This window comes from Carassius carassius, chromosome 42 (assembly GCF_963082965.1).
Source record: "Carassius carassius chromosome 42, fCarCar2.1, whole genome shotgun sequence".
Taxonomy (NCBI): domain Eukaryota; kingdom Metazoa; phylum Chordata; class Actinopteri; order Cypriniformes; family Cyprinidae; genus Carassius; species Carassius carassius.
The window spans coordinates 5,450,688-5,594,866 of NC_081796.1; positions in this window are offsets into that span (position 1 = coordinate 5,450,688).

Consider the following 144,179-nt stretch of genomic DNA (forward strand, 5'->3'; position numbering starts at 1 on the left):
GAGCGTCTCTGGAGAGACCTGAAAATGGCTTTCCACCAATGTTTACCATCCAGCCTGACAGAACTGGAGAGGATCTGCAAGGAGGAATGGCAGAGGATCCCCAAATCCAGGTGTGAAAATCATTTACATTTATTCATTTAGCTGACGCTTTTATCCAAAGCGACTTACAATTGCTATATATGTCAGAGGTCGCACGCCTCTGGAGCAACTAGGGGTTAAGTGTCTTGCTCAGGGACACATTGGTGTCTCACAGTGGATTCAAACCCAGGTCGAACCCGGGTCTCTCACACCAAGTGTATTTGTCTTATCCACTGCTCCATCACCACCCCATAACTTGTTGCATCATTCCCAAAAATACTCATGGCTGTATTAGATCAAAAGGGTGCTTCTACTAAATACTGAGCAAAGGGTCTGAATACTTAGGACCATTTGATATTTCAGTTTTTCTTTTTTAATAAATGTGCAAAAATGTAATTCTGTGTTTTTCTGTCAATATGGGGTGCTGTGTGTACATTGAGGAAAAAAATAACTTAAATGATTTTAGCATATGGCTGCAATATAATAATAATAATAATAATTAATTACATGTATATAGCGCTTTTCTAGGCACTCAAAGCGCTTTACATAGTCATCACCAGTGTGCAGAATCCACCTGGATGATGCGACGGCAGCCATAGTGCGCCAGAACGCCCACCACACACCAGCTTACTGGTGGAGAGGAGACAGAGTGATGAAGCCAATCAGTGGATCTGGGGATTGTTAGGAGGCCATGATGGTCAGAGGCCACTGGGCGAATTTAGCCAGGATGCCGAGGTCACACCTCTAGTCTTTTTCGAAAGACATCCTGGGATTTTTAATGACCACAGAGAGTCAGGACCTCGGTTTAACATCTCATCCAAAGGACGGTGCTTGTTGACAGTATAGTGTCCCCATCACTACACTGGGGCGCTAGGACCCACACAGACCACAGGGTGAGCACCACCTGCTGGCCTCACTAGCACCTCTTCCAGCAGTAACCTAGTTTTCACAAGCGGTCTCCCATCCAGGTACTGAGCAGGCTGGTACTGGTACTGACCTGAATACTATCCATACCCACTGTATATATATATATATATATATATATATAAATAAATTAAACTTTTTATAATTCCAAAATTTACAACATACTCCCAACCATATTACCCACATGCTTTATCCCTGCTCACGCATGCACAGAGATATTCATGTTACGTCCCTATGGTGTCTCGGACAAGGCTGAGACTTATTGGAAGCTACATCTTTATCCCTAGGAGGAAACATACATTTCTTGATATTTTTATCCCCTGAAGAAAGACCAAAAGGCTCCCCAAACGTACCAAATCAAATGGTTTTTACTTAGCCACTCTTAATTAGGAAGAGTAAACAAACCCTTATCAGTATTCTGCATTCTTCACCATTTCAGTGTAGATAATTGATTATGTTTGGAAGCCATGTGGTATTGGATGCGAATCTTGCTAACGGAAAGAGATACAGTGCTAAATTAAGTTTACCTTCCGCAGGCTCGACCAGACAGAGATGCAGTGACCCCTGTTACCAAGAAAATAATCACAATGACAGTGTAAATGAACAATGGGCCCATTTTTCACACCGTGGCAGCGCAGCAGCTGTTTTGTTGGTGTGAGTTGCCTACATGCATTCATTTACTGACATTTATCATACACACACACTCAAGCGCTCGGCCGAGCTATGTTACCATTGAGCAGACACATTACATATTGCTTGCTTTATTTCACTGAAATTATGAAATTGAACGCTCAAATTCCCACTTTTTGCCGACAGCGTCATGTAGTGAAGCACATATTTCCAATTGTAGGAGGTCTGGCTAGCTGCGATAAAGGCCCTGAGAGAATGTCGCAAATGCTGCAGCGACTGTGTGAGCAATATTCCAAATTAGCAGCTGCATTATGTTCAGCTTGGCTTAGCTCATCTATCACACCTTAAGATTTATCTTCATTATGTGTGACTCCACATCTGTTCTGCAGTATTTCATAACTCTTGCTACTTCAACGGTTGCAGTTATTAAACACATTATTCTGATTAAGGGTGTTTTTTGTTTGATTGCTTTTTTTCAACTTAGGTCAACTTAGGAATTCAATAAGTTTTAATTTCATTTGAACCCATATTTTGAGTTTGAAAAGTGAACTTAACTGCAAAAAGCTCACAAATGTGTTTTTCCCCCATGCGTTTTTCAATACTGTAGTGTCATCACTTGTGTATTTTCCCATGTACAGTGCAAACATATGGCTAATCAATTTGGATTGAAGTTTCATTTGGAGTGGCACATTCCAACTAGAACCAACAATTTATTTCCCAGAATACTGTAGTTATTTATTTATTTGTCTTGAATGGTGTGACCCTTTGACACAAAATGTTTCGTATGCTTTTATCACACTGGCCTTGTTCTTCCAACTGTGCTATTGGCAGGCTCATTTTCTAGTCGTAATGTGGCTGTGGGATCCTTTTATCTTGTTCAGCTCAGCGTTCAGAGGCTGATGTGGAGAAACTTGCTTTATCAGAGAACACACATTGTGCTTTGTATAGAGTTCACAGGATCAGAATCATTGTTTTAGACAACCTGAATAGGCCATAGCCCGATTGTGGTGATTTATTTCTATAAATCATACATACTTCAGACAGCTTACTATTAAATGAGGGAGCCTTTCACAGTGAGACTTGTGAGCATGCATTGTCGATGGTTTAATTGATTGTCATTTTTGACCCTGTTTCTGGGAATCTCATTTTTGTAAGTTCTCTCACAGATTTGCCATTTGATCAAATAATAGACCTTTAAATCTGGTCCAGGTTGGATACAGATACAAACCCATAGGTGAGAAAACACATCATTGGTCTGGCAAGAGCAAACCTTTCCCTGGTGGTTGATAGAATTACCTTCAAGTGTCTGTGCGATTAAATCAGATGTGTTAGTCATGCAGTTAGTTATAAGATTTTAATAAACTTAGCAAGGTTCTCTTCAAATTGAATGTTCTGTCAAGACAAGCAGATGTACCGAAAAGAGAAAAATTACCATAGAAAAAGACACTTACAATATGCTAATTCCTTTTATAGCATGCATTGCAACAATAATGAGAATACATGTTTGTAGTCTATTTCGGAATGCGACCACACCAAGAAAGCAACCATGTGCAGACAGACATGTCTACTTACGTTGTCTATGTTTCAGGACTAAGGGATAGTCTGTTACAGTTTGTACAGATTGTCTAAAACTCTTGACACTTCACACAGCCTCTAGATTGAAAAGCTGATGTTGTACAGATAGAGGATATCTAATTTAGGCTGCTTGAATTTGAACTGAAATTGAATCCCTCCATTTTTCAAAGATACAAAATATAAAAACATTTTGGTCTTGTCAAGTATCGAGTACTACGTTTACGTAATAATTCAGATTGATGAATCTGAACATAGTGTTAAATGAAAGGATTGTGTTAATGTGTGCATTTCTATGTCATAAGCCTCCAGTCGGATTTTATCTTTTGACATGCTGCACAAATATACAGTGTTTCCCTGCTAGTTTAAGATGTGCATGCTAGCCATCTTCTTATTCTTTTCTTCAGCAGACTTAATACTTATTTATTTGGAGTCATAATTAGGAGACAATGATCACAAGAAGCTTTGTGGCATGCTGCTTATATTTATCAAGTAGTAAAAATGCTTCTTCCCGTGCCCAAAACAAGGTATCTGTGGATGACAGCCCGAAGCAAGGACTGATGGGACAATATTGTCCTGCAACACTTTACAGACAATGAGTGGAAAGAGAATATTAGAATGATATGACAGTCATTTATGACACTTAATGTATGATTCCTTAACAACAGCTCATTCTGTGCGTCACACGTCATTATGACATTCCGACATCATTGCTAATGCACATAACTCTCCAGTTTCACATTTTAGTTCAATCATGTGTTTACTGTACATGTGCTGGTGAATGGATTAGAAAAGGTATAAACCACATTTTACAATCCAAATGAAATGGTAGGCTTTGGCCAATTTATTCTGACTGACATGGTTACATGTGACTATTTTTATTTTGACTGGTCTATTAGTTTAATTACAACTGGATTTTTTAGGATACATGTAAATGCAGCTACAGTCACAAACCTTATAAACTTCTTCCTTGAAAGAGCTCATTGTAGCTTATAAATGTGACTTTTACTCTGCCAATTGGATTGGAGCTTGCTGTTTTGGATAAGCTGTTGTAATTTCTGTGTGAAGTATGCATCAGACACTCTGCAGGCATGACGCTTGAGGATAGCCAAATATAGATCCACACAGTTGAGCAAGGCCGGCACAAAACACTTGAAAATCTAAATTACTCTGGGACAGGATCACAGTTTTGGACATAGTAGAATGACAAGAGTCTCTCTTTCTCTCTCTCTCTTTCCTTGCACCGAAGAGATAGCATTGTCACTGGGCAAGGATGGGCATAATGAGATGAAGAGACTTTTCATGGATTCAAAATCTTGCCAGAAGACACTTAGCTAAATGAAGTCCCAACAATAAACAGTCAAAACTGTTAAAATCAATTTTGTCTAACCTTACTTGTTTTCCTTTCTTTCTGTATGAAACAAATTTAACAAATGACAACCAAAATGAAAGTGAGTTTTGCAGTACTGAATGTCAGGGAGGAGCATAGAAGATCAGAAAAATCATCTAATTTCAAGGGCAGAGAGGCAGATCAAAAACAAGTAGAGCAGCAAATGTCCCTGTGTGGAGTTGGCCTTGAGCAGAGTGTGGGGCAGTGGAGCACTGCTTGAATGACAGCTTCTTCCACCCCGAGAGATGGGATGCTTTTGCCCCACACCTGAGGCTTGTTCTACAGCCAAGCTCATTCATGGGGACCAGATGGAGCACAAGGATAAATTAATAGTTAGGGAAAGGGAGGGTTTGTCAAATCTGCTACTGTATCCTTATAGTGGACCTAGTATGACTAAAAGCAATATAAGAAAAAAAATAAAATAAAAAAATGAATGAATGAATGAATAAATAAATACATAAATAAATAAAAGCAAACATTAGTGCTTCTTTTAAGAGGATTCTACTTAAAATGTATTTCCTGTATATAGGAGTTTCACAATTTTATTGATTCAGTTGATAGATATTTTTATTTTTTTTATTTTTTCAAATCGAGGAATCACAATTTCTGTCTTGGCAAGGAAAATAGCATTTCTCTTATGTGATATTTCTGAAGATATAGGATGTTTAAGAAACGTTTGTAGAATATTTGCATTAATATTTCATGCATTATTATTCTCTTTAAACACATTCTTCTTGTACATGTTCTTACAATATTTCAGCTGTATATTAATGATAAATGTTAACTAGATGTGATCATTACCTGTCTGGAATATGTGTGTTTATGTTGAAATATACAACAAAAAAATACGGTTTGTCTTTTCAAATCTTTTATCGCGTATTATTATTTTTATCAAAGTGACTTGTGTGGTTTATGTTTCGCGCATTCATAAATGTGATGTAATTTCCAGTAAGGCAGCATAGTGAGTACAGATGCTCCCTAGTTTTTGCAGTGCATTGTGGGATTTTTCAGGGTGCAAACTTTCCAGTGCACTGGAAGGATTTCACCATTAAGACAGCCCTTAAAATGGCTGCCTGTCTCTCACTCTTATATGGGTTGGAAAATCTAATTTATCATGGTGAATAATTTTATTCTGATGATTCATATAAATTAGGAAAAATTGGTTGTTTTTGACAATGTAAGCTTGATACTGACAACCTAATTGAGATTAATATTAATTAATTTAGTAATTAATTGTGCCAGCAAATATTAAATGATTATACATATAACATATAGAACATTTGCTGTCACGCTGACACAACACACGTCATGCTGCTCTCATGAATGCATGTCAGTGATTAGTGCAGAAGTGAAGAAATTGTTGAATAAAGTTGTTGGATTTATTTATTTATTTGTTTGTTTATCTATCACACAATAAACATTTCCTGTCACCCCATTCAGATTAAGGATGAACCACTGGAGTCACATGGACTACTTCAATGATGTCTTTACTTCATTTATGGGCCTTGGGCTGTTAACAGCGATACAGAAAGCTCTCAGATTTCATTACAAATATCTTCATTTGTTTTCTGAAATAGAATGAAAATCTTATGGATTTAAAACAACATAAGTATTAGTAATTAATGACATGATACAAATTTTGGGGTGAAATATCCCTAAGTACCTAACTGTAGTTACTACTTTTACCAAACAGTTTGACTGTAGTTTAACTACTTCAAATTATGATTGGCAAGCTAGAGTTTATACAGTACCTTCCTCAACACTGCAGGATACTGTTTTGAGAGAATTTTATATTAATTTAATATTTAGTTTTTTTGGGCAAGACAGGCTTTTTTGTTTTGAGCTATTTGTGAAAAGACTAAGATAACAGGATTTTCCAAAGGATATCTGAGAATCTTAAAGTAGTTCAATTGGACATGACCTCTCTCCTCAACTGTGCTTGGGCTTAAGCCCCCAAAAACCCTGATCAAATGAAGACTTTCAAATTGTCTGACATTTTCCTTCTCTTTGGTGGTCTGCTTGATTGTGTTTATATATATATATATATATATATATATATATAGACAGAGCAGAATCTCTTTGAAGTTCCAGAATCTCTGTATATAGCATTTAAAATACAACTTTCTCTATAGTGTGTGTGTTGTTTTATGCATGATTTATCCACATCAGCTTGTTCTCCACACGCTAATGAAGCACACCTACCCCCATTAACCTCCCAGGAAAATCAAAACACATTGCTCCTCATGACAGCTTAAATGACAGTGTTTATACATGCCAGAGATGAGTGTCTGGCCTGGTACTGTAAGTGTTCCATTTAAAAATACCCATAAAACAGGCGAAAATACCCGTAAATAAGGCGAGCTAATGTGTAGAAGGGGCGTAATGCACTCTGATGATATTAACCCTGGACAGCGAGAGAAAATTATGACTTTACAACACGCCTGCAGGTAATTATCATGTTATCACAAGGAACACTTTAATTATTCTCCATAATTAATAAATAAATAAAAATCTCCAAAAGATGCAGCATTATTAATTAGTGATAACTTTGCATAAAGGTGGTGGCAATGTTTTGGGTGGGCATCTGCTGATATTTTTCTAATCAGACAACCAAATGGGAAAATTGCCAGATGATAACAAATAACAAACAGACTGTAATGAAATATAATCAACACGTGGATGTTTTGTTGACATTGCCTCTGCTCCACTGTGTTGCTGTTGATTATGCATTCACGTGTAGTGTATTGTAATTTGCAAGCCAAAATATGAGCCATTTTTACTGTGGCTGAAGATGTGTTAATCACTAGGAATCAGCTTCAAAACAAATTTAGTAAGTGCAAGGTACAGGCATATCATTTGTGTCAGTAGTTCCTCCAAACAGAACTGCGAAAATTATTGTGCACGAAAATACTGTATCTTCAAACTTTCATTGCTGAATGATCAAAAGAATGCATTCTCTTCAAGGCTGAATCTAGCCATCTTTTTGGATATTGTCTGAATAAACTGATTCTATAAAGTGTCAGCTTGTCAATCAAAATTACATATATTACAAATTTTACATAATAATAAAAACTGACTATAGGGTAGGTTATACTTTGTTTTAGAGTTTTTGCATGAAAACTCTTAGCATGTGAAATGCTGTTTTTATCAGTACGCTTCACATAAAGAGAAGTAGAGCGTAGGGCTGGGCGGTATATCGAGTTTGCACGACATATCAATATTTTCTTTATAAGCGATTCGATATAAAGAAATACCGTTTAGTTTACGAGCACATTTGAAAATATAGCGAGGACACAGACTGAGCTGCTCAGGAGAAAGAGCTTAATCCAATTTGTTTTTAACATGTGACAAGCTTCACACTAGGGCCTTTAAAAACTGGTAAGACATAGTTTGTAGTTTCGTTTCGCAGTAGTTTAAGCGGCTCGGCCCGTCATATGCTCAGACAGAAAGGCTGCGTGTGCCTCTGACTGAGACACAGGCTACTCACGCTGTTTAATGTGTTTGAGATGTGCTGTCTTCCTGAATGGATAACTTAAATTTCACAGGTATATCTGCCATCTGTAAATGTTAGAAAGCCATGGAAATATTTCTTCTGTTCTGGGATTCTCCGCTAAACTTCAGTGAACTACCACTGCCAGAGCTCAATTAAATAGGAGTGCTATAATCACACAAGTAAATCTATTTTTATGATAGCACTGACTGTAAAGAGACTGCAATGGAATAATCAAAATAGCCTTACACAACTCTGTGCTTTTGTTCTAATTTATTTTCAGTTTTAGTTTAGTGTATTTAACTTCAGCTTTTAAAGCCTTATTTTTGTTTTAAGATTGTAATGTTACAATTTTAGAATTAAATGCGATTGTAACCCTTTTTTTGCACATAATATGAAAGCTTACATGGTTACATTAACTTTATTTGTTTTCATAGCCTTTAGTGTGTATTGTTTTGTTTGACAACATTGGGCGGTAAGTGAAATAAATAGATATTAAATACAGATTTTTTTAATCCAAATACAAAAAAAGAAAATACCAAGATATATCGGATGTCGCAAATCAGCCTTAATTGGCCTAAATTCAAGACTAAATTGTCTCGAAAGGAAACTAATTCTGCTTCACTACCCTTGAAAATCGCAAAGATATTGTTGATACAAGACAACACTAGTACAAAATTTATTATTATTGTATACATGCTGATACTCCAAGTAACCCATAAATACATTTGCATAATCAGGGGCAAAACTTGCCCCCATAGCTGTACCTTGAAGTTGAAAAAAAAAAAGTTCTGAAATCTGAAGTAATTCTTAGAAAGAACCAGTTGTGCCATTTCAACCAATAAATCAGAAGAAGACATTTTGTTTGCTCTATTTTCATAATTTTAAAGCCTGTAAATCCATAGATTAAGGAATATTAGTATATAGACTAGTAACATTAAGAGTTGCCAAATAAATGATATCATTAATGATCATCTAGAATATGTGACAAATGTTCAAGAAAGTTACCAGTATCTTTAATATAAGATGACAAGTGAATAACTCCAGGTTGAATAGGAGCATCAATAAAATTGGAAAGGAGTTCAGTTAATGACCCAATCCCAGACACTATAGCTCAGCCAGGGACATTGATAAGAGACTTTAGGTGAAATATACTTTAGGTAAAATATAAATCACCAGCATTACTGCAAACTCACATGTTAAATATGCTTTCTCTGTCTCAGTGATCTCTCCATATTCAAAAGATTTAGAAATAAATTTGACAATTTCTAGTTTGAAAGGATTGACAGGATCAAATAGCTTTTTATAAAACTGATCATCAGATAGCTGTCTTCTAATTTCACCCAAAAAATCAGATGTGCTCATCAAGTCCAGACCTCCCCCCTTATCTGCCAGCTTGATGACCACATCAGAGTTTTTACTCCAACTGTGAAGGGCTTATTTTTCGGCCTTAGTGATGTTATACTTTGAATCAGGAGACTGAAAAAGTGACTCCACATCTTGTTCATTGAAACTCCCCAGGGAAAGATACAGGTTTTCCAGAAGGGAAACCATACTGTGGAAAAATACATAATTGTCACTAAGGAATCTCATGTATGGGAACCTAGCCCAGCTCAAGGGCTAACCAAAACGCATACAACACAAATACCGAGCCCAGCATTATTTCCATACTCTGAACCTAAACACCAAAGGGAGCTGGAGGAACTCAACCAGTGACCAGGGTTCCCATTTGTGAATACTACTTTCCATTTCACAAAGCTCAAATCATCTCAAGCTAGCTTCTTTAACATGAGTTCACTATAATCAAATGGCCTCCCCAGTCACCAGATCTTAACTCCATCTCCACTACTAAGATGTGGTGGAACGGGTGATGGATGTGCAGCTGATAATTTAACCCTTCCGTCCAACCATCAAGCTCCTGTGAGTAAGAGAACCTTCTTCTTTTTTTTTCTCTGTAAAGTATGGTACTATACTAAAGTTGGTTCATACAGACTTTAAGGTCATACGTAAATGTGTCAAAAAAAATCACTCTAAATATCAGCTTAATCAATTTACTATAAACTTAAATTATAAGCCATTTTAATGAATTTAAAATTAGGATGCAAGAGACCATGCAGATGATTTAACTGAATAATGCAGTTAGCATGTTTCTAAGCCAACATTTGATAATGTAATTGCAACATTGAAACAGCCAACCATCTGTTGCTTTGTCCCCCATCTTGTATTTATTATTATTATTATTATTATTATTATTATTTTATTTTATTTTTTTCACTGAGCATTCTCATTGCCTGGTAGAGATACATGCAACATTTGAATTTAGCCAAGTGTGGTATGTTAGGGAGCAGCATAACTGCAGCCTAATTTTTGGAACAGCCTTTGAATCGAAGGGAAACTTATGTTGCCTTAAATGCTGTCTATGGTGGCAGATCACTGGGTATGTTTTTAACAGATGCCCCTGTGTGTATTTTCCTCGTCTTATAGTTCCTCACTGCTACAGTCAGTTAACTCTCCTGGCAGCCTCAGACTCAAGTGCTCAGACAACAGCAGCTCTGCGTTAGACCTTGAGGTTCATGACAAATTGCTAAGCTAGCATGGTGAAGGCAGGCATGGCTTTTTTTCAACTTCTCTTTCTGCTCAAATATGTAGCATTAAATGGAGATAGACACTCACTCTGACAAACACATGCTCTTGTTCTTCTTTTTAAGAATAATATTGGCAGTATCAAGGTGCATATCAGAGGAGGTGAGAGCATTAGATTGTTGAGTTTGATGCACTTTTCCCCTTGTTTCCCTTTAGGCAGTATGTTTGTAACACAAAACAGAGCATATACCGCATTTTTCCAAATGAAATCTTTACCCCAGTTGATAGCAAAACATCTGATAACAATAAATAATCCAAACATTCTTAGTGTCAGGATAATTCATCAGCTGAACTATCAGATTCTAATGATATAAAAAATATGAGATATTACTGTGAGACATTACCAAACATTTTCCCTCCAGGACTTGGGTCATTTTCTCAGTTCTAGAATTTTTGTTGTTGTTGTTGTTGTTGTTGTTGTTCAGTGCATGTCCCTAGCTAGCTAGCATCACTATGACTGATGATGCAAATAATGTCATGAGGCTCAAATAACTTAACTTTAAGACTGAAGTGATGCAATCGCTCACGGAGACAAATATACCTGCAGCATCCTTGCTGTTTATGTCACAGCAAAGCATGCACTCCGTATCTGCTTACTAATTGGTTATGTTTGACATGGATTTATTCTGCTCCCCTTATTTGATAGGATTAGCTCACTTGCCTCCAGTGCATTTACACGTTCTGAGACATTCTCTCACATTTCTCTACAATGCTTTTTTTATTTACCACCAATGAATCTGCTTGTTACGAAGTCGATATCTACCATTAAATTTACACAGTTGTGTTTTAAATAAGATTGGACATTCTGGTTGGACATTAAACAGGTGGCTAATTTCCCATTTTTTCTCAGATATCGTCTGTGAGGGGCTGACACTTCTTTTGTTTTGTGTTTGTTTATTTGATTATTAAAGTTTTATGTTTAAATGTTTGCCGGTTCCCATCACCTTCTTCCCTGATCTACGAACTTTGTTGCATTGATATATATATATATTTCAAACTTACTTTCCCCAAATCCCCCTGTTGAGCTACAGAATAGTGCTGTATTATTGAATATAGAGTACCAGGGCAAACACAAAGTGATGGGACCTTGATTTGTTGTTCTAGTCTTGTTGAGGCTTTCAGCCTTGATCTGTCTCAGAATTTTTTCAGCAACAAAAGGTCTTTGTTTACAGAAATGGTCCAGGGACACACTTCACTGCCATTAAGATTGCTTTCCAGGCTTGCATGTGGCACCTCTGACATCGCTAAAAACTAACTTCTTCCTGTTGAGGAAACAATGAGCCTCAGTTAAAAGTATTGTCTTGCTAGTCACCACAGGCCAAGAGTTTGCTATTCCTAAATGTTTGTAAAGTTTATTTTAGTGGCTGCATGCTGTGAAAAGGGTTGATTGACTTCTTGGCTTCATTTACAGTCCTACATACATTAAGCTATTCTATCTAAACACAAGGTCTATAAGATGCACAGTTGTCAAGGAAACCAACCAAAGCAGTGAAGCCAAGCCATAAGTGCCATTGTATACAGACCAGACCACAATGCCAGGGAATCTAAAGTGAGGCATAGAATAGTGTCATTGTGATGCTCAAGATGCAGCGATTGTATCTGAATAATAAGATCTTCAATGTATACTTGTTTACAGAGAGATCAGCGAAGGGCTTCAAATTTAATAAAATTAAATGACTAAGAAATTGTTATCCCCTGAATTATTTTTTTCTAAGCTCAGATTCGTATAATTTCTAGCCACAGCATGCAGGGTGCATCGCTAGAGATGTTGGTTCAGGCAAAGGTTGCTTAAGCAAATGTTTTTATCTCACATTTGCTTTTATTAACGCATAATCATGTTCTGTTTATTACAAGCACATGTAGCACAGTTATGTAGTACGTTGCTTTAAATGGTCAAACTCTTTAAAGTTGGATGAATTCTGATTGGCTCAATGGTCTTATTCATTAGCTGGAAACAAATTGTTGTGAAAGTGATTCCAATGATATTATTCCTCTGTGCCATTATCATTATAGTTGGGATGTGCACTGCTATTCTTTTAAATTTAGAAAGATATTTTAAACTATTATCTTTATCCTTATATTTGTCATCCTTGGTGTGGAAGGGCCTTGTTATTGCAAACATGACAAGGGGGCAAAACAAGGGCAAGACTGACAAGAGAAGACAAAACTAGACTAACACTTGACAAACTACACTATAACAAAAACAGGATCAAACTTCTACTTAGACAAGACTTTCAATAGATTTACTCACAGACAGATCTCACATAGATTGACACGCAATGGTAGACAATGTACCGACACAGGGCAGAGAACATGCTGGGATTAAATGGGGAGCAAACTAATCAGGAACAGGTGACACAGGTGAAAGCAACAATCTAATGATAACAAGATGATGACAAGGGGGCGGGGTAAGGACATGACAACGCAAGCACATGGCCCAAACAAATGGCCATGTGCTTGCACATAAAACATGGGCCTGTCATGATCCTGCCTCAAGACCAGGGAAAATCTGAGACAAGAAGGCAGAATCATAACAGAACCCCTCCCCTAAGGAGCGGCTTCCAGACGCTCCCTAAGGGAACACTAAACACGTGACATGACAGACTGAGACCAGGACACAAACCAACAAAACATGACAAAAACTAACAAAGGCAGACACGAAAACACGACAACCGGGTTGGGATGAAACAATAAAAATAACAAACACGGGAGGGGGGGCAGAGGAACAACAAAGTTCATGGGGGAAAGTCCAGGGTGGGTGGGTGGGTGGAACTGAAGTCTTGGGTCTTCCGGACTAGGGCTGTGGACAAGGAATCCGGGCAGGTTTCCTTGGGGTACAGACACACAGGGGTACAGAAGGCGACGACACGGGAGACAAAGCAGGGGATGAAGCGGGTGACTGTGAGACAGGACCCTGTTTGAGAGGACAGACGGACCGGACTAGTCCCTCTGGGCCGATGACTCCAGGCCGCGTTAGACTCAGAGCTGACTTCTGAACAGGACTCAGAACAGGACTTGACTCATCAGAATCTTTCAGGCTAGACGTAAATGATTCTCTTGTATCCTTCAGACCTAATCCACTTGGCTCAGGGGAAGCGCTGTCTGATGTCGTGGGTTCGGAACTTAGAAGATTGATTCTGGGTGGCATTTCGAGGATCTTGACCAGAGCGGAAAGATAATCTGAAACAGCTTGAGCAGCTAAGACGACAGGCATCATCTTAGGGGCAGAAACAGCTTGTAGAACCTCTCTAGCTGCTAAGTCGGCCGCAACTCTCTCAGCAGATCCGGGGATAGCGCCTGCAGCAGCGGGCTCTGGAACAGCGCTTGCAGTGGCGAGCTCTGGAACAGCGCTTGCAGTGGCGAGCTCTGGAACAGCGCTTGAAGTAGCGGGCTCTGGGACGGGCTGAGATGAAGGACGAGAGGCTCCCCTTCTCCTCTTCTTTCTCTTAGGTCGCGGTGTGGAAGTCATAGCTGGACTTGTGACAGGCTGGAGAAGCTCAGCGGGATCTGTGACTTGAGTTGGAAGGGCAGTCTCAGGCAGCGCTGACTCAGTCGAGGATGACTCCGACGAAGAATCCCACGAAGTCCGTCTCCCTCGTTTGCCACGAATATCAACAGGAGTGGATGGGACCTCGGAAGAAGTGGAGTGAGCCTGGTCCCCTTGAGAAACAACAGCCAGGACCCGACCCTCCAGGATCACGGGCAGCTTGGCTGGTGGCGACAACACGGTGGGACCCTGCGGCTCCTTTCGACATAGACAGTTCACCATGTCCCGGAACGGGCGGTGGACCAGCTTCTCCCGTTCAGCCAGAGGTGGGGGAACCTTGAGGCCAGCAAGGAAGTAGCGATTTAGGAGGATGTCAGGTAAGAAAAACCTCCTTTCTTCTGTGACTCGAGCGTACTCTTTCAACAGCAGCTCACCCTGAGGGGGAATTGGGAGCTCTCCCCCCCTCGAGTCAGAAATGGTCTTGAACCACCAGTCTTCAAGAGGATCCAATTGCTGATCGCCAGGGGAAGGCAAACTGTCTGCTGGGTTCTGCTTTGGTCGGTACATTCTGTTATGAAGATGCAGGAGATGAACCCAATTGCAGACAGTAGTCACAGCAACACAGTTTATTGTACAAATAACAGGAAAAACAAAGCCCACGAGGGGGCAAAACAAGGGCAAGACTGACAAGAGAAGACAAAACTAGACTAACACTTGACAAACTACACTATAACAAAAACAGGATCAAACTTCTACTTAGACAAGACTTTCAATAGATTTACTCATGGACAGATCTCACATAGATTGACACGCAATGTTAGACAATGTACCGACACAGGGCAGAGAACATGCGGGGATTAAATGGGGAGCAAACTAATCAGGAACAGGTGACACAGGTGAAAGCAACAATCTAATGATAACAAGATGATGACAAGGGGGCGGGGTAAGGTGACAAGACAACGCAAGCACATGGCCCAAACAAATGGCCATGTGCTTGCACATAAAACATGGGCCTGTCATGATCCTGCCTCAAGACCAGGGAAAATCAGAGACAAGAAGGCAGAATCATGACAGTTCTCTTGCTCCACCCACACGTACAGCGGAGACATCTATTACTATCTGTTATCTCTACTCTCTATCCCACGTCAAAATATGAGTTAAAATTGGCACTAGTATGGGAATACTTTTTGTATAGAAAAGACAAATGCTTATTTGTCCTCGAGGGTAGACACAGTTTGCAAAAAAATGAGGAAACGCATCGAACATGTTTACCTATTCAGAACATCATTATCACGTGCAGATACAGCTATGTCCCATTTATAATTTAAGGTAAATGCATTGTGATTTCTGTGATGCGGAATGAAGCACAGAATTCAGGCATGGCAATGAATTTACAGTAGCTAGCTACTCTGCAGATGTCACATAAAATGTGCGATTTGATGGATTGATGAATAAATAAAAAACAAAGCTGTAAAATATAATGTCAAAAACAAATACATTGACACTCAAAGCTCTTCAATACAACCCGTCCAAATATAAGTCTGCTTTTTAACTTGAAGAAATTGACAGAAATTACAATTGTACTATAATGTAGCTTTCAGATGGAAATTATTCAGATGCATTGAATACCCAGAGCTGTAGATCACTGACACGCTATGCATTAACAAGATGATTTGTTGAATTCATTTTGAAAGAAATGACTGATGAATGTATTTTTAGTCCAGTGCCTTAATATAAGATTAGTATATTAGTAAATAATTAAAGGGTACATAACATATATGGTTTCACCTAATCTCATGTTAATCTTGAGTACCTATAGAGTAGTACTGCATCCTTCATATATCCAAAAAGTCTTTAGTTTTATCATATTTATAAAAGAAAAATACAGCTTTCCGATTAACATATATTCACTTATGTGCTGATTTCCAACAAAATACAGAAATCTGATGCAACTGTACTTACATGAATGGGGTCTTTTATCACAGGGACAGCTCCATGTTTTAATAGCAAACGATGTGCAAATCCAGCGTCGACTTGGGCCTTGTTTATAAAACAGTCGTAACTCAAATTGACCAGAACACACAAACGCACTTGATACACTCTGTTGCTGCCCCGGAAAAACAAACTGCATCCACTGTTCATGTAACGCTAGGTTCTTGGGGAAACTGAACACGGTAAACTTTCCCTCACATCCAAAAATGCACTTATTTGGAGGCATTCTCGAACAAATCCTATTGAGCGCCGCCGACGATTTTGAAGCGTGTTGATGTGCGCGGTCTCACTCTCCTCTGGTCAATGTGTGTGCACGGGCATGCTTTTCCGGTAGAAATGCTCATATAAGGAGTTCCGTTCTCGTCTACGTCATTAGAGCCACGTTCGAAAAAAAAACAGCCGAAATTTGTACCAACCCGGAAGTAAGATTATTGGTACAGAAATTCTCAGTCATTCTTCTAATTTATTTTTTAAAACTTTGGCCATGTTTAGCATGAGAATCCATTTCTTTAACACTGTGAACAACTCTGAATACACGAAACACCATTGTACCCCCCCTTTAAGTTAAGTGGTCTAAATGCATTTATCTGCATTTATATACTCTGTGGAAGGCGTAGGACCAAGAAATGTCAGAAAGAACATTTTAAATAGCTTTCATTAAGACAGAATACGTAATCACCGCGTTCAATCTTGTTGTGTAGACAGAGCTAGAATGGAAGACAAACATCAACAACCTGGTCTTCCTTCCTGGTATTGTAGTAAAGTTTTCTCACTGGTGAATGAAACATGATGTATCCCAGCGGTTCCCAATTTCAGTGCTCACACACATATTTTGCATGTCTCACTTAGTTAACACAGCCAATTCAACTCGTTAGAAGTGAGCTATGTGAATGAACTGTGTTCCAGTCTATATGATCCCTACACCGTGTTCATTGCTCCCTACTCCCTGAACAGTGGTTTAATTTGCTTGGGAACATGAACTGGAATTGGGAACCTCTGATGTAGCCTATTGTAGTAATGTTGTCTCTGGTATTCTGGTCTGAGCATAAATGCGTTCAGGGGGCGTGGCTTTGGATGGTGATTGCAGGGAGGGTGGGACGTTTGCTTTCAGTGCTATCAGTCTAATGTTAGCATTTTACAAGATCTCCTATTGCACTTTTAAGCTCTTTATTACAAGTATAGACATGAGAATAAGCTGTAAAAATTACAAAATATATGCTGTATATTTGGACTTTATTTTTTAAAATTACCTCAACTTAGCACCAGCAAGCTTGTTAGCTAGACAGTTAGCATCAGCTAACAATATTTACTTATTTCCAATATGGTTATGAATACACATTCATATCTGTATACATAAAAATGTACAGTTGATAAACAAACAGATGTCACATAGGGCATGCATAGCATTTTAATAAAACTGTTAACATTACGGTAGTGGGGAATTTGAACATGCATGAGTTATTGTATTCAATCTGTGCTATTTTAAGTTTTTATTTGTTTTGTTTTTTAGATTGCAATGCTATAATGTAATGTGATTTTAACCTTCTTCTTTTTTTTTGCACATGATATATTACTACATGCTTACATTCTATTTGTTTAATCCAAATACAAAATACCAAGATAAATAGGCTACCGTGTACCACAAATCAGCCAAAATATACAGAGACATGAATTGTTGCTCATATTGCCCAGCCCTATACTGAAGTGTACTGAAGTTTAATTAAAGTGTACTGGAGGTTTTTTTTTTTTTTTTTTAAATAGCATACAAAAAAAAAAAAAAAACTGACCTGTTACAGTAAACAGTAAAAACTGTAAAAAGTACAACTCTAAACGGTTTACCCCCACTCCACCACCCATATTGATCGGTCTGTTACGCTCCATTCGTCTTTCCACTTGTCTCCTTGTACATGCATCGGTATCACCTGCAAAGCTGTTATATACTTTGTTGCAATGGTCACCATTCAAGCACCTTTATTTAAAAGCAGTGAGTCAGCACTTGAGGTGTAATAAAGGAATGCATTAAACAGCAAAAAGCACCTTTGTGTTAAATGAGGTTGTGTAACTGTGGTGCTATAAAGACAACTTGAAAAGAAAGAACTGCTTTCATAAGAGCCAGAAGATATTTTTAAAATAATAAAATAATTTGACTTTCTGTTTATATGGAATATAAAATAAGACTTTTTAATGAATCTCAGTGCTGCTCTTTTACACACACTGAAAAGAACTAAACTTTTATGACTTGAGAGAGCTCGTATCAGTATAATCGAATTCAATACGACTCCAAATTTACAAGTTTCAAAAAGGATGCAAATGTGGTGTGAAATGACACTCACTTTGCACAATGAAAAGATCTCAATTTAAGCAATTCACTCTTAAATCTAATAAATACACCAATCAACCCATATAAAATTTACATCAAGTATGTATACAGAATAAAGTTAGTTATTCATCGAAAATCTCTCTAAGAACATTTTTCAAATTTAGTGCATCAAGATGCAATGTGCCATAATATTTTGTGTGAGATATATTCTAAACTAGTCATACTGGACTACTTTAGAACAACATGTTGAGATGAGTAAATGCCATAAATTTTATTTTTGGGTGAACTATTCCTGGGTGAAGGTTTTACTCTTTCCACATTTCCCTGATGTCATTAGTGTGTACTTGAAATCACTGGCCTGTCAACAACTTGAAAATATTTCAGCACACTAAAATAGCACAATAAAATAAGTGTAGTCACATATCAAAATAATTCAAATCACGTCATCTAAAAGGGGGCGGAAGGGCAGTCAAAACTTCACGTGGCAGTCAGGCTCAGCATTTCCATTTGTACACAGCTATAGCACATGATTAAGGGTAATTGGGCCCATCATCGAACCCCCTATCACTGCTTACATAGGAATCTAGATCACTCTATGCAAATACCCCAGGGAAGGTAGGCTTGTACTCAAAGACCAAATAACTATTGCCAGTTAAACGCCGGCTGAATTCAAACTGACTGAATTGTCTGGTGCATTAGTAAATGGCGAGCTGGATGGATCTGCATGATGTAGAAAATGGGCCACCATTCAGTAAAACTGGGAAAAGAGTGAGCACTGGGGCATTTACTGCAATATCAGGATTTTACCAAAGGATTCCCCCTTGATTTAAGCCAACAAGAGCTCAGATACATGAACACAACTCTGAAATTATTCAGTTCAAACACAATGTGTTTTAGGCAGTTATTTGGTAGTAGCACAAAACATGATCGTGAGATAGCAGTGTTGACGTTGATCAGGACGTTGATTTCATAAACACAGGAAGAAGAGAAAGTCCATGAATCGTGGGAACTGAGGATTCATGAATGCATGGGTGGAAACTAGCCCACATGCATCTTGAATGCTAATGGCATTATCAGACCCTTATAGTGACAGATCTGCCAAACCGAGCAGATAATGTAATTAAAATTGTGAAAGATGATTTTTTTTTTTTTAATTTCGCTCTAAAGAAGAGTCCCTAGACTTGCTCTGTTGATCCTATGGTTCACTGAGTGCTGTGACCCCTCTGCCCTCCAAGCGAGTTCCACATGGTACAGTAATAGTGGTAGGTTGACTCTTATGAGATATGAAGCCTTCTGAGAAGTACTTGTAGGAAATTATTTTTAAATCTACCTTGCTTTGAAATAGAGGAAGTGGTATAACTATAGCCCAGGGGCTTGAGGATGATTTCTTAACCATATTTTGTTAGTACGTTCACTAGGACAGAGTGCTGCATTAGCGGACACCTTGGCCAGCCAGCCGATTATTACAAATGAATTGTAAATGTTACAGCAAAGGTGTTGAAATTTGGGGACAATCATTTTAATAACACTATAAGATTTTAGTTTGTCAAGATTACAATAAACTTGAAAATTTACTTAAAAATTAAGACTAAACAGTACTTGACAGCATTTATTGATATTGGTTAAAGTTCATTTTACATATACTAATACATTTGTAGTGTTTTTCAAGGTTTTCTTTTTCTTTTTTTTCTTTTTTTGATACTTTTTGATGAATAGTGCATTGATTAATTATAGCAAATGTATCCTTTTAGCAAAGTGTCACAAGATATTTTATGGCATGAACAGCAGAATTTGGTCAAAAATAATTGTGATTATTTTGACGAAAATTGTAATGGCCTATTGCTACACCTCGGCCCTTCTTCATAGATCATCACTTCATCGGCACCTCTGTTGTCAATCATCCTTCTGGCTCCACCTTGGTCCCTTGTCCTGTCGATTCGGCCTTCCAGTTCTTTGGCTGCGTCTCGGCTCTACAATCCTTTGGTTCTACATTCGGCTTCACCTTGGCCTCCAGCCCACATGACTTTGCCTCTGTCCTCAGATCTTTTCCAAAATGAGCCAAATTGGAAAACTTTAGTTACCATTCCACCATAGAGCCGTTAGAGATGCTAATGTGATTCACTTCACGTGCCATTAGCCTATTTTAAGCAATGCATGCATTGCCACTACAGTTTATGTTATGCACTTAAGCATTTTAGTTTAGTTTTGCTTCAGTTTACCCTCAACTAAAAGAAAACTTAAAAAAAAAAAAAACAAAAAAAAAAAAAAAAAAAACATTTCTTACACCTTGAAGACTCTTATATCTACACATCATAGTTTTATAGCTTCATTGACTTTGATTTAGTGTCTTTCAAATATTGGTTTTTAAAAACTAAATTGTTTTTTTATTTTTGCCAATAAAAACTACTCATAAAATTGTATTATTATTCTCTCAAGAATTTAAGCCTTTTAATATTTTTTTTCATTACAATCAATGACACAACCTAGACATTTTGTTTAAATTCTTACACAATTAATTTAAATCCAGAAAATTAAAATATCATAGAGTTGCATTTAAATTGTTGTGTAAGAATTAATGAAAAATACGTATTAAAAATGAAAATTTGGGAGTGTCATACATATTCTTTTTTTTTTTAAGAAAAAAAGAAATACATTTATTTTAAATGTGTTTTCTTTACAAAAAAAGTTACAAAGAAAAAAAAACATGTTTAGGTTTAGAGTTTGCAATAATGGAAGGAAATTATACACATTGCATCCTAAATTCCTAAATTTAATGTTGCTGTTAAACAGATCCATATGGTGATTTGCTTATTTTCAATTCATTCTAACTGAAGACTGTAACAAGTCAAAACCTATTAAATGTCAGTGAACTAGATCAGCATAAATAAAATTTTTACTAGGCATACAAACAGTCAACAGTACAATAAAGAAACAAACGTATTATTATTAAATATGACCTCACAAAGTATGAAGTCCACCATTTTTCCACCAGCAAGTTAAATTTTAGAGAGACACAGTATATCTTGATATACAAAAGCAATCCAAGATGGCGCCGCACATGGCTGCTTCAGTGCTTGGCTCTCCAGTGTTTGTACTGTTTTTGTTCGTTTTTCCTGTTTTTTGTTTAACAAACACGATCAGTTTCACCAGGGATGAACTGCTGAACATTCGGCAGAACACACCACATGATATTTTTCCGGATTTCTATTATACAGACGTTTTACTGAACATTGTTATCGGAGGAGCAGCGGCGCTGATCAAGCGCTTCAGGACGCGCAGACGGGGAAAGCGAGCGGGAGCGCTCGTCAGACTCAGGAAGCGCGGATTTCGAACGCCGTTGCCTAGCATCCATCTCGCAAATCTCCGCTCTCTACCCAACAAAACGGACGAACTCCTTCTGCTCTCTCGGACAAATAAGGATTTCTCTCACTCTGCTGCTCTGTGTTTCACGGAAACCTGGCTGAATGACGCCATACCGGACAGCGCACTCCATCTGCCGGGCTTTCAGTTGTTTAGAGCGGACCGCGAAGCAGAATCAACGGGGAAATCGCGCGGCGGCGGGACATGCTTTTACATCAATGAACGGTGGTGTACAGATGTAACTGTGTTAAAGAAGATGTGCTGTCCTGATCTAGAAACGCAGTTTATCAACTGCAAGCCGTTCTATTCGCCGCGGGAGTTTCACTCGCTCATTCTGGTTAGTGTTTACATTCCACCTCAAGCGCATGTGAGCTCAGCTTTACAGAAACTCGCTGATCAGATCACAGACACAGAACAACAACACCCGGACTCTGTTTTAATCATTCTTGGGGACTTTAATAAAGCCAATCTCTCCCGTGAACTGCCAAAATACAGACAGCATGTTACCTGTCCCACCAGAGACAGTAATATACTGGATCACTGTTACAGCACAATAAAGGATGCATATCACTCTGTTCCACGAGCAGCTTTGGGACGTTCTGATCACTGTCTGGTTCATCTTATACCGACCTACAAGCAGAAACTTAAATCTGCTAAACCTGTAGTAAAGACTGTGAAGAGATGGACCAGCGAAACAGAGCAGGATTTACAATCTTGTTTTGACATCACAGACTGGAGCGTTTTTGAAGCTGCTACCACCGATCTGGACGAATTCACAGAGACTGTAACATCCTATATTAGTTTCTGTGAGGATATATGCATTCCTACCAGGACTTATTTAACATTCAACAATGATAAGCCATGGTTTACAGTAAAACTCAGACACCTTCGTCAGGCCAAAGAGGATGCCTACAGAAATGGGGACAGGGTCTTGTACAATCAGGCCAGGAACACACTGAACAAAGAGATTAGAGCGGCTAAAAAGACCTACGCTAAAAAGTTGGAAGACCAGTTTACTTCCAACGACTCTACTTCAGTTTGGAGAGGACTGAGAGCCATCACAAACTACAAGACACCATCCCCTTGCACTAAAGCTAATCAACGACTTGCTAACGACCTGAATGAGTTTTATTGTAGATTTGAAACCCCCAACACCCACTCTGACCATCTCCTTACACAACCATTAACACCTCCTGCAATCCCCCTCTCCATACCTCCTGCTCTTCAAATCTGTGAAGATGATGTGCGCCAGGTCTTCAAGAAAAACAAAAGAAGAAAAGCACCAGGCCCAGATGGCGTTACACCAGCCTGTCTGAAAATCTGTGCTGACCAGCTGGCCCCCATCTTTTCACAGATCTTCAACAGATCTCTGGAGTTGTGTGAAGTGCCTTCCTGCTTCAAACGCTCCACCATAATCCCCATTCCAAAGAAACCCAAGATAACAGGACTTAACGACTACAGACCTGTGGCTCTAACGTCTGTCGTCATGAAGTCGTTTGAAAAACTGGTTCTGGCTTATCTGAAGGACATCACTGGACTCTTACTGGACCCCCTGCAGTTTGCTTATCGAGCAAACAGGTCCGTGAATGATGCAATCAACATGGCATTGCACTTCATCCTGCAACATCTGGACAAAACAGGGACTTATGTGAGGATCCTGTTTGTGGACTTTAATTCGGCTTTCAACACCATCATCCCAACAACCCTCCAGACCAAACTGACCCAGCTCTCTGTTCCTAGCTCTATCTGTCAGTGGATCACCAGCTTTCTGACAGATAGGCAACAGTTAGTGAGACTGGGGAAATTCATGTCAAACAGCTGCTCCACCAACACTGGTGCCCCTCAGGGATGTGTTCTCTCCCCTCTGCTCTTCTCCCTGTACACCAACGACTGCACCTCTAAAGACCCCTCTGTCAAGCTCCTGAAGTTTGCAGACGACACTACAGTCATCGGCCTCATCCAGGACGGTGACGAGTCTGCTTACAGACAGGAGGTTGAGCAGCTGGCTGTCTGGTGCAGTCTTAACAACCTGGAGCTGAACACGCTCAAAACAGTGGAGATGACTGTGGACTTTAGGAGAAACCCCCCTGCACTTTCCCCACTCACCATCATGAACAGCACTGTGGCACCATCTCTCAGGACCTGAAGTGGGACAATCACATTGGCTCCATTGTGAAAAAAGCCCAACAAAGATTGTACTTCCTTCGCCAGCTGAGGAAGTTTAACCTGCCACAGGAGCTGCTGAAACAGTTCTACTCAGCCGTCATTGAGTCAGTCCTGTGTACTTCAATTACTGTCTGGTTTGGTTCAGCTACAAAATCAGATATCAGAAGACTACAGAGAACTGTTCGGACTGCTGAAAGGATTATTGGTGCTCCCCTGCCCACCCTCCAAGAACTGTACACATCCAGAGTGAGGAAAAGGACTCAGAAAATCACTCTGGATCCCTCACATCCAAGTCACCCCATCTTTGAACTTTTGCCATCTGGCCGGCGCCTCAGAGCCGCAAATACAAGAACAGCAAGGCACAAGAATAGTTTCTTCCCCCAGGCAATCTACCTCATGAACAGTTAAATGTTTCCCACTTAAACTTATGCAAAAATGTGCAATATCCTTATATTTATTTGTTACCCCTCCATCCTAGAACATTCCTGCATCTCACTCAATCCTATTCCATTATCATTTATAGCACAATTGTTTATACACTTATTTATTTGCCAATTTGTAATTCTCCTGTAATTTTTTTTTTTTTTTTGTCTGTGTGTTGTTGTCTCTGTTTACTGGAAGCTTATGTCACTAAAACAAATTCCTTGTATGCGCAAGCATACTTGGCAATAAAGCTCTTTCTGATTTCTGATTTCAAATGGACACTTGATTAAAAAGACAAACTGATCCCTAGTCACTAATTTTTAAACAGTATTGTAGTGAGAACACCTATTATTTTCCTTCCCTTCATTTGTGTATGTGATAGATACTGAAATACTGAAGTTTGGGCTCTCTGGAGAAGCTTAGTGTTCTTTCAGGTTACTAAGGTTTCTGTCAAACTGTAATTATTGAATCTTCTGTGCTGCTGTCATTTTCCACCAGCTTTAGCGCTAATCTCTCTGAACCCTCTCAAAACACTGTGATTGAGTCTCAGCACCATTTACAACCTTGCAAACACATCCACTCCCTGGCAACCACATTGCTGATTTCCAGAAAAGGATGATCACACGAGTGCTAGAGATTGAACACATTTTAGCCTCTAGGCTAGTTTGCTTTGTGGAAAAACTGCAGGCCATTTCTTTAAGGTGATTTACTGCAATGTGTCAAACTAGCACTTGCCCTGAAGGCTGGCATACAGTAAGCAACTTTCTTTTTTTTTAAACAGCAAGGGAAGACTGAGGGAAATAAGCTTTAGATGTTGTTAATAGAAGTGCCCTTTATTGCTATGAATCTATTATGATTATAATAACCCTGTCACAGTGTGAAGCAGAAGAAAAAACATGCAGTGCCGAGGTACTCCCGATAATGGTGGAGGACGGTGACTTGGAGGAGATTGTTGAATAGAGTTGTTATTTAATCAGATGTACTTTTTAACGGATGGACTATTTTACCATTGTCCTTACTAGAGATCGACTGATATATATATATATATATATATATATATATATATATATATATATACACACAGATATTTTCCCGGATATTTACAAATTTTACCATAATCGGTTTTGTAATATAAGATTCACAGATAAATGGGTGTTTTGAGAATTGTGCACAGGGTGGCCATTGCAGCGTGTCTGAGAGGAGACAAGACAACAACTATGGCGTGCAGATACTTGATTTGCTGTAGTTAGTAAACTTTATTTAACATTACATAAATGCCTGATATGTAGTTTATGCAGCTTGGCTCTAAGAAATAGAGACCAACTCACGGAGTCATGTTATATATTCCATCAAGTCAAACTTTAAAGACAAACTTTGCCTGAATTAAATAATATGCAGCCAAGAATGAGCGCATGTTGGAAATAAAAGTGCAGAATTTAATTCTCTCTCTGTTGTCTATGCTCATCGTTAGTTTCGTGAAGTCAGAGTCACGTAGATAATCTGTCAATATCCTCTCCCAATAAAGACATAAATTTGCATGAGTTAAATAATACAGCCATGAATAAGCCCATGTTGGAAATAACAGCGCAAAATTTAAATCTCTCTCTGTTGTAAATTTGCTCACCATTAGTCTTGTGAAGCCACTTTCATATTGCTGTTCACTCAGCCGGTTGATGCTGAGGAACTGCTCCAGCAAGGCCACTGCATGTAACTTTTAAAAAGATTCACTTGTTTAAAACACCCTAAATTGAAAGAGTCAATCTTTCGTTGGTTATCTGGCTCCGCTCGGTGTTCATCTTCAGTTCTCTCTTCACAGCAGTTCAGTCAGTGTACTGTTTGAGTAAATGAATTACTCCAGGATATTGGTTTGTTTGAACTCAGAGGGAGTGTCAGCCAGGTTAAAAAGAGTTAACAGCTTAAGTCATTTGTGGATTAATTCTTATTGGAGACGAGAACCGTTTCAAACGATTAAGTTTGATTTGGTGAACTGGTTCAAAAACATCCGGTTACATCGAGTGATTCGTTCACGAACCGGATATCCAGACTGCTTTGTTTTGAACTCTCTCACAACAGACACGGAAGAGAAGATAATGCTGAATAAAGTCGTAGTTTTTGCTATTTTTGGACCAAAATGTATTTTTGATGCTTCAAAAATTCTAACTGACCCTCTGATGTCACATGGACTACTTTGAAGATGTTTTTCTTACCTTTCTGGACATTGACAGTAGACCGTACACAGTTTCAATGGAGGGACTGAGAGCTCTCGGACTAAATCTAAAATATCATAAACTTTGTTCCAAAGATAAACGGAGGTCTCACTGGTAAGTTATTAATGACATAATTTTGATTTTTGGGTTGACTAACCCTTTAACCCTTTAACAGTCACACTAAGAAATACATTTGCAAAAAATGATTTATAGATAAAAAAAAAAAAAATCCTGACACCACATCGAGCAACTCATTTTTTTTTCTATGTATTATATATATATATATATATATATATATATATATAAATTAGATGACCCATTCACTAAGCAGATACACAAGTCAACCAGCCAGTTGACTTGCCAATTTAGGTTAATTCTCAGGTAGAACTAATAAGTATTAAGCATTAATGGAATTTTTAATTTCTGCAACTGAAGTTTGTTTGTTTGTTTGTTTATTTATTTACTTATTGTATAAAAACATTACAGACACTAGATTATGCTAACAATATGCATTTTATTATAAGGGGGTAGCTGTGGCCTAATGGTTAAAGAGTAGGACTTGTAACCCGAAGATCGCAGGTTCAAGTCTCAGTGCCGGCAGGAGTTGTAGGTGGGGGGAGTGAATGAACAGTGTTCTCTTCCACCCTCAACACCCATGGGTGAAGTGCCCTTGAGCAAGGCACTGACCCCCTCAATTGCTCCCTGGGGGCTGGAGCAAAATGGCTGCCCACTGCTCCATGTGTGTGTTTGTTCTTGTTCCCTAGTCACTGCTGTGTGTGTGCTTGGATGAGTTAAATGCAGAGCACCAGTTCCAAATATGGGTTACCATACTTGGCAAATGGAAACTTTTTTTCATAGCATACAATAAACCCATTGTAAAAAGTGCAGTATTCGATGTAATATAATATGAATCCAATAAATTGTAAAGTAAATAAATTAATTAAAAACAACATTATTAATGATAATAAAATCAATAAGCACTATAAATGATTAGTTAGATTACAAATAATAAACATAATAAATAATAGATCTAGTGGCAATCTGTATTAAATGGATGGTAAAAGACTAATAGTCAAACTAGACAACTAACAGAACAAATTATCGATACTACATGGTGATATTTAACAAAGCATTATTTTTTGTTGTTCAAATAACTTCTCATCTATGATCTTGTGCAGTACTATGCTGATTTATAATTGCGTTGCTGAGCTAGATAGTGTTCGGTTCAGTTTACCCTAACTGGGCAACTGAACCACTTTTCCTGAGATAGCACAGAGTTACATTTTATCATCACGTTTGTGACATTCAACAAACTATACCGTTAGGAGGTCAAGAACAAGAAATCTGATAAAAAATAAATAAAAAATAAAATAAAAAAACTAATCTCATCTTGTAGCTAGTGTTTGAAGGGAGGCATCACGTCAATACACTTCCTTTTTTTTTTTTTTCGGCATATCGGCATCAATATATTTTTGCAGCATTGCCACCCAATGGATATAATTGGCATTACACACTTCATTCAATGAGGGGTGTAAGGACAAAAAGCCTTTTTACCAGCCAGATGAACATGGCCCCTCCCCCATACTCATGCCATAGGTAAAGCTGTTGCTGTGCCAGGCTGGTCAGAATGTATAAACAAACAGAGTAATATTTTGATAGCACACAATCACAGTGGTAGACTTTTTTGGGGAAATCTGCATACAAATAGCTTGTTTATATACGTCGCTGCATATTAAGCTGGAATAGAAAGTTCTTTAAAATGGGAAAATTTACACACTTCAGCTTTAAAAAGAACGGAGGTGTGAAATAGTTCACAGTACTCCTGGTCTACATATAATACTCACTTCTTCATTAAAATAACTAAATTTTCTCCTGCAGCTCTTTTAACCTCCCGAATTGCACTTGCTTAGGAAATCTTGACCATCTGTGGACTGGAGATGATAACAGGACAGATGCACCCAGACTTTGAAATTTACCCTTTGACTTCGCCCTGGAGATTAGCACCATCGATATGGCGGCTCCCCAAGAGGATTGAAGGAGCTTTGAAATCTCAAATGAATAGTTCATGAATAGCTCGGCCTGTAATCCTCTTGTCTGTAATGCATCAGTTCCTCTCCCCCTCCACACTTATTGCAGAATGATTTCATAACTCTATGTCCTCTCTTCCTTTCTGTCAACATTTGTGTGGATGCAAAGGGCCCCTGTGAAAGCTAAGAGTGAGTTTATGGTAGTGCTTTGGTCCGAGGAGTTGAATTCACTCAACTTTTGTGATTTAAATAGAACCATATATTGCACTAGGGGCACAGATAGAACTTTTTTTAGTCTGGCTCAGTAAAATATTACTGAGAAAGCCTTATGTGTCAATGGAACTGATGCATACAGATATGAGAAACATTTTCTCAGATAATATTTAGCAATCACATTTTTACTGGTGTCTGAAGGACATGTGAATTTAGATAATTGTTATCTACTGTACATCATGGAAACTCATTGTCTGACAGATGATGCCCAGGCATACCAGTTATATGGCAATGAGTCTTGTTCCTATCTCAGGGAACCGGGTTACACACAAAACCTTAAAATATCCCTTTAGAGGAAACAAGACATTGTGAAAGTGACATGATATACAGCCAAGTATGGTGACCCATACTCAGAATTCGTGCTCTGCATTTTACCCATCCAAAGTGCACACACACACACACACACACACACACACACACACACACACACACACACACACACAGCAGTGCACACACACCCAGAGCAGTGGGCAGCCATTTATGCTGCAGCGCACGGGGAGCAGTTGGGGATTCGGTGCCTTACTCAAGGGCACCTAAGTTATGGTTTTGCTGGCCCACGACTTGAACCCACAACCCTAGGGTTAGGAGCCAAACCATTAGGCCACGACTTCGCCACTTAAATGAATAGTGGCAGTACACCACACTTCACCAGCATACAAGGCAACAAGAGCTTTACCACCAAAAGGTGCAGAACGTTCCACAGCTCAGATGCCTGTAAGGGCAAGTTCACACTACAGGGCTTGAAGACTACCTAAACTGCTGGGGTGCTCACAAAAAAAAAAAAAACAAGGTTTCTTGTCATCTGTCATCATCTTGTCAAAGCAGCATGTCCATACTGAATGTAAGACCAGGCCTGCCTGCTCCAGCAACCAATGTCTTCCATTCCCACCCGCAATGTTTGTGTCCACTCCCGCAGACTTTATCTCAGAGCTTGTGAAAAATGTACACATATAGGTACTCAGACTAAATATTTGTTCAAGTTAACATCCAGAATAACAGATTTTAAACATGATTGCATTTAAATAATATGAAGTAACCAATGCTAAACCAAAGCACCACACATGGAAAAACTTTCTGTATTTTCTTTTTTTTTATTAGCGTTATAAAACATTAACCGTTAATAAACCGCAACTACGGCACCTCAGTTTTTAAACACAGACTAGGCCTACTGCATACATGCACCAAACGATTAACTAGGAAATAACTTTACCATATTGCTTTGCTACTCCATATTACTATGAAGGAAAAGTATAATATCAAACAGTTTGAATATATTGCAGCACCTCTGACTTCTCGAGAAAGGCTCAGATCACATTGCTGACCTAATCATACTGAAAGAGCATCGGTGACCACAACGAGCACTGATTTGGCCCCAGTCTGGGTGTTTTGTCAAAGTCCTTGGAAATCTGTAAAGCAAAGTTCATCCAATAGTCTTGCAGTCTGAGCTTGCCTGGTTATGAGACCAAAAGCTAATTAGGGAGGCTGCAGCTACAGCCTCACCTGTTGACAACTGCTTGCCTTAACAAACTCCTAACCAATGGAATCTAATGACAAACGATACATGTACATCAAACAAAGTAGCTCACTGGAGACAAAGAAGCTTGGGACTCCATGATGTACAGGTGCCCTTTTATGGCATTGCTTGTTCATCATGTGACTGCCATCAGCCAATTGAATTGGCGTATTTGCACACATCCTTCAGTTACAGATAACACTGGACGTGTTCCCATTGATCAAAATTAGTCTTTTTTTCTCAAAAGGAAACTACTGTAGCTATTCCAGATTTCACAAACACATACTTGTTTTTTAACAGTTTTTAACAAACAGGTTTACTAAAAGCTCTGAAATTGTTCACGGTTCAGATTGAATCATTCAGATTATCTACTGTACACAGCAGTTTCTCACTCTAAAATAGTAACGGGATATTTTGCATTTACGTTTATATCAATTCATTTAGCAGATGCTTTTATCTAAAGTGTAACAAGGAAAATAAAAAGAACACATAATTAGGTGGATCATTTTTCTATAATCCATTGCAGAACACAAACCTCGAAAATTTATTCATTGTATGTACAGATTGTATTTGTCAGAGTTGAAGACAATTTATCCATTTTTTTTCAACTGTACTAAAAAGGGTATCAAAATATGGGCACCTTGTTTTTAGTCAAGTGTCTGTAACCCAGTACTGATGAAAGGCCAAAAAGGCCCCTGTTATATAATGTACATAAAGTTGATAATACATAAAATGTATTTAATAATTTGTACCGACATGGTATGTGCAGACACAGAAATGTTATTAATTATGAATCATTCGGTCTACTTAATCCCTGCCTTTTTCATAAATTCAACCTCAATTTGCATCTGCCTCCACTGATTAACAACCGATAGACAGATCTAAGTCCAACCATGTTTTTTCTTTTCTGTTAAGCCTTCACTTGAATGTATCTCAATACAGAAGAAGAGATCTGTTACTATTTGTTACATTGCAACTTTAATGTCTTTTAAACCTCCGTTTCTTTAAAAGTGAATATTTCCTGCAACTTGTACATATGTGGCAGCTGACTTGTGGTTTCAGAAAGAAGTGGTGCCATGACCCGGTACCTTTTCTTATGCCTTTGAGCACATTCACTCACCTACCCCCTGCAATGTCACTGACAGTCAAACTACTTTACCTTATCCACCACTCACCTTTTCATAATTTCCCTCCCTTTCCCTCACTCCTTTTCCCTTTAATGTTTGCAAACACCTAGAGGTTTATAATGAACCCACAGGGGCTTCTTAAGATTAAATTAGAGGCTTAAATAAACACGTTAACATTCTTTCCTTAGTTTCACATAAAAATCTATTCGGTCTAATTTTGAAGAGTGTGTACAATATCTTAATAGCAACAGCAAAAATGTCCACGTTGAATGCTCAGACAGACACAAAACACTGAAGGATTTGCAGTGCTGACTGGTTTAATTAATTAACAAGGAACTGAGCTTAAAAAGAAAACTTTTCAAATCTCAGAAAATAATTTTCAGCATCCTAAAAAAAAACAACAACAACATTAGTTGAGATTATGTCTTAGAGTTTTTGCTGTCTGAGGAGGTGTCTGGGTTCCCAGCATTGTCGTGTTATTGTTTATTGGTGGCTGTTTGTCATTCAGCAGGTACAATTTAATCATATTATCTGTAAAAACAAATGTAAGTTTATAGATGATGTGCCAATCAGCAAAAAAGAAAGACTTGACATACAGAAGAAGAAAAAAAATCTGCCTTCAGAGTGTTTCAATAAATAAAAAGCAATTATATATATTTTTTTATTTTCTCATGCAGTACAATCATTGAACCACTGCCTATATTTCCTTTTGGATAAAAGATTATATTAAATATTAATGAACCTTTGAGTTTATGAGTTAAAAAGCAAACTAAATATTGATTTATTCTTATTAATCTAACCAGACACAAATAGAATAACACAGCGATGGGAATCATCCCATAAATTATTTTCCATCTCACTGTCAACATTTTCCTCTTTTTACCTTGACTTAAATGAACAGAAGCGGAAGACTCAAGCAGCCTGACACGCCGGCACAAACAGAAAATAATTGTTCCTTGGGAGTAATTGGGTTTTCAAAGCTCGCTGACACGAGAGAGACTTTTTTATTTGCTCAACCCAATGGAATAGAGTACAGCACCGAGCATCAAACAGACAGCACTTCTACTCAAGCATTAGTAGTCTGGACATAATGGCTTTTTTCTACTTTGAGCCAAACCTAGAAAAATGATAATAAAATTGGATGCCTCTTTTGTTTTGCCTTTCAGTTCAGGTTCACTGACATTGAATATTCAAATACAGCAAGTGGTGTCTAAATTTTGATTAGTTACCAAGTGCATTATCTTAAATATTTCATATTCATTTAAATTTTCATAAATATTCACATTCATATTCATTTAAATAACAATTTTGCCAGTAAATAAATAAATATAGAAACAATAATATATTATTATCTGGCATGTTGGGAATTATTTCTTGTTTCACTTTATCTTGTTACACTACAGATTATTGTGAGCTGCATTATAGGTGAAAGCTTGAAAACAATGTGCACAGACACGGGGCAGACACATCAGAACAGGACGACAAACAGCAGACATTTTAAAAATGATGTGACGTCTCACCTGTAGATACATTGTTAAAAACTGGAGGACGGAGAATGAGAGCTAACGAGCTCAAGAATCTGTAATAAGGCACTGCTCTACCTAAAGGCCAGATCCGGACATGTAACTGGGCAACAGCAAGTCACCTCCACAGAGATCCGTCATCAAGCATTAGCATCACAAAAGGGGCATAAGCCCAACATGCCACAGATCTGTGGTATAATAAATAATGGCGGTGAGGAACAGAAGAACAGAGAAGTAAGTTTGCATGGACAAATAATTCATATAAAGCAGGCTCGTGATCACATCATTATACTTATGTGACCCATCTGCAGTAGGTGCATTGTTGTCAGTACATGTTCAATGGGTAAAAAACTGTCTGTGTATGAAACAGGGCAGCTGCTTTTCTGGCTTGAAAATCTTTAGATAGATTCTAATAAGTTAATAAGAATGTTCCTAAGAGAAATTCTTGAGAAATTCTTAAGTTCTGAAAATATTTTGTCCAAGATTTAGAGGACTATTTGAAATAAATTTCGCTCTACATCACTTGCTCACCAGTGGATCATCTGCAGTAAATGGGTGCTGTCAGAATGAGAGTCTAAACAGCAAAAAATAAAAATAAACTCCAGTTTCGTTCAGTTAATGTCTTATAAAAAGCTGCACGTTTGTAAGAAACAAATCCAAAAATATAGTCTTATATCCATAATATTGATTTATTGTTCAGCAGAGAAATATGCATAGATTAAGCACCATTTACAAGAGAAAACAGTCTAAAAAAGATTGACACAAATGTGTTTTTATGGATTTTTATGTGGGAGGACAAGAAGAGATTAACTTTTTCTTTCTTCTTATTACAAATATGCAGCTTTTACTTCACAAGATGCTGATTAAAGACTGGAATGGTGTGGATTACTTGTGGATTATTGTGATGCCTTTATCATCTGTTTGGATTCTCGTTCTGACGGCACCCATTCACTGCAGAAAAGGTTTGGCAGTGGTGGGAGTTTCTCATTGGTGAGAAAGTGATGTATTTAAAGCAGAATTTGATAAATCTTAATGTAACACTTTTCAGTAGAACTCTGGTTCATGTATTATTATGTTAAATAATAATAATAATAATCAATAACATTCTGCAGTGACATGAAAGACATTAAAACACATAATTGTGCTTCTTGGTAAGAAGTTAATTATTGGATGAAAAAAAAGATGATATTTATAGATTATTTTGATACATTCCTTCAAACAACACTTTTATTTAACCCTCTGGAGTCGATTAACATGGATAAATCAGGTGTAAATCACAATGATATTCATGATAGTTGACGCCTACTCGCATATGACTTTTACCAACAAAAAGTGTCTTAGAAAATTTAAATAAATATATTGTTTTCTGTAAGTGAGTAAGCGAGATGATTTTCACATCATTTAGAGAGAAAAATTCTAGGCTACAAGCTCCAGTTCTCAAAAATCCCGGGAACCATTGTTCTTTATGTGTTTTTTGCCTTATACAAGTGTTTTAACATTTTTAGTTTTTCACTAACCACGCATAACTTTTTTTTTCTCAAAAACACAATCATGTACGTACAATAATTTCACATATTATTACAGCCCAGTTTGTGCTGATTACAGTGAGATTAGACTTTACCCATTTAGATATTTATAAGAAACTGAAAAAAGCACAAATGTCAGGGCATGACAAAACTTCTCCAGGCCCCAAAAATACCCTTAGACTCCAGAGGGTTAATCAACCAGCCCCTGATTTGGACCCATAAGATTGTGATAAACAGGATATATACTGAAGATGCATCTTAATGGACATGCTACATAAATGCATGTTACACATGCTTTATACCTTCCTGCTTCTGAATACTGCCCAAGAAGACAGCATTTTTCAGGTTTCGGGCTCAGCCATGCACACACAAAAGGTAATAATTGCCTAGAAGAACTCAGAATTCCATCTTTCTTCTGTGCTGTAAAACAGGAACCAGTACACCGCATTGAGGAAATGAAGCAAAAAGAGATCCATCTGCTGACTGGGCACAGTTGGAAATATTTGACACACCAAAACATTGGGTCCATAAATATGTATGGAGTGGGTGGAGGCAGTAGGTGTCCACGGAAAAACATGCAATTCTAAACGGAAACCTCAGTTGTGGAAAGCTCAGTGGAAATGGTAAAAATGATATCTCTCATCTCTATTTCTTTTATCATCACTTTCATGGCTGTGTGTGTGGTGAGACCTGGCAGTGGACCACTATGATTAATCGAACACATGGCCTGTGCGGCACAGGTGTGCTGTGCTGTTTCTCAGAAAACAATAAGTCATCCGCTTCAACCTATGAATCACCGCAATCATCTTGTTCCTCGAGTTTTAAAAAGCATATCATCACTGACATCTCTATAGCGCTGCCTTCCAAGTATCTTATAAATGCACTTATTTTCATGCGAGTTATGCTCATTTTCATCATGGATATCATGCAATCTCTTCAGCCTTCCCAAAGCACAGTGGTTGCGTGGTATTAAAATAAGCTACCAGGAAATAGTTTTTACCATTGCAATTATCGTCTTCCGTTGGACATTTACTTTGTGGAAAAACTCCCCGGAGAGGGAGGAGATGTAACAAACTGAAATTCCACCTTGAGAACTCTTTGCATATAAAAGTAGCTAGTGACATGAGTGGAGAAGAATGTCAAACTAGAGTTTACATTTGTCTGAAGATAATGAGTGTAGTTCTTGTCTTAAAGGGTTAGATCACCCAGATAGCAAATTTATGTAATTAATAACTTACCCTCATATTGTTTCAAACCCGTAAGACCTCCGTTTATCTTTGGAACACAGTTTAAGATATTTTAGATTTAGTCCGAGAGCTCTCAGTCCCTCTATTGAAGCTGTGTGTACGGTATACTGTCCATTTCCAGAAAGGTAAGAAAAACATAATCAAAGTAGTCCATGTGACATCAGAGGGTCAGTTAGAATTTTTTGAAGCATCGAAAATACATTTTGGTCCAAAAATAGCAAAAACTACGACTTTATTCAGCAATGTCTTCTCTTCAGTGTCTGTTGTGAGAGAGAGTTCAAATCAAAGCAGTCTGGATATCCGGTTCGCGAACTAATCATTCAGTTCACCAAATTTAACTGAATCGTTTTAAACGCATCTCTAATACGCATTAATCCACAAATGACTTAAGCTGTTAACTTTAACATGGCTGACACTCCCTCAGAGTTCAAACAAACCAATATCCCGGAGTAATTCATGTACTCAAACAGTACACTGACTGAACTGCTGTGAAGAGAGAACTGAAGATGAACACCGAAACAGGTTTTACGGGTTTGAAACAACATCAGGGTAAGTTATTAATTACATAAATTTGCTATCTGGGTGAACTAACCCTTTAAGATGTTGGATGGCTTTTAAGACAATGTGGTTGCTAAGGTGTTCTGACTTTTTTTTTTCCATTGTAAGGTGGTCTCTTACGGTAGTCCCACACGTCATGCAAGTCATGTTCCCTTGATATACTAAAACGTGCACACGATTACTATTTAGTTCCCTCTATTTGCTAAATCGTCAGCACAATTTACTAATTAGTTCTCACGATTTAGAAATAGTGTACACAATTTTAGCAAATTGAGGGAACAAATTAGTAAATGGTGGGGACAATTTATAAATCAAGGGAACAAAATAGTAAATCGTGTGCATGATTCGTGTGCATGATCCTTTTTTCCTGTATGGTTGCCTGTATGCCATGTGCGGGGCTCCGTAGTTGCTGGATTGTTCTGGGTATTTGCTTACTGTCCCAATGGAAAGGAGACCAAGTCTCAATATTTTGGTCCCTTGCAGTACCCATTTATTTCACAGAAATACCAGTAAAAAAAAATATATATATATATATATATTGGGCCGGTTCCTTTAAGCAAGGGGAGACCAAAAGAAAATGAACTACAATGTACCCACAAAATTAAACAAATTTATTGACAAATAAATCGATAACAATACATATATCAAATCAAAAAAAGAAACGACGTTGTAGAACAAATCTCATTCCCCCCTGAAGGATGTAAATAACCAGCCAACCTCTTATGGATCCCTACACAATCCCAGCACACACCACAATTCAAAATAAAGCACAAAGTAAATGACACAAACCCCAAAATCATATTAAATAAAAACAAAACGTACTCAGACCAACACCAAGAAATCAACTCCACTGCAAACTTAAGTCTCATGCAAATAAATAGTTTGTGTGACTTAAAGCATCAATGTAGTACAATGAGTACAATAGTTGGCTGGCAACATGAGGTTGGGAAGTGATATTCGAACAAGAAAAAAATTAAAAAAACCCTACTAGCCAGTACAATTCACAACATCTATACACTCATAGCACTGGAGGCATACAGCGCGCACCTATCGGAATTGTCTAGATGGGGAAATCAAAACAAAAACAAACTCAAGAAGAACAGCGATCAACTAAACCCAATACAAAAACAAAAACAGAATTAGCAATACAAATTAGCAATACACAAAAATAACTACAAAATAAAACCAAGACACTTACAAGCACTATAAAAAAAACTCAAATTACCTGCAACACAACCACTTATCCTAACTTCCAAGATGGAAACGGGCGTGACCAGCGGCCTATAAATGCACACTGTTTGGCGTCTGCATTAAAACAATTCACTAATTAAATAAAAGTCTTCATGAATATGAAATGAGTTTTGTACAAAAATAACAAACAATATTTGCTTGGCCCACCTTCTCAACCAGACCAAGTCTGTGCACCAACACACAAGGGAAGGCTACCAACATCACAATTCCACACCACAGATTGGACCTCCTCTCTTGGCCTCCCTATAGGTGCCAGCTTAAAAACCCTTTGCCTACCTGGCCACGCCCTCTACTAATTGCCACCTCACCGGCTTTATTCTTCTCCCCAGGAATTAATCGGCGACCCGCCTATGAACACACAAAGTAGTGTTCTCATCACCATAAGAAAGAACATATCAAATCTGTCTCTGGGACTACAACTCCTCCCCAACTACTGGTGCAACAGCAGTCTGAGGCAATCTGAGGCCCCGTTTACACGATGGGAAAACGCAGATATGTCCCTGCGTTTTGGCCTGTCATTTACACGAAAACGCAGTTTTTATCTCTGAAAACGATTATTTCTAAAAACTCCGGCCAAAGTGGAGATTTCTGAAAACGCCGGTTATGTGTTGCCGTGTCAACTGGGAGAAACAGGGTTTTAGGTTCTCAAACGTCACATTATGCACCAGAAAATGCTTAACGTCATGCGAGCGCCCTATGTTTAGAGTTTGTTTGGGTAACGTTACTGTTTGATCATGGATGCTGTTAAGGTGGTACTCATTTTACGTTTGTGCAAACGCTTTTGGTCTGTTTGCATTTGCAAACACAACTGCTATGTTGTTTTGAAAGGATCAGGAAGTTGCTCGATTTTGAGGATTCTGATTGGCTTGCATGGCTTTATCCTTCTCCCTACACTGCTGCCCATAGGTTTGGCATAGTTATAATGGCGCTCGACGGCGTATTTATGCGGGTTGATGTAAACGACAACTTTTTTGAAAACGATGTTGTGTGCACGATGTTATTTTTGAAAACAGAGGGGGGGGAATATTCGTTTCTCTAAATACCCGGCTATGTGTAAATGTGGCATAAAAGGGTTTGAATGCTCACCCGCTGTACTCCTAGAACACCTCAGCTCTAAGGGTTGAGCCTCTGATACAGGAGAACTCTCCAAAGTAATATACTCACCTGTCCTAGGTGGTGACATATAACAATCATCTTGCAATAATACACGATGCCGACTCACTATCTGAATCTGTGGTAGACCCCCTTACTCATTTCCATCCGGTGGACCTGCTTCACAGGCCCTACCTGAAACACAGGAGCAGCAGAATACACCACGCCCTGCTCTCCTGGTTCACGCACCACCTTATACAGACATGAATCATATACATCCTGAATTTTATGTCATCCACAATGATGGCTTTTGAAATAGACCAACTAGCCCTCTCCAAATGCTTATCATTTACTCTACCCTCATCATGTGGATTACAACGGGCAACCTTTTCTCTCAATCTCTCCTGTACCTCCCCATATGCTGCCTGAAGCCTACCTTGATGTTCCACAATCCACTGATCAGGTGTCTCTATAGTCTCTTCTAAATGATTTAACAAGAAATCAACTGGTAAATTGGGTTCTCATCCAAACATTAAAAAATACGGGCTCATCCCCGTGGAGTAATGCACTGTGGTGTTGTAAGCATAAACAAGCTGTGGTAGATGTTGTGGCCACCGCCTCTTTTTCTATGGAGCCAAAGTCCGAAATAAATCATGAGAGTACGATTAAAACGTTCGCACTGCCCATTACCCTGTGGACGGTACGGGGTAGTGCAACTCTTTTGTACACTATACCCCTTACATAACTGGTTAATAAGGTTACTTTCAAAATTTCGCCCTTGGTCTGAATGCTGACGACATGGAACCCCAAACAAATGGAACCAATGCCGGACCAACACCTCAGCTACAGTGCTTGCTCGCTGATCCCGAGAAGGGATGGCCTGAGTGAACTTTGAAAAAACATCAGTGAGCACCAACACATTCTCCCTCCCGTCACTAGCAGGCTCCAACACTGTAAAATCAACAGCCAAAATTTCATGAGGCAGGGATGCTTGCAGTGTTCCCATAAAAGACTTCACCTTTGGTTGAACCACTTTAGCGAGAATACACTGCTGACACTCCCGACACCACTGTTCCACATCTCTCACCATCCCTGGCCAATAACAACGACGCTTCACTAATTCTACCGTTCGGTTCTTTCCTTGATGCCCATGACCGTCATGCAAACTACAAAACACCTCTCTTTGAAGTTTTTGAGGTAACAATAACTGATATATTTCTCGATGACCATCAGGTGTGTACGCTAAGCGATAGAGGCACCCATCCTTCTCACACAAACGGTCCCACTGCCTAGCCAGCTCCTTTACAGCTCGGTCCCTACCGGTCAACTCTGAAGAATGCAACACTCTACCTGCCTCCAAGGCCTTGGCAATAGGTCCAATGACTGGGTCGGTCTTCTGCAAATGAGAAAGATCTACCTGTGAACATCCAGGCAATGCAGAAACTTCACTGGCACTCACCACTACCTGCTCTGGAGATCTTCCCTTCACCTGCTGCTGTAACACTTGGGGAAGTACTGTTCCTGGAAACACATTATTCATGGCCTGCCGAGACAGTGCATCAGCATTTCGGTTCACCCTCCTGGGCGGTACTTAATCACAAAATTGAAAGAAGCCAACTGTGATAACCATCGCTGTTCCAGAGCACCCAACTTTGAGGTCTGCAGGTGACAGAGAGGATTATTGTCAGTATAAATAAAGTCATTCCCCAACAAATACTCTCTAAACTTATCACATACAGCCCATTTTAGGGCAAGACACTCCAGTTTCATGGAGCTATAGTTCTCCATATTCCGCTCTGTTCTTCGCAGACATCTACTGGCATAAGCAATGGGACAAAACTTACCACCCTGCTCCTGGGATAAAACTGCCCCCAAACCTTAGCCACATTTCCACTGTCGGGCCAGTGCGAGCCAGGGCTTAAAGCGGGCCGGGCCGGGCTCATAGCCTCGGGCCAGTAGCACCGAGGCCAGAATAGCGCAGGGTTTCCACAGTCAGGGCCTGAAGCTCCGCTGCGTGTCACTAAAACACGCCCTTTACACGCCTCTCAGAACAACGTCATGCAACCTCATCATTTTACCAACAAAGAGAAGTTATTTGAAAACTAAGAAGTCACTGGAACATGCGCAATCACAAAACGAACATGATAAAAGCTGCCGTTTGTTTGCATGCTTTGTTAAATATTCAAATTCAAAAGCATCGATGTTTTAACAATAGAATAAGTGATACATTGATCATATTGATTTAATTTATCAGGACTCAAAATTAATCACACATAAATACACTTATTTCTATTTTATTTATTTATTTTTAACGCTTATGAAAATAGCCTGCTTATTTAGTCGAGTCTGTTTCTGTTTATTTGTAGCCACAGTAGCCTATACGTCACATTTAGAATGAATGATAATATCTCTATTTTTATAAAAGCTCCCGAACAAAAAAACATTATTATATTTTTTTATGATAGGCAACGTGAGCTAAACTCTCGAGACGAGGCTTGTAGAAGATAATATAAGTTACTAAATAAATACACGATTGTGAAAGAGAATAAGAAGCTGACATCTGATTTCTCCAAGCGGTCATATTTACCATGTTTACTATGGTAACATGTTTAGCGTGCACAGTCTTTTACATTGCTTATAAATATTTCTGCCTTGTTTACGTGATTATAATCCACATCGGATTGCGTTATTTCAAACACTCGCTGCTGACTGAAAGTGAGTTTTGAGCTTGACTTATTTTAAAAAAGTGTTTAATGCTGGTGTTAAACCATGTTATCTTTCTGAAATGATCCGCAGCGCAGATGCTCTCTATTTTTATAAAAGCTCCCGAACAAAAATCATTATTATATTTTGATGATATGCAACGTGGAGCTAAACTCACGAAACGAGACGACAGATAAAATGTTACTTAATAAATACACAATTGTGATAGAGAATAAGAAGCTGACGTCTGATTAATCCAAGCGGTCATATTTACCATGTTTACTATGGTAATGTAAATTTTTAGCGTGCATAGTCTTTTACATCGCTTATAAATATTTCTGCCTTGTTTAGTGATTATAATCCACATCGGATCAAGTTATTTCAAACAATTGCTGCTAACTAAGAGTGAGTTTTGAGCTCAACTTATTTTAAAAAGTCTTTAATACCGGTGTTAAAGCTGTTGTCGGTCTGAAATGATCTGCAGCGCTGAGCTCTCTAGACGCGGAGAAACCCCACCTTTGTTCAGAACACCTCCTCTAGCCCCAGCTGGCCCGCTTTGGCCCAAGGTTTTCGTCGGGCTAAAAAAACCTGGCCGTTGGCCCAGAGGAAGCCCCGGCGAGGCACGATCAAGCCCCGGAAGTGACAGTGGAAACGCGACTGGCTCTGGCATGCACTAGCATGCCCGGTTTAAGCTCGCCAGTGGAAACACGGATCTTGATGGCTTGCATCTATCTCCAGAACAAATGGCTTACGGAAGTCTGCATAAGCGAGCACAGGTGCCGTAACCAGCTTTGTCTTTAATGTTTGGAAACTGCTCTCACACTCTGCATCCCACACAGAAGCTAACGGCAGCATTGGGGTCTTACGCTTTCTTGCAGAACCACTCAATCTGGTTACCAATTCATGAAGAGGCCTGGCCAGCTTAGCAAATCCATCAATAAACCAGTGATAATAGCTGGCAAAACCTAAAAATGAACGAAGCTCTGCCAAGTGTACTGGACGACTCCATCTTTTTATTGAATGTTGGCAGCCATTTCACCCTGGAGCCCAAGACCGGTTTCCCACTGAAGCTAAGCAGGGCTGACACTATACTGTCAACAAGCACCGTCCTTCGGCTGAGACGTTAAACCGAGGTCCTGACTCTCTTAGGTCAATAAAAATCCCAGCATGTCTTTCGAAAAGAGTAGAGGTGTGACCTCGGCATCCTGGCTAAATTCGCCCATTGGCCTCTGACCATCATGGCTTTCTAACAATCCCCATATCCGCTGATTGGCTTCATCACTCTGTCTCCTCTCCACCAGTAAGCTGGTGTGTGGTGGGCATTCTGGCGCACTATGGCTGCCGTCGCATCATCCAGGTGGATGCTGCACACTGGTGGTGGATGAGGAGGTTCCCCACAGACTATGTAAAGCGCTTTGAGTGCCTAGAAAAGCACTATATAAATGTAATGAATTATTATTATTATTATTTTTACTGCTGCCACTTTGTCAGGGTCCATAGAACCCCCCTGCTCAGACACTAGGTGTAGTACTGGGCAGTTTGACCAAATATTTATATACCGTTTCTTTTTTTTTTTTTATACCGGTTTATAACGGGTTTTTTTTTTTCATGCATAATCAGATGTACAATGCATTTTCTGCTGGTTGATATGCCAAGACGTGCTTGCGGCTAAGGTGCTGGAGCAAATTGATCGTGCACCAGTCCGCAGCACGGACTCATTGTGCTTTCACACAGGACGTGTTTACAGTCCACTACTGATCCGTGTCTGTTTAGTCCACAAACAAAACATTTGTTCATTGTTTTGATTTCATATCATGTAAAACAAAATATATATTTTTTTTCAGCATCGTAAGTCTTTTATCATAGAACAGTAACAATCTTTCATATAGACATTAGTTTAAACTCAAATATAAACAACGCATTATTCATGCATTTTACTTCTAGGTTTGTATAATAAGCTGCTCAAGCAAGCAGCAAAACGTGTAAACACAATAATTAGCCTACTTTTCTTGTTAAAATATTTAAAATTAAAACACCAAAGACAGAAATAGTCTTGTGCATTTTGCATTTAAATCTTTTTCACAAGCAATCCCACAGGTCTTGATGAACTTTGTTTTTCTGCTTCCATAAAAGTGAACATATATATTGTTTTCCTTGTTTATCTAAAAGTACCCTTTTTCTTTTTTTAAACCTAGCCAAAAACCCATGTGACTGCCTTTCCATGTCAATCCATGTTCATTTTTCCCGCGAACAATGCACTTTCACTTTAATTCAGCGCCTGCAGCACAGCAAAAATAGACTCACTACGTTAACAATCGCTGCACTGCGGCAGAGCACCGCTCCTTGACACCTCGTGCTGCTGGAATCCGTTAATACCTTTTAATCTTTTACTGTCTATGGTTAATACACACTGCAGACGGACTGTGTGAAACAGGCGTTATAACGTAACACAAGAGCACTACTGAGTTTACCCTCACCACGCCTCGCAGTCGCTGCTTAGAAGTGCAACATTGTAAAGGGTCCATCTGAAACAGTGTCTCGCGGCCGCGGCGCAGCATAACGTTCGTTCCGAATGCTGAGTAATTAAATACACCGGTATGGCGGTATATTCAAAATTGACATCGTAACGAAAATATACACCGGTTTTGGGTATGAACCATTTTACCGACCAGCACTAACTAGGTACCCCAAATACTTCACCTGCTTTTGAAAAAAAAACTGCATTTGCTCAATTTAGTCTTTAGACCTTCCTGCTGCAATCGCTTAAAGACCTCCTCCAACCGTGACAAATGCTCCTGTACGGAAGCGGAAAATACAATTATATCATCCAGATACAAAAGCAAAGAAGAGAACCGCTTATCCCCAAACAGCCATTCCATGATTCTTTGGAATGTCCCTGGGGCATAACACAGCCCAAAAAGTGAAGTGACATTCAGCCAAGTATGGTGACCCATACTCAGAATTCGTGCTCTGCATTTAACCCATCCGAAGTGCACACATACAGAGCAGTGAACACACACACACACACTGTGAACACACACCCAGAGCAGTGGGCAGCCATTTATGCTGCGGCGCCCGGGAAGCAGTTGGGGGTTCAGTGCCTTGCTCAAGGGCACCTAAGTCATGCTATTGAAGGTGGAGAGAGAACTGTACATGCACTCCCCCCACCTACAATTCCTGCCGGCCCGAGACTCGAGCTCACAACCTTTCAATTGCGAGTCCAACTCTCTAACCATTAGGCAACAACTTCCACGGCAAAGGGCATACGTTTAAATTCGAACAACCCAAATGGAGTACAAAACTGTCTTTGCCTTGTCTGCCTCCGCTACCTCAACCTGATTATACCCACTTACTAAATCTAAGGTGGTGAACCACCTTGCCCCAGTCAGAGCATCCAAAGACTCTTCAGTTCTCGGCAGTGGATAGGCGTCCTTTCTAGTTTTCGAATTTAAGTGACGATAGTCAACACACATCCTAATGGTTCCATCCTGCTTCTGCACCAGGACAATCGGGGACGTGTAAGGACTACTACTCTCCCTTATCACCTCACTTTCCAAAAGCTGTTGAATATGAGACCTTACGGACTCATACTGGGAGGGAGGAATTCATCTATATGGCTGTCTCACTGGTTTATCATCTTCCAACAGAATCTCATGTTTAATCAGAGCTGTATATATATATATACCTATATCGCCTCAGTCGTGGAAAACATGACCTGATATTTATTTAATAGTTGCTTTGCCAGCTCTGATTCCTGTTCAGTAAGTCCCTTGCAGGATGGAAGGTCAATGTCACTGCTGGACAACTGCTCAGCTACATGAACAGACACCTGGGGCCTCATGTACAAAGACTTGCGTTGAAATCATACTAAAACATTGCGTACGGACAAAGCTGTAAATGTGCGTACGCACAAAAAAAAAACAGATGTATGAATCTCTGCGTACGAAGGATTCCACGCATATTCTCTTTGTACATCCCAATTAACGTCAAATTGAGCGCACATGCACGAGCACAACGCCCCACCCAGTCTCCTCCCCTAATTAAATCAATTTAAATATGGTAATGAATCCACTTTGGCAAAAGATAGCAGTAAGAAAATGAATTGGAGTGAATTGGAGGTGCTACTATCGGAGGTAGAGACTAGAAAAAATATTTTATTTGGAACTTTGTCCTCTGGAATTAATAACACAAGGAAAAAATATGAGTGGGAGAGTTTGGCTGAAGCCGTCAATGCAGTGGGATCTGTAAGTCGCACTGTAAATGACCTTAAAAAGAAATGATCTGATATAAAGGTGAACGTTAAACGGAGAACTGCTGCGCACCGACAAAGTGTGGGAAGAACAGGCAGTGGTAAAGGGGTCGATGAACTTACAGCATTTGAGCAGAGAGTTGCCTCAATTATGGGTGACACTTTACTCTCTGGAGTAGTATCTGCTGCTGTGGGAGACTGCCACGAAGGTAACCAATATCTCATTTGTTTTTACTTTGGTACATATAGCGTACCTATTTCATTGTCAAATGCATGCAGTGTAGCGGACCAAAAGTACACCAGAGATTTTACGGATCCATTTCATTTATTGCAAATGTGTGTGCCCCTTAAAAATGGAACAGACTTAAATTACAGTTAACATGTGCCTGTTTATTTTGACTCAAATGGTGCAACAGCTGAAACATCCACTGCTCAGGAGGGGCACTCGGAGTCCGCCCATCCTGAGCAGCCAGCGCCCACTGTGCCCAGCGTTTCCAGTGCTCCCCCCAGTGCTGACGCCCGTCTATCTGGTCGCGTCTTGACGCATGCTGTTTTGGAGTCACAACAGCAAATCGTTATGGCCATCGGAGAAATTAACAGTCACCTGAAAAATATCACTGACGCACTCACAGACATAAGCCACTCATTGAAGGAATTGGCCAAAAAAATGAACTTTGTCTCTGATTACTATTTATGTTGTTGCAATCACATGTTGGCGGGCCTGAACGGCTTGTTGGTTGGGCTGCACATACATTGGTCCTGGGTCAGGGTCATCTGGCGGTGCTGCCACCTCACCAAGTGGTATGCCATGCCTGTGCGCGACATTGTGCAGCACACCACAGGCCAGCACAATCTGGCACACCTTGTCAGGGCAGTATAACAGCATCCCCCCAGTCCTGTCAAGGCAGCGCCACCGACATTTCAGCTGCCCAATCGCCCGCTCTACAACTGAATGAGTGCGAGAATGGGCATCATTGTATCTGCGCTCTTTGTCAGTTTGTGGGTTGGTGATGGGGGTTAAAAGCCACATCTTTAGTGGATAACCGCAGTCTCCTGAAGGGTTATTCAATAATTACATGCAAAAAAAATAAAATAAAAAATAAAATTAGATAGAATCATAACTTTATATGCCTCACTTACCAAGAAGCCACGCACCCTGCCAGCTTGGAGCTTCATCCCAACCATGCTGTTTGTAAGGATGTATGAATCATGGGTTGACCCAGGCCACCTTGCCACAATATTTGTTAGGCGCATTTGTGCATCTCATATTATCTGCACATTTATTGAATGGAAATGTTTCCGATTCACATATGCAAATTCTTCTTCAGATTGCGCCTTTATAGCAATGTGTGTGCAGTCGATCGCTCCGATAACATTAGGAAAACCAGCTATCGCTGCAAATTGCAGTTTAATGTTTGGCTGGTCAACTGCATTATATGGGAACCTTATATACCTGGTAGACATGCGGATGATCCCGTCCCATACCGCTGGCATTGCCCGGCTCAAAGATGACTGGCTTATGAAAGTGAAAGTGAAAGTGAAAAAAAAAAAGTGAAAGTGACGTGACATTCAGCCAAGTATGGTGACCCATACTCAGAATTCATGCTCTGCATTTAACCCATCCGAAGTGCACACACACAGAGCAGTGAACACACACACACACTGTGAACACACACCCAGAGCAATGGGCAGCCATTTATGCTGCGGCGCCCGGGGAGCAGTTGGGGGTTCGATGCCTTGCTCAAGGGCACCTAAGTCATGGTATTGAAGGTGGAGAGAGCACTGTAAATGCACTCCCCCCACCCACAATTCCTGCCGGCCCGGGACTCGAACTCACAACCCTTCGATAGGGAGTCCGACTCTCTAACCATTAGGCCACGACTTCCCTTAATCCTTATTCCTGAGCGGTCTGCCAGTTCCCTTTGGAAAGAACCAGTTGCCAGGAAACCAAGTGTTGTCAGCACCTGCCAGGGAACGGGTATTGCGTGGCTCCTCATTGTCTCTCTCTCTAGATTCGGACCCAACTCAACACAGACCTCTAAGAGGATAGCCCTTGGAAATCTGAAATGGCTGATTAGCCAGTCATCATCCTGGGCCAGAAAATCATTGTAGTCCCTAAAAACTCGTTCTCGTCGGATTCTGCCATTAGCAATGTCCTCTAATAAGGCCAAAGCTGGCATTGCCATAGACTAAGGGTTGTATAAATTTGAATACCGTTATGCTTTTATATGGTCTTATTTAATTGCATAATTTATATAATATTCCCACAAGGCTCGTGTGACAATATATGTCAATTGTTTTATAAATTGCAAATTAATTGCAATGCTTCCCACAGGTGGTGGTGCGATAGACTTGTAGAACAATTTGTTGTGTAATGTTTGCAACTTCACTTCATTGCCTGTAAGAGTCGCCAATGGACAAAAACAATGAGAAATGAACGTACGCCAGACATGAAATTGGCTTGGAGGAACGCACATTCATGCGTTAATTTCACTGTTAGTACATCCGACCGTGAGTGTGAAAGCTGGCGTACGCAAAGTTTTTGTGCCTACGCAAGGTTGATACATGAGACCCCGGAGCACTATACAAATTTTCAGGACATATTTGTAATGTAGGCCCTGGGGCAGTAACCACGTTCACCACTTGGACTGTACCTATAATACGACGTGGTGCCACCCATACCACCTACATTAACAATGGGTGCATACACTAACCCCCTTTCTGCATATACCAAAGAGGGAGATAACAGCAAACCCTCTGGAAGGGCATTTTCCTCTGTCCCCAAAGGTTCTAAAAGAAACTCTTATCACAGCATCTGCATCCCACATATTTGCTTGGCCTACCTTCTCAACCAGACCACGTCTGTGCACCAACACACAAAGGAAGGCTACCAACAGCACAATTCCACACCACAGATTGGACATCCTCTCTAGGCCTCCCTAGAGGTGCCCGCTTAAAAACCCTCTACCTACCTGGCCACGCCCTCTACTAATTGCCACCTCACCGGCTACACACACACACACACAAGCATTCATTTCAGTCATTGGTAGTGCAACTGAAGCAAAAAAAAAAAATCAACTATGGGTGGCAAGACACTGTCAAATGATCTCTGGGATAAAGTTGTGGATGGTCACAAGTCAGGAGATGGATACAAAAAAAAATTATCAAAATGCTTTATCAATGCCTAGAAGCACAGTGAAGTCTTTTATTAAGAAGTGGAAGGTATTTAGTACAACACAGACCTTCCCTGGATCAGGACGTCGCTCCAAACTGGATGAAAGAGCCATGAGTTAAACTGTTCTGAAAAGCTACCAAGAGGCCTACAGCAACTCTGAAGCAATTACATGATTTTTTAGCATGTGACGACAATATCACAAATTCTCCACAAATGTGGCTTGTATGGGAGGATTGCAAGAAAAAAGCCACTCCTCAAGAAAGCCCAGCTTTGCCAAAATGCACCTTGAAGAATATGAGGCAGATGAGACCAAAATTGAATGATTTTGTCTCAACTCCAACGTTGTCTGGTGGAATTCCAAAAAAAAAAGGAAAAGTGACGTGGCATACAGCCAAGTATGGTGACCCATACTCAGAATTTGTGCTCTGCATTTAACCCATCCAAAGTGGGCAGCCATTTATGCTGCGGCGCCCTTGGAGCAGTTGAGGGTTTGGTGTCTTGCTCAAGGGCACCTCAGTCGTGGCCCGAGACTCAAACCCACAACCTTAGGAGTAGGAGGCAAACTCTATAAGCACTAAGCCACAACTTCCCTAAAACAGCTCGCCATCCAAATAGCGTGATATAGGTGATAGGGGATATACTGTTATGGGCTGTTTCTCTGCAGCAGGGACTGCAGCACTTGTCAGGATAGAAGGAAAAATGAATGGGACAAAATACTGTCAAATTCTTGAAAATCCAGAAAATCTACTGCCCTCTGACAGAGTTTTTCATGTGCATTCATTTTTATACCCACTAGTTTTTCATCAGCATTATTTTTTATACCCACTGAATGTATTTATGTATGTGATTCTCTCTCTCTCTCTCTCTCTCTCTCTATATATATATATATATATATATATATATAGAGAGAGAGAGGTTTTTTTTATTATTTCTATGAATTAAATATTGCAAGCGACATCAAGAGCACTGTGTCTGCAGTGGAGTCATTCGGGTACCTGGGCACCACAATCTCTCAGGACCTGAAGTGGGACATTCACATTGACTTCATTCTGAAAAAGGCCCAGCAGAGGTTGTACTTCCTTCGCCAGCTGAGGAAATTCAACCTACCACAAGAGCAGAGCCGGACAGTAACTGAGTACATTTACTTGAGTACAGTACTTAAATACAATTTTGAGGGATCTGTACTTTACTCGAGTATAATTTTTGGGGCGTACTCATGACTTTACTCAAGTACATTTGAGAGGCAAATATTGTACTCTTTACTCAGCTACATTTCTATCCATAACTGTAAGTACCCGTTACTACTTCGGCCCGTCCACAAGGAGAAGGAGTTTACCCCAATCCGATCCTTTTTTTCCTCGTTTCAAGAAATATCCACGTCCACACGAAACCACAAAAATATGTAGTATACATGCCAGACCAGCATGTTGCGCTGTAATTCTGCCACAGCGCTACACTTAAAACAGAGAAGAAGACATGGACTATGCTCATAAACCTTGCGCTTGGTACACAAACGAACCTGGAACAATACACTTATTAATCTGTGTTAATGTTAGTTAATAAAAAGACAATCGTTCAGTGTTTGTTCATGTTTTTGTTGCTGTTACGTGACGTATCTGTGACTGACTAGGGGCGAGACGTGGGCTGATGACTTCATCGTTTCAGAAAATATACGGATTCGCCGTCCAGACGAAAACGCAAAGGCGGCGTTTTCAAATTTATCCACTCTGGGACCTGGTTTCAAAAAACATTGGTTTCACTCTTCCAAAACGCCAGATCCGTGTGGACAAAACGCCTATCCGATAAAAAATTTGGTATTCACAGAAACGCATCTCCGTGTGGACGGAAAAAATAAAATCTCGGACGGAGTATTTCCCCTGCCTTTACCTGTATGTCAGTGTGAGAAGAAGGGGCTTGATACTGTCACTCAAATGAGCTGGAATTTATTTCTACTTCTTTGTACGCTGACCTAAGCACAGCTGATTAGCTGATTTCCTTTAATCATTATTATTTCTCTTCTATGCTCTATGCTGCGTGTATAACACGGTCAGCTTCAGAGGTGTGTCAGAACATTGCTATATTGCCTTCTTTGCTGATTTAGGTTTATTGATTTGATTGATGAAAAACAGAAACTCGCATGTACACACAATTGTTAACTGAATTTTCTTTTCTGATATTACACATTAATGTAAGCTGAGGATATGCTTTGATGTTCTTGAGTATGTGGTGTGTTCAACACTGTCAGGTTCAAATGTGGTTGCAAAAAAGTCCCATAGTGCTATTGCCTTGTGGGCAAGTGAGAAATGTTAAATAAAGCAACATGGTAAAAAGATGAAAATGACTTGATTTTACTTTCAATTCCTTTTACATTCTGCAAGGTATTAACATTAAAATTTTTCATAACTCCATGTAGGACGTTTCTGTACGTAAATGTAAGCACTGGGACAGTAGTAATGCAATAATTAAAAAATGTACTCTTGTACTCTTGATACTCAAGTACTTTTAAAAACAAGTACTTCAGTACTTTAACTTAAGTAGACATCTGACTGTAGTACTTTTACTTGTACTTGAGTAAAATTTAGCAAGGGGTATCTGTACTTTTACTCAAGTAATGAAGCTGTGTACTCTGTCCGCCTCTGCACAAGAGCTGCTGAAACAGTTCTACTCTGCCATCATTGAATCCATCCTCTGCACTTCTATAACTGTTTGGTTCAGCTCAGCTTCTAAATCTGACCTCAGAAGACTACAGAGGGTAGTCCGGACTGCTGAGCAAATCATTGGTACAACCTTCCTTCTATTCAAGAACTGTACTTACTGGCAAATTCACTCTAGACCCCTCACATCCAGCACACTTTCTCTTTGAGCTGTTGCTGTCTGGTCGATGCTACAGAACTTAGAGCACCAGAACGGCCAGACACAGGGAACAGTTTCTTTCCCCAGGCAATCTAATCCATCTAATGAACACTTGATAATAACTGTGGAGAACATAACACTATTTATACACACATATACTTATTTATCTAACACACATACTTAGTCTACTACTTCAAATTTTGCACATAATATACCTGTACATACAATACTGCCTATTGTAATATACCTGCACATACAATTGTCAGTTTGTATATTGTCATTCATTACCTACTTATTTGTATTTTTTTATTTTATTATCTGTTTTTGTTCTGTCGCTGTCATTCTGTTGCAATGCAGAGCTTGTCACAGAAATAAATTCCTTGTATGTGTAAACATATTTTGCAATAAAGCTCACTCTAATTCTGAAGAGACCAAAATATTTGTCTCTTTATTTTATTTAGAATTCTTTATAATTTGTTGTTGTTGTGTTTTAGTTAGTTTTGTGAACTAAAATTGGACTACTGAGGGGTTTGTTTAATACCTGTATGAGAAGCAATAATGCATTTGTGGAAAACCACTAAACAGACATAAAGAAAAGGAAAAATCTTTTATATCACATTTTTTATATAGTAAATTATTTAAAAAGACCATTCTCATCAATCAATGCTGCCTGCCAGTTGTTTACCAAATAATGTACCTTTATGTAAGCTATATTATATTTAAGTCTAAAAAGCATTTCTGGTTTCATAAATAACATATGCTGCAATTATTATTATTATTTTTTATACAGCTTGGCTTTTCTTGTTGGAGTCAAATTATAGACTTTCGAACTGTTGAGATGGCCTTTTTTGAGGGGGGTGGGTCAATAATAATATTAATAATAAAATAAAGAACTTGTTGACCTTCTTTTTGGTATAAAGAAAATGGTCCGTTCACTGAGGAATTGTCAGAACGTTGCCCACTCATGTCTGCCAGTACTGCCTTTATGATGAATGCTCTGTTCTGCTAACAGTCATTTCCCCTCACACCTCAAACAATAGAAGGCAAATAGACAACCCTTGGTTTGCCTTTCAAGATCTTCCTGCTTTTAGGCATTTATGTAATTGTGGATGTTCTAGTAAATACTTGAGGAATGGATTGTTGTATGTTATAAGAGTATTTTAAAAGTAAGTATCTGCAGATGGTGGACATACTGTATCTTTTTTTTTTTTTTACTTTCTTTTTATTGGGAAAAGCAAAAACAATACAATATTACCATTCACAGATACAATTTATCCTTTTTTCCCCCTTTTTTCTCCCTTCTTTCCTTTTTCCTCCCTCTTTAAACATAAATGAATATGTACATGGACACATACACGCATATAAAACACATATATACATCCACATGCACACAAACACATACAAATGCATAAAAATATGCATAATCAAAAACAAACCAAAAACACTTTGATCAAGATGTAGGAGAAAATAATTACAATGGATCACAGAGTACTATAATAAACAATGAACATGTGAAAAAAAAAAACATGTGGCTAAGATGACAAGGTGAGCCATGACATTTATCGCATTTGTCTTCCACGTCCGGGTATATTTCTGATAGTCTAAGCTTAGAGAAATGTACCCTATGTAAGACCTTAAATTGAATAAGTCCAAGACGAGCACAAGTCGTGGTAGAACGTATCCTCTCTATGGCCTGTTCCCATGACTCCTCCTGTATTTGTATTCCCAGTTCCCTTTCCCATGTACACTTAAGTTTGCCAATTGAATCATCGCTAAAAGCTAAAATAATGTCATACAGCTCAGAAATGATTCCTCTGTTATGAGGGACAAATGAAAGCATGGTTTCCCAGCAATGCACTGGAGGTAAAGAGGGGAAATTAGGGAAACACTTAGCGACAAAATTGCGAGTTTGAAAATAGCGAAACAGATGACTAACAGGGAGTTCATAGCGAGATGACAAATTGGTAAAACTGTCGAAGACACCGTCTACATATAAATCCCTAAATTGTGTTATACCCTTGTCATACCACAGTGAAAATGTCGAATCTGAAAGCGATGGAGGAAATAAGTGGTTGTCTTTGATGTGACCCAAGGAAGAAGCATTTACAAATTTAAAGTGTCGTCTAAATTGATACCAGATTTTGAGCGTATTTAGAACCACTTGATTATCGGTATATAGAGAAGGTGTTGTGGGTAAAGAGGTATAAAGTAAAGCAGGTACAGAAGATCCCCTACAGGATGATAGTTCCAATTTACACCAAGAGGATCCAGGGGATTTTAACCAGTAGCAAAGTTTATGAATGTGAGCCGCCCAATAGTAATTAAAAAAATTAGGTAATGCTAGTCCTCCACTTAGCCTGCATCTCTGCAGTAGAGTTTTACGAATCCTAGGAGGTTTTCCACCCCAAATAAAAGAACAAATTAACTTATCCAGTGCGACAAAAAAATGTTTTGGCAGAAAAAGAGGAATTGACTGGAATAAGAATAGAAATTTTGGTAAAATATTCATTTTAACAGCATTGATCTTGCCGATTAAAGAAAGGGGGAGGTTACCCCATCTTTGAATATTGGTTGTAATCTTAGAGATAAGGGGAGTGAAATTCGCAGAAGAAAGGCTAGACATAGAACGTGTCACGTTGACACCGAGGTATTTGAACCCTGATGGACTAAATCGAAAAGGCAAATCTGACTGATGCATATGACATGCTGCAGTATTAATGGGAAAACACTCACTTTTCTCCAAATTTAATTTATAACCTGAAAAAGAGCTGAAGTTCTCCAGAATACCTAAAACAGCAGGGATAGAGAGTGAAGGATCAGATATATATAATAGCAAATCATCCGCATACAATGATAGTTTATATTCAGTTCTGTTACGGATGATTCCTTTGAATAAAGGGGAAGATCTTAATGTAATTGACAGAGGCTCGATAGCAATAGCAAAGAGCAAAGGTGATAAGGGACACCCTTGGCGAGTTCCACGTTCAAGGTTAAAATAATCAGAATAGACATCATTAGTATGAACACTGGCCTTAGGAGATGAATAGAGGAGGCGAATCCAAGAAATAAAATTTTCACCAAATCCAAATTTTTTTAAAACTGCAAACATGTACTCCCACTCTACCCTATCAAATGCCTTCTCTGCGTCCAAAGAAATCACAAGCTCAGGAAGTTCAGCAGAGTGTTTAGAATAAATTATATTGAAAAGTGTACGGGTATTAAAAAACAATTGACGTCCCTTTATAAAACCATTTTGCTCTTCGGATATAATATGAGGAAGCACATTCTCTAAGCGGGATGCAATTACTTTAGCCAATACCTTGACGTCAGCATTAAGCAAAGACAATGGTCTGTAAGACCCACAGGAGGTTGAATCTTTGTCCTTTTTGAGAAGGAGAGCAATAGTGGCTTGTGTCATGGTAGGTGGTAAAGAACCACTTTCCAGGGATTCAGTGAATACAGATAAAAGTAATGGTGCCAATTTGCCAATAAATTTTTTAAAAAATTCAATCGGAAACCCATCGGGGCCTGGGGCTTTATTAGATTGCATGACATTAATTGCATTTAATACTTCTTCAAGAGAGAGTGGAGAGTCCATTTGCATGGCAGTAATAGAATCAATGACAGGGTTCGAAAGATTCTGAAGAAATGTATTAATTTTAGTGTTATCTGTAGGAAATTCAGATTTATATAATAAAGAGTAAAATGATTTAAAAGTAGCATTAATTTCTAAGGGGTCTGCAGTAATAATGTCATAAGTGTTTTTAATAGTAGGTATCAAACGGGAAGTGGCCTGTCGTCGTAACTGATGTGCCAGTAAACGACTTGCCTTATCACCATGTTCGTAGTACGAGCCACGGCTACGTAGTAGCAAGCGCTCTGCCTCTTTAGTTGAAATAAGATCAAATTCTGCTTGCAAATCGAGACGCTGCTTAAGAAGTTCTGGAGAAGGGTTCAATGCATATTTCTGATCAAGGTTACTGATCACAGATGTAAGTGCATTAAGCTTACCATTAATCTTTCTATTAGAAAGAGCAGAGTAAGAAATAATTTGACCTCTCAGGTAACATTTAAGTGTTTCCCACAGCAATGAATATGAAGAGGAGTCATTGTGATTAAAAGACAAGAACTCATCAATAGAGTTTGAAATGAGTTCACAGAATTCTTTGTCTGCTAAAAGAAGAGAGTTAAATCTCCAAAGTGGTGGGCTAGGTTTATAATTAAAGAGTTGAATATCTAATAATAGAGGTGAATGGTCAGATATTACAATACCTAAATAGTCAGAAGAATTAACACATGAATTAAGTGTACTATCAATAAAAAAGTAATCAATTCTAGAGTATGAATGGTGCACCTGGGAAAAGAAAGAGAATTTTTTAATAGAGGGGTTACGGGATCTCCATGGATCAATAAGACTATTCTGTTCCATAAAATCAGAGAATGCTTTAGACATAGCAGATCGAGTCAGATTTCGAGGATTAGACCGATCCAAGATTGGGTCAAAAACACAATTTAGATCCCCACCAAGGATCAGCAAGTGTGTGTTCAAGAAGGGGATGTTACTCAGAAATCTGTTAGCGAATTCAACATCATCGAAGTTAGGGGCGTATACGTTTACCAACAAAACCTTCTTTTGCATCAGGGTCCCAGCAACTATAAGATCTGCCATTCCTATCAGCAATAACATCAGTGGATGAGAACTGAACTTTTTTGTTAATTAAAATGGCGACCCCCCTTGCTTTTGAATTAAAATTTGAGTGGAAGACTTGGCCTACCCAGGGGCAATGTAACCTGCACTGATCTTTAACACGAAGGTGAGTCTCCTACAAAAATACTAAATCAGAGTTTAAACGTTTCAAGTGCGCAAAAACCTTAGATCTCTTAACAGGATTACCCATACCACGTATATTCCAACTGATGAATCTGAGAGGTGTGCCTGACCCAGCTATGCTGGGATATATATTGTCATTAACCATCTGAATAAAAAAAAATCAAAATGGTCATACAGAGCCGAGGTGAAACACCCTCCCCACCCCCCCACCCCATCAATCCCTTAAACACAAATACACCCAAAGTCCCCATATAACTACGGAACAAAGGAGACAGCAGTGTTTCCCACAATAACCACAAGTTGTCCACAATAGTGTTGAACAACCCGGAGACAATGCCGAACCAACAAAAGCGAGAGAGAGAGAAAAGAAAAAAAAAAAGGAAAAACTCCCGCCGATCTCAAAATTATTTAACAAATGCGCATGAATACAGTAGAGCACGTGAAAATACAAATGAACAAATAACAGTAGGCCCTCAGAGTCTTGCGCAAATAGATGCAGAAGGCATAAAATGAGAAAACACAAAATATGGTATAGTCTTGTTAACAAGATTGAGGAAAATAAAAAAAATAATAATAAAAAAAATGTACCTGCTACAAACAAACCATAATTACACTAATTTAGAAAGTGTAGCAAGCCCGAAGACTATCTAAATCTGAACAAAATATATAGATTTAAGACTGGAGTAGAACAGATCTTAAAGGCTATTGGAGCTCACCCAGGAACCAAAGTTTTGACAAAGTCGCTGGCTTCCTCCGCAGAAACGAAATCCTTCTCAACACCGTTGTATGTGACGCGAAGTCGCGCTGGATGAAACAGACCATAACGCGCACCATCAATGCCACGAAGTTGGCGTCTAACCTCATTGAATGCAGCCCGAGCCCGAGCTATCTTGGCGGTGTGGTCAGGAAAGACTGAGACAGTCACGCCTCTGACTTTAATCTGTCGGAGCTCTCTAGCGCGGCGCAGAATGTCCACACAGTCACTGTGATAATGAAACCTGCACACAATGGCTCGCGGACGGTCACCAGGCTTGGGTTTGGGTTGAAGGGTGCGGTGGGACCGGTCCAAAAGTGGCTCCTTTTCCAGATTGAACGCTTCCTTCAGCAAGGCGGCCACAGCTGCAGTGGTACAGGTGTCAGGGCCCTCCGGTACACCCACTATCCTCACGTTGTTGCGCCGTGATCTAGACTCCAAGTCTTCACATTTATTTTCCAGCTTGGCTACGTTAGCTGTGAGGCGCTCGATAGTAGTTTTCATCTCGGCGATGTCATCGGAGCACTCAGTGAGTGCGTGCTCCATTTCTCCAACCGTATCTTTAAGCTTGGACATGGTAGCCTCGGTAGCAGCTTTATCATTCGCCAGCTGTGACTTTACCGCTTGCAGGTCAAGCCTAATAGTAGGCAGAGCATCCCCGAGTGTATCCTGGAGTTCCTTTTTGAAAATATCAGCAATCTCTTTCCTCACCGAGGCCAATAACTCGAGCTTGAATGCGTTGATGTCAAGGTTAGCATGCGCCGAGGCGCCCTCGACCTCTGAGGCGACAGATGACCCACTCGAGGGTGTGGTCGCAATTTGAGGACTAGGCCGCAGTTGTGTCTGAATAGTTTTGCGAGATTTAGAGTTCTTTCCAGCCATCTTACGCAGTCCAGAGTTAAACTTTCTAACAAAAAAAAAATCAGCGGAGCAAGACTATACTAAATATGTGACGAAAAAGCGCAAAAGAATTACAATATTAATCAAAATCGGCAGGAGCTTCCAAACTCACGTCTTACTCCATTAGAGCTCAGCAGCGCCCCCCCGGACATACTGTATCTTTGAAAAGGATGTTCATGATCCATTAAGTGTTGGCCCATATTCACACAACATTTGATTCTCACCTCTGGGAATAAAGCAGCCTGTGGCTAAAATTTAATCTTGATTTATGTATCTGTTTATACATTCTTTTGACCATAAATGACTAGTTCTCATTTGTATTCTGTCAGCCAAATGAGAGCATTTGGGTTTTCCATTTATCATAGTTCATTAGTTTGATTGTACATGCTCTTTGAGCAGGATGCAGTAAATATGCAAGATGTCAGGCTGAATTGTAGTGCGCTTTAGGCAGGCCTCAATTCAAATGATGACTTCCACTCAAAACGACTAGAAATGTTATGCTTGAAAGGATGATTAACTCGACAACAGATTTCTAGAATAGATTGATCTCGTTTCTAAATCATTTCGGCCCCAGGCAGTTCAGCAGAAGTTGTCAGATATATTCAGTTTCTTGGATTCCACTGGTCATTCTTGACTTCTTTTCTAAACAAATATCTAAAGACAAGAAAGAAAGTGTATGGAATGATATTGCGGACTTTATTCAAAAGGAATTGCAAATTGTATTTGCAATTGCGTTTTCAATTTGTGGACACATAAAATGTGACATAATCCAAACGCAAATGCAAATCGCGCATTACCGTTTTCATTTTCGATTAAGTGAACGCACAGTGTCTGCCAAATTTAAAATGGAAATGCAAAGTCCGTTTGCAATTGTGTTTTCCATATCTTACGAGCTATGAGCCTGTCATATTTAAATAGCAATATTAATTACCACATTTGCCTTTTCACTCTCTCTGCACTGTGCATGTAAACTGCCAAAACTCAAATGGAATCGCAATACTTTTTGCATTTGAATTTCCAACGTCTACACGGATACCTGTCAATCAAGTGACAGGGGTGGGGCCATTTTATTGGGCGTGTTTGCATTGGGAAGTGACGATCGTACTAAAATACTACTAGGGTAAATATGAGTTAACAATAGTGTTTATAATTAAGCCACAGTAGCCACAAATGTACAGTTGTCTGAAACGTTATGAAATGTTCTTTAACATCATGAACCATAAAATGTAGTCAGCCGCCAAACGGGCGATCATACAGTGAGGAAAATTGCACTAGTCAAGGCGAGCTGACATGTTATCAAGTACGCTGCTGTTTGCAGAATTACCGGACCTGCGTCCTCGCAGACATCACACTCCCGAGTCGAATGCACAAAGTCTGAACTACTGAGGATGCAAGTCCGAAATCAGCGGCTGAAGTTAGTAGGATAAACAAAAAAATAAAGAACGTCTGTGTTGGCCCGGGTTTCGAACACGCGCTAAAAGACGGTATGCAGTAAGAGATGACAGTCACTAACCACTGAGCTACCAAGCTACACTGAATCAGCACCAGATCTGTGACCGTGTTAACTTGTGGCCTGTGTTTACCTATTATGAAAATAAACAATAGCAGAACACTGACTACATTTTATGGTTCATGATGTTAAAGAACATTTCATAACGTCTCAGACAACTGTACATTTGTGGCTACTGTGGCTTAATTATAAACACTATCGTTAACTCATATTTACCCTAGTAAAAACATGGTAACGTTACAATATAGTACTATCGTCACTTCCCAATGCAAACACGCCCAATAAAATGGCCCCACCCCTGTCACTTGATTGACCGGTTTCCGTGTAGACGTTGGAAATTCAAATGCAAAAGGTATTGCGATTCTATTTGAGTTTTGGCAGTTTACATGCACAGTGCAGAGAGAGTGAAAAGGCAAATGTGGTAATTAGTATTGCGATTTAAATATGACAGGCTCATAGCTCGTAAGATATGGGAAACACAATTGCAAACGGACTTTGCATTTCCATTTTAAATTTGGCAGACACTGTGCGCTCACTTAATCGAAAATGAAAACGGTAATGCGCGATTTGCATTTGCGTTTGGATTATGTCACATTTTATGCGTCCACAAATTGAAAATGCAATTGCAAATACAATTTGCAATGCCTTTTGAATAAAGTCCACAATATCATTCCATAAAAGAGTATCCAACCTTTTCCAAATGTAGTGAGAAAGTAAACGTTCATATCCTTGATTAGCAAACCAAAATGCCATCCAAACCTTTCAGCGATACTCGTTGTATCTCCAGAGGACAATATTCCAGTTCTACATAGAGAATTTGATGACAGCTGATGGTGGCCTTTGACTTAATAGGGGAAAATAATACCATGGAAGTCAACGTCAACTTTTTGGTTAGTCAGGTCTGCTTTATTGTCAGTTCTTCCACATCTACAGTACATACATACAGAGAATTTAATTTGCAATACTTTTCAGACCCATGGTGCATACAGATAACACTAACACTTAAGCTTAATCTAGATCTAAAATAAAATAAAATAAAATAAAATAAAATAAAATAAAATAAAATAAAATAAAATATAAAATACATCTTTACAATAAGGGCATGTAAAAAAATATATAAAAATAAAGTTAAAGGAGCGCAGGTCACATGGCAGATAGAGTGCAACCAACATTGCACTCTATGGTTACCAACATTCCTCAAATTTTCTTATTTTATATTCAGCGGAAAAAAGAAACTCATATAGGTTTGAAACTACTTGAGAGTGAGTAAATGATGACAGAATTTTCATTTTGGGGTGAACTATCTCATTAATGTTTTTGAAAGGCTCATCGAGGTTGAATTAATTTGACAGTAAAAAATGTGAAACATTATTACAATTTAAAATATCACGCAAAGCTTAATTCTGAGTAGCAGTTACTACAGGCTTTAGTCTTTAATCAATCTATTATGAAGATTTCGGTGCTCAAGAAATATTTGTATTATTATCAATGTTGAAAACAGTTGTGCTGTGATTCTTAATATTTTTTTTTTGGAAACCGTAATTGATTGATTGATTGATTGATTGGTTGAGGATTCTTTGATTAAGTTTAAAATGTGCTTCAGCTAAGAAGGAGTTTAGTTCATGGATCAGATACGGTTCATGACTTGGTTTCTTTTTTCTTTTCTTTTTTTAATTTGAAAATGAATAGGAAAAATATTCCTGGAGCCATGTGAGCAGTCTCTGTTGCATTCTATCGAGTTTCAGTTGAAGACATACCTCTGTGTAACCAATAATTGACACTGATTTTTTATTGGAAGACATTCACATTTATTTTCCATGCATTAATATGCTAGCAGCGCTAGGGGAGACAGAGTTCTGCAAGACCATTATTGAATCAGGCCTTTTCTTTTCTAAATAGTCTCAGGAGAGCAGGACACAGAAAAAGCAAATTAGATTTTCTCCTCGCTGGGAGGTCATGTTTCTGTACACATCGTGCCTAAATTGCAATTCCGAAAAAAGAGGTCTCTTTGTTAAACTCCGATCCCCTGAGCAACGAGTACAGTCAAATACAGCCACATAATAATTTCCCAGTCCTGTCCTGTCCTGTCCTGACTCAACAGCAACAATAACCGTCATATTGACTTGCAAAGCAGTGTTTGTGTTCTCTTCCTTTGGGTGCCAGTTAATTATGGTGCAAACAGTTAGACTAAAGACTGATGGTGAGGCACTGAAGTTATTATCCCGACTGTATTTATATTCAGGCAGGAAATTCTTTCTAATATTTCCAACCTAAACATCATATTATACAGTCTCCTGTGTAGGATAGATTCATTTGAAATTAGAAAAAGTTCCAATTCAACTGAAGTTGATATAATTAATTCAATCATTAGCACAGGCTCTAGACTCACTCACCAGGCTAAAAGAGGAAATTGAGCTTATCGTTTTTTGAAATATTACTCTATAACTTTATAAGCAGAGGTATTGCTTTAATAAGATCTTTACTTGAATTTATACTTCTCCAACATATCTAATGGACAACTTTTCATTTCTCATGTCTTTCATGTCTTTCTCTGTTTCTCTGCACTTGTTGAAATGGAATAGGATTACATGAGCTAAGACGATTTGACTGGCTGGGGATTCTGTTTGGCCTGATGGTTTGTTGGGGAATGGATGTGCTGATACAGCTACTTTGTTTCTCGCTGGAGTGTTTAAAGAGCAAATTGCGAAATTCTCCAAGGGGATGATGAGACACTAGGAAAACAGCTCAAGATGACAACGTACCCCAATTACCTTCAATAATGTCAGCTACATGGGCGATGGACAGTACCATGCTACACATTCCAGGCCTGGTTTTTATTAGATATTAGAAGCAGGCGAATTGACCTAGTTAGGATATGAGAAATATATATATGTATATATTAGTCGTGGTCAAAATTATTGGCACCCTTGGTAAATATGATCAAAGAAGGTTGTGAAAATAAATCTGCATTGTTAATAATTTTCCTCTTTTATAAAACAAAATAAAAATCACCAAAATCTAACCTTTCACAAGCAACTGCTGCAGGGGCTCTGTTTCCGGAACCGAACAATGTATAGGAATCCCTGAGCTGGACGCATCCAAAGCCGTATCTAGAGCCCTAACATTCTTACTGTCCTCAATTAAAGTTTGGATGCATGTCTCTAATTCTGAAATCTTCTCTGTCAGCCTAACTATTTCCCTGCATTTATCACATGTGAATCACTCATCAGCGACAGAGATAGATAAACTGTACATGTGGCAAGAGGTGCAAATAACAATAGCAGGAGAAGCCATTACTCACCATGCTTGATTAAATATTCTTTCTGCGGTTGTTTGATGAACTTGTGAAAAACTGGAGCGAGAGAGAGGAGAGGAGAAAAGAAAACAGCGATAGGTTGGAAAATAGACTTTTCCAGCTTAATATTTGCAAATATTAGTCCATATCGCGATTTGATTTAAGTGCAATGACCTACTTTTGATTAATTAATTTAAAATTTGACAAATTCCGTGACATTCTCATTCTCAATCTCATTCCACTGTAAATTTCATTTTTATAACTGGATTCCGCGATTCCGCGATTCCGTGCGCATTTTCTGCATCACGGAAATCATAGGGCCCTACAGTAGACATCTGCCTGCTGTTCACCCGACGCCTTGAAACCGAAGTATCTCCATATAATGGAGCCTTTTTTTTTTTAGACGTTTTTTGTTTTAGACTAGTTCTGTAAACGCGAGGGGAGGGGGGACAAAAGCAAGGAGGCGGGGGGCGTGCGAGCGGGGGTGAGCACAGCACAGACAAGGCAAACAAGCAAAGTGGCCGAATCAGAATTAAATATAAACAATATATCGATATATGCGTTATGTCAAGATCCATATTGTGTTTAAAAAATATCTCGATATATTTTAAATATCGAGATATCGCCCACCCCTATGCTGAAGGCAGTGTGGGCTGGTGCCAAATCCTGCTGGAAAATGAAATCAGCATCTTCAAAAAGCTGGTCAGCAGAAGGAAGCACGAAGTGCTCCAAAAGTTCTTGGTAAACAGGTGCAGTGACTTTGGTTTTCAAAAAACACAATGGACCAACACCAGCAGATGACATTGCACCCCAAATTTAACACTGGACTTCAAGCAACTTGGGCTATGAGCTTCTCCACCCTTCCTCCAGACTCTAGGACCTTGGTTTACAAATGAAATACAAAACTTGCTCCCATCTGAAAAGAGGACTTTGGAACAATGGGCAACAGTCCAGTTCTTCTTCTCGTTAGCCCAGGTAAGACGCCTCTGATGTTGTTTGTGGTTCAGGAGTGGCTTAACATGAGGAATACGACATCTGTTTCCCTTGACCCCAGCTTCAGTCTATTTTTATTGTGAAGTTCACTCAAATTCAAACACTCAAAGCAAATTATTTTGCTTTTGCTTGACAATCCTCATAAGGCTGTGGTTCTCTCAGTTGGTTGTGCATCTTTATCTTCTACACTTTTTCCTTCCACTCAACTTTCTGTTAGGATGCTTGTATACAGCACTCTGTGAACAGACAGCTTCTGTGGCAATCAATGTTTGTGGCTTACCCTCCTTCTGAAGGGTGTCAGTGATTGTCTTCTGGACAATTGTCAGATCAGCAGTCTTCCCCATGATTGTGTAGCCTTGTGAACTAAACTGAGATACCATTCTGAAGGCTCAGGAAACCTTTGCAGGTGTTGATTTGATTAGCTGACTGGCATGTCACCATATTCTATTTTGTTGAGATAGTGAATTGGTGGGTTTTTGTTAAATGTGAGCCAAAATCATCATAATTAAAAGAACCAAAGACAAACTACATTAGTCTGTGTGCATTTAATTTATTTAATACATGAGTTTCACAATTTTAGTTGAATAACTGAAATAAATGAACTTTCCACAACACTCTAATTTATTGAGATACACCTGTAATGATACATATTTCTTTCTCTCTTTCACTTAAGACATAACCGACAGTTTTTTTTTTTTTTTTTTAATATAATATAATCTCCAAGAGAGGTATTTTGACATAATTTTTCTTCCCATTAGTGATGGCCCTGAATGTCACACCACAGGAATTCCTATAAATATTTAATGTCAGTTCTAGAAATACTTCGTACACTTAAAATATAAGTCTGTGACATTTGTGTTGTATCATTTCAGTGGTCTAAACATAACCAATTAGATCTTTTCATATTTTGTATTCATATTCCATCAACATTTTTTTTCCATGCAAGGCAGACATCTTTTGTGAGTTAAGTGTTTTCTGTTCGTCAGAGTGATTTAAATCCACTGAGAACATTCATTTTGGCCAATCACCGTTTAAAAATAAACAGCGCTGAGAGTGACTGAAGAATTTAACCAGCAGTCAAATCATTATATAAATAAATAATGTTTTGTTCAGTTTATGTATTTCCAGAAAGATTAATGTCACTTCTTAACAGCAATCTTCCTTTTTTTGTTGTTTAAGGGCCTGTTTATCTCATATATTAGTGCTCCAATTCCACCAGAATCTGATTTAATTATCTTTATCATAAACTATGTTTTTTCAAGTTAACAGCTCTTAGAAATGCTGCAATGGGAGCAAAAACAATGGTGGAAAACAAGATGGACAACTTTGCAGGTGAGGGTGAAAATGAATGTCCGCAGTAAATAAATGGTTATGTCTGGAGCACAAAATGCCTCATAATAACCAGAAGCCTGCAACAGTTAGGCGTGACAAATTTTGAGCTAATCAGTTTGCTTATTCCTGCTGCTCATAATGAGAGCCATTGGTCATGGGAATTTAAACCATTCTATTGTCTAGATCTTGCTTGGCTTGACTGAGTTGTGGTTGAGAAATGCATAGTTGACTCTGATTAGCATGGCTGGTAGAGTTTAGCATACTAATGCAGGTTAAGGGGCACTGCGACAAGCCCCTAGACTGTTCTATGGGCTTAACTGGGCAGCTCAAAAAAAAAAAAATAGAAGCAAAAAAAAAAAAAATGATTACAATGATCTGTCTGGGGGCTTCGAGGTAGAAGAAAATTACTACATCTATTATGTGGCAACACGAAAAAGTAAGAAAGCCAAATGGTTAATTGCCAAGCAACTTTGTGAGACTAGGCTGTAAAAGTAATAGGTAGATTTATTTTTTTTATTTTTTTTATAGGGACAGAAAGGGTGTTCCATCAGAGAAGAGCTTGGCCTTGATTTAGCCCCCCCCTGAGGGGTTTTAATCTTTGTGTTTTGATTGTGCTAATCTGTTATAATGATGCTTTGCATAATTTATCATCATCATCATTATTATTATTACTACATTTAGTCATTTAGCAGAAACTTTTATCCAAAGTGACTTACAAATGAGGAGAATCGAAGCAATAAAAATCAACAAAAGAGTTGTTATAAGAAGTCTCAGTTTGCTTAGTGCAGTACATGTAGCAAGATCTTTTAAATCGTAGAATAATAATAATTATTTGTATTTTTATTATTATTATTAAAATTTTAGTTAAGTAAATATTTTTTTAAATATTTAAATAAAATATAATTTTGTCATGATTTGGTCCAGTTATAAACTGTTAAAATATAATTTAATTCTCGCCATATTTCTTATGTTATCTATCAAACTAATTTACATTGGAGAATTAAAAAAACAACAACAAAGAGTGAGTCCAACACATTTATAATTGTCTTCAAACTCATATAAGATGATTTCAAGTATGGGTGTGCAGTGGAGCCAGTCTTTAGCCTTGTCCAAATACCCACACTTGAGGTCTTGTCCACTTGAGAGTGGGTGTGCGCAATAGGAATTAAGTATGCAAGACTGTCCAGATCTTAACTTACACCAAAGTGCAGTGTCCTTAACGCACACTAAATCTCGAATAGTGCTCCAGAGTGGTATTCAAGGCTTAGTGTATCCCATCATGCATCATGTTGTGGAAATAAATCGTGAGACTTTTTTGCCTAGATTGCGAGAGGTCACGGAAAACTTTCCAATGGAATTTAAATATTAATAATAATTAGATATTACATAGAATTTGGTAGTAAAACAAAGTGCTACATGTTTTATTGCTGCATACATTAGTATATTTATTTTATACAACATTTGGAACTGCATTTTATCACTTAATTAGAATCACCACAAATTAAAATTGTCAAAATTATAGGGACTACTGAACAGATTTTGGAAGTTGATTCTAAAATGCAAAGTGTCTCAAATTGAAATTAAGACAAAGCCATGTAAACACTTGCATTTTTACAATACTATAAGTGTGTCCCATCAGGTAATGAAAAGTTTGACACACACGTGTGGTCTTCATCCCGTTTAAGTATCAGAAACTCTAAATATTAAACACAGATCTTACAACTGACAAACAACAGCAGGTTTCTATCGAGCCAGAATGATCTCAATAATAATTCATGCAAAAAACACGATGCACACACGCGTAGCCAAAATTCACATGCATGAAACCTAATTCCTAAAGACAGTGTTATACCGTTCATTTCAACTTACAACATAAAGGTTTTGAATCATGCTGCATATGTTGTTCAAACCACATGTAGCGGCTATCAGTAAAGTACAACATGCTTTATATATTTATTACTGTAACTTATTCAATTTGGAATGTAATATGCAAAATGACAATATGTAAAATGGCAATCCATTTCTGTATTTACATTTACATTTTCCAATACATTTGTGCAACGTTTGGTGCAAAATGAAAATTAAATTAAAAATTAAATTACATAATTTGCATTTGCCATTTCACACACTAGTTTTAATATGTAAAATGAATACTAATTTTAACGCTTTATAAGTCGCAAAATTAAAATGAAAATGCACGAACTATGTGCTCAGCTACATCTGATTCAAATATTATGCTAATTAACAGTGAGCGGTGGTTTCAGACATTACAGTGCTTCACTCGCACTGACTCTTATTCTGCCTGAAAGAATGAAAAGACCGAGCTGAAGGTGGAGCGATTCGACCAATCAGATGAAAGCAGAGTTTCAGCTCCGCCCACAAGTGCGAATGAAATATTGAAGCCATTAACTGAAATGATCAAAACGTACACGGACCAACTGTCTTGTCCATGTTCTCTCACTTGAATCCTCTTGAGTCTTGAGTCTCTTGACCTTCTGCAAGCCCCGCCTTGTTCACGCAGTGATTGACGTGACGCGAGGGGGCGGAGACGTGATCAGCTCGTAATGCATTTTCAATGTGCACATTGAATTTTGCTACATTCATTGCGGGACATTGAATGAAAATGCAATCGTAAGTGTCTTGACTGTGAGTGTTAATGCAATTAAGAAAAATAGCATTTGAATGATAATTTTGCCACAGTTTTTGCTTGAACATGTTATACATATCTAATCATTTCTGTAATACATTTTCATTTTAATTTTGCAACTTATAAAGCGTTAAAATTAAAGTTGTACATCTGTGAATTGTGTTTTTCGTTTGTGAAATCTATTTTATGAATGATTATGATATATAATAATTTGTAATTGTATATTCATTGTTGTGATTTATTGTGGCTGGAACAATAATGTAGCTGTAGAAATAGTTGCCTGCTGAAATTTAAATGTATATAGGCTTCATCTTCAACATGTCATGCTAGATAGACACGATGAGTTTGTCTTTACTATACACATTAGATGTGATCCACCTTATAGTAACAATCCTATCAGGTCATCCATCCTTTGAGTGAGAGTGAAACGTTACATGTCGGCCGATCTAGTTTGTGGTTGAAGTTAACCTTTTTGACATGTTTCATTGCTGTGGTTGCGCAAAGCTCAGCAATGGCACGGACGCGATGTTGTCTGGGGGTTAGACAAAAGGAAAGTGGGACGGTAGGCTGTGCTTGGTGTGGTGACTGAAGGAGGTGACTGTGTAGTTCTGACGTCAACTTTTTACAGAAGTCACAATGGTTCGTGTAAAATCACAGCTACTTTGTGTGCATTTTACTGTGGACTGACTGTTTTGAAATTTATATGGTAGTTAAATTGCCCCTATACCTCAGTTATTGTGAAAAAGCCAGGAAATTTCAACGTTGAAAATATGGGACCTTTAAATATGTAAACGTACTTGCAGACTGTGAGTCAGAACAGACGGTATTGTAGCCTTCTCTCCCAGGATCAGGAAACAGCCCTCCCTAAAAAGGATCAGGAAACAGCCCTCCCTAAAATGTGCTGCACACAACTGAATATTTGGGTTGAACTATTCTGGAACAGTGTTGAAAATACAACTTAACCACTGATTTCTAGTTGTGTGCTCTTTTGGAAGGCCAAACTAAGTATTTTTGCTTTCACAACAAAACACACAGCGTCATCACAACATGGTGCTGGCAGCAACAGCGAGAATCAAAGTTATGCCTTATTTATTTGCGTGAACATGTGGGTGGCATTTTGTAAATCTTCCCACATCGTAACGTAGACATGTGGGGGTGTGTTTAAATGAGGCATTTTAGGAGGGCGTGAACGAGTCATAACTTTTATTAAGAATAACTCTTGGGGTTTGAGACTTAAGTCTTTGCAACTTTAGAGATCGTATATATAAGAAAGGAACACTTGAAATTGCATCATATTACCCCTTTAACCATCACTAACACTGATCCAAACCACACCTGATCTTGAATTACTAGAATCCACTGACCTACACTATACCTAAACCTTCGTGGGTCCACCTGGATCCGAAAACCCGATGTCCGACCTTGGGCAATTTTAAATAAATATATATTTTTTTTTGCCAAATGGACCCAATAATACCTGATCCCTTTAAAGTACTTGTGCATTGGTATTAAGTGCATTTTTGAGAGATGCAAAAGGGAACATACATTTGTAACCTCGCACACAGAAAACCTTGCACCCTTTGCCAGAGATGAGGTAAATAGCATTGCAGAGTCAACACTAGCGAATCCATGATTTATTAGGCTATTGATTTAATTGTTATCCAGCTATTTTATTTTTCCAATCCACTGTTCACAATTGAAAGACAAACTCAGAAATAATTTGTATCCATAAGGCAGGCAGTAATATAAAGTAATAATAAATTAGATAAATGTTAAATAATTCAAAATAATGATGAAGTGGCCAAATCAGGCAACAGGACACTTGTCAGGGTTCGGGGCTAATCACCTGCCTTTTGGGGTTGTGAATGTGTGTTTGGATGGTTTGTCAGCTCACTGCGTCTGCCTGTTTGATTTGAGTTTTCCCTGCCCTCCTTGTTTCTCCGTTGTTAACCTTAATTGTACGCCACCTGTTCTCAATGTTCTTCTAATTTCTTCCCTTTATAATTCCCTGTGTTTCTCTGTCCATTGCCAGACTGTTGTAACTCTTACCAATAGCTCGATCTGGTCTGTGTACTCACCTTGTCTTCAGGCGCCAGTGTCTTTTGCTGTTTTGCTCTGCCTCTTGTTCTCACGAATGCAGTACTCCAAGAAGATTCCAGCGCTCATGTCTCTGGTATTCAGCTGTCGAACGAGCTAAACTGTGGAACCATACTCATCTGCCTTGTCTTATCTGCTTTCAATAAAGCTCAGAGTAACCCGCAACTGAATCCAGCCCGTTTCTCCTGACAACACTAGGATTTTTCTTTACTGACTGAGGGACTGCTGGCTACGCGCACGTCAATGCCGTTTATGGTCAGGTCTGAATTGGATCTAATCTTTAGTTCTGTCTCAGGTCAAGTTTTTCTTTAAAAAAATAAAAATAATTATAATGCATATAGGGGTTCGGGTAAGAAGTGATTCAGGTCGGTTACAGATTTTAGAACCCAAGAAGACCTCTAACTTAACCGTTATATACTTAGATTTGAAAATGCTAAGGAAATAATTCATGAACAATCTATGGTGAACATTTAACCTTGATTAAAAGAACACTAATGCCGATACACCTAGAGGTCATACCCCTAGGTGATACAGCCCCAAGAAGAATGAACAAATATACATATACATATAATAATATTTAAAATAAAAAATAAAGTTTTCTTATATCTCATCCAGGAGGATAAAAACAGAACCAGTTGATATACAAAATAAATATAACATTTCCTATAGATTTTTTCATGTAGATTCCTTATAGGTTTTATCATATTAAATCTAGGACAGCCACAGAAGGATTTCATATATTAAAAATATAAGGAAAGATCATGGCTTTGAGATTAAAGACAGATATTGGAAGAAGCAAATATATGTGATAAATCACACCCTAAGGAAAATTATAATCAAATGTTAGTGATTGGAGATCTCTTGTTTTGTAGCTGGTCCTGACTTTTACGGCGTCTAAAGTGGTCTATTGAAAGTTGGCCAGTCTTTAAACAGATTGGGACCTTGGTCCAAGCCTTGCCTATTCAACCCCTTACATCAGGTAAGTTGTGAATCATTCAACAATCAAGGTGAGTAATGGATTCTTCTCCTGTTATTGTCACTTGCCACAGGTATAGTTTAACCTTCTCTGCCAGCAGCGAGGGATTCACAAGTGATAAATGCGGGGATATAGTTAGGCTGCAGAGAAGATGTTTATTACAAAACATTAATTGATGGATTGGAGTGGTGTGGATTATTGTGATTTTTTTATCAGCTGTTTGGACTCTCATTCTGATGGCACCAATTCACTGCAGAAGGTCCATTGGTGAGCAAGTGATGCAGTGCTAAATTTCTCCAAATCTTTTGGCCTGATCAAACAAACAATAATGTGAAAATTTTATTATTCCTCTAAAGTCACCCAGTTTCCCCATTCTAAAAAATGCTCAAAGATGATCTTTTCTCAAATTATCTGGGAGGTCAAGAATCAGGGTGGGTTAATACCACCATCAATAAGGTAGTCAGCAATCACTTCAGATTTCCCTTTCTCTAGCTGTTTCCACAGCACAAGACTTAGACAGACCCAACCCAGCTAAAGACTCACACTGCACACTTTTCTCTTTACTGGACACAGAGATCCAATCAAAGCTCTTTTAATTTGTTGTTACCAAACAGAAAACACTGCAGCTTCAAGATGCAATTGGTTCTCGATCCTGCACAAATGAAATGAGGGGAGGTAGCCTTGGCAGTTCTAGCTTTTTGCAGATTAAATACGTTTCAGACACTTTAGCAACATGTTGATGTTCCTGATAACTCTAATGGAAAATAGCACTAAGAGAATTATTGTGACAGACATCATTGACTGCAATGGGTAATAGGGGTCAGTTTGAGTTAAGCAGTTCAGGGAAGCTAATAGGTTCTGAGTGGCATATTGATTGGTGTTCAGTCAGCAGGGATAAACAAAACATTTCCCATGATAATGCTCTTCTTTTCTCTAGCTGATCTATTGATCTGTCTTGTGTTAAATGAATGGACTATGGCTATTTAAAAATTAAAAAAGTAATTCCAGCGCTAAAAGTAAAAATCTCTATAACAACAACTAAAACTATATTAAAAGAGGTGGAAAGTAACTAATTACATTTACTCACGTTACTGTAATTGATTTTTTTTTGTGTACTTCTACTTTTTAAAGTAATTTTTAAAATCTGTAATTTTACTTGTACTTAAGTATATTTAGTTTGAAGTATTTTACTTTGCTACATTTGAAAACACATTCAAAAAAAAAATAAAAAAAACAACAACAAAAAAAAACAGAATCACACCCTGGAAACTACTTCAGTAAAGAGCAGGAGAACAAACCCCAACATCCCCACCCCCCCAACATACAGCACCTTTAATTTTTGTTCCGTTTCACCAACTAAAATAGTTCCGACTTGCAAACAAAGCTCACAGCAGAAGCACGCAGCAGTGTTTTGTTAGGCTGGCCGCACACTAGACAATTGTAAAGCCGATTTTAAGCCCGATTTGCACCCCTGAATAATTAGTATAATTGGAATAACATGTTTGATATTTACGACTCTTGATTGGGCTGTGCCTATGACATGTTACCCACGATACACCCATGTTCTTTTCTATACTTTGTTTTTCACTGTGAAACAGAATGCATGCTGGGAGAGCCAGCTGACACCATTGATTGTCCTCTATTTGTTTTTCTTCTCTTGTCACGTTTAATCTTATGAGGGTCCATGAGATCATGTGTCACTGTGAAATCATTCCTACAGTCAACAAATCTGGTCAAATCTGTACATTTTAAATGAGCTACTTTTAACTTTTACCTGAGTAGATATTTAGACTGGTACTTTTACTTTTACTTAAGAAAAAAAAAATTAATTAAGATAATTCTACTTAAGTAGAATATGTTAGTACTCTGTCCACCTCTGTGTATTAGTTATATTATGTTAGTGTTTATGGGCATTTCTTCAACTTGGGGCACTTTTAGGCTTGGGAAGTTGAATAAAAAAAACTTGTTCAAAAGTCACGTAACACAGTCTTATAAGTTTAAATAATTTGTCTAGTTTTAAGGTCTGTAAGAGGACAAACTTAGATTACAAGAGAAATTGTTAATTTTTTACATTTTTTACAACCTGCAATGAACAAACGTCATTTCCACCACATCTCAATATACAGCTGTTATTTAAAAACAGAATAACTTATGCCACTCAAGAATTGTCTAAGATCATTTTTGTAACTAGTTTTATCAGTTTTTCCACGATGTACAATAATTATACATTTGTCAATGAGATAAATTGACTGCCCTAAGGACCAAATGCTGAAATGTACACATGTCACACTCTGAAATGTAATATTGGTTTGGGCAAGAGCTTATTAGAAAATGAATAACTTGCTTTTTATATTAAGTAGAGCATGATCTCTTAAATTGTGGATACATTTTTAATAAGTGATGAGAACTTTTTAAATATTTAAAAAAAATGTGTGTGGTGATGGAAAAGACAGGGTGGTGGTGGAAATGACAATGAATTAACGTGAATGTAGAGAAACAGTAATATTTATTAGAAAAACTCTTAAACTCATCACACTCAGAAAAATCAATTCACAAAGTCATTAAACATAACCACACCTGTTTTTAGTGTAGTACTTTGATGTATACAACTGATTTGTCTCACAGATGAACGGTTACAGTGCATACTGTAAATAACTGACAACTGATGGCAAGGCAAAAATATGATGCAACAAAAAAATTAACACTCATCTTCTGTAAAGAGCAACTGTAAAGAACACCTGAAACTGTATCATTTAAACAGAGATGTGGAATGTGTACAAATTTTGAGCACCTTGAATGTGTGAGTGTATGTATGTTTGTGTGTGTGTGTGTGTGTGTTTGAGAGAGAGAGAGAGAGAGAGAGAGAGAGAGAGAGAGAGATTGCATGTGTGTGTGTGTGTGTGTGTGTGAGAGAGAGAGAGAGAGAGAGAGAGAGAGATTGCGTGTGTGTGTGAGAGAGAGAGAGAGAGAGAGAGAGATTGCGTGTGTGTGTGTGTGTGTGTGAGAGAGAGAGAGAGATTGCGTGTGTGTGTGTGTGTGTGTGAGAGAGAGAGAGAGAGAGAGAGAGAGTGAGTGAGAGTGTGTGTAAAAAAATAACACTCATCTTCTGTAAAGAGCAACTGTAAAGAACACCTGAAACTGTATCATTTAAACAGAGATGTGGAATGTGTACAAATTTTTAGCACCTTGAATGTGTGAGTGTATGTATGTTTGCGTGTGTGTGTGTGTGAGCGAGAGAGAGAGAGATTGCATGTGTGTGTGTGTGTGAGAGAGAGAGAGAGAGAGATTGCGTGTGTGTGTGTGAGAGAGAGAGAGAGAGAGAGAGAGAGAGAGAGAGATTGCGTGTGTGTGTGTGAGAGAGAGAGAGAGAGAGAGAGAGAGAGAGAGAGAGAGAGATTGCGTGTGTGTGTGTGTGAGAGAGAGAGATTGCATGTGTGTGTGTGTGTGTGTGTGTGTGAGAGATGTGATTCAAGGCCAAATCTAATTAAATGTTTCACAGATTTCTTTCCAAACAGTCACATTAATTTCCTTGTGACGTTTGGTGACTGGTACAGGCTCAGGGATAAGGCCTATAATATTCCTGGTTTGGTACCAGATTATGTCATCCCTTAGAGGCCAAAAAAAACGATTGAGTCCAGCACTGCTCATGGTTTTAACCAGAGCGCCACTGTAGACATCACTATCCTGTATGATGCCAGGATAAATATCTCCATCATACTTCACAGCACACCACTGACCAATGAGTCCCTCATTCAAGTCCACAATGTGCCGCAGACCTGTGTCAGGATGCGATGTACTGGTTGAGGGGGAAGCTTTGTCCCAGTGCTGGAACATGACTGTTTCTGGATTGAAACATTTGCAGTCATGAGTTGCAGAGCAAAAGCAACTGAGGATTCTCCATGACATTTGGCTTGGGCTAGCAGAGATTATCTGAAAGGAGAGAAAAACTGTTAAGGCATGAACCTAGTAGCAACAATTATTTGTTTGGAGACGACTGTCAACCATTACCTGATGTATCTTCATTGTGCCACGGATTGTTTGTAGCTCGATGACACATGAATGTCCATAGACTCAATGTCTTCTGGCTCAACATAGAAGAGCTCTGTGGCAGACTTTTGCTGCTGAAGCTCCTCAAAGAGCACCCGAGCATTTGGTAGGTCCTTCCCTCTAGCTATGATGTCATCAGCTCTTCTTTTCACTGCTGCTCCTATCCCATCAGCAGGGCCTTTTCCGTGGCCAGCCTCCAGAAAGTTCCAAGTCAGTTTCTTCCAGGCCATCTGATATGGAATGTTGGTGAAGAAGTAGAAATTCTTTTTTGAGCGGTATTGGGTGGTCGGCCCATCACTGACCACATGCAGCACTGAAGCAGTGGGGTATTGATCCTTCAGGAAAGTGAGAACTTTTGATAGATGTGCCCAAATAGCACAAGGGATCATGACGAAAAGAGGAGCTGATTGAGCAGACTGAGATCACACTGTTTTTGGTGTAGGCCACACCAGTGTGTAGTGAGGCCTGTTTATGTGAATCTCCAAAATGTACCGCTTGGATTTCACTGCTGTACTTGCAGAGAAAATTCTCTGCAAAGTCAATATGCAGGACAACCTCATCTTCGCTCAGATTTTCTTTCAAACCACGAAGAGCAGCATACTGGTGTCTGATGTTGTAGACATGCTTCCCCAATTTTTCTTTTAGTCCCATGGAAAAGTCTTCAAGCAAAGTATGCAAAGTACCCATAACCTTCTCTTTAACTGTCAAATGGACTGTGAATTTTTCTTCACTACCATCTTTCTTTTTCTTCAGTCTCTCCTCAGCTTTTCCCTTCCATTCATACCAAAATGTTTGGGTCCCAGGGTCAAAAGTTGAGATTTCCAATTCTTTAGCTTCACAAACGGTACATTCCCTGTACATACATTGCTTGGTATATTTTGGCGAACAACACAGGGATACAATCAAATCTTCAATGTTGCTGCTTTTAATGACTTTGTGATAAAGCAGCTTGTCTGCCATATTCTGCAGATTGGCATGGGTCTTGCAGAGGCATGTGTCTCTATCCTTAACTGTGGGCTTTACAATCCAAAATGGACGTCTCTTACAGAACTCACTGTTAGAAATCCTGATGTCAGGATACTCCTTCCTGAACTTCTTATGGAGTTTTTCCAGAGGCTCATTCAGGAATCTTTTTTGTCTTTTTGTCTTTTTCTTGGTCACAGTGTCCTTTTTTCCAGTTGATGCTCTGCTACTCTCATCTCTTTCTAAGAACTGTTTGATTTTTTTTTCTGTGGCTGGGCTAATGCTGTTCTTTTGTTTCTTCCGTGTGTAAGTAAGAGCTGTTGTCCTTTTTTCATTACTTCTCATTCTTCTGGGTGAAAAGCCAAATTCCCTTTCAGCCATTTTCAGTAGTCGATACTTCTTAAGGACTTTTCCTGCCATTATTTTGGAAATCATTTGTTTATCTCTGTCGGATTGCAGATTTTTATATTTGTCTCTCAGTTCAGCGATCACGGCGTTGTGAAAAACTAAAGTTCTTCGTAGAGTGCTACATGCTGTTACCATTTGTCGTTTCGATTTTGTATTTGGAGAGTCAGCCTGCCTTTTTTTTCCCATCAGTCTATTATACCGCTGACGGTATTTCTGTGCCTTTCGCAAAGCTTTCTCAAGCTTTGCGTTACTCTCATACAGTGCTTGATACACTTTTTGACGGTTTCTTGCTACCTTCTTCCTTCCCCTCTGTTTTTGGGATTGAGATTGGGCAGAAGGTGGTGTGGGGGGCAGGTCAACATCATGTTCTGGCTGAAGGGAACATCAGGAGAGTGTGGTGGTGGAAAGGTAGGCCTGCATTGTGTTTTTTTTTTATCTCCTCTCGTCTATTTCTTTGATATATTCTCCATTGTCTCCTTTGTTTGCGGTGCTCCCGCTTTGACAGATCTGCAGTTGCTCTTACTACTCCTTTTTCTTTTTTCCTCAGGTATCTCTCCCTGTCTCTTTTAAGTCTCTCTTCATATTTTATAGGGTCAGCTTTTGTTTTGGCCCTATAGGCCTGTGACATTTCTTTTGTTGTCTTAGGTGGCATCTAAATGAAATAAATTAATATAAAAGTATAATTTAGAAATAAAAATAATATCATAACATAAATATATATATATAGAGTATTGTAATTTATTATAATATAAAAAGTATTACACAAACCTACTCTTGCAATCTATATCAATTGTACTTTGTAACCATAAATGTCATTTCCACCACATGCTGTCATTTCCACCACAGAGGGCAGTGTGGTGGAAATGACATTTCTGTAGTTTTTCATGAAAAAATGGAAGATAGCTTCACTGATTAGCTTTGAATTAATACTTAGCATTTAATGTATGCAAAATACTCTTATTTAACTTAAAACTTTTAACTTTTTAAAAACACCCTTGAAGGTACAGCATGTTTGGAAATGACATAGAATAAATATATTAACTGATCAAGCAATATTTACCTTGATTTTTCTTCTTTTTGTTTTGATGAAAATTTAAAATTGCCTCCATGTCCAACATGTGCTGTGATGTCACTGAACATTTCCATGGAAACCACCTAAACAATCTTTCACACAAACTTTTTAAGGGGACATTACAGTGTTGTGGTGGAAATGACACCAATACTGTGCGACAGCTATATTTTGTATAAAAAGTAATATTGATAGTGGTCTCACATTAAATACTCTAATGTATTTTAATCATTTTACTAGTGCTTAATTTAGGTATATTAATAGTTACCAGATAAGTCATATTTTTAAACTGTATTGTTGAAGTTAAAAATCCTGGGTGTGCGACAAGGAGAAAACAGTGATTTTGACACCTATAAGGAGGTTGAAAAGTATGAAAAAATCATAATCGAAAGGTAGTAAAAAGTTTTTAAGGAGGTTTTATTGTTAGTTTGAAGAAGAAAGAGGAATTTGTCCAAAATTATATGTATTTTTAAAAATATGACCAAAGTACATAAAAGTGCCCATAGTCTAAGACTCACCCTTATATTTAAAATCATAGTATTTTTTTTTTAAGTTTCAATTTAATGATCATAACTATTGCTATAAAATAAGTAACATATAACAAGTATAAATGAAATAAATATATAAATAAATAAATAAATAATCTATGTTTATCTAATATTTATGGTTTGGTTAAAATGTTACATTGTAAATGAATATGAATCTAATTTAGATTCATAAAGACACAAATATCATACTCAATATATATATATATATATATATATATATATATATATATATATATATATATATATATATATATATATATAGCCAAAATGTTTTTTTTTAGGGAATGCTATTTGCTTTTAGACAAACTGAATATGATTTTCAATTAGACCAATATAAAAAATGCACTCTTAAGAATTAGAAATTCAGATAGCCCATGATGTCTGAACTATGCACCTTTTTAAACCAAGGTGAACACTAGTGGCTTTTGTTCCCTCAAGTACCGAAGTACCAGATCAGACTTAATAAATGGTCTCCCCTTCCAGAGGAGTTGAAGCAATAGAGCCATATGTAGAGCTAGCAGAATGCATGCACATTGCAGATGCTGTAGATATTAGATTGATTCCTCTTTTCAAAGAATAGCAATTATCTTCAGGTGCTGAGCCTCCAGAATAAGCAAGTTAGTTTTCTTTGTGAAGATGTCAGAGGTTGCCTCCAGTGGAATGCCGCAGCAGGCCCATGTGATTCCTGAGACACTGAATGTTGGGGATATGTCGGCCTCACATGAATACCCATTCTTCAAGTACACCGAGTCTGGGATATTAGATCCTCTGTTCCAGATGTTACGATGCAATAATCAAATTTCTCCTCTGTCAGCATCTGGCATTTGTGCTGGTGATTTAGTTTAATGATTATTTGTGTTTTTATTATTATTATCCTGGAGCAAGTCATTCTACAAAAGGGTACATTTTTAATGTAGTTTGTTTTGAAAAATTAAGTTACTGGATAACCAAGGCCTTTCATTTACTAAAACTTGACACAATTAACTGAATGAAAATTGCATGGTGTTTCTTAAATGCTTTAAAATGTGTTCATTAAAATATGTTCAGTATGCAGAAGCTTTTATGCATTGTTTTTACAAAATGTGTACATTTAATATTAAGGATTTCATCTACCTAAACAATTCAATATTTATATTAAACAAGTACAGTGGATGTCGTTGGATGAAGTGATGACAGCTTCCCTTTTGTGTCATTGTAATTAGCCCCTTTGAGAATTCGTCATAATCGCTTACAGAAAACACCTGATTATGCTCTAGGCATGACATAAATCCAATCGCTAAATCTCTGACAGCAATTACAGCGAAAGTATCATGTTTGTTGCATTTGAGTTTGCATATGCTCTCAGGATGAAAGCTCAGATTTCTGAAAATGAACTGAACCGGTGCTATATAGGGATTGTTTGATAAGACTTACCGTTTCCTCAGAGCTTCTATTGATACATCATTTAAAGCTTTGTGGTATTTTTTTCCCCTTTACTTCTAAGAATCTGCTGACAATATGTTTTGCTATTCCTTAGACTAAATTACTCTCAGATGTACCTCCTTGATGCAACTGCATGAAATATCCCACTCTACAGGGCTAATGAATAAATTAAAGATCACACTGTATAGGGATTCTATAAACAGCGAGGAAGAATAATGTGAACTTTGGCTTGCTTAGACCCTCAAAAATAACAAGATAAAATAACTATGAATCCCCATATAACAATGTAGGAAAAACAAACCTTGACATTACTGTGCAATGCACAATTATTTTAGACTGACTCCTCCCCGCTCCATTTTTTAAGGAGGTTGAGGTGGTAGATTTGCCGTGAGTCACCTCTATCCGTCCGTACTACCTCATAATTGAGATCTCCTATCCGCCGTGTGACCTCAAAGGGTCCTTGCCACTTGACTAACAATTTGGAGCTAGAGGTTGGCAGTAAAACGAGCACTTTATCTCCCGGTGTAAATTCTCGCAGCTTAGCTCCTCGCAAATGGCTGCTGGCTGGGGACGGCGACACCGAGTCCATCATCAACGCGGTGGTGCTGGAGCAGTTCGTCTCCCGCCTCCCAAAGAGGACCGCCCAGTGGGTCCAGTGCCACCGCCCGGCGTCGCTGGATCTGGCCATCCAGCTGGCGGAGGATCAGCTGCCGGCGTGCTCCGGGGTCGGCGAGCCCCTCCCTGCTGTCTCTCTCTCTCTTCCCCTGTCTCCCCTTTCCCCCCCACTCTGAAATCTCTCCCTCCCCCTAGGTCCCGTTGGGTGGGGCCACCGAGGGCTGCACCCCGCTGGAGGGTGGCGATGGAGCCTGCGGCCGGGGCACGAGGTCCCGCACGAGGGATGGCCGCCCCCCCCGTGACTGGGGAGTGAAGACCCTCCGGCTGCTTCCCCACGTCAATCCCCTGAGCCACTTCCCGCCACTGGGGCCGCGGGGAGACCCGGGCCAGCCTGCTGGCATTGTGGGGATCCGGGCCACTTTGTGGACAGGTGCCCGATGATGGAGGTGGGGACTCTGGTCTGGATCCCGAACGACCCGCAGGCTGCCCCCGATCAAGCCGGGCTGTACCAAATACCTGTGAGTATTAAGGGGGGTACCTATCAGACTCTGGTGGATTCAGGTTGTAACCATACCTCCATCCATCAAAGCCTGATACAATCCGGGGCATTGGATACGGGCCGCATGGTTAAGGTGAGGTGAGTGCAAGGGGATATAAGGGAATACCCATTAAAAGCCCAGGCCTGGTCCTCTCTCGTCCTTCACTGTCGTCGGTCCAGTTTTATATCCTTCCATCTCCCCCGTGGGCCTCGAGACCGGCGGGTCGAACAGGTGTAGCTCATCTCCAATCACTTCACCGGCCTCGCTCCCACGTCCCTCGGCCCCACCCCACTCGTCACATTATAATAGGGATGGACAAGTAAATGCTTTATCGCGTTTAACACATTAATTGATTAACACCGATAATTATATTATCGCGTGTTAATGCAGTTTTTTATTATTATGAAAGTCCACTGCTCACTGGCTCTGAATACACAAAGACAAGTCATGGGTCACAGAAAGGGATGCTCCCGATCAAATTATTTAGGCTAAGCATCAGCATTCACAGACCACTGTCCACTGTTATTTTAACAGAAGATGATGCAACAAGCTCGTAATCACGACTTCATAAATGGGAAATAGTAAGTTTTCGACAGCATGTGAAGACAGCAGAGAAGCGCATGCTCAGCACAGTGGAGTGCATTGTTTTGTAAATTTGTTCCGCAGTAACACATGTTATAATAACACCTCTCACAATATAATGATGTACACATCTATCACTTTTGCTGCTCAGAAATATTCATGCAATCATGCAGGACGTATCAGAAGATCTGCACCCCGGCTCACACTCACTGATCTATATATAAAACTGAACCGTGCTCTTGCCCACCTCTTCCAACCGAACCAGGGACTGCTAAACTGAAAGATCACGCTAGTCAAACGAACCAAGCTTTGGGGTTCAAACACTCTCCAGCATGGTTAAGATTGCCTAGTGTGAGCACTCCCTAATTATTCTCTCGCATCTTGCACACACGAGTCTCTACCCTCCCATCAATTTTGTCCCGCACCGCACTCTACTGCGTTGGGTCCTGCGATCATGCAGATCTCTACTCGGAAGATGCCTGTTAATGTTATAATGTAATGATCGAGACTCTGGACTCTGAGCAGACTATAAAATATTTTCTAGTGTCCTGTCAGTGACAAATAACTTGTTTTATATTTAATTTAATTACATTCATGTTATAAGTTAAGATTTACAATAAACATTGTATACTATATGTAAAATGATTAGTTTTGTGCATAGCTATGCGATTAATTGCGAATTAATCGCAATTAAAAAAATGTAATCTTTGCCCAGCACTAAAAACTTCAGAACTTAAGATACTTTCTTCACACTTCAGGGATAATGCTTTTATTTTTCTTTCTTAAAAAAAAAAATTAATTAATTAAATTAAAATTAAAAAAATTAAATAAAAAAATAAAATTATTATAGACTAAAATATTTGTAAAATATTTTATATATCTTGTTTGTTATACATGGTCAGGTCAGTCACATTTGCTATATCTTTGCATTGGATGTTAAGTAATGACGCAATTATTAGACAGTAACAATAGATGTTTAGCTATTATTGTTTTTCATGAGTGTAGTATCCAAATCTGAAGCTATTTAAGATAATAATAATAAAAAAAAAACACTGTTGTTTTAATTAATGCATATCTGATTTCAATATCTGATATCAGATTTCAGACAGCTACTGATTGGGAAGACACTGGCTGCATCCAAAATTACATAGTGGCCTACTAAAAAAACAAAACAAAACACAAAATCTTATGGACTCTTTACTATCCCAATGTGGCCATTATAAATGGCAGCTAATTCTGTTAGGTCACATGACAATAACAACATGACAAATGTAGTATGTCCGGATTACATTCATAATACACACATTCAAACAATACAGAATACACTGTACAGAATGGTCCCGAAACAAATATTGACTAAAAGTAACCAAACAGTATGCAATTTCAGACACAGGGTATTACTTTTTTAAGTGTATACTCTAGGATAGCACCTGATGATAACAACATCTTGAAACTGTTGAAATCAGCAGTTCATGTGAATTGCAATTGGACATGAAGGCAATCTATCTATCTATATATCTATCTATCTATCTATCTATCTATCTATGATCTTATTTATATTTTACACTGGTGTTGCGGGATATGAATAGGTTATGTCTACAGGTGTGCATCACAGCTTCTAAATTTCAGTCCCAAAAAAATGAGCAACCAAAACTGAGGCCTAAAGATCATTCCATTTATCTGTGTTCTCAAATTGATTTCTTTTGACTTATGAACACTCTTACAGTAAATAAAGTTTCCAAAAAGTAGTTTTCATAATAATGCCATAGCCTACTTTTTTTTTAATTATTATTATTGTGAAGAACATTTTAATAATTTAAATATTTTTTTTTCCACTTTAAAGAACCGTTCGTGAAACTTTTCCATGGATGTTTAAAGTTCTTAATGAGAAGATGACAAAAAAAGAGCCTTTATTTTTATTGTAGATTCAAAAAGTTCAAGCTTTTCTAAACAGAATGGCAAGTTTTTAGACACCACAGTGACCCACGTTTCTACATATTTATCATTAAGTATTAGTGTATTTGAAATGGATTGCACACACATACACACAAGTAAATGTATTATTTTATTTTATTTTTTATTTTGCTTTTTTTAAAGAACTGTTTCCCCTCACTTTGAATAAAATTATATGTTTGTTTATTTGCACCAATGAATTGGAAGCATACATTTTTAGAGAAATTTACACTTATATTACTTCCACTTCTATTCCTTTTATAAAAGTGCATTGTAACGCGTTGTGTCAGGAGGAGGAAAAAAAAAATATGGATAGCTCACAAAGTTTTTAGGCCAGACAGACTCACGGAGGCGATTGACATTTAACAAAGACTCGCATTTTATTTCTCCAATCGAACTCGGGCAATTGTCCGTCCCATGTTCCACCGTCCACAGCGTTACCAAAACAAACAAACAAGATTAAAACAAAATGATTTCCAAACAGAAATTACCCGCATACATGGGGGATTCGAGTCGCAGTTGTATATATTATCATACAGAGTGCAGACCGTTTTACAGGGAGCGCACAGCTCTTAAAGGGGCCACACTTATTTCCACTCGTTACAGATTTCCCCCGGCCAAAAAAAGGCTGCCCTCAGCCGTACACAGCAAAGGAAAACTTTGACTCATACATGACTGAGTTGAAAAGTTAACAAGACAGAGGGGTATATAATGCACAGACAGTGCAAGCATACATGTTAACACAGCGTACATTAGCTCCGTAACACTTGAGAAAAGTATGACCTCAACACAAAAGTGAAACACTCAATTTTTCCTAGATATGAACCATGAACATGCAAGAACAACAACAGTTATAACTCTTGAATAACACTCTTACTTAGTCTGTCGTCCTTAATACAAGTCAAATCTTTGAGTATGGTAGGGGTTAGTCCACTTATTCACCGACCAGTCAGAAGTAATTCTAGGGACTCTTCTCTGTCTCAGTCCATAACGACTCAGACCCTGATTTGCCGGTCCGACAGTAACTTTGTCAGATGTCAAGTCATGAGAGTCAGAAACAGTACCTCCGTCAACACTGTCAGGAGCAAAGTCAAGTGAGTGTCCAGCACAATGTTCCAGCGAACTTTCCTCTGAGTGTCGATTCAAAGGTTTGTTTGAGTAGACGGTACCAACCTCCTGGTTAACATTAACAGATTCTTCTCTGTCTGTTTGAGAATCAAAGTCCTCATCCAAAGGTAGTGACATCTCAACATCACCATAGGAACTGATTGTGGGCATGGCCGTTTCCCATGAATGAAAAGGCAGTAGATTCACTACATGAAACACGCCAGCATCTTCTCCAGTGTCCACGTTCGAAAGTCTGTAATTGACACTTGACAGTTTCTTAGATACACGAAATGGTCCGTCATAAACTGGGGCCAACTTGGCAGTAAAGTTTGCACCAGCATCAGATTTGGGGTGTGTCTTAACTCTGACCAAGTCATCCACAGCATAGGAAATTGTACGTCGCTTCTTGTCATAGTAACGCTTCTTTTTTGTATGGCTTGCACTTAGAGCAGCTCTGGCATGATCGTGAGCATCCTTCAGGGAAGATCTCAAATTCTCAGGATAGGGTACCTCAGGCTCATCTACTCCCGCAGAATTTGGTTGTGTTATCAAATCAAGCGGTGTGTCCAACTCATGGCCATATAACAACATTGCTGGGGATTGACCTGTGCTCTCATGGCAAGCAGTTCGAAGGGCAAAACAGATTTGTGGAAGATATTTATCCCACGAAGTGTGCTTGTCCTCCACGTATGCACGTATGGCAGTTTTAAGTGTGCGGTTTACCCTCTCAGTGGCGTTCGTTTGTGGGTGGTATGCCGTTGTCAGCCGTAGTTCAGTGCCAAGGGCAGCAACCACATGCTCAAAAAGATTGCTCACAAACGGGGTCCCACGATCTGATATGAGGTAGGTTGGCACACCATGTCGAGCAAATATCTCACTCAGAAACTTACTCGCTGCCACTTGAGCTGTCGCTGACAGCACTGCACTCACTTCCACCCATTTTGAAAAGTAGTCAATGAAGACGATTAGATGTTCATTTCCACTCTGAGTACGAGGAAGCGGACCCACAAAATACACTCCTGTGTATTCCCAGGGTTTCATAGGTTTAATCGGAACCATCAGCCCTGCTGGTTTTCTTTGGCTCGGCTTCGTCAACTGGCACACAGGACACGATATAACATATCTTTTCACATCTGTCACCATCTTGGGCCAAAAGAACCTCTGTTTCAGCCTGGCCAACGTTTTTGTCACACCCAGGTGGCCAGCTGTAGGATGGTCGTGATAATATCGAAGTACAGTTGGTCGAATTACTGTGGGGACATATAACTTAAGCTGTTTCATTGGATGGAGACTGCAGGTTATCTTAGGGTCCTTGAAATTAAGCAGACCATCATGAATGACATGTTCTTCGTCTGTACCGCCTTCTTCAAGGTTTCGAAGAAGACTGCCAACCACTGGGTCACCCCTTTGTAACTGCGTCAACTGCGCTCTGTCATTTATCAGGACTGAGGAGAGACTGCGCAGATCCATCCCAGCTATCACCGCATGTGGAGGAAGAATGTCAATAGGGCCCTCACAATGAGGTAGTGGGTTGCGTGATAGAGCATGTGGAACTTTATTCTGAACCCCCGGCCTGTGGACGATGTTAAAATCAAAATCCTGTAGGCGCAAGGACCATCTCGCCAGTCGTCCAGAGGGGTTGGGTCGGTTCATCAGCCACCTCAGGCTGTTGTGATCAGTATAAATGGTTACATTAAGGCCCTCGATGTAAGGTCTGAAATGTTCCAGAACCCAAATCACTCCCAAGCACTCTTTCTCAGGTGTTGAGTACGGTCTTTCCGCTTTGTGCAACGTCCTGCTCGCGAAAGCTACCACCACATCTCGCCCCATGTCATCCTTCTGCATCAAGGCCGCACCAAGGCCCAAGTCACAAGCGTCAGTGTGGATGAAGAATGGACGTGAAAAATCCGGGAGGCACAGTATGGGTTCAGACGTAAGGCAGTTTTTCAAGTAATCCATCGATGCCTGACAACCGTCGTCCCAGTTGAACGGAATTTCCTTTCTGGTGAGTTTAAAAAGCGACTCAGCTTTTTGTGCATAACTCTGAATGAATCGCCTGTAGTAGCTTGTGAGGCCAAGAAATCCTCTCACTTGTTTCACATCCATCTGTGTCCTGAACTCTGTGACTGCTTCCACCTTTCTTGGATCAGGAGAAATACCATCCGGCGTGACCCTGTATCCCAGGAAGATGAGTTCACTCAAGCAGAACTGACACTTATCTAGCTTGAGAGTAAGACCAGCTGACTCAAGCCTAGAAAGGACTTCCCGGAGGTCTTCCAAGTGTTGCTCAAAGGTTGGGGATACAACGACAATATCATCCAAGTACACTGCACAGCACTTGTAAACCAATCCAGCAAGGACATTGTTCATTGCTCTCGTTACTACGCCCAAAAGGAAGGACTTTGAATTGGAAAAGGCCACAGTGTGATGCGAATGCTGTCTTTGGCCTTGACTTTTCCTCTACCGACACCTGCCAGTACCCCCGACCCAAATCCAAAGTAGTAAGAAATTTTCCACAAGCCAGGAAATCCAATGATTCGTCGACTCTGGGAAGTGGGTATGAATCCTTAAGTGTCAGGTGATTAAGGCCTCTGTAGTCAACACAAAACCTGTGGTCTCCACATGGCTTCTTGACAATTACCACGGGTGCAGCCCATGGACTGGAAGATGGTTCGATGATGTCTTCATCCAGCATCATCTGAACCTGATCTTCAATTATTTTTTTCTTGGCTGGTGAGCTCCGATTTGGCGGAAGGTGAACTGGTTTTGCTTCACCAGTGTTGATTACGTGCTCCCCCAATGAAGTGTGCCCCAGGTGTCCATCAAACAGGCTCCAAAAGTATTTTGGAAGGTCCAACAATTTCCCTTTTTCTTCCCTTTTCAGACAAGCTCTCTCACCTTTCTCATCCAAGGCAGACTGGCGGACATTTAAAAACATTAAGTTTCCAAGTTCAGGTGCCTCCAACCACTCACTCAAAACCTCTTGGGGTGTAGATTCACCCAGGGTCACCGTCCTTGATGGAATGTGAATGCTGACTGAAGCTCGCAGCATAAAATCCATCCCTAAGATGAGCGGAGAGGAAAGATCAGGGATAATGACAAATCGATGGTAGAATTTTTTTCCCTGGAGGCGAATGTTTAACCAGACAACATCAGTCGGAGTGCAAGCAGCACTGTTGGCAAGCTGAATTGGGGGAAAAATCCAAGGTTGAACCTTCTGAGAAAGTTGCAAGACATCCGAAATCATATTTGTACGAACTGCTGAAAGTGAGGCACCGGTGTCCAGCGCTGCGTTGATGGCCTTATGACAGAAATTGACCTTAACAATAAATGGTGTATTCCAAAATGAAGAATAAGCACGGTCCTCCACATGTCCAATGACAAGCTGCTCAGGCGTGGACGTAAGACTAGGGTGAGGCACATTTATCTTGTGGAGGGAGGATTGCCTCGGTGAAACAACCTCCCCCCTCTGAAGTTTACCTTTTGCCGAACAGAATTGTGATTTTGCTCCTCCCTGTCTTCGTATGGCATGGCTTTAGTATCCTCCTCAGGGTCCCGTGGCTCATTCGAAACTGGACTTGTCTGTATGTCAGCGGCTGGAAAAGGCACAGTCTGTTGGGCAAAGTTACAGTTCGGACAGTTTCTCGAGGTAAAACCAGGCGCAGAACATTTGAAACAATAAGTCTCTCGTCTGGGTTTGCTTTTCTGCAATACTGGTTCATCACGGCTGTCAGGGCCTAGAGCGGAATGCAGCTCATGGGCACACATCAAGAGGTCGATGACTGAAGTAATTCGTGCGCCATACAACGCAACTCTGTAGCGCTCAAGCGCATGCTTGCAGATAAGATCAATCTGCTCCTGTTCTGGTGGTGGAGACTTTAGTTTCTTGAATTCAGATAACAAGTGTGCTACAAACGTTGGAAATGGTTCTCCTTGAGCTTGTACACAGTCAAGAATACCTCTCCAGACACGCTCTTGGTTATCCGCTGGAAGAAACACAGTCTTGAACAGGGTGCAGAACTGTGTCCAGGATGTGACATGTGAACTCAGTACCGTAAACCACTTCCTGGGCTCTTTAGCTAAGAAACGTGGTAATTCAAGCAAAATCTGAGCATCGCTGACAACCAAAGAAGTTCTATAGGCATCCACAAGAATAAGCCAGTCATCAGGTTGAATTTTTCCATCATTTCCAAACACTGGGGGTTCCAGTCTCGATTGATGCAAGACGGAGGCCAAAGTTCTAGTTGCATTATTCAAATCAAGTGAACTTTCAGCCAGTCCAAGCGCATTTTCGGTTCTGGCATTCATTTCCACTCCAAAGGACCGAACCCCCTTTATTTGATTAGATGGTGCTTGAGCATGTGGAGTGGACGAAGCAACAGGCCTGACCTGAGAAGGCAATTGGTATGAAGCAGGTACATGAAAGTTTTCTGTGCATCGGTCAATAATACCTCTTTGTAGATCAAGAGACTCTCTCAGGCACCTCCGCAGCATTTCCACTTCCTCCTTCAACGACTCAACCTGTTTCTCCAGGCGCTCGCCCGACTCCGGCACTCTCCGTCTGGGAGGACACTCAAAGCAAGCAGATTGGTCAAATAAATCAGTCTCGTCATCAACACATCTGGCCATAGTATCAAAATCAGTTTGTCAATATGAAATTCAAAACAATGAACTGGCACAATATAATTTAACAAACAATTCCACTTGCACTAATTTACTGTATAATCAAGCAAAACAAATGGAATAAACAATTGGATAACCTTTGAAAAGAAAAAAAAGTTAACCATATAACAATAAATTCAGCATTTGTACAATAATTTTTTTTTTTTTTTACAATACCAGTGACAAGTTCAATATCACCAAACCACAATCACAGAGTCCATTAATTGTTTTCTTATGTCGTTCTTTTTTTTTTTTTTTTTCTCGTGGCAACACAGTGCGAGCTTCGAGTAGTTATTACCCAACGACAAATCAAAATATAGCCTAGTAGAAGTTCAGGAAAAATCCAGTGCAAAAAAAAAAAAATTCCTCAAGTTCAATTCAACCAGTTCAACATTCAGTTCCAGCAAATGAACACAAATTAACGTAGCAACCAGGGCTGAATCGCTGAAACCGTCAAAGTTCACTAACAGTTGATCAGATTCACCGTTCACTCTATACGCAGTGAAATTAGCCTCGTGTAAACTCCCACATGTCCGCCTGGAGGATCAAAACATTCCGGCGTCGTCCTTCACAAACCGCCTCATCATCCGTGTAAAACCTCGCTTTAGATCCAAGGGCAGAGACAAAATGTTCGGGCACCACTTGTAACGCGTTGTGTCAGGAGGAGGAAAAAAATATATGGATAGCTCACAAAGTTATAAGGCCAGACAGACTCACGGAGGCGATTGAAATTTAACAGACTCGCGTTTTATTTCTCCAATCGAACTCGGGCAATTGTCCGTCCCATGTTCCACCGTCCACAGCGTTACCAAAACATAGAAACAAGATTAAAACAAAATGATTTCCAAACAGAAATTACCCACATACATGGGGGATTCGAGTCGCGGTTGTATATATTATCATACAGAGTGCAGACCGTTTTACAGGGAGCGCACAGCTCTTAAAGGGGCCACACTTATTTCCACTCGTTACAGCATCTTCATAGACACACACACACACACACACATGCACACACGCACACACACACAGACAGAGAGAGAGAGAGAGAGAGAGAATAGCTTTATTCTTTATCCCTTTTCTACAAAATGCAAAACAACGACTTTACACATTTATCAGCCTAGAACACAGTTACTCATTGCGCGGCTCGCGAGCCGCATGCGGCTCGTCAAGCTATAACTGGCGGCTCGCATAGTAGCTTACAGTATCACACTGCCACTTGCCTTCAGAGCATGCGAGGCGGGAGCGCGAGCGGGCGGATCTTGGACAGAGCGCAGAGTGGCAATTTCAAAAGGACGGTGGATGGAGCGTCGCATTTCCAGCTCAAATTTCGCTCTGCTCACACCACGAGTCTGAAGCATGCTCATTCAAGCCTGACCCTGAATCCATTAGTCTTGCACAGTCATCAACAGTAGACTATTCTCAAGCAAAACTCGGCTCAATAATGGAGTTCAAAAAGTAAAATGAGAATTCATACAGGTGTAGCCTATCAATATAAGTCGCTCCGGAGTAGCCTATAAGGCGCATCAGTCAAAAAATGTGCCATGAAGAAGAAAAAACATATAGGCCTAGCCTCACACTGGACTATAAGTCACATTTATTTAGAAATGTATAAAAAAAAAAAAAAAAAAAAAAAAAAATCTTATGGACGGGACAGTTCTCCGTTACGGACGTGAGCGCTCTGACAGTGGCACTAAGACTGCTTTAAAACTTTCACTGAGACCTCAAACAGAAAGCACAAAGCCTGTCTTTAAATTTGATTTCGTTTTGTATTAATTGTATCTTAATTTTAATCGAGGTTTCATCAACCAATTGTCTGGATTTAATAAGAAGTAAATAGAAAATAGATAACCACGATACGAAGGAGCCGGTGTGAACCTGGAGTTTGTCTCAGGAATGAACCGAAACTCAGCGTATAGCCTACTTGCCTCACAGACCTCACATAGGCTATATATAAAGCTTGAAATGTCTACTTTTAAACAAAACAATTCAAAACGAAAGAAAACAGACTGCTCTCCCTCCCGTATGAAATGTGCATTTCTCTCAGGCGCGTTCACTACTGCGAAGATCACGAGTCAGCATCTTTCTAACCGACAGACATAAAAAAAAAATTAAATGTCTTCTGCTATATTTTACATATTCATAATCATTAATTTTGCCGGTTCGTTGTGACAGCTTTTAGGTGCCCTTAAATGATACATGAATGCATCAGCACTGAAAACATAGAGATTTTTTTTTTCTTTTGGGGGCATTTTGTTTGACATGCATGCCAGCTTTCGCTCATCCCACTATTAAAGTAAATCTGTTCTTAAACGAAAATGTATTGGCCGTGTTATTTCTTTTTTGTGGGATGTCCAATTTATATGTAGAAATGCACATTTGCAAAGGTGACTTGGTATGTTGTCGTAAAAGTGGCTCGCCTTTTGATTTTGCTCTGCCAATGTGGCTCTTGTGAAAAAAATAGTGAGGATCACTGGCCTAGAAGGATAAAACATAATGAAATCATGAAGTCATACGGTAATGGTAACTCGTAAAATCCCAGGGACGTTCATATGAAGGGACAACCAGCCAAATGTTTTTTTAGGTTTATTTTTGACATTTTAACATTTATTGGGATAGTGAAATGAAAAGAGGCAATGTGAAAGAGAGAGAGGAGACAGCCAGGATTGGGAATAATGTGAAAACAAAAAGTGCTGCCAACAATATCGTTTACCAAACTATTATATATTTTAATGTGTTTAACCCTGTTTAACACATGACTAATTCTAAAATAAAGATATTATCCAGTATTGAATTACCTATTATAATTATCGAGCATGCTCCTTTGGGACTTGAGCCCTTTCACCGTTATTAGCAGTGTTCACACCACTGCACCAACAAGCAGCCGTGGGAATGCACTTGTAATCTTTTGTTGTCTAATTTTAGATGCTTTTTTCCTGTATTCCTGATTCTTTAATATGAGGTGATTATTATTTTATTCATTTTTTCAAAGTTGTAAGTAAAAAAGCTGTAACATAAACATTGTTTTTTTTTTCAAGTTTGGGAGAGTTCACACCTGTATATTTAATATGAGCTCCCTAAGTTCTGTATACCGGTGGAAAGATGATGTAAAATGTATGTACAGTATATGACCTGAATTTACCTACGGCAAATTCATCTATTGGTGAGCAAGAGATGTAATTGTAAATTTCTCCAAAAATTCTTCTATGAAGAATTTAACTCATGTACATCTTGAACGACCATAGGGTGAGTACATTTACATTTTCTTTTTTGGGGGGGTGAACTATTGCTGTCTTCAATTTTGTAGAAAGCCCCAAATCGATGTGACTCAGTGGATGAACTTCAGTGAAAACTGAAGTGTCTTAAACAGATTAAACCCTTAGAACAGGGGTGTCAAACTCAATTCCTGGAGGGCCAGAGCCCTGCAGAGTTTTGCTCCGACACACATACTATGTTGTTTTCAAATTAGCCTGAAGGACTTGATTAATTGGATCAGGAGTGGTTAATTAGAGTTGAATCTAAACTCTGCAGGGCTCCGGCCCTCCAGGAATTGAGTTTGACACCCTTGCCTTAGAAAAATACCCACAAGGCTACTGACCATGAACAAAGTCTTCTGATATATGTGACAGAATGATACTAAGAAGAAAATTTCAAGATAGCATGCTGTATTAAAAGAGACAAAGATAAATCTTATTGTTACATTTTTGAACAATGACATGATAATTTGTCAATAACTAACTAAAACAAGGACTGCTAAATTGATCTCAGTTCATATATATATATATATATATATATATATATATATATATATATATATATATATATATATATATATATATATATATTATTATTATTTATTATTTTGTTGTTAACATTATTGATCATAATTCCTTAAAATAGGTTAGTTAATAGTTTTGAATGGTTAAGCATTTACAATGAATTTAATAAGTAACAATTGATGACAGTCGGTTAAATTATTAGAAAAATAATGCACACCCGAGGTGGTGATGCAGCCACGACGCGTACTTAAAGGGGACCTATTATACCCCTTTTCACTAGTGGTGGGCGATACTGCAAAATTTGGTATCGATCCGATACCAAATACATATAGGGTCAGTATTGCCGATACCGATACCAATACGATACTTTTTACTTAAAAAAAAAATAATAATGTTTGTGTAGGGGAGAGCAGTACATAGGTCTATGTAATTATTTTTGAGGTAAATGAATGATCAATTATTTAGGCAATAATTTTTATTAATGTATTGAAGTCCACAAAATTATTAGTTATTAGGCTTGGCTTTACAGCCTTAAAAAAAATACAATAAAATAAAGAAAAAAAAATCTCTCCCTTTTTTCTGGTTTTAAAAGCAAATGAAATAAAATGCACACAATTATTACTGAAGAACAAACAAAGAACAAATATACCTGTGCAATTACATTCCCTGTGCCCAGTGCTTAATTTTCTAAATTGCGAGGTGCCGGAACAAAGCGGGGTAACGGATCCGGCATGTGATTACAGGAGGGAGAGGTAACGGAACATTCGCGAATTCACATTGCTGAACCAGTTCAAGTGATTTTAAGAGCGTGCACCAGTTGCATTTAGTCTGTAAGGTCATGAATAACATGGAAATGCTATGCAATTTTAAAACAACAATTTCCAGGACTAAAAACGTTTTGAAAAAGTTGTGGAATTTTATTTTTAAAATCTCTTTGTAATAGAGTTGTATTTAATCATGTCCTAAATTTCTGTGGAGGACTATGTGTAGCTAGCTATATCGCATGGTTTTAATAATTCTCGCAGCTTTCAAGTTTATAATGGGCGGAATTCCTTCATTTATTTAACATAGCTCAGGTTTGAATAATAAAATAAATCAACACAAACTATTGAATTAAATCAGATCATTCGAAACCAGCCTTCGAATCCATGAACTCTCTCGGAGCACGCTTTTCATCAGCGCATCTTGTCTGTACTAAAGCGACCTGCTGCACGCTGTGATACAAGACTCAAATTTTGATCGGGACAGCTGACAGAACTGTCACTTGACCAATCAGGTAATTGTTGTATTGTCACAAAAATGTATCATTTGAACACCTTTTAATTGTTTTAAGCCATTTGGTACCCGCGCGCTCCACAGTCTGTAACAGTATGTGCCCTTACAGTCACATCCAAAAAACTGTTTCATGGCACACTGTACTAAAATACAGGGGATGTGGAGAGAAAGAAATGGCGGAAAAATCAATAATTAAACTCCAAGGAAAAACAATTCATCACACCATTATTTGAAGCATGACCACAACCCTGCAATCCTCTTGGGTAAATACTACAAACGGGTACTGCATCTGGACAACAGTTGCTTATTTATAGAGTCGATGCCTGCCTGCCGCACATATATGCTTCTTCATTTGAGCTTTTGTTGAACAGAAGTTGGAAAGAATTATATTAATACAGAGAGGTTATATTTGCACTGATTCTTCCCCAGATCAATGGTAGATTACATTAAGTGTAGACAAGGGGAACCAGTCTTGGTGCCTGTCATCCTAATCTGGTCTGGGGAAGAGAATAAATGCATTAGGCATGAAGATGTTTGAGCCTCCGTGCATATCACCCATCAACAAACACATCTCATCAACCTATTTATTCTTGTTACGTAAGACAGAAGCAGGATGTAAATGCAATAACGCTCTTTATTAGTACTCAGCACAATGTTCAGAACATAGAACAATGACGATGTCAGCACAGCAGAACAGGCGGCTGGACACAACGCAGGCTGGAACTGTGACGCAGGGACCTCGGTGGACAACTGGTGAGGGTGCTCAGTCCAGTGATGATCCCTTGAAGTATTCCGGTCCATTGTAGTAAACCCTCATGACGGTGCTCAGTGATTCAGTGCGGAGTAATAATCCGGGGATGAACACGACGACGACACGGGGAATCCAATCCAACGAAAACAGACACAGGAACAGGTACAGGAAACACACCGGGAAGCACAACGATCTGACAACATGAGACACTGGTTACTGAACTTATAAAGGGAACAAACAATAGAATCCAGCTGGCGCTACTGATCACCGCTGATCAGTGACCACGCCCACAGACACACACAAAAGCACACTAGACGAGAGAGAGACAGTGAATTCAAGAACCGTGACAATTCTGCTGTCATAAACAAAAACAACCTCTATCCGGAGTCACAAAGCCTGAGAATGTCTCCAGGCAAGGATCTATGCTGAGCCAGTTGTAGACAACTCAATCAAACGGGCAGGTAGACATAAGCTCAAATTGGTAGATAATGGGCTCATCGGCATAACACTGATCTAGGGTTGAGAAAACAATTTCTCTTGCACAAATGATAGCATGAAAGCCATTATCAAATGTGCCCTCGGTTGAGTTCTGCTACAATCAGTTATGTTGTACCGGTTGCTGATATTTTCTGGGAAGGCAAAGGGCGATCGTACACTTTCATTTGCAAACATCTCCCATATCATCCATTAGTGAGAATCGTGCCAGTCATTGCTTTTCTGTCTGGCTACTCGTGGGTAATGTATCTATGAGTGGTGCAATTAATGAATTTTTAATCTGGGTGTTTTTTGGTTGCAATATGTGTCTTGTTTCCATATTGCTGAGTGATTTGATATGTTGACCACCTACTGTGTCTGTGAAAATAATATGGGTTTGCTGAATGAGGATTACTCTCGACAAGAATTTTAAACCCTGACATGAAACCATTAATGATCTAATGATACTATGAAGTTGCCTTTCCCATGTACTTAATGCAAAATAAACTACGGTTAGCCAGTTTGAGGCAATGCCATATGACAAATGTCATATGAAACGAAAAGTTACAGTTATAAAATCCAGTTGCATAAGTCATTGTAAAACTGATCTCGAAGTACCCCCAGTCCGATGCCCCTGGATGACCGAATTATTATTATTATTATTTAAATATGATTTAATGTTAACAGCCTATAATTAGGCAAATGGACTATACTGATTGACTTATATTGATTGAAATAAATACATTTATAACTACAATATAACATATATTACATTTTTGTCACTATTTAATAAAAGCAGTTAGCTAAAGTTATGTGTTTTTGTAATATAACCACAGAACCACTGTAAAGTCAATGATAAATTAAGTAAAACAGTGTATTGCTTTACATTTTGCTCCATGAAGCCAGACTCCTTTTAAGACCAACATAGAAAGGAAATATGATAATTTTAAGATGTTGTGCTCTTTCCAGATCTTTGGCTAGTTAAACAGCACTGTAAGTATGTTAACAAGGCTACAGGGGCAATTACATGGTCCAGCTGAAAACGTGACATCTCCCAGCCGTGTGTTTAAAGTTTTGCTTTAGATTTAAATTTGCTCATCACAGGATTGAAAGGCAAATTGGCTTTCCTCAGATTGATGGAGGCACACAAATAGCTGTAATCAGAGGCTGCATTACAATAATGAGCAGGCGATACCAAACAGAAGCATGAACCAAAAGTATTCGACCGTCAGCTCCATCTTTGCCTACTTTAATTAGAGATATGCTAATGCAACATACATTTACAATGGGAGAGGGATTCTGTGTTCAAGCTTAACAGGGATACAGAGTATAAACATAATAAAAACACTGTCTGGTTAATGTTTGGTGATAAAATAAATTCAGTAAAGAGATTGTGGAGTTCATCTTTGCATGTGAAGTAAATAATAGCACTTAGAGGTTGTTTGGGTTGGGTTTGGAGGGGCTCTGTCAGGTCTAACAAACGTTTGCATTGTTACATCCTTGAATAAGAGTCATCCTTTACAAAGTTTACTTGAGGGAATTAAAGTAAGTTTTCAAGTTAAAAGGAAATTCAGTTTCTCAAAATATGACCCCTTTTAAAATGATCTTACACCTCATAACAACTGTTGAAATGCATCTCACACCAGTTTTCTGAACATTAAACCTAGGCAAATTGATTTTTGAAGGAATCTGCAGGAAGCAATGAATAAACAAATTAAATTAATTCCCACCTCTCCACTGCCTTGATGATATCTGAGCAGTGAATTTCTCCATTTCCAAATCTAAACTGATAATTTAAATGCAGCAAGATGTTTATGCAGCTGATATTTATGAGGGAGGTCATGCAGCTATTAAAATGTCATCATGATTTCAGAAAGTGTTTATTATGAGAAGTAACAAACTACAACCTATGATAGAGAAAATAAATATCTTGTAATGTTGATAAATAATGACAGAAATATTGTTATTTGTATACACACCATTTCTGTCCTTCAGTTGTATGAAAATATAGAGATATGTGACAAGCTTTAATTTCTTCAATTATGTGGCTGGTCTGAGAAATGCCAGTCCACTGAATCTAAAAATTAATGATAAGCCTGAACTGCTAAAAGATAAGTGACTGTTAAAAAGTAATTAAGAGTCCTGTTTCAGGTCATTGTAAATGTGTGCTAATGTCTAAAGGTATATAAATGCTGATTATCACTTTTTTTTGTTCCTTTTTTTTCATGGAGCCCTCATGTCAGGGGCAAAGTTAATGTATGACCTAATGTGTTGCAAAAGTTTCTTTATATGCAAGTAACTATTCAAGCTGAAGCTGATTGTGGATCAAATCTGATTATTATTTTATTTTTAATTTTTTAACTCAATATATGACTAAATAAGGACAAAGTGCATTAAATCTGTTTCAAATCTGATCATGGGAGATCTTGATCTTGGCAGTTGTGGCCTAATGGTTAGAGAGTCAGAATTGTTACCCAAATGTTGCAGGTTTGATTCTCAATACTGACAGGAAATGTACAGTAGGAGGGGAGAGGGAATGAACAGTGCTCTCTTCCACACCCAACACCCACAATTGAGGTGCCCTTGAGCAAGGCAACTGACCCCCAATTGTTCACCATTGTGAGTCACTACTCGCTCCTAATGTGTGTGCACTAACTTGGATGGGGTCAATGCAAAGGCCAAATTCTAAGTACTTGTCCTTCAATGTCTCGTCATGAAATCACAAACCTAATTTGGAAAAATATCTGGCACTGGGATAAAATGGAAATGTGTCTCATAGGAACATTGCACATATATCAAGTAAGAGAGAAATGTTTGTAAACTTTAATCCCAGTACATTACAAGTTTTGAATGCATTTCTGCCAAGAGCTACTCTTATGAATTTGAATAGTACCATACATCATTGTGCCAAAGTATTACTGAGGGTAATGAAGTGCGAAGTGCAAGTGGAGCTGTGTTCTGTCATAAGAAGTAGGAGGAAGCTTTTCTCCTGCAGTGGGAGATTGTGGTTAGCCTTTCGGCAATCATGAACAACTTCCTCACACCTTCAACTGTGAGAGAAAGAAGGTGGGAAAGCAGGGCGAGAGAGAAAGTAGCCAGAGTTAAATATAAGAGTAAGCTGTAAATTAACTGAAAGGCATCACCATGTGCAAGCACAGACAAACGTCAATCTTCCCTCTGAAGGAAACAGATCTTTAGAAGGCAGAACCATCTGGGCAACAATCTTCCTGCTTTGAGGAACACAGAGTGGTTGTCTGAAGGAAGTGTGAAGGTACTCTAATTGGGAAAGTGTTTTAGCGTGTGCCGTCGTGTTGGGCTTTTGTATGTTCTGCCATGCTTTCCTGTTCTTTGAGATGATTAGTGTTCAGCTCAGCTCTGATTTATTGTAAGGACTCTATTTTAGAGTGTTTTTCACAAAGTCATGAAAAATTTGGATTTGTTTAACCAGAAATATTTGGTGGGGTAAGTATTCCCAATGTCTATTTGATGGAAAAATCATTATTATTCAATGGATATATATATCAGAATCTGAAAGAGTTTAACAGAATATATTTAGATCTGAGAAGACAAAAGGGGAGCTGAATTACAAATCCTTCTAATCTCCAGATCCATTACATTGAGTGGGTTTTTCAAAGGGGGTGAATATTTCCATGAAATGCACCTACTTTGTGTTTCAAAAACATAATTTAAATCATTGTGTTTACTTGAAAGGATTACCAAATCAATATCCTCATTCCACTTTGATTAAACATTAGAGTCTTGGTATTTTGGGTGGCTGCCTTCTTTGAGTCTATTTGACGTCAAAATTAGGTTTATTTGTTTGGTGTGAAAACTATTTTCTGAACTTGAACAAAAGTATCTACAACCGAATCTGCTTGAGCAGGGCAAGAGTCCATATAGTCTCTGATATGGTTTGCAATTTGTATGAATGCAATGTGACAAAAATGTGAAAATAAATTAGCGTACCACTGTTGATGTACAATGTGGATGATTTAGTACAATGTACTAAAGTATCATTATGTGCATCTTTAGCATTACATCAGATGCACGAATAGTGGCTGTGGCATTAGCCCTAGAAAAAGGTGTTTATTGTAAAGGATTATCAACAGAAAACAATAAGACAATAACAAAACAATAACAAAAAAAAAGTGTTCAAATGGGATATAGTGCCCAACAGAAAGGAACATAATGCATCTTTGCGATGACTGAGCATTGTGAATGTCTGGACATAGGAGGGGTCAAGGTAAGGGATTGGCCCTGGCAGTTATCCATGCTTCCCTCCTGGTCCAAGGTTGAATCTGTGCCTCACAAATTCTTTGAAGAAAGTGACATGGTGACTCTGGCAATGCATTTTTCCCTATTCTGGGGAGCGAGCCTTGGCAGTTTGTTAACCAGCTTATGAAATAGGCTTCCTTTCATTCTGTCAACTCTAGATGTAAGTGTTGTGACATGCCGAGTTACCACCATTAAACAGATACCATTCTATTTAACCAGAAACAGTCTGATGTACTACACATAATTGCATTATTTCTGACACAAAGGACAACTGGATTTAAAACATACACTTTCCTCATTTGTCCAAATTGAGACAAATGAGGATGAATGTCCAAACATTCACAGCCTCAAGCTGTTGCATCACTGGTCAAACACTATCAATAGATGGTGTTACTTGCTCCTTCCCTGGACCTGCAAGGACACTAGTGTGCATGCACATGGTGAAGACACAGGTCCCTTGAGAGAAGGCATTTAGATCTGGTTTGTCACACTCTTCAAGCCTTTCAGTGGTGCCTAGCAAGGTCCAGCAGGTGCATGCACTCCCTTTCTGGTCAATACCCATAAGGGATGCAGTCTTTTTTTAAGTGGTGCAGCTTGAGTTGTTAGGCATGGTGACTCTGTGATGAGCAGTCATTCTGTGATGTGATTCTAGATTTATCCATGGCTGTCTATCCTCCCTACCAACTAATTTTCTCTTCCTGCAAAGACATCATTGTTCATGCACAGACAAGAGGTCTTCTGAAGGGAGGTGTGCTCAGAATTGTATGGCAGTGGTGACAAGATGATGCTGACTTCAGGTATATCTCTTCACATGACCCAAATAAACTATATGAAACCCTGGGTGGAATCAAACTGGGGTTTGCTCCAAACATTTGAACCAAGGGTAAAAAACAGCCTAACACTATTAAAACGGTACATCGTACATCATTTCCATGATCCCAAGTCCAAAATGATTGAGAATAGCAAGTGCTAAAGATGAACAGAGTCAGACCAGTTACCCTGCTGAAATGCAGAATATGTGGATGAGTCATCATTTCAAAAAGAGATGCAGAGAAGGTATGTGGTTGATGCTGCTGCTGTATTATTATTTTTCACTGAATTCAATGGTACAAACTAATAAGGACTTTTTCGGTGCATAGGCTGTTGTAATTGTTCCCCATTGTGAGTCTTTATCTATGCTCACTGCAGGGCAGGACTATTTCCCTGTGGTATTACTAAGTGGTTACCAAATGTCACAAGTAAGGTCAAATGCACACCATAATCCTGATTTTAGTGTGTTGCCTGGTTTTAATTGGGATGCTGAGGCTATAGGGCTGTTTTGACCAGTTAACAATTTGATTCTTGCCATCTCCAGTGGGCACGCATCTCAGCAGACTTCATAGTGGGCATGTAGCAAGCCACCACATAATCCATAATTCCCTTTTTCTATGACTGGCTTCAGTCTTTCTTTGTTAGCGCCAGTTCATTTTTTATTATATATATATATAATTAAATTAAATTTATGCATTTAGCAGACGCTTTTATCCAAAGCGACTTACAGTGCATTCAGGCTATCAATTTTTAACTATTATGTGTTCCCGGGGAATCGATCACCCAACCTTGAGCTTGATAACGCAATGCTCTACCAATTAAAGGAACACTAATATATATATATATATATATATATATATATATATATATATATATATATATATATATATATTTAAAAAAAAAGATATGTATATATATATATATATATATATACACACACACACACACACACACACCAATTGAGCTACAGGAACACTAATATATATATATATATATATAAATTTTTTTTTTTTTTTTTTTTTTTAATTCAGGGCTATTCATTTATATAGCACCGTGAGGGATGTATGATGAAATTCCAAAGAGAGATGTCTGTTAAATGTATTTATTTAGTTATTCTCTTTGTACATTCATTGTTGAGTAATTTACATTTGATATTCTGTTGTTGGCAAAATGGCTAATGTCCTTTAAATGCATTAAATGTAAATAGAGTTTGCTTTTTTTCTTGGTTTCTCATCAGAGCCATCCACATCCTCAGGTGGTGTATGACGTCAACTCAGGCATGCAGTACACCAACTGTGACCACATGACTCTTTTTTAATGGTGCTGTGGAGGACAAAGGGTCAGCCCAGTGGAGTCATGCTGAAGTTTTTTTGTTTGTTTAAACAAAAGCTTGTATTTTTCTTTTTGCCTGAATATATTGCAATTTGTATATTTTTTTACTTCCTTTTCAGCCTAAGATGTTCCAGGTCAGTATGGGTAATGCCCAGTGTGGGTTGTTTCTCCATGTGTGTAGTGTAAATGCAGATATCAGATATGAGTTACTTTTAGATAGATAGATAGACAGACAGACAGACAGACAGATAGATAGATAGTGAACAAAAGTCAAATACAGTAAGCAAATCAGAATTGGGCATCAAAAATGTAAAAAAATGTGATCTTATAGGAATATCTGAAATGTAGGAAACAGGAATAGCCCTACAGGTAATTTATTTGTTTTTGTTTGTGACCTCTCAGTGCCTATGATTCAAACTGTGTACTCAGAATACTAAAAGCTTTCACGCTGTGTTTGCTGACTTTTTTTGGCAGGAATAACATCAAGAGTGATATATGTGCCATAGGAATCAACAATCCATGTGGCAAAATTATTGAAAGGGTCACATATTTTCCCAGGAATGTGACATATCACCCAGCGGGGGATTTTGTCAGACATTTATAGGAACTGCCCAAGGGTGCAAAGAGTATTAAACAAATGAAATTGCGCTAAGTGCCTGTGGTTTAGACTTCTGACTTTGCACTGCTTCTGACAACTGCTCACTGTTCCTCAGAACTAACGGTGAGAGCAAAAACATAGCCAAAGCTTGTCAGAGAGCCTGAGGACTCATGTAAACTGCAAACACTACTTAGATTAGCATACAATGTACATTATAGCAACTACCAAGGCTGTGTTGGAAACTGCTTAGTGCTTACTGTGTTCTGTCACTTTCTCATGGTTAATATTGGTTATAGTCAAAGTTTCAGTTCAGTATATTCTGTACTCAGAATGCTTGCATAAGAAAACTATCCTATCAATATGGTAATGCTAACACACTTGATTGTTAACATTCCCATTTATCTCAGTTACTGTCTTGCAAAGGAAGTATACTTTTTGGAATCTGACATTTTTGCACATGGAACAACATAACAGTTACAGCCATGTTTCAGATATTATATACACGCAAGTAAAAACATTGCAGAAGCTACTCTACTCTCTACTCTACTCTAATGTACTTTATTCTACAATAATGGCGCTTTTCCATTACCAGTACCAGCTCGACTCGACTCGGCTCGGCTCGCTTTTCACTCCGTTTTCCATTGCAGATAGTACCTCCACAATAGTACCTGGTTGTCATAGCGACGCTGCAGGAAACTGCCGTGACGTAATCTTCTACGCGACACACACCCGCTACCCACACACACAGAACAATGGAGGAAATCGAGTGCATGTTGTTTTTGATCCTCGGGATGTGGCTGTTTCTCACAGCAAGAAGACACACGTTGTTTCAGGAGAGGCTGAGGGCAGCAAAACGAAACACTGCTGAAAAAACTATCTGGATACTATTGCTGGCGCGTGTAATGATGACGCAGTGAATAGTGACGATTCTCTCTGACCAATCAGCAGTCTGCTGTGTTTTCACATCACATTATAGTATCGCCTCAGCTCGCCTCAGCTCGCTTGGAACCTCGCCGGAGGTGGTACGAAAAAAAAGTACCTGGAAGCCGGTACAGGTACAACTTTTACACAGTGGAAAACCAAACAGAGCCGAGTCGAGGCGAGCCGAGGCGAGCTGGTACTGTGTAGTGGAAAAGCGCCATAAGCTTTCCTAATGTGGAAAAAAAAATAGTTCTTAACGGTATTGAATGTGCACTAGTAGTGTAGTTCAAAATATTTAAAAAATATATTTTAGATTAATATATAGATAATAGAATAATAAGTAAAATATCACTTAAATGTACTCAGAGTATGCTGTCATGACTATGTTTCTGAACACACTTAAGCAGAGTTTTAAAAAGTGCTCTATGTAATTCTATAAAGATTTGTATTTACTTTTTTATATTTTTATGATGTTTTAAATGGTATTTTGTCATACTTTGAAGAAATAGGCTACACTTATTTTGATGTGTTTAATAACACTAAATCACATGTAAATTAGTAGAATATAATTTTTTTACAGATATGGAAATTGTTTCAACAATGTTGCCATCTATACACAAAACTTGAAAAAAAAAGACAAATAAAAACCTTCCTATTTTTAGTATGTTATAGTGAAATCATAGCCAAAGTGCAGGTGTTTTTTTTTTTTTTTTTTTTTTTTTTGTGCAAAACCAAAATAAGGAAGAGGGAAACAGAAAATCTACATCTAAACATCTGTGTCTCCACTGAAATTGGCATGTGATACATTCTAAAACAATTAAAACAGTTATATTATTAAAACTTAAGGTGCAGTCACATGTTCACCTTTTCCGTAGCACATCAGCCATCAGAGGACTAACAAGACTAACCAGCAAAACATTGATCCCTTGATAGTGTCAGAGGTGTAGAGCAGAATAGTTAGGAATGTATTGTATATTTTCATCGATTACTCTAAGGAACGGTGCAGTCTCTTAGTTTACAAGCCTGTTTCCGCATATCTCCCTCCTGAGGCTGAAAGGGCCCAGATGGGTTGTAGTACATAGAGAGCATGAGAGAAATCAGCTCTATAGTGGTGTCATGAGAAAAGTTATTTTTTCCTTCGATAACCTGATCAGAGCTCACTGTCTTAAGGGTAAAAGGATGAGGGAGATAAATTGGGCTGTTATCCTTATTAACTCCATTTAAGAATAGTTCACTGATTCACTGCCTGAGACAATACTACTTGTCTCTCATGAGAAGATTTTTTAAAATCATTGCCTTCCATTCTGGTAGTCCATCTATTTTATTGTTCTTTGTAGATGGGTTTCATGTAAGCATTAAAGCATTACTAAAATGATTGTATACAAGTATGCAAAGTAGCTAGTTTTAAACACATCAGTTTATAATGAGTTCTTGACTTTCTTGAATGAATGAATATTCACCAACAACAAAAAATTATAATCAGAATTTTGAGATTATGTTGGTTCCAAATTCAATTAAATAATGTTATACTACGGGGCCGTTGAATGCTTGAATCTGATTGGCTGGCAAGCGTTCTTAGGTGTGCAGCAAAGGCTAGCACCAGTATTGCTGGAACTTGAGCTCTTGAAGCTCCGCCCTCTGCCCCAGAGCACTAGCTCATTTCCATTTAAAGGAAAAGACCTGAAAATTATGAGTTTTGGCTCATACCCTAAAAGTGTCAATTTTTAAAAGCTATAAAAAAATATCTGTAATGTATTTTAGGTTAAAACATCACATACACACTCTGGGGACGTCAGAGACTTATTTTACATCTTGTGAAAAGTAGGGGTGGGCGGATCGATCTAAATATCGATAGTATCGATGCCAACACTGGTATTGGTATCGGATCGATACAATTGTAATTTAATCAATATTTTAATTTAAATATCTCTCATCTACGTTCATTATACTTTGCTCGTGTCTTCTACCTCTACAATGAGCAAACGCTACTTTCACATCCTGGCCCAATATGCTACTCCTCCCCCTCCTGCTGCTCTGCTGTGATTCGTTGTTGTGTCGTCATGTGACTCACTGACACAACACGCCGAGGAGCAGCAAACAGAGTGAGCGAAGCTGATAGCACATTGAAGTCCAGAAGGGGAGCTCAGGCAGGGCTTAATTTGTGCCGGAACATGCCAGATCTGGATCCGGCACCTCATTTTGGCAGATCCCCCTCCTCCAGGGGCGTCGTTTCCTTATGGCAAACAGAGAATAGCACGATATGTGCCGTGAAAAATTATCCAAAACGAATATCTCTATTGTAATTTGTTATTATTATTTTAAATCAGAGGTGTAATAATTAAAACCTTCATAAACATCGGGAAGAAGGAGGCGAGAAGTGGCGGACAATCAAATGAAACTTTAATAATCAAAAATAAACACAAAACAGCGCATCAGCCCCTCACGGACGACTGATGCGCACAAATAAAAAGCAAACATAAACTAAAGCCCAGGCCTGGTCCTCTCTCGTCCTTCACTGTCGTCGCTCCAGTTTTATATCCTTCCATCTCCTCCGTGGGACTCGAGACCGGTGGTTCGAACAAGTGTAGTTCATCTCAAATCACTCCACCGGCCTCGCTCCTTGTTCCCACATCCCTCGGCCCTGCCCCACTCGTCACAAGAGGGTTTTACAAATATTTAACCAATGATAAGTATTTAAAAGAGCTTGTCAGTAAAACTTTATAACGCCATTGGATCCTCAAGGTCTCGCGAAACCTCGTCACTTCACCCGCCTTCACTCAGATTGACGCGCGCGCACAGCCTGGAGGAGACAGCTCTCCGCTTTTCCTCAAAGCAAGGGTAAACAAATAACTGTTTGAATAGTACAGCATTTTCTTTACTCAAATATTGTCTGTAAAGGCTATTGTCTGTGTGTGTGTTTGAAGACTGGAGAAGTAGGTTTTTTTGTCATCTAGCCAGTCTACTTTTGTTCGTTTTAAATATCCTGTGCATAAGCGCTTTATCGTTTATACCATGAGATTTTGGCCAAGTGTATTAAACAGCAAAAGAATAAAAATAATAATAATAAGCGCCCATATAGCAACAATAAACGTTATATCCTAACATGTAAAAGGTTTATATCATTTAATGCGCTGCACTTGCCTCAGAAGCGGACAAAACACAGATCTCCTCATTCGCGCGGCCAAAGACCCTGTTAACTCCATTTGAGCTTGTTTTTTTATATAGCCTGATGTTAATTGCACGTGTCTGATACAACACCAACACTGACGAGACAGTTAACCTGCACCCCGACGTCCTCGTCCTCAAAGCCTCTTCCACACGCACATGCAAGTGATTATGAATAGATTAAATGAAACAGGACAAATTTAATCTTGACAAACTATGTATCATTATAAAGATCTAAGCCTCAAGCATCGATGACAGATCGCTGTTTTTCAATGGAAAGCTTATAAAGACTGTATTTGCTACATTTGTGTAAGCAGTTCACATAAAAAAATAAACATTGAAAACGCTGTACATACCAGATCCGTCGTAATAACGAGTCATAAACACATCCACAGCTGTAAATCCCGGTTTAGTTAGAAAGGTAAGGGTCCACTGAACGACATCTCATGAAGCACGTTTAGTCCAATGAAGCAATAACGTTGTAATATGGATCATAATTCCTTTGTTTACATTTCATTTCTTCAGCGAGAGAATTGTTTGCGTCCGTTATGGAATAGCCTCTTTCACACAGTAATACCAGTAAATTTGCGTAAAATTACCGGAACGACTTTACCGGTAAATTAAAAAATGCGCTGTTCACACAGTCAACGACATTCCGTCTTTTTTCCGGAAAAACACCATTCACACATCCATTCCAAAATACCGGTAAATTCTGTGACGTCATTAATCTCTAATCAGCTGCACTTGTATTTTTAAGCATGGAGGGTAATACGTGTTCAGTATTTCTGTTGATGGTTTAATTTTTTGTTTCAAACTTTAGTGTTCATGCAACTGCTTTTGTTACAGAGACATCGTAATAGACGACTGGTTTGAATAATTATACTCACCATTAATAAAACACCCGATGCTGTCGGGAGTTGACCAATTTAGTGAAAATCGGCTTGAAAGGATTAATAGCACAATGAAGTTGCGATTGTAAATTGCAGTCTGTAAGACGCACTTTGCAGAAAAGGTGCGTTCACAAAGCCTATGCTGATCCAAATTCATATCAAATAGTTAATCAGCGCAGATAAACAGTTCTGCGTTCAAATAGAGTTCAAAAGATGTCCCAAAGCACCGGAAAAATTACCATGAATGTGACAGAGGGAAATAGTAAAAATATATTTGAATTATTTACTAATAAACTAGTGTTTTCTGAGTCTGTGTCCCAAGGATGAAGTTGCCTGACTCGTCATCTCCTGTATCTGTATCTTTTAACGTTAAGACACCGTTATGCTCGAACTGTTTTATATCTTTATATTTTATTTTAGACAATTCGTGATGATTTGAGAAGGCTAAACTGATTAAACATAGGCTATGTAAACTCTCTCTCTGTGCTGACCGCTTTAAAAGCAAAACTTATATGCCTGTTTAACGATAAAAACTGCTCCAAACATACAAAACTGAACTATTTTAATAGCTGAAACAGTAGTATAAGCTGTTTTGGGAGAATTGGAAAAAAAGACGGGCTGAACATCCTCAAGTGAGCTGCGGGGCAAACTGAAAGTTGATGCCGAATGTCCAGCACTCTTCTTCACTGCTCCGACTGTGAAGAAGTTTGTACCCTATCTGTTTTTCCCTGTGTAAAAACTAAAATTAAAATTAAGTTGTAAAACTTAAAGTTATTATTATTATTTTTTTTTTTTATTGTGTTCGGCATGGTGGGCCGCATGTGATTTCATGACGTACCGCGGGTTGAGATCCACTGGTTTAGAGCTACAGGATTTGTGAAGTAGCAGCACCCCCAAATAGACTGACAAAAGTCATAATAGGAACAAGAAATACTTCCACTACTACTTCGTTTGTGATGGTCGTTTATTTTTTAGATATTAAGACGCAATGTTTTCAGTTTATTGATGACCTGACTTTGTCCTGTGAATGTATTGATCTCGGCGACAGTAAACAGTTATTTTATCATACGTTACTGCATCACTAACAGTTCCTCTCAGGTGACGACAAATTTCTTCATCCGACCGGATAATGAGAAGCGCCTTAATTTCACTGTCGCTTCAGTTGGATGACATTTATTTTATTTTATTAAAGAGTGCGTGAATGCGTCACATTGTTATGATTGGCCCGGAGTAGACGTCTTACGTAACCGCGTTCTGAACTCTTACGTGCTCATACCGGTAATTTTCCTTCTGCGTTCACACACAGCAGAATTCCGGCAATTTACTGGTAATGTTACAACTTCTCATACCATTAAATTGCCGGAACGAATTTACCGGTATTTTTTAAAAGATCCTGTTCACACATGATCTCTTTACGGCAATTTACCAGTAATTTTCCGGAAAAGTCTGTATGTGTGAAAGGGCTTAATAACTCACGGTCGAAAACTGCGTCTTGGTAGTAAAAACACAGCACGGTTTTGCAGCGTACAGTGTCACAAACAGAATGAGGCGATCCACCGGAAAAAAGAATGAATGAAAAATAGGCGGAAAATAGTTTATTTGAATTTGGCGCTGGTGACGCGCTCTGACGCACCTGTCAGCTGATGGAGGCGGAACTTACAGCGATCGCAAATTCTTTTCTTTCTTTTTATTTTAGAGAGTTTTTATATATGTGAGAGTGTGTTTTATGTTGAATGTGAATGTATGTGCATGATTACCATCTGTTTGAGTGCAAATCAGCCCAAATCAGCTCGCTATTACTGAATGGTCACGGCTATCAAAGTGAACTAGTCTATATGAATAGGGAGAGTGGATTATTTACTTCGGCACATTTGTGTTATTACCATCTGTATAAGTGGCCATCAGCACATCAGCACTTATTTGCATCGTAATTCATTGTAAAATATGCATCTCTAGCAATCTCAGGATGTTCTATATTGGCAAACGATGTTAAATCTTTTTTTATTTTTCTTATTATTCTTATTTTTCTTACTCAAATTATTCTTATTGTATTTTTCTACTGCTCAAATAAATCATTTATATGATGTCTAAGTTTATGTCTAGTGTTTTATAATTGAAAAAAAAAAACTATGCAGTGGTATGTTTACTGACTAAATAGTTTGTAGAAGCCTTCAATACTATTGGGAAATATATTTTCTAATATTTGGGGGGGTGGGGGGTGTAGACATAGTCTCAGAAAAATATTTGCAGGAGTCTCATTTTTCATGATATTTTATTCAGATTTGAAATAGAAACTCATGAGACATGTGGCTTTCAACCCATTACTTTTCTAGATTGCTCCAGGACTTATTTCATGTATTTTTATATCTAATAAAAAAAATATTTAAGAGTGGTAAAAAAAATTCAAGGCACTTTAGTGTCTATAACTTTTAATATTTTTGAGCATTATCAAATCTGGTTGATAAAAAGTGAAGCCCAAAGGGTCTTCTTTCTAAAGACACCACAATTATGTTTGTAACACACTGAAGTAGGAAACTATTACAATTATAAGTTAGTTTGAGCACTTTCAGCTGTGAGTCCCATAATGGGGGGTGCTGGCTAACAGGTTAAGAGTGTAATGACAGAAATATGGGCCTTTAGTGGTCCCTGTGTGGATTATTGTTAAGTGGAAAAAAAATGTGAAAGTACATTTTGGAACAAATAAAATTTAGAGGCATCAAAACGCAATACCTGGATTTTGGAATGCTATTCTCAGGAAAAGTAGAGGAATTTTGGACATAATAAAAAGTTTAAGTTTAGTTTGCATATGTCATGAGTCCGGTCTTGTGTTTCTCCCTCTCACCACCAGAGGGCGCCTTTTTCCTTCCTTCTGGACTCCTTTACCTTTAAGGGTTAGTTCACCCAAATAGCAAAATTATGTCATTAATAACTTACCCTCATGTTGTTCCAAACCCGTGAGACCTCCGTTTATCTTTGAAACACAGTTTAAGATATTTTAGATTTAGTCCAGGAGCTCTCAGTCCCTCCATTGAAGCTGTGTGTACGGTATACTGTGCATGTCCAGAAAGGTAAGTAAAAAACATCATCAAAGTAGTCCATGTGACATCAGAGGGTCAGTTAGAATTTTTTGAAGCATTGAAAATACATTTTGGTCCAAACATAGCAAAAACTACGACTTTATTCAGCATTGTCTTCGCTTCCGTGTCTGTTGTGAGAGAGAGTTCAAAACAAAGCAGTTTGGACAAAGCAGTTTGTTTGAACTCAGAGATTAATGCGTATTGGAAACGCGGACCATTTAAAACAATTCAGTTCGATTTGGTGAACTGGTTCAAAAAGACCCGGTTACATCAATTCGTTCGCGAACCGGATATCACAAACTGCTTTGTTTTGAACTTTTTGTTGGTAAATTTAAAATTTAAAAAATTTAAATCAATATATATTTTTCTGTGAGTGAGTAAACAAGATGTTCTCTTACGAGAGTTCTCTCGTACTGCGTCTTAGCTAAGACTCTGCGGGAAAAGTCTCTTTTCACGATACACTGAAGCAAAAAATTAACCTTAATTTTGAATTATTGTAAAGCGCATTTGCAGCAGCACACAGCCATAGGAGAGACTGCTCGCTCGCTCATTGGCTGCTCTGCGGCAACTGCATAAGCCTATCGAGCGCAGGCTGATGCAACATCAGACCAATGAGCTCGCGCCCTCCATGCCACTTCCCGCCGAAACGGGTGTGGCCTAACCCTATAAAGGGAGCTCGAAAAGGCTGACTCACCTGATTTTTCATCTCTTCAGCGAAGCTCACGCATTGTTGGATCACGAGAGGAAGCAAGCGTCGTCCGATAGCATCTCAGCGGGACGAGCCATTCCTGAAGCCGCTGGCCAACGCCGCCTTCCACTGCCGTTCGCGCTGCGCTTTCCGGCGCCTATATCCTTTTTCATTCGTATCTTCGTGTGTGTGTTTGCCCTGCGACACACACTCGTAAAAGAGCTGCGTCTTTTTAAAGATGCCTTCTTGCGGCTCGTGCAGAGCCCCACTCGGCGAGGGAGACCGTCACGTCATCTGTGTCTCCTGCCTGGGTGAGGATCATGCAGCGCTCGCGCTCGCTGACGGCGGCTGCCCTCACTGCGAGCTGTTGCCAATGGTGACTCTGAGGACTCGCTTGGCATTTTTCTCCGAGCCTGCATTCCCCGCTGCGCTTCAGCGCCGTAAAAAGCGCCGCTCCCAGCGAATTCCGGAACCTTCTCCAGCTCGACCGAGCTCGCCGGTTCGCCCTGCTTCACCGGCCTCCCCTGCATTGCTTCCCGATGGTCAGCGCCCGCTGTCTGCCGCCGTGTCTTCCAAGAAAGTCGATCTCAGGGCCGCGTTGGGGGAAGAGGACACGTGCTCTCTGCTAGCTTTGGGCAGCGAAGGCTGGGCGAGCTCGGGGGATCTCGCGCTTTCTGCTCAGAAGCCCAGCAGACGAGCTGGCATCGAGAAGGAGCTGATGCGAGTGCTCACTCTGGCCGCGACGAGCCTCGGCCTCGAGTGGTCTGCACCAGCGCCCCCCTCTCGCTCCCGGCTGGATGGTAGTTTTCTTCCGGGTGAGCGTACTTCTCCGAACTCAAAGTCCGCCCCATTTCTTCCTGAGCTTCACGAAGAGGTGGCAAAGGCTTGGAACGCTCCATATTCAGCACGAACTCATTCGTCTGTCTCACCAGCATTCTCCACACTGGATGATGCTAAAAACAGAGGCTACCAGTCACTTGGAACCAGTCACGGTGGAACAGGCGATAGCAACGCACCTTTGCCCGCCCTCTGCTGGACGGCGGACGAAAGCGAAAGTGTAACATAGTAACACTACATAGTAAACGTGCCCACTCCTCAGTGCCCACAAACACTATGTCACACACGTCATATGGTTTCTGTAAAAATGAAACCCGTGCAAGTTCGTTCAGCCCAGACAGACAGCGAGTCAAAATCAGTAAATGTGCACGCTTACAGCCCACAATTACTCACAGACAGCACGAGTCCCACGGGACCCGCTCAGCCCTCCCTCACTCGGGTAAGCACCGTGGCGGGGTCGAGGACGAGCGATTTGCCCGCTGTGATCAGCGCGCTCCCCGCCTCAAATGTCACAGGCATAACGCCCATGTTACGGCACATCGAAGCGCTGCCGTTGCCCAGCCAACAGAGCGCGCTTCGCATCCAACCCTTAGCCATTCATGCAGACGCATGGTCAGCGCTTCCAGGGGTTTCAGATTGGGTGCTAGACATTATAAAGAGAGGCTACTCGCTACAGTTTTTTCGACGCCCTCCGCGCTTTTTAGCGCGCGTCGAAACTACGGTCAAAACAGAAGTAGCACACCTACTTCGAGCCGAAATATCAAAACTGTTGAGCAAAGGGGCTGTGGAGCCTGTATCTCAAGCTCAAAGCGAAGGGGGGCTGTACAGCAGATACTTTCTAGTGCCCAAGAAAGACGGGGGTTTCAGACCCATACTGGATCTAAGACAGCTGAACAAAGCATTGGCCAAATGCAGTTTCAAAATGCTTACAACCAGGAAACTCCTCGCGCATATTCGCAGAGGAGACTGGTTCATGTCGATAGATCTGAAGGACGCGTATTTTCAAATACAGATAGCATCACGTCACAGGCGATACTTGAGATTCGCCTTCGAGGGCCAGACATACCAGTATACAGTCCTGCCGTTCGGCTTGTCCCTGGCTCCTCGTACGAGGTACGAGGTGCATGGATGCAGCGCTCGCTCCTCTCAGACTCAGAGGCATGCGCGTGCTGAACTATTTGGACGACTGGCTGATTCTGGCTCAATCAGGATCAGAGCTCGTGGAGCACAGGGCCATTTTACTCGATCACCTCGAGAAACTTGGTCTCAGTATCAACTGGACGAAGAACCCCAGTCAAACGATACTGTTTTTGGGTATAGCTCTGGACTCACAGTCCATGACGGTGCGGCTGTCGCCACAGCGTGCGTTTGGCATTCAGCGCAGCGAGCTCTCTCCGCTGCGGCGCGACCGTCTCGCTCAGAGAATTTCTGAAGATGCTAGGTCTCATGGCTTCAGCATCACCAGTTCTTCAGTTGGGCCTGCTCTGCATGCGCCCCTTGCAGTTATGGCTGAAAGCGCTAGTACCGCGCAGAGCGTGGATATCCGGGTGGTTGCGTCTCAAGGTCAATCAGAGCTGTGTTACAGCTTTGAAACCCTGGACAGCAAACGACTGGTACCAATCAGGTGTAAGCCTGGGGACTTCCTCGAAAGTGAAAGTGGTGTCGACGGACGCCTCCACTTCGGGATGGGGAGCGCTGCTCGAGGGCAGACCGTTCTTTGGCCTGTGGGCGGAACGGGAAAAGTTCCAACATATCAACTGTCTGGAAATGCTTGCAGTGGAGAACGCGCTGACGCGCTTTTGTCCACGAATCAAGGGCCACCACGTCTTAGTCCGTTCGGACAACATGTCTGTGGTGTCCTACATAAATCGCCAGGGCGGTCTCAGGTCCCGGAACCTGTACAGGTTGGCGGAACGCCTCCTGGTTTGGGCTCAGCGCAACTTGCGCTCGCTAAGAGCAGTTCATGTGCCTGGGCTACAGAATCTGGGTCCAGACAGACTGTCCAGGAACAACATTCCCATGGGCGAATGGTCTCTACACCCACAGACAGTCCGGCTGCTGTGGGAGAGATTTGGCAGGGCGGAAATGGACCTCTTCGCGGCCCACGAAAACGCTCACTGCCCCACGTTCTTTTCCAAGAACGAAAGCGCGCTGTCACGGAGGTGGCCTTGCTGCCCGCTCTATGCTTTTCCCCCCGTCTCCCTCCTTCCGCAGGTGATATAACGGGTGAGGGAAACGAAATGCTCAGTACTGCTTGTAGCACCACTTTGGAAGAACCAACTATGGTTTCCAGATTTGATGCAGTTAGCAGACGCTGCCCCGTGGCCAGTGCCGTTGAGGAGGGACCTCCTCTCGCAGGCCAGGGGCTCGATTTGGCACCCTCAACCGGAGTTGTGGTTCCTCCATGTGTGGGCGCTCAACGGTTACCCGCTGATCTCTCAGTGGGAGTGCTAAATACTATCACTCAGGCTAGAGCTCCGTCGACTCGACGGCTATATGCCTCGAAGTGGTCAGTATTCTCCATCTGGTGCACAGCTCGGGGACGTTCACCCCTTAATTGTAAGGTGACAGAGGTTCTCTCCTTCCTACAGGAGCTGTTGGATAAGGGCAGAGCCCCCTCCACGCTCAAAGTTTACGTGGCGGCTATCGCAGCGTTTTCTGAGACAACGCTCGGTCAGTCAATAGGAAGGAACGATTTGGTCATCCGCTTCCTTAGAGGAGCTAGGAGGCTGAATCCTCCCAGACCTCCGTCAGTCCCTATATGGGACCTCTCGACGGTTTTGGAGGCCATGAAAGGTTCCCCTTTCGAGCCTATCCAAACGATTAGCCTCAAACATCTGTCATTCAAGACAGTGTTCTTTTTGGCTCTCGCTTCAGTGAAGTGTGTGGGTGACCTGCACGCGCTCTCAGTGAGCCCGACGTGCTTGGAGTTTGGGCCTAATGACTCAAGAGTCATACTCAAACCTAGGCACGGTTATGTGCCGAAATCCCTCAACACACCGTTTCGGGCTCAGGTTATTTCCCTGTCTGCCCTGTCGGTGTCAGAAGAGGATGGAGACTCAAGTCTTCTGTGCCCCGTTAGGGTTTTAAGAACTTATATGTCTCGCTCTGCTGTCTTCAGACAGACTGAGCAGCTGTTTGTCTCGTTCAGTGGACGTTCCAAGGGAATGGCTGTTTCGAAACAGAGCCTATCCAGATGGATAGTTGACGCTATAGCGTTAGCTTACACTTCCAGGGGCCTTCAGTGCCCACTGGGTGTCAGAGCACACTCCACAAGAGGCGTCGCCTCATCGTGGGCGTTGTCTAGTGGAATTTTTCCTTACAGGATATATGTATGGCGGCAGGATGGGCCTCGCCGTCTACATTTATCAGGTTCTATAACCTAGAGGTTCCTGCTCTGCAAGCAAAGCTGTTGTCGGTATAGTTGAATCAGTGTCCTGATTGGAACTTTGAGATCGCAAGCGCGATGCGCTGCCGACTGTTATATGGGCAGTATTGCGTAAGACCCACATTCCCACATTGGTCAGGCCTTGCCTTGAATATGTGATGTCATATTGCCGCGTCTATGGACGCTGCTAGATATGGGATGGAGGGTTTCCCCCTCCTGTTCTAGGACTCTTTGTGAGTCCCTCTGGTGATTGTGCACTGTAAATCCTGGGCGTTGCTTCCAGGTTTATTGGTGTGTGATCTCTGCACGCACGGCGTTTTACATTGGGTTCCCACAGCATCTTAGCTAAGACGCAGTACGAGAGAACTCTCGTAAGAGAACGTACTCGGTTACTAATGTAACCTCGGTTCTCTCTAGAAGAGGGAACGAGTACTGCGTTCTCTGCCGTGCGTACGATTCACTCTGGTTCGCTTCGGCGATGAAATAAATCAGGTGAGTCAGCCTTTTCGAGCTCCCTTTATAGGGCTAGGCCACACCCGTTTCGGCAGGAAGTGGCATGGAGGGCGCGAGCACCCTCATTGGTCTGATGTTGCATCAGCCTGCGCTCGATAGGCTTATGCAGTTGCCATAGAGCAGCCAATGAGCGAGCGAGCCGTCTCGCCTATGGCTGTGTGCTGCTGCAAATGCGCTTTACAATAATTCAAAATTAAGGATAATTTTTTGCTTCAGTGTATCGTGAAAAGAGACTTTTCCCACAGCGTCTTAGCTAAGACGCAGTACTCGTTCCCTCTACCTGGGATTTTTTCCAAAATAACCACTATATGGAGTCAAGATATATTTTTGTTGTTGATATGGACTACGCTGATGAGAGTGATGTTAACTGTGAAAGCTTACACTGTGATGTACCTGAGAGAAAACAGAGATGACCATCTGATTTTTACCAAGAAGAACAAAGTATTTTAAAATTTGTTTTTTTACCGAACATCACAGTTAGGATATATGACATGATAATAAGGCCTGAAGTTAGGAATAACATTTTAAAGGAAAATATAATTATATTTTCATATTTTCTCGTGCAGAAAGTCATATCAGGCAATTCCTAATATGGGCAAAAGCGTCCAGCTATCGCTGTATGAAAGCAGTTTTTACACAGAAAAAAAAAGGCCAGAAACTTTTGTAAACACGAAGACATTAAACATACGATTGCAACAATATATGGTTTTTCAAGTCATCTTCAGCAGGTGATAAATAAAGTATGAACAATGCAGTGCTAATTGACAAAAACATTTTGTAGTATATAAACAAATCATTAGTATTTGTTATTGTCCAGCAGTTATAGATTTCTAAGCCTATTAAAAGTTAGAAATTTGAGAAAAATTTAAGTTGCCTATTGTATCCACTACCAGTCAACAGTTTTTGAACAGTAAGCTTGTTAATATTTTTTAAAGAAGTCTCTTCTGTTCACCAAGTCTGCATTTATTTGATCCAAAGTACAGCAAAACAGAAAAATTTTGAAATATTTTTACTAACCTATTTATATTAACTCTTTTTTATTTGGATATATTTCAAAATGTAATTTGTTGAAATTTCAAAGCTGAATTTTAAGCATCAATACTCCAGTCAGACAATCCTTCAGAAAAAAAAAAAAAAAAAGGTTTCTTTGATGAATAGAAAGTTCAGAAGAACAGCATTTATTTTGAAATAGAAATCTGGAATAATCTGAAATAGAAAATTATGTCTTTATCATCACTTTTGATCAATTTAAAGTGAAGTGACGTGACATACAGCCAAGTATGGTGACCCATACTCAGAATTTGTGCACTGTATTTAACCCATCCGAAGTGCACACACACACAGCAGTGAACACACACACACACTGAGAACACACACCCGGAGCAGTGGGCATCATTTATGCTGCGGCGCCTGGGGAGCAGTTGGGGGTTCAGTGTCTTGCTCAAGAGAACCTTAGTCATGGTGTTGCCGGCCTGAGACTCGAACCCACAAAAGAGTCCTTGCTAAGTAGAAGTGCTCATTTCTAGAATTTATTTTAAAAAAAAACAAAAATTATATTGACTGTAAGCTTTTGAATGATATATAGTGTACAATGTTGCAAAAGCTTTTTATTTCACATAAATGCTAATTTTTGATCAAAGAATACTGAAAAAAAATACTCATGTTTTAAATATTGATAATCAGCAAATCAGCATATTAGAATGATTTCTGAAGGATGTGACAGTAAAGACTGGAGTAATGATGCTGAAAATACAGCTTTGATCACAGGAATAAATTACAATTTAAAATACATTCAAATAGGGAAACAAGTTATTTTAAATATAAAAATATTTCACAATATTACTGTTTTTTGCTGTACTTTGGATCAAATAAATGCAGGCTTGGTGAGCAGAAGATACTTCTTTAAAAACATAAAAAATATTACTGTTCAAAAACTGTTTATTGGTAAGCTATATAGATTAAAGAAATGTTATATAGCCTACATATATAGCCTATATATATATATATATATATATATATATATATATATATATATATATATATATATATAATTTCTGTCCCCCTCACTTCTGAAAAGATGTCGCCCCTTTTCCTTCTCAAACCATGTCTGTGGTGTAAAAACACCCCTGGCCAAACGGGGTGCATCTCTTCCCACTTTGATAATTACTGTAGTTATGTTCTGAACATCACATCCTTTCTTTTCTACCCAGATGTAATCTATATATATATATATATATATATATATATATATAGGTGGTTGAATAAAAATATTTGGACATTATTTATAAAAATTACCTCAACTTAGCACCAGCAAGCTTGTTAGCTAGACAGTTAGCATCAGCTAACAATATTTACTTATTTTCAGTACGGTTATGAATAAACATTCATGTCTGTCTACTCGTCTAGTTAATCCAAACGTTACTGTTGATAAACAATATAAAAACAGACGTCACATAGGGATGGTAGCATTTTAATAAAACTGTTAACATTACGGCAGCGGGGAATTTGAACGTGCATGAGTTATTGTATTTAATCTGTGTAATTTTAATGTTTGTTTTTTTATTTATTTTGTTGTTGTTTTTCTTCCTAAAATTGATGTGTATGCATCGTCTGCACTCGAGCATTTCAGTGGGCTTAAATAGGTCACTCTTTACAGCGGATTTAGTTCCCAAACAACTGACAATTTTGACCTAAATATGATTTTCAGTTACAATAATTAATCCAAAATTTCGACATTAGTAACTTACTTTTAGCAACATCAGACGCACGCGCGCTCACAAGATCTCCCGGTTCTTACTTCTGTAGACTCGCACTAAACGGTTCATTTGAATCAGTGAGTGATCGACTCCAGAACAGCTGCAATCCATAGACAGTAAGCAGCCATCAGATCATTCTAATTCGTAAACGAATCGTTTGGTGCGATTTGCGATCCGATTTAAGTTTATTTTGGAAAGACTCAGTTCGTTCATGATGAATCAAACACCACTTCTGCGTGTCGGAGCACGTGATATATTATAGGGAGTAACGATATGTTTTATGAAATGTAGTGAAGTTAAAAGTACGATTTTATGCTTTGGAATGTAGTGAAGTAAAAGTAAAAGTTACTCAAAATAAAACTACTCCAGTAAAGTACAGATACTTGAAAAATTTACTTAAGTACAGTAACGAAGTAAAGCTACTTCGTTACTGTCCACCACTGATGTACATACATGCTGCTCACATATTATTATAGCACAGTTTGTGCTGATTACAGTGAGACTAGACTTTAGCCATTTAGATGTGTATAAGAAACTAAAAAAAAAACAAATTTCAGGGCATGAAAAAAACTTCTCCATGTCCCAAAAATACCCTTAGACTCCAGAGGGTTATCTCTCTGGTCTCTCTATTACAGTACTGCCTAATTCACAGTGGTGGTTTTCCTCTATATCTGCTTTTCTGTGGTGGTCATCTGCTCAGCCTGAGCCATCTTGGTGGTCTCCTGCACCATTAGCTCCACTGAAGTGATCTTACAATTCAATCAGTTCCACCATGGTGGTTTTCTGTTTCTCTGAGAGATCCTTGGACCCATCTGCAGTGCTTTGTTGGTTTTCAGCTCTGCATGCTCTACACTGATGGTCTGCTGGCTCTGCCCTGGCTTCCAGCTCTGTCCTCTTTACCAGCTCCTCCAGTTTCACCCTGGCTCTCTGGTCAACCTCTCTCTCCAGGCCTTCTTCCACCACACGGTATTGGCCCACCATCCCTTCCCTTGATCCACCTTTGTCCCATCTCCCTCCTGGACTTCTTTCGACCATTGGGGGAGCGTCTGGAATCTGCTCCTTGAAGGTGGGATTATGTCAAAGCCATCAGAGGGTGTGCCCATGATAGCCACCAAAGTGCACTCCTCCTAGATCATTGCCTCTTGAATTGGACTTCAGTTTTTGACGACTGGCATTCTTCGTTACTTCCTGCTGTGTGTCATTTAGCCTCAATAAATACCATGTGGACTCAGCCTTGTTTGAAGTATTCTTTTGTTACTCTATATATTTGCTGGTGCCTCTTTCTGGATTACCTTTTGCAAGTGTTTTCAGACTTTTGCCTTTTGTGGATTACTGTTCTTGGATTTGCCCATTACAGGCTGCCCTCGGATCTTCTACAGAGTCTCAGAGTGTTCTGTGGCAAATATTTATATTAGATGATTTTCAATTTTCTCCTAAATATATAATGGGAGACCTTTGTTCTTTCCTCTTGAAAAGGCTTTATATTTTTGCCCATTTTTGCCCCCCCCCCTTTTTTTATTTTATTTTTTTATTAATCTATCTACATTCAGATGTTTTCAGAGAAAATGGTATCCTTCACATTAAGCTGACGAAAACATCCTCACTCCAGTGACAGTGATATAACTGAATGATAGATAATTAACTGCATGTTTCTTGGGAAATGTAAAAAAAAATTCCCCTCATCCCCTCTGGGGAACATGCTCGTGCATCCCATATGCATGAAAGATAACAGACATTGCTGAAATTCCGTTAAGTGAGATGACAATATTCCCAAATATATTTAGGGATCAGACATACTTATTGCTCAGTTCATGCCCTTTACACCACCCTTGAGAAGTCAAGATGTCAATGTCACCTTTATTTATATAGCGCTTTAAACAAAATACATTGCGTCAAAGCAACTGAACAACATTCATTAGGAAAACAGTGTCAATAATGCAAAAATGAGAGTTAAAGGCAGTTCATCATTGGATTCAGTTATGTCATCTCTGTTCAGTTAAATAGTGTCTGTGCATTTATTTGCAATCAAGTCAACGATATCGCTGTAGATGAAGTGTCCCCAACTAAGCAAGCCAGAGGCGACAGCGGCAAGGAACCGAAACTCCATCGGTGACAGAATGGAGAAAAAAACCTTGGGAGAAACCAGGCTCAGTTGGGGGGCCAGTTCTCCTCTGACCAGACGAAACCAGTAGTTCAATTCCAGACTGCAGCAAAGTCAGATTGTGCAGAAGAATCATCTGTTTCCTGTGGTCTTGTCCTGGTGCTCCTCTGAGACAAGGTCTTTACAGGGGATCTGTATCTGGGGCTCTAGTTGTCCTGGTCTCCGCTGTCTTTCAGGGATGTAGAGGTCCTTTCTAGGTGCTGATCCACCATCTGGTCTGGATACATACTGGATCCGGGTGACTGCAGTGACCCTCTGATCTGGACACAGACTGGATCTGGTGGCCACGGTGACCTCGGAACAAGAGAGAAACAGACAAATATTAGCGTAGATGCCATTCTTCTAATGATGTAGCAAGTACATAGGTTGTTATGGGAAGTGTTTCCGGTTCCGGTTTACCTAATTAATGCAGCCTAAAAATCCTTTAACGGATTTGGATAATAAAAGCATATTAGTATGTTATGTGTATGCCAGGTTAAAGAGATGGGTCTTTAATCTAGATTTAAACTGCAAGAGTGTGTCTGCCTCCCGAACAATGTTAGGTAGGTTATTCCAGAGTTTGGGCGCCAAATAGGAAAAGGATCTGCCGCCTGCAGTCGATTTTGATATCCTAGGCATTATCAAATTGCCTGAGTTTTGAGAACGTAGCGGACGTAGAGGATTATAATGTAAAAGGAGCTCATTCAAATACTGAGGTGCTAAACCATTCAGGGCTTTATAAGTAATAAGCAATATTTTAAAATCTATGCGATGCTTGATAGGGAGCCAGTGCAGTGTTGACAGGACCGGGCTAATATGGTCATACTTCCTGGTTCTAGTAAGAACTCTTGCTGCTGCATTTTGGACTAGCTGTAGTTTGTTTACTAAGCGTGCAGAACAACCACCCAATAAAGCATTACAATAATCTAACCTTGAGGTCATAAATGCATGGATTAACATTTCTGCATTTGACATTGAGAGCATAGGCCGTAATTTAGATATATTTTTGAGATGGAAAAATGCAGTTTTACAAATGCTAGAAACGTGGCTTTCTAAGGAAAGATTGCGATCAAGTAGCACACCTAGGTTCCTAACTGATGATGAAGAATTGACAGAGCAACCATCAAGTCTTAGACAGTGTTCCAGGTTATTACAAGCAGAGTTTTTAGGTCCTATAATTAACACCTCTGTTTTTTCAGAATTTAGCAGTAAGAAATTACTCGTCATCCAGTTTTTTATATCGACTATGCAATCCATTAGCTTTTCAAATTGGTGTGTTTCACCGGGCTGCGAAGAAATATAGAGTTGAGTATCATCAGCATAACAGTGAAAGCTAACACCATGTTTCCTGATGATATCTCCCAAGGGTAACATATAAAGCGTGAAGAGTAGCGGCCCTAGTACTGAGCCTTGAGGTACTCCATACTGCACTTGTGATCGATAGGATACATCTTCATTCACTGCTACGAACTGATGGCGGTCATATAAGTACGATTTAAACCATGCTAATGCACTTCCACTGATGCCAACAAAGTATTCAAGTCTATGCAAAAGAATGTTGTGGTCAATTGTGTCAAACGCAGCACTAAGATCCAATAAAACTAATAGAGAGATACACCCACGATCAGATGATAAGAGCAGATCATTTGTAACTCTAAGAAGAGCAGTCTCAGTACTATGATACGGTCTAAATCCTGACTGGAAATCCTCACATATACCATTTTTCTCTAAGAAGGAATATAATTGTGTGGATACCACCTTTTCTAGTATCTTGGACAGAAAAGGGAGATTCGAGATTGGTCTATAATTAACTAGTTCTTTGGGGTCAAGTTGTGGTTTTTTTGATGAGAGGCTTAATAACAGCCAGTTTGAAGGTTTTGGGGACATGTCCTAATGACAATGAGGAATTAATAAGAGATGCCCCACCTCCCCACACCCCCTCCCCATTTGTGCTATAATTATCAATCATTTTTGCTGTCTGTAAATTCAGTTAATTAATTTAATTAATTAATTAATCAGTTCCCTGGGGAAAGGTGTCAATCAGTATGATTGTAACATCACCTCCTTCCCTTGTCATGTCTTTCATTTGAATAGATATCCTGCTATGATCTAAAGTATTGGATAACACAGTGTTCAGCTTTTCTCTCAAAACATAATTGAGGTGTTTATGGAAAATTGCAAACCTTTTTGAATTTTTGGCATCAGTCTATTTCACTGCACTAAGTTCTGGGGTCACTGCATAGTAAGCAGACTGTGGTAAGCGGTCGGCTGGAGGCAAAGTGATGAAAATGGTATTGATTTCCTTTCGCTGGGAAAATGTTAGTGGATGTAAATAGCTTAAAACACTTACGATCAGACAAATCTGCTTTTCAATACACAGTAAGCACTAAAAGAAGGAAAAAAGGACTGAAATACCCTTTGATGCAAATCACTGCTGTATGTATGGATGTACAGTATGGATAGATAGATAGATAGATAGATAGATAGATAGATAGATAGATAGATAGATAGATAGATATATTGTTTGTGGCATGTCTAACACAAATTACACAACAGTCAGAACTGAGCCAACATACAAAGGCAAATAAACACATGCTTTTGAAGTCATGGTGACAGCAATATCAGAATTTAAAGATGCAAAATTATACTAGATATTTATTTTTTATTTTTTTGCAAGAGATTTTAAATATTTGCCATTTGTCTGCTTCATAATAACCCAGTAGCAGTCTATGATGGATATTTCAGCTAAAACCTAATTTAATCACAGTATCAGTATTAATAATTCATTAACGATGAAATCTACTCCTTATCATAGACTTCTCCTACTATATATACTCATTCTGCAAACAATATTCTTGATAAGTCTGGACAAAGAAAATTCTACATTTATTAATGGAACCTTATTGTAAAGTGTTACTGGGTTGCCTACAGATGAAAAATCTGTCATCATTTACTAACCATCATTTTATCCCAGAAGATGATATTTTGAAAAAAAAAAATATATATATAAATGTTTAATTGTCCATACAATGTCAATGTAGTCCAATGCTGTTTTGAAACAAATTATTGTCTTTTGTGTTCAGAAGAAGAAGGTCATACCAGTTTGGAAGGACATTTTCCTTTTGTGCTGAATTAGTACTTCTCTATTATGAAAGTCATTGATGTGGTACATAAAAACATCACTGGATTTCAGTTTAATGTAAAACCTTTTCTGCTAAACCAAGATTAAACCATGTATCAACAAATTATTTGAGGAAGAGAAAAGAAAGTGCACATTGAAAAAGAAAAAAAAATGTTTCCATTTAAATAATTCCATTTAATGGGAACAAGGCACCATGCTCGAAGGGATCATAATAATTCTTAATGAAATACATCAAAGTCACTGGCTGTGCTCTCTTCTTAGCAAATAAATCCTCTTGTAAGTGCTTGACAATGTTTGAGTCATACAAAATTTTATGTCAGGACGTGGATGAGATTTAGGATGACGATAATTAAGCCTAAATATATACGCAAGCACATCTACCCACAAGACAGCCCACATCTAGGCATTCTAATGGGCATTCTCATAATCACATTTTATGTAATGTAATTTATCCCTGTTTATCATATTTAATATGCTCTGTGTCTGTGCACTGATCAATGTTTATATGCCAATAAAACCTTAAAATCTGTTCACCATTTAAAATGTTCATCCATGAGTAATCTCTATGAGTGCTATTTAAGTGTCAATGAGATACTATTATAGTTTTTATTTTTGATATTTTCAAAAAAGAAAATATTTAACTGTTTTTCTCATTTTCATTAGTTTTTCTTTTTAAATGTCTACAGTATATTGATATACTGATGTGTGTTTGTGTGTGTGTGTGTAACTCTCTTTCTCTCTCTCTCTCTCTCTATATATATATATATATATATATATATATATGTATATATATATATATATAAATAATGTAAAATTAATACTCATTACACCACATAGATGTAAAATGTAAAATGTAGATGTCGACTTGTTTCCATTTGTAAACATAAAAATGCTGTAGCAAATTAGCTCAGAAGGGAAATGTATATAAATAACTACAAATAATTATAGTTAATTAAAATTATTTATATCAGCTGCAAGATGTTAATGTAACAGAATTAATATTACTGTCAATTAATCTGTTCATCCTGCAAACATTTGGTATAATTTCATATCAACTATTGAATTTATAATTTTTGTAGCCACAGTAAATAGCTTTCTTACAGTAGTAGTGCATTAGAGCATGTAACAAGACCAGGAATCATTAAAGGGACATTATCCACAAGCAGTGACAATCAGAAACTCATGTAATCGGTGCAAGTTTTATTAACTACTGTTAACACTAATACAAACTAGTCTAAACAAACATACACAGAGACACACACATATATTCGGGGAAAAAAGTGGATGTATGACATACAAAAAGAAACCAGATAATTAAGCTATGGAAAATGAGTCAGTTAACCACCTAAGCAGAATCCATCAGCAGCATTTTATAATGGGGTCTAAAACTTATTGCCTTGACTGTTGAATAGTGTTCATTTTGTCAGATATTTTCAATTTTAGTCCTAGTGGTAAATGGTAAATGTGGTAAATGTCCTTGTTAGTTTGTATCATATTTGGTCAACCTTGTCCTGATTTTGTTTAGTTAAGTTTAAGTCAATGAAATGTATGAGCATTTTAGTCAGGTTTTAGACAATGAAATCTTAGTCATATTTTCGTCATGCTGTATAATGACAAATATTATGTTTTCTCAAAATTATACTAATAATGATTGTTGTCATTTGAGAACATTTCAGGTATTTTACTTTCACCAGTAAGCACAAATCAAAAGAATTTGGACTCATACATGGTGTAATTTACCTAATCAAGAGTAATTTATTATTGGCTTTTTATTATATAAATTAATCCAGACGACTTTATTTCTACATTATTTAAATTTATAAAACAAACAAAACATATTATAACAATATAAGTAGTAATTCCACTAATTCCAAATTGCAACAGCCTATTTCTCTTCTAAAACAACAACGGTTGAGTAAGTGCATTTATTCAGCAACCACAATAGCAAACAATACAGTCGAGATCTCATGACAGAACACAAACTGGGCTGAATGACGTTTTCATTTAGATCACTAAACTACAGCTTGTTTGTCTGTGTTTTCAGATCATCACAGCGGCACTTCTACAATGAGGAGCAAGTGCGTGTACATGGTTAAAATAAGCAAAACACTAGGCAGAAAATATATCATTGTAACAGCGAAGCTCTGATTCTGAGATTTGAACTTTTTATATCTGGCAGCCGCACTCATGAAAGCTCAAGTAGTAGAGGCATGAAGAGCAGTCTGCAATAACATTTTGTTTCCTTTATTGATGAAAATAAAAAGAGGATTTTGGTCAAGTTTTTATTTTTATTTTTTATATATACATTTTAGTCTTGTCTTATTTCGTCAATGAAATTGCATGTTGATATAGTCATAGCTGTTGTTTATTCACCTTATTATTGTTTCGTCTTCGTCTCATCTTAGTCATGGGAAAAAAGCTCATCAACGAACATTTTTCATCATAGTTTTCGTTAATGAAATTAACACTACTGTTGAACTAGTGTACGGATGCAATCATAGATGAAAGTCTGGATGGTTTGAAGGTTTGGTGGTGTTGGAATTGCAATCATGTTCTTCCAGGTTTGAAGAATGTTGAACACCAAAAATGTTTTGGACAGACTGGATGTCTGAAAGGCAAGAAGGTAAGAAGGCCGGAGAAGTGAGAATAGCGAGGACACTGATATGAGGCTTTTTAACTTGTATGGAGGTCACTCCTCCAGGTGGTCAGTGAGCCAATGGTGACAAACTTTCGGAGGGGAAGTTTACGACTCTTTGTCTTCAAACATTGCATATGTAACGGAATTGGGTGTTGATGGCAAAACTATTAAATATTCCTAGAACACTAATGTGATTCATGGGTATCAACATATAATATACCCTATCATATAGATCATCAAACTACGATATTGCAGATACCAAACATGGTATAGGTGAGGTTTTATTAACAAGTGGTTCTACATCTATGTCTGTGTGCTATGCGTGCCCTCATCTTAGCCCACCACCTGCCTTGATCTGCTATAGGGATCTTCCTCTCTCTAACAGCAGTAGCATGTTTCCTTTTAATTTTATGATCCAAGCACTTAGCATAAGCAAGTCTACTTGCTCTGCAGCAGCAGCAGCACTGTAGCAGATCTAGACTGCCAAACCTAAACACATTCTTTTTACATTAATGAAGATTGTAAAATCTATCCAGTGAGTTATAATACTGACCTTAACAAACTTGCTTAGCAAAACCAGCATTACAGTATATGGCCTGTTTTAGGTTGTTTAGATGCTGATCACAAAACCCGCTGTATACTGCACTGTAGCCTAACATTTAGCTTCATTTAATATTGTTAATATGGAGACTTGTGGATGAGAGATTGACTTTTCATGTGAAGGTTCGTGATGTAGTTCTTAAATCAATGACTAGCATTGTGATTTGTGAACTCTAAAAAGCACCTCTAATGGCCCATTACTGTAAGTTCACTCTGATATGTTCAACATTATTCCAGTTATCATCTATCACAGACACCTAACAATCTTCAAACTGCCTTTTATTTTCCCTGAACATGTTTTTCCTCAAACATTTCTGTGCTAAAACTATTATCAGGAGCTGAGTGTGGCGCTTTTGTGAGAGTTGTTACAAAATGCTCTAGACACACATAATGAAGGAGCCAGAAACGAGTGCCTGCCATAGAAAGCGGAAATATCCGGAGCATTGAAAGTTATTTATTGAGAGTATGTGAAAGAGAGAGAAGCTAGAGGATATGCGAGACACAGGCAAACATCTGTACTTTGTGTCAGAGTTTGGCAGAGCTCACATTGAGATGTTTTGTCAGTATGAATAAACAGTTGCTTTACAGAAAGGCAGATTACAAGCATAAGGAGATGTCTATATGAATTTCTGGTTTCCCCCAGGCTTGATGAGCTGGGGTAGTAACATCGTTCCAAGCATAACAGCTTTACATAAATGATTAACTACTTGGACAGATGAACCATACAGATTGCCAGTCACTCAGCAGCAGTAGTTCTTTGTCTATTGCCTTAATAATATTCATTCTTTAAAGCTGACCCAATTTCTTGTATGTGAAATATTTTAGCATTTCAAAGTTTAAAGTATTATGAAATTACTGACATTAGACATCACCCGTATCTCAGAGGAAGGTGAAATCCAGGGCAGGATGTTTCAATATTAATACCTCTAAGCCAGAACAGACAAAGGCCAATAAAAATTCAGCACGGACCCCATTGCGACCGCACCAGCTGCACCGCCATCCCCCATCAAGCTTATTCCATTTGTTTATTAGTAAGTATAAAGCGCTTTTCTAAACTTACCAACCACTTAGGCAAAGTTGTAGTTAATAGTAATTTAATAATGAGAATGTGTCCGTAAAGTAAAATGTGTCCTTAATTTCTGTAGTTATATCAATAATAACACTGTTGATCCTACCACTACTACTTTTCCCAACCCTAAACCTAACCAAAGTACCAAAGCTGTCCCTAAACTTAACCATGTCCCACCTCAATGGCAACAAAATAGTTTTACAATACAACAAGAACATGATAAGTACACTGTACCAAACAAATGTTTTTGATGTAATTACATAGTAATTATTGTAGTTTTAGAGTAGTAGTAAAAAAATGGAACCACCATTTTTTAATTTCCTTAATACCAGCATTTTTCTCTTTGAATGCCACCCTTTAGCCAATCTCTCGGTTGGAATGATCATGAGACAGGTGGGACACAGAGTTTCTACTTGACTGGACAAGATAGAGATGGTGTGCAGGGTCCCTACTGGTGGGTAAGAGAGAGATGGGACACAGGCTGTATAATGGATCAAACATGAAAGAGTTGGGAAGCGGGCTGCTGAATGAAGTGAGCATGAAACAGATAGGACACAGGATTCTGACTTGAGTCAAGCACTCAAAATAAAGAGTTGAGGGCTTGTAACAACAGGGCAGGTATTGTGTGATGAGGTATATCTTAGGTTATTAGAGCCTCACCAATGATGGTGTTAAAGGGCAAGCAAGCATCTCCCCAGGAGACTGGTTTGTTCCCCGTGGATTCACAACAGTGTCTTTGCAGATCCAGCAAGCTACACTGAGCTGTCAGGCCCACACTCCAGTGGGAGAATGTGTCACAATTGATGGTCCAGGATTTTAGGCGGCTGAATGGTCTGTGATGCTGAGGGAAGCAAAGACATGACACCATGAGAACCTCTCAGGCCATGGACCTCAGGGAATGCACCATTATTACAGCACCCTGCCCCTACCTGGACAAAACTCCACTTTACACTCCTCACTGAAAGTCTTTCCATAGAAATAACACAAAAGTAGCTTCAGATCTCAGATTTAAGCTGTGCTTTTGTAATTGGTCAAAGATAAGGAAGGTATACCTTATATCTGTCCCTTTATCTGTTGTAAATTTATTTACTGAAAAATTACAATGGTACAATGAACCCTGCCAATGAATATTCTGTCTACACTTAATTTGTCTCTGACATTTGATTCTCAGGCCAAGGTGAGGGTAACCTATACAGTACGTCTGCTTATTACATCATCCTTGATTTGTTTTTTAACTCTACAGTTTAGCTCTTTTAGTAAAGATACTGAAAGATGCTCTCAACTTCCTTTAATCGTCAAACAGATTCATTCACATCTCATAACAGTTGCCTCTCTCCAACTCCTGGAACTCAGAAGGAAAGCAAACCGGCTTTGTCTTCAAATACCTATATTTATTGCAATGAACCACATTCCACACTGACTACTTCTTTCCTCCCCTTAATCCACAATCAAATCAGGAGAAACGTCCAGATCCTACAGTATCATGTTTCTTATTTACCGCTTTATCCCCTCTATCAACTCTTTTTGGTGCATATTCTCAGATATCGAGATGTAAACATACTGTAGCATTTTGAGGCTTCGTACACCCATCTGCATCCTCAATCCCACCATTTGCCCAAGAGATATATTTTGCCTTTTCTCCACCATCTGCAAGTTTATGTCTAGCGGGGCTGTTCCATCAAACTTCAAGCCTTGTCATTCCCACACTTTTTAATTTCAAACGGCCTAGATGAATATTTCCAGGTCAGTATTACCCATATTTACTTTCTACCTGATAAAACATTTAGCTGAAAAAAGCTCACTGATGTCTACATGTCAAATTATTCTACAGTGGTTTCCAAACCTTTTCCTGTAGGCCTGATGAACACTAAATGTTTTGGACGCCTACATAATCAAATACACCTGACTCAACACATCAACCTTAAAATATTAAATTAGTTTCTCTTGGTTGAAAATACACATAGTCTGTCCCTCACTACTTGGTGTTTTTTAGATGACAGATGCAGAGACAAATGCAGAACAAATGCCTGGTATCATCACTTTCTACTCATAACATATGGAAAATAAGGCTCTTCCACAACAACCACATCCAGGCTGCAGTCATTTCACAACTCCCTCCTGGCCAGCATCATACATACATATTCCCTCACTGCACAGCTTGTTTTAAATGAATAGAGATTTCCACATTACACCCTTTCTCAGTTCTCTTCACTGACTGCAAGTACTTAGTACTCAAAATAATTCCTTACACTTGTGAAATTTAACTAGCACTCCACAACATTAAGCCTTACACCGCAGCCAATCGATATGACGTGCATACATGTTCAGTAATTGCAGATATTGATAACAACCACTGTATTACATATGTAACAGGTATATTTACATTTACATCATGCATAGGGTTCACCTGGATCTTGTGATAGCATCCGTGAGAATGCATGAATAAGTCTGCTTATCTTAGATCGATACTATACAAACAGTATGGACTGGATATTGATGCACTTGGAATTTGTCTCCTGTAACAATAGACCCAAGGCAGTCTTTGTGGGTCCTCAGAGGACCATGATTATTCAGCCCCAGTTGTATTATCCTTCTTTTTAAACTGATTAGAAATCAACTGGGAATAAAACACCAATGAGAATAGATTTTTGGACACTGTATGTATGTATATAACACTCTGCTGAAGGACTGTGAATTGAGCTTCTCTTCATGGATCGCTGCACTGATTTTTTTCTGAGGTACAACTGATCTGCTGTTATGATTGTTTGTCGACATTCAAAGCACACACACACACACACACACACACACACACATTAAATTTACTAAAAGCAGCTCTAAAAGAACCTCTTACTAATTTTCTCAATTGCTTTGGGTCAGATCTCAAATTATTATTATTATTATTATTATTATTATATATATATATATATATAAAAAATAAAAATATCTGACATGTAATGGTTGTAATGTCTTCTAAGTTGCCAAATGGCTTGCCATTGGGATTGCAAAGGGGTGGAAAATGTCAGTTTTTTTTTAAATATAATTTCGAGGAATTTTGGGAAACTTTTGGAAAAAAAGATTGCAAATTTTCACAGAAATTTACCAGAAAGATTTTGCCCCTCTGCAACCCTATAATGAAATATGAATCACACTCTTTCAAATCAACCAATTGTGGAACCATAGACATGGAGTTTGCCCAGAACAATCACTACCATTTTTTAACAAGGAACACCTGAACCCTAAACAGCCGCAACAACTGCAGTAAAGTATAAAAACATTTATTTCTGTACATTACATATATATGTAGACATTTGTTACATGCAAACTAAAAATTCACATCTTGTTGTGGAATAGCAGTAGGAAGATAAGAATGTGGTGTTAGGGAAAGACAATAGTGTGTAAAAAATAAATAAGCAATGGAGAATTGTCAGTTGACATAACACATTTATGTAAAAATAAATGTACTGTACTGAACAAAATTGTTAATTTACATTCTGTGTACTGCAGTAATGATTTGTATCAATAAATTTTTACATACTGTTGAAATATGTATCTTAAATGCAGAACTGACATTCTTGTAAAGTATAGAAAATAGCACTGTCAACAAAAAAAAAGTAGATAACATATATGAAATGAAAATATATAAGCATATATGAAACAAACATTTCCATGGTGAAAAGAAGGGAAAACAAACAAACAAACATAATTTTGATATATTGATATACACATAATTTTTTTTTTTTTTTGAAGGCACTAGCTAAATTATTTATATACAATAACTAGGTTTTGAAGCATAAATTTAATGTTCCGGGTCAAAACGTTACTTCATTTTGAAACATGCAATAGAGTTCTGATGTTTCAGCAAACAGTTGTGACAGTTGCAATTACAGTTTAGAGAATTTTAAGAAAAATGTGCCAAAGCAATTGACTATATGCATTGCAAAATTTTGGAACCCTTTGCATAAAGATAAGCCAGCTCATGAGCTTCCATTGAAACACCATTTGATGTTGTGGTATATAGGTAGAGAGTCTTGAGACCCTCACAAAAACTTATCCTGCCTCGTTCTTTTCAGAAACAAAATAATTGCATCACCGTAAATCAGGATTATTTTGCCAATGCGCTGCAGAGTTTAGCTCCAACCCTGATCAAACACACCTGAGTATGCTAATCAGTGTCTTCAGGATCATTAGAAAATCACAGGTAGGTGAGTTTGATCAGGGTTGGAGCTAAACTCTGCAGCGCATTGGCCCTCCAAGACGAGATTTGAATAACCCTGCCGTAAATAATGATAACAGCATTAACATACAGTTTCATGTTATTTAAAAACTTTTAACAACATATACCTGTAATTTGATATGCTGAGCCTGGTAATCCCAGGGGACTATCTAGACACAATTGTGCGTTTAAATGCAGACAACTAAACACTATCATGACTGTTTATGCTAACATTAGCTAGTTAGCGATGCTATCTCTACAGTTTATCTGTATAGTCACAAACAAATATTTTAAACACTTAGTTTATAAAGCCTTTATTATTCCTCAAAACTACAGCTGTGCAGTAATAAATCATGTGCAGGATGTAGTGTTATCTATCTTTAACTGTAGAAGCTGCTGAATATATTCAGCCAACACACACTTGAAGCTGTTGTAGTTCTGTTACTCTGAATTTAGTCAGAATTACTGAATGCACAGCTCTATTTTTGACACTGGCTTGTCAAACTGTCAATCATAGCAATTACTTGCGACACAATTTAGCGGATTCACTTACACTCACATTTGCCATTCCTGAAACAGCATACGTGGACCTATGTTCCTCTTAGACAAACCAAACGTTTCTTCAAATTGCAAATTAACTATGTAGAGAAACCGAGCAGAGGGTGAGGTTTATTTTGGTGGTTTATTCTTTGCGTCTTGTTTGGATTTATTGCAACAAACACTGATTTCTGCAATTGCCACCTTTGTAAGCATCTGCTAAAATGCAAATATATTGTACTGTCTGTTGCACACACCCCCACCCTCGAGGAATAAAATGTTGATGTTCACTATAGAATGTATTGGTGTGTGGTACAAAATGTTAATCCAAGATTGGATCAGCTTTTATATTTGAATGAATGTAGCACAAAGATTAAATAAGATATTTGCCACAGAAAAATAATCAAAATCAACTGTGTTCACAGTACATGAACAGCCTCATTTCAGCTATGATTTTAATATTAAAATGTATTAAAATGGCATTAGTCATAGGTTTTAATAAAATGTGTGGTGTCGCTGTCAGGATACGATGGACTCAGAGATCGAGGTGATGTTAAATAACACAACTTTATTGAATTTTAGGATAGCAGGTGTAAGGGATTCGGGGAAAAAACCCGGAGCAACAAAACATAGTATTTCGGGATCCACAGCGGGTAATTTTTCACTCAACGGGTTAGGGACTCAAATTATCTTTCAGAATAGTCCAACAAAGGGTATCAGAATCTACCACGGGTGAGTATTCCTCTTCAGATCAGTGAATGTGAATTGTCTTTTCCAGACGAGAGGATTTAAGGGAACATAAGATGCGGGATCCACAACAGGGTAATGCACATTCTTGAAATCATGTATTCCGTGAATCCAATCCCAGAATGATAACACTGGCCTTACTTCTTACAGGATAAGGTGAGGGTTCAGCGGGAGAAACCGAGGTATCAATGAGCCTTGGATGAGTGCTGGAAGCTAGGACGTCGGTGATCAACAGCAGCTCTTCTGAGGATTACAGACAGAGTCAGAGGTTAGTGATACACAGGTGAGTATTTTCAGTGAACAGAGTATTCAACAGGTTTTCTCTAATAGACAGAGACAGAGGAAATACGGTCAGTTCCTGTTGGAGGCTTGAAGCTAGACTGCAGTGAGTGTGAGTGTTTTATGGAGCTGGTTGATGAGGTTACTGATTGTGAACAGGTGTGGGTGATTAGAATTCTGGGGAGATTGAACGTTGTGTGGATCGTGATGCAGAGTCTGCTGATTGGTTTCTGACATTACCCCCCCCTCTAGAGTCCGCGCCAGCGGACCTCAGACCTCGATGTCTTGGAGGTCTGCCTCTGGGTCGAGGTGCCGGTTTGTCAGGATGCTGAGCATGGAATTCGAGAAGCAAAGTAGGATCGAGGATATCCTTTCGAGGTATCCAACATCTCTCTTCCGGTCCATATCCCTCCCAGTCGATCAAATACTCCAATTGACCATTTTGACGTCGAGAGTCCATCACTTCTTTAACCGTATAGATGGGATCCGGTTCTATAGGTGGAATAGGAGGATCGTCTCCGGGAGCCAATTCTGCTGGGTAGCCAGGTACAGGTGGGTAATGAGGTTTGAGAAGGGAAACATGGAAGGTAGGGTGGATCCGATACTGAGCGGGGAGTTGAAGCTGATATGTGACCGGATTGATCTGCTTGACAATGGGGAACGGTCCGATGTATTTTGGGCTAAGTTTACGGCAGGGTTGTCGGAGTCGCATATCTTTGGTAGAAAGCCATACCAATTGTCCAGGTTGGTAAACGGGAGTTTGGCGTCGATGAGCATCTGCAAAATGTTGTTGACGATTAACTGCTTGTTGTAGGTGCTGATGGGCTTGATTCCAAACATTTTCACTCTCCCTAAACCATTCATTGACTGCAGGTCCTTCAGATGGTTCCCCAGACCATGGGAACAACGGAGGTTGATAGCCCAGTACACATTGGAAAGGTGTGAGTTGAGTGGATGACTGTCTGAGAGAGTTTTGTGCGTACTCTGCCCAAATCAACTGCCCAAATCAACCAAATGACTCCAGATGTGTTGATTGGAGTGGCAGAATGTACGCAAAAACCGGCTTACATCCTGGATCTTCCTTTCAGTTTGTCCATTAGTTTGTGGATGATAACCAGATGAGAGGCTTACCGTCACATTCATTAGGTTGAAGAATGCTCTCCAAACCCGAGAGATAAATTGGGGACCTCTATCGGACACAATGTCTTCTGGTATTCCAAAGTTTCGGAAGACATGTTCCATTAATAACTGTGCCGTGACAAAAGCCGTAGGAAGATTCTTGAGTGGGATTAATTTGCAAGCCTTTGAGAACCGGTCGATGGCAACGAGGATACAGGTATTCCCGGCTGAGTTTGGGAGATCGGTGACAAAGTCAACCCCGATATGGGACCAGGGTCGATTTGGAACAGGGAGTGGGACCAGTTTACCGGCTGGAAGGTTTCTTGGGACCTTGGACATGGCACATGGAATACATCCCTGGATAAAAGTTGTGATATCTTGTTGCATGTTTGGCCACCAATACCGGAGTTGGAGCGTGGAGCATGTCTTGTGTACCCCTGGATGCCCTGTGCCAACTGATGAATGGGCCGAAGAAATTAAGGAATTGCGGAATTCTTGAGGCACATAAATCTTTCCTGGAGGGCATTCTGGAGGTCCAGGATGCTGTTGAGATAGCTCAAGTAACTGTTCAATGATGTCCCATTGGATGGGGTTGACGAATATCTGTTCTGGTAGAATGGTCTCTGGTTCTGCGATCGGAACTTCAGGGGCATGGATACGAGAAAGAGCATCTGCTCTGATATTCTTGGAGCCCGGACGATAAGAAATTCTAAAATGGAAACGAGTGAAGAATAATGCCCATCTGGCTTGCCGTGGATTAAGTCGTTTTGCTTCTTTTAGGTACTGGAGGTTCTTATGGTCAGTGAAGACTATGAACGGGTGCTTAGCTCCTTCCAACCAGTGCCTCCACTCTTCCAAGGCAAGTTTCACTGCCAAGAGTTCGCGATTACCTATGTCGTAGTTGCTTTCAGCAGTGGACAACTTCTTTGAAAAGAAGGCACAAGGTAAGGGCTTGGAGGAGCTCTCAGAGTATTGAGATAAGACAGCTCCTACACCTGAGGTAGAGGCATCGACTTCAACGATAAACGCCTTTTCAGGGTCTGGGTGCTTAAGCAGGGGAGCAGTGGTGAATGCAGTCTTGAGTGAGTGAAAGGTACGGTCAGCCTCTGGGGTCCATAGAAGGGTCTTGGGTTTACCTTTAAGCAAAGAGGTTAAAGGAGCTGTTAACATGCTGTAACCGTGAATGAATCTTCGGTAGAAATTAGCGAAGCCAAGAAATTTCTGGAGCTCTTTGATCGAAGTTGGAGTGGGCCAGGACATTATGGCATCAGTCTTCCTATTATCCATTTCCACACCTCTTTCACTAATTTGGTAGCCCAAGAATTCAACCTGAGATTGATGGAAAGTGCACTTTTCAGCCTTTAAAAACAGATTGAAGTCACGGAGTCTTTGGAGTATTGAGGAGACATGATGTTGATGTTCTACTGGATTTTTGGAGAAAACTAAGATATCATCAATATACACCAACATAAAGTGCCCCAGGAAGTCTCGGAATACCTCGTCCATGAAGCTCTGGAAGACCGAAGGAGCGTTTACAAGGCCATAAGGCATGGCGAGGTATTCATAGTGTCCTGCAGGAGTGATGAATGCCGTCTTCCACTCATCCCCTTCTCGAATCCTAACTTGATTATAGGCACTTCGGAGATACAGCTTGGTGAAAATTTTGGCTTCTCTGAGTTGCTCCAGGGCTGAGGGAATGAGTGGTAATGGATAACTGAACTTTGTGGTGATCTTATTTAAAGCTCTGTAATCAATACAGGGTCTTAGACCTCCATCCTTCTTGGATACGAAGAAGAAGCTAGCCGCTGCGGGGGAAGTGGAAGGACGGATATAACCTTGTTGTAAGGCTTCTTCAATGTATGCTTGCATGGCTTCTTGCTCAGGAATTGACAGGGAATAGATGCGACCCTTTGGGACAGATTCTCCGGGAATCAGATTAATTGCGCAATCCCAGGGTCGATGTGGGGGTAACTTGGAGGCCGCAACTGGATTGAAAACGTCGGAGAACGAGGAGTAACAGTGGGGAAAAGTGACAGATACATTTTCTGTGGGACTTTCAATAGAAGTGGAACTCAAACTAATGATTTTTGGTGATTGGGAGTTGGCCTGAACGGAGTGTGGTTCTTCTGAAAGGAGACACTGACAGCCCCATCTATTGATTTTGCCAGTCTGCCAGTTGATATCAGGTTGATGACGGATTAACCATGGCCGTCCTAAGATAACCTCAATCTGACTGTTTTCCAGGATCAATGGTTCGAAACTTTCTTGGTGAGTGTTATCAGTGTACAAAGTGATAGGTGGTGTCTGAGTGGTAACGTACCCCTGGTTGATAAATTCGCCAGTTACAGCGTGGATGGAGTATGGTTTTGGAGTGTTGATCCTCTGGAGTTTGAGTCTCTTACAGAGCTTCCCTGATACGAAGTTCCCCGCTGACCCGGAATCAATGATGGCAGCTGCGGAGACTTGGAGATTGTGGAATTTCAGACTTACTGGAATAGTGAGAGGAGTTGAAACTGGAATTAAAGTTTGCACTGAACTCACCATCAGTCGAGGCGGACGAATAGGACATGCTTTGAGAAAGTGACCTGCTGTCCCGCAGTACAGACATAACTTCAGTTCTCTTCTTCGGGTACGTTCAGCCAGGGAGATTCTATGAGCATTGACCTGCATCTTTTCGGGTGAACTCTCAGAAGTGGAGTCAGATGGAGGTCGATTGAAATGTGTATTGGGTAATCGGGAATCGTTTTAACAACTCTGTGATCTTTGATGAATGCGCAGGGTTTGTTGTATGAATTTTTCTAGCCCTAGATTATCATCATAAATGGCGAGTTGTAGGCGGAGAGCAGGATTTAAACCTCGACGAAACACAGAGATGAGGGCCCTTTCATTCCAACCACTTGCAGAGGCTAGTGTCCGGAATTCGATGGAATATTCTGAAACAGATTTGTTATCCTGGCGGAGCTGCAACAATTTGTCACTAATGGAGGAATCACTGATGGGTTGTCCAAACACCTCCTTGAAATGATTGACAAAACTCTGCAATGATGTAGTAACTTCTGTTTGTTGCATCCACAGTGACTCCGCCCATCTTAATGCTGATCCAGATAGATGTTGAATTATGAACGAGATCTTTGATCGATCAGTGGAGTACGTCTGAGCTTGTATTTCAAGAGCAAGTGAACACTGCAACAGGAATCCATTGCAGTCCTCCGCCCGGCCAGAGAATGGCGCTAGTCGGGAGGCGGAGTTAGCCAAGCACACCAGCGTGGGAGCAGTGTTTGCGGAAGTACCGGGAGCTGATGTTGCTGAAGCGGTAGCATTGCTTGCAGATTGTATGGGAATAGCGGCGGGTGTTGGCTGTGTTATATCCATACCATCGATTTGGAGTTTAGTGGGTCAAGCCTTCTGTCAGGATACGATGGACTCAGAGATCGAGGTGATGTTAAATAACACAACTTTATTGAATTTTAGGATAGCAGGTGTAAGGGATTCGGGGAAAAAACCTGGAGCAACAAAACATAGTATTTCGGGATCCACAGCGGGTAATTTTTCACTCAACGGGTTAGGGACTCAAATTATCTTTCAGAATAGTTCAACAAAGGGTATCAGAATCCACCATGGGTGAGTATTCCTCTTTAGATCAGTGAATGTGAATTGTCTTTTCCAGACGAGAGGATTTAAGGGAACATAAGATGCGGGATCCACAACAGGGTAATGCACATTCTTGAAATCATGTATTCCGTGAATCCAATCCCAGAATGATAACACTGGCCTTACTTCTTACAGGATAAGGTGAGGGTTCAGCGGGAGAAACCGAGGTATCAATGAGCCTTGGATGAGTGCTGGAAGCTAGGACGTCGGTGATCAACAGCAGCTCTTCTGAGGATTACAGACAGAGTCAGAGGTTAGTGATACACAGGTAAGTATTTTAAGTGAACAGAGTATTCAACAGGTTTTCTCTAATAGACAGAGACAGAGGAAATACGGTCAGTTCCTGTTGGAGGCTTGACGCTAGACTGCAGTGAGTGTGAGTGTTTTATGGAGCTGGTTGATGAGGTTACTGATTGTGAACAGGTGTGGGTGATTAGAATTCTGGGGAGATTGAACGTTGTGTGGATCGTGATGCAGAGTCTGCTGATTGGTTTCTGACAGTCGCCTCTTATGCTGAAACGCATTAAACAATTGAGTCATGATTGAAACCACAGAGATGCAGATAGATTTATTTACTGTCACAGTTTGCAGTTTATAATATACTTATGTACTGTATGTCTATTAAAACTAAATACAAAATATATATATACTAAAAAAAATATATATATATATATGAATAACCCTATTTCAAACAGTCAGTGTAGAGCCAACTCTTTTAATTTAAAATCACAATACTACAAGACTTTCAATAATCCAAAATACAATAATAGAAAAGCACCACCTCGGACACAAATTTACTTTTCAGTTTATGTCCTAAATTTTCAACATGATATTGTATTAATCCCCTATCCAACCACGTAACCTTTTTTTTTTATTTTCCTAAAAGTGCTTAACACATTTTGTTCACTACAAATTCTCAGGAAATATGTGCTTACTGCGTGACATATGTCACACACTGTCGCAAAGCATACCATTTTGCTGAGTGCAGAAATCCTCTTGTTGAGATGATTTGTCATTTTTGTATAATTACACAGGGCTGTCAGGGTGACACACTACAGCTGCCTGCAATTACATATGCGCATCAGCCACTGAGCTTACATGAGCAAAAATCACAATCAGCTTTCTGAACAAAGTATCTGGTAAAGATGATACTGATTTGTGTGCTTCTGTAATAATGTCCGTTTTATGTGGCTTTGTTTTGATGTTTGGCTATCTTACAGTTATTGGAGGCCTTCGGTCATCTCCATGCCAAGCATATAAGAAACACGGAATAGAGAGAAATGCTCTCCAATAGAACATGCAGTTCATGTTTATTTTAGTCCATACATAATCAGTGACACTTTAGATGCTCCCTTTTGTCACACAACATACAACAAAATGTTTTAAAATGCCCTTCACACTATTTGAATATTTAAAAACTAAATATAGATATAGAAATGTATTAAATGTGTTAATTATTTATTTATGTTTGCAACAACACCTCACCCTATACATTATATATATATATATATATATATATATATATATATATATATATATATATATATATATATATATATATATATACCTCACCCTATACATTATATATATATATATATATATATATATATATATATATATATATAATGTATAGGGTGAGGTATATATATATACCTAATTGGTCTTTATGGGATCATGTGGCATTTATCACAGAAATGAAAGCAAAAAAAATTCTAACTATTCATCTAAACCCGTGGCATCAGGCTATTGCATTGCTCTTCTGGCGGGACTTCCATCAAGTACGATCAAACCTCAACAAATGATTCAGAATGCAGTGGCATGGCTGGTCTTCAACGAGCCCAAAAGAGCCCATGTTACACCTTACCTTGCACTGGCTACCTATTGCGGCTCGCATCAAATTCAAGACATTGATGCTTGGATATAGAACAGCCACAGGCTCAGCACCTGCCTACTTCTACTCACTACAAATCTACATACCCTCCAGAAGTCTGAGATCCACTAGTGAGCGATGCCTCATGGTACCTACACAGAGGCTCAAAATCACTTTCCAGAACATTTTCGCTCACCATTCCTGGCTGGTGGAATTATCTTCCCACCACTATCCGGAATGCTAAATCCCTGACGATTTTCAAGTGTCAGCAGAAAACTCAAATCTTTCAACGCTACTTGACTTCATCCTAAAAAAAAAAATCTTTACTTATTCCTTCTGTTTCTAGTTTGTACCTATCTTAACCATTCTTAAATCTTGGTATTATGAACACTTCCGGTGTCTGTTTACTCAATTGTAAGTTGTTTTGGATAAAAGCATCTGCAAAATGATTAAATGTAAATGTTAGAAAAGCATGTCATGAAAAGACTTAAGAGATTAATATATTTACAATGTTAAATTAGATGCATTGCCTTTGACATCAACAGCAATAGATGCAGTATAGAAAGCACTTTCTCCTTTGAATAGGCCAAATAAGCCAATTAATTTGTTATGCTAACTATGTATGATTATATGGTTAATTGCATTTTACCTTTTGCATTTAATAGTTTCAGATATTATCAGACTATTCTGTGACCCTGTATAACGATGTGACTCAAACTGAGGCAGGGATGTCAGGCAAAGTGTTTGAAATCATGCTTAAACAGTTATTATTTTTGCAGTTCTCTTCATTATGCTTTGTTACAGGAATAAAATCACTTTTATATAACGTCTCTTTTAAAAACTTAATTTTTTACACAAAAACTTTGAAAGCGTAGGCCAAAGCCAAAACATTTTTAAATATTGGTTTAAAGATTTTCCAACAATAGTGAATTACTTCACAAATTGAAAACGTCATACCTCATAAGATGATTTTGAAGTGTTTTCACTTCACTTTCCTCAGAGGGAACTTGTTTTGAATAAAGAATGCTGATTGGAGAAATGTGAAGTTGCTTGATTTAAATAGCTAATAATGACATAATTTGATGATTAACATTGTAGTGAAGAGAAGAATGGGTTGCCTTTGTTATGTTGCTTTGTACTATGTTGCTTTGTATTTTGAGTGTGATGAGAGAATGTAAGAGTTTATTATTTTCATGTTGCTTAGCTTTTTGAGCATAAAGAGACTGGACGTCATCAAAATTTCATGATGAGGAAAAGAGACAGAGATGAAGGTCATTATGTTACATTACACATCCTTATACAGGGTCACAGAATATTCTAATAATATCTGATCTGAACTATTAAATGCAAAAGTTAAATGCAATTAACCATATAATCATTCATGGTTAGCATAACAAATTAATTGGCTTATTAGGCCTATTAAAAGGAGAAAGTGCTTTCTGTAATACATCTATTGCCATTGATGTCAAAGGCAATGCATCTAATTTAACATTGTAAACATATTGATTTCTTAAGTCTTTTCATGACATGCTTTTCTAACATTTACATTTAATCATTTTGCAGATGATTTTATCCAAAACAACTTACAATTGGGTAAACAGACACCGGAAGTGCTCATAATACCAAGATTTAAGCATTGTTAAGATAGGTACAAGCTAGAAACAGAAGGAATAAGTAAAGATAATTTTTTTTAGGATGAAGTCAAGTAGCTTTGAAAGATTTGAGTTTTCTGCTGACATTTGAAAATCGTCAGGGATTTAGCATTCCGGATAGTGGTGGGAAAATAATTCCACCAGCCAGGAATGGTGAGCGAAAATGTTCTGGAAAGTGATTTTGAGCCTCTCTGTGAAGGTACCATGAGGCATCGCTCACTAGTGGATCTCAGACTTCTGGAGGGTATGTAGATTTGTAGTGAGTGGAAGTAGGCAGGTGCTGAGCCTGTGGCTGTTCTATATCCAAGCATCAATGTCTTGAACTTGATGCGAGCCGCAATAGGTAGCCAGTGCAAAGTGAAGTGTAATATGGGCTCTTTTGGGCTCATTGAAGACCAGCCATGCCACTGCATTCTGAATCATTTGTAGAGGTTTGATCGTACTTGATGGAAGTCCAGCCAGAAGAGCATTGCAATAGTCTGATGCCACGGGTTTAGATGATAGTTAGAATAAATTTTGCTTTCATTTCTGTGATAAATGCCACATGATCCCATAAAGACCAATTAAGCATCATGCTTCAAATTAATTTAATTCAGTTATCAAATAATCATAACCCACTGGACTACAATTTGTGAGTCTGGACAGATAAATATCTAACTGAAAAATTATCATATTACAAAAATATGCTCTCCATTAAAGCTAGGAAAGTTGGAGTTGTATGTAAAATTACAATAAAAAATATATATTATATATATATATAATATATATTATAAATATTATTTCATGACCAAATAAGATAGACAACATGGTTTTGAGATGCTGTATTGAAATGATCCATTGTTGGAGAATAAGATTTTTTTTTTTTATTGACTTCTCAGTCTGTTTTTTATATTCATGTACACAAACACACACACAAACACACATGGACATCTATTACAGAATATATTTATGTCAGATTTCTGTTTATATGTGTAATACAACACGTTAAAATTAAAATATAGTAAATGTATGTGAATATATATATATATATATATATATATATATATATATATATATATATATATATATATATATATATATACAGTACAGACCAAAAGTTTGGACACACCTTCTCATTCAAAGAGTTTTCTTTATTTTCATGACTATGAAAATTGTAGAGTCACACTGAAGGTGTAGCGGGTATTAACTCAATTACTAACGGACCAGGAATATTAAATCAGAAGACTGTGCGGTACGTAAAAGGAGGTAGTGGTGATAATGAGTAACAGGCAGAGACAGACGGTGGGGCTTAAGATTTCTGGAATTGGCAAGAACCCGCAAGGGAGCAGAAGATCTCTGTGAAGCACCCGAATAGGACCATCCTTATTCTCAGGGCGGACTGTGTAGACTGGCAAGTCAGCTGCTCGCTTTACTACGACATACACCTCGGACTCCCACTTGTCTGCTAATTTGTGCTTACCACGCAGCCGAACATTTCTCACCAACACTCGATCATTGACTTCCAAGGAGGAATTATTCACATATTTGTCAAACCTGGTTTTGTTCTGCTCTGCACTCTCTAATGCTCTACGGGAGGCAAGCAAATAGCTTTCTTCTAGATGAGACATTAGATTCTTGACATATTCGGAATGGGATTTCTGTGGACTGTCTTGATATGGTAACCCAAAGGCAAGGTCAACAGGCAACAGAGGCTGGCGCCCAAACATCAATTCATAAGGGGTGAACCCTGTAACTTCATGCTTCGTGCAGTTATATGAATGAACTAATGGCTTGACAAAATCTCTCCAATGGGTTTTGTCCTTCTCTTCTAATGTGCCAAGCATATTCAGCAGGGTCCTGTTGAAGTGTTCCGCAGGATTTCCCCTAGGATGGTAGGGCGTTGTTCTAATTTTCTTAATACCTGATATCTCACAAAGTTATTTGATTGTGCGTGATTCAAAATCTAGG